This window comes from Strix aluco, chromosome Z (genome assembly GCF_031877795.1).
Source record: "Strix aluco isolate bStrAlu1 chromosome Z, bStrAlu1.hap1, whole genome shotgun sequence".
Classification (NCBI taxonomy): Eukaryota; Metazoa; Chordata; class Aves; order Strigiformes; family Strigidae; genus Strix; species Strix aluco.
In genome coordinates, this window is record NC_133971.1 from 21,624,127 (window position 1) to 21,768,305 (window position 144,179).

The 144,179-nt window shown below is 41.0% G+C and overlaps 1 protein-coding gene and 1 long non-coding RNA gene across 10 annotated transcripts in view; both read left to right on the forward strand.

Moving 5' to 3' along the window:
* Window positions 1-5,974, forward strand: part of LOC141918373 (uncharacterized) — a 16,943-nt gene extending 10,969 nt beyond the window's left edge. The window contains exon 3 of the long non-coding RNA XR_012621668.1: window positions 1-5,974. This exon is cut by the window's left edge and continues 1,359 nt beyond it. This is a non-coding gene — a long non-coding RNA (uncharacterized LOC141918373).
* A 6,069-nt stretch (window positions 5,975-12,043) lies between these two features.
* ELAVL2 (ELAV like RNA binding protein 2) lies at window positions 12,044-115,015 on the forward strand. 9 transcript variants are annotated; one of them, XM_074812767.1, is made up of 8 exons: window positions 12,044-12,672; window positions 57,216-57,306; window positions 59,768-60,008; window positions 84,427-84,530; window positions 104,552-104,705; window positions 107,122-107,347; window positions 111,813-111,851; window positions 112,308-115,015. In XM_074812767.1, the coding sequence occupies exons 2-8, from the start codon at window positions 57,235-57,237 to the stop codon at window positions 112,636-112,638; spliced, it is 1,167 nt and encodes a 388-aa protein (XP_074668868.1). In that variant the 5' UTR covers window positions 12,044-12,672; window positions 57,216-57,234; the 3' UTR covers window positions 112,639-115,015. The 9 variants fall into 9 exon arrangements, with proteins under 9 accessions (XP_074668868.1, XP_074668871.1, XP_074668873.1 ...); XM_074812770.1 differs by having other exon boundaries at window positions 59,771-60,008; XM_074812766.1 differs by lacking the exon at window positions 12,044-12,672 and adding an exon at window positions 13,302-13,367.
* Window positions 115,016-144,179: the final 29,164 nt, after the last annotated feature.

The window sequence follows — 144,179 nt, forward strand, 5'->3', positions numbered from 1 at the left end:
TCTTTTTTGCAGAGTAAAAAAAAGTACATTAAATTAAAAGCTCCTATAGATAATGGTAATAAAACCAGGCAAGAAAAAAGAAAAGGCTTAACTGAAAATTACCAGCATAATAGGAGTTAAACAATGTAAGACTAGAAAGGATTCTTCTTTCCTCTGAAATCTAAGCTAAGCATAGTAAGAATAAAAAGAGATGTTTCATAGTACATAATGTCAGAATAATTCATGAAAATGTCTGTTGCTACTCAAACAATTCAAAAACATCTTTATTACAATTTACATTAAGGCATTTGAATTATGATTACTAAAGCAGTTCCTAAAGCCACAATAATACTTTATTTCTCATATGAAACTGCAGAATGAAGGAGGTGGCGCTTTTGGTGTACATTGCTATTCCATTTGAGAACAGCTCCTACATACAGTACAAAAATTATCTCATGCAAAATGATACATGTATAGTACAAGTTCTTGGCAGTTAAATAGATGAGAATTATTCTGCACGTTTGGCTTCACACACTATAAATATTTCCATTTATCTCAGTAAGATTACCATAAGAAGGAGAGCAAAGTATGTGTTGTATCTTCCACAGTGTTATGGCTATACAACAGTACTCTTAAATCTTACCCAAACAGAAATTACAAAAGTAATTTTCCATAACAGCACCAAAACTTATAAGCAAGGAAGAAAACATTCTGTCCACTTATTGGGACTGTGCAAACATTTTCTGGGTCTGTACTTTTGTTTTTAGGGAAAACCAGAATAGCATAAAATCTGTTAGTTTCTCTTCTTTCTGTCCAAAGCATTTTGACTACTCAAGACAAGACTTGGGTATGGCTTAACCAGCACTTTACAATGCAGAGCTGGGGGAGGGCATAAATGGGAAGGGAAGTCAGAGAAGCAGCAATTATATAAAGACAAACCCCAGCTTTGTTATGTCAAATAACCTTGTTTCTCCTTGTCTCAATATTATCAACAACCAGGAAAGCCACAGCCCTGTGGACTGATGGGAGATGTCTTCAAACAGCAGAACATGATCAGTTATTCTATCTGCTCTAGAGATGCAAGAAGGGCTAAGCCTCCTCTTCCTCTTTTATTAGCTTGAGGATGAAGTTCCAGGGGAAAATTTCAGTTCTAAGGAGTGAAAAATACTTATTCTGAATTCAGTCTACACCTCTCCACCTTCCCAGTGTAAATCTCTCCTGCCCCAAGCTAAACCAGGGTAACATCTCTCTTTTCTTAATTGTTATGTGGCTCACATTTAAAAACCCAGTCTCTCTTTCTGTGATTTCTCTCTTGTGTGTAAACAAGGCAGACTCTCCCAACTCAAATACGTACAGCCTAAAATACTTTCTTCCCTTATTTATTTTCCTGTTCTTGAATCCTCAGTTTTCTCTCCAGAGAAGACGCTGCATGACCTCACATTCATAGCCCATGCAGTTCATGGTGTTGCTTGTTTTCTACCTTCACCTTCCAGACACTGGGAGATGCAGCATTGCCACAAGTTAGCATCAAGTTATGGCAAAATAGGTGTTGATGATGTATAACAGGTTGTAATGAGAAACTCTTTTGCTTGTGACTTTAATACTACTTTTATCCCATGTTGTGGAAGTGGGCAGCACGTTAATAAACCATCTTCATTAAAGCATGCATTTAAATATTGATTCTCTTAAAATGTACACCATATTGAAACTCTGGTGACTCTACGCAGGTACAAGCTATAAATAGTTCATCACTCTGTCTGAGTCTTCCATGGAAAATGTAATTATTCCAAACAGAAAATTCCACAGAATAAGTGGCTGCCTGAACGTCACATTACACTATGTATGTGTATGACACAAAATGCTCATTTGCATAGCTATTTCACAGTAGGCTTTTCAGACCGGAACCACCCAGTCAAAATAGAAAAATACAAGAAAATATTAGCCTGTTTGAACATGTTAATGAAACAGAGGGATCTGAATACATAAGAGAAAGACTGGGAGAACTAATAAAATCCCATTTGAAGGCAAACAGACACCACACATCTGAGTGGTATAAAGTGAGAATAACTTTCACAGTTCGGTTATTATACTCTTGTTCTGAATGCTCAATGACAGTTATAGGGATGTTTTACAAGGATTAAGGAGGAACTGTAACCAACAAGTATTAAATAATTATTTGGAGAGTAACCTGATATTTACCTTTTGTCTTACTGTATCAGCTAGGAGTACTGGTTAAGTGCTAGCTAGAATAAATACATCTGGTATAAATCTTGTCAATTCCAAGATTTGCCATGCAGGGAAAAAGAGGAAAAGGATTGTGGATAGGAAGATTAAGTGAGCCTTTTTACAGGATTTTTAATAATTGTGGCTTAATTGTTTTTGTTGCTTTCATCCTCTTTCATGAACATTGTTAATGTACATCTCATCTCATGCCTTTGGGAAGGAGCAATATGATTTCAGAATCTAAAAGGCGATATCCAGTCATCCTGTAATGCTAATTATTTCCCTTCTTTCCCTGTCAACACATTAAAAAAAGAAAAAAAGTTCTATATGGTTGGTGACTTGAAGGAGGAAGGCAGGTCTTAGATTTGGAATGCAAATATATTTCAGGATTTTGTTATTAGATGGTAAAAAGCAGATCTCTCATTGTAGTTTCACTTTCTACAGATTACAGGTGAATCCCTAGCATTAGTGATACATCTGATAATGATGTCTAAAATACAGAATTTTTGTCTTCTCACAGAGATGGAATTTGGTAGATATGTGCATTTATGCTATTGATTCAGTGGTTTTTAGCCCAAAGTTTTCATTAGTAAGTTAATATGTTACCATTTTTAAGTGCCCCAATGGGAATTACGAAGGGACACAGGATTTTTCAGAATGCAGATTGTCTGCAGCTAGCTTAATTCTGTATTCCCACATCTCAAGTGGACCAAAAAAAAGCCAAATTAAAAATCAACAGCCAAACACTGAAAGGCACTTTGAACATAGAGGTCTAAGAGATCAAAAAACAATCAGTCTTTGAATTCATCTGGAAAAAATGCTAGAATGCAAATAGCTTTGTTCATCAGACTCGTATTTGCTTGGTTTCAATGCTTATTGACAATAGAGGAAAAATATGTTGAGAACTTGTTCAGTCCTTTACAGACTGTTTTCCTCAGCCTATCAGATCTATTTCCTTCTTGGGTTTTGTGGTTTGGTTTTTGCTGGTTTTTTGTTTTGTTTTGTTTTGTTTTTTCTCAGATATTCCATTGATTATAAAAGACAAAAAGGAAAAAGCACTATTTAGAACTTTAGCCATTTTGGTAGGAGGGAATTATATCAATCAGAAGTGTAAATCCCTAAGGAGCTTGAAGAGATTTGTCCTAATTCTCTGAGGAAAAACAAAGTGTATATCTAACTTTCAACCTCAGCAACTTGCTTAAGTAATGTGGTCCAGTACTTAACTACTCTTAAGAGAATGTTTTCCAGTTGTTAATCTAGATTTCTTGTGAAGTAAGCTATTTTTTTTTAACTTACAATGCACAGGAGGACTATTTGATCATAATCTGCTGATAATGATTACTTCTAAAAGCAATTTCATACATATTTTGTCACTGTTCCTGTTTCTAAACAATTTCTCTCTTAAAATATATTCATAGGTCATATTTTCTAAAAACTTTACTTTTAAATGCCCTTTTATGACCTTTCATCAGTTTTCTTAAAACACGGAAAGACTGGATACAGTGTTCTGTTTTGACTCATCAGTGTCAAATAAGAAATGTATTAATGTATGTCTTTTCAAATTATGCTCTTGTTTATAGATCTCCGAAATGTCTCTTGCAACATCATATTCCTGTATCTTTTAGTATGATATAGTAGTATCCTACAACCTCTTCTTCAGTACTGCTGTTATTCTCTGGGTCTTATCTGCACATTTCGTTATGATTTTACTTTTCTAAAAATCACAGTCACTTGCCACTTTTCCTGTTGAGCTTTTTCGTTCTGGTAAGTCTCTCTCTTCTGAAAAGATCATTTTGTATTCAGCACTTAACCACCAAACGTTTATAAGCATTCTGCTTGCTGCAGTTCACAGTTTTCATAGCCATTCACTATGTTCCATCTTCCAAAACATGGACTGAAACACTATCTTGACCTTGAAAGATACACTCCCAGTAGGTCCGGTTTTGATACAGACATTCATTTGGCAATGAACTTTCACTAAATATTCTCTAGATGTATTTTTGTATACACTTTTTACAGTAATTCAATTAACACTATGCTTCCTTTTTATCCTATGAGAAAGCAGTGCAGGTTGGCAACAAACTTTTACAAATCAAGATATATTACTTCTCTGCCTTATGCAACATGCTATGACTGTAGAAGAAAACAGGATTTGGCCAACAATTTGTTCCTGGCAGATCTATGTTTCTTAGTGCTGTAATTCTGGGAGCTTCTTTTGAATTAAGAAGAAGAAATAAGACTGAGTGTTCTCCCTTTTCCTGAATCTTTATTTAAAAAAAGGAAAAAGTATAGTACCTTTAAACCCATTCTGCAGTATGTATATATATTACTGAATTACCAAATACAGGAGAACTTTCAGCAACGGATAAAAGTCCGTGACATCATCAGAATAATTTGCTGTAATTTTATCACATATTTTATTCCACTAAACCATATTACAGTGCACTACGTTACTATTAGTTTGAATAACCTTTTAGATATATGCAGCTACATGATCATTTACGGTCTGAATTTTGCTGATGACTCATCTCCAGCAGAATCAAAGTAGTACAGAGCTATGCATAATACTTCTGATGCAAAAAAAAAAAAAAGAGTTGTATAAGCAGAAGAAACAAAACCTCCAGCATTTAGAGACAAGAAAACTAGGCCAGCACCAGTGAAAGACCATTAAGTCATCCACAAGTGAGTAATTTTGACATTAAAAAGAAAAAAACCTAGTTTTTTAGATAATTTTTAGCCTGATCCTTCGAAGTAAAATCTTGATGATCAGTGTAAGTAAGTGAAGTGTTTTTCTGGAAGTGAGATTTGATCTTCATAACTAGTAATTGCAAGGAGTAATCAGCAAAGTCTAATTCTACTGCTTTCGAATATTTAGCCACTTCCTTATAAATGAATTGTAGCATATGTAACATATAAAAATAAAAGTGTGAAGAACTGGATGAAGTTATGTGACAAGCATGAAGAGGTACATATGAAAAAGGAGGTAACTGCCTTTAACGTAATGCTAAGAATGAAGCATTTTTAATATCCCTTCTCAAGAGTGTATAGATAGTCGTCCACTCCCCACCACTGACCAATTATAGTAGGTGCATGTTAAAAAACAGATGAACTTTATTTGGAAGAGGAGGAAAATACACGACTTTCATAGACCTTCTAAACTCCTACCCTTACATATTAGAGCAGAACACCATGTGTACCTCTACTGAATCATAATTGTCATCTGGATTTGTATTATCTTAACTGAACCAAACAAAAAGTTCAAGTTGATATTTAAAATTATGTGGAATGTATTTAAAGAATTGCTTTACAAGGTCAAAAAAATAAATCGGTCTACTACACATGTGATCTGATTATCTGAAAATGATCTGATTACATATTATACAAACACTCTGGAATTTATAAGGACTTTTTCAATAAAATAATAGTAGCAACAGCCACTATTTTACTTCACTATGCTGTCAGCAGGAAATATGCTGGCATACTGAAAAAGCTATCTGTGTAATACATGCTTTTCCCTCAACAAATAAAAACAAATACAGGCTTTTGAAAAAGTAAAAGTCAGATTTTCTGTCAATATTCCTATAAATTTAATACCATGAGAGGACATACTAATTACAGTAAGTTTATAACGATACATTTCTTTCCTGGAGAAACTTATTGTTATGGTGAAAGTCTAATCTGACTGAATTGACAGTATTTGGGATGATTCACTGGGGAACTTAGAAGTACTTGTTATTTTTGGATAACAAACAGCATTAAAAATATTGATTACATTTTTGCCTTTGATTGTCTCTTTTACACGAGGTTATATTTCTCCTCACATCTACACAGTGCTTCACTGGTAAGAGTATCAATCACTTCAGGCTTGGTTACATATTCTCCACAAATTAGAAGGGGCAAGGGCAAATTGTTATAGTCGAGTTCTCTGATTTGTGACCTTCATTAACTACCCACCTACTTGTGAACTGCTGAAATGCATCTTAAAAACCAAGTGTTTTTCTGCTTTTGGAACAGCCACTTGGTGCTAATTTGCATGTGTTAAAACTGCACAGTCCACCTAAGTAGCTGAACAAGTTTGGCCTTATTCACATCTGCCTTCTGCTCTCTCCCAGTCACCTTGTGGTTTTACTCTCATCCATAGCATTAGAAAGGCCCCCAAATTTCAGAGACAAGCAAAGAGGTGTTTCCAGCAAAGTGCATGTGCTAAAGACAACTCCTTTCCCACGCCACCCAATTCTGCCTTCCCTCTTGACTATGAAAAAGCTTACTGTCTTAAAACATGAAAGAAATGAGTCATCTTCTGGATCCTTATAACTCCTCTTCTTCCGTGCTAGCTCCTACTGTCAGATGTGTTTAAGTGACAGGCAGAGGCCAAATATATGTGGTTAGATTATCAGGAGGATAGAACTGGCCTCACCTCTCTGCCCTCTGTTAAACAAGTTTGAGTGGTAAGTCTTTATGTTTCTCTTCAGGTTTCAAGTTCTTCTTGGTGTAAGTACCTAGCAACTTGTCTTTTGTTAAGAAATAAAGTTAACCTTGTCTTAAATTATTGTCCAAAGAAGATGAAAAGTTAGCCGTAATGGCCAAAATTAGGTAACGTAATGGCTTACAAGCCTGTACATTTACTCCAGCTTTTCAGGAATCAGTCACAAGGAGTTAAATGAATGTAGCCAACTGTTCTTTACAAAACAGTGCTCCGTGACCTCAGGTTATATGCTCCATCTACATTTCTTTTAATTGCATTTTCCACAAAGCTTTCTTCAAAAAAAGCCCCGGTCAAAGGTAAGCTGAACTCAGTCTGAGCTAAGTATTTCTGCTGGAAAAAGGTGGAGCTACAGTACTCTAATCTGATGTCATTAGTCAATCAAAAAACAGTTTGAAACAGGATTTACTGTTCCCGTAAAATGTCTTCGTGTCTACTATAGCTTGTTTCGTCAAGTGAGTAATTCCAAAGGTCATTATAGATCCTTTTCATATCACCAATTAATTTTTGTTTATCTGTGCTCATAAACACAGGCTTCTTTTGTCTGTTACAGAATTGAGCTTATGTACTTTAATGTGAGCTTGACTGTTGTCCATTAAAAATCAGTGCAGTTCCTTCTGCGGAGGAAATGGGGAATTGAAAATAAGATACTGCAGTTTCAAAGTGGAAGTGTTTTGTCCTTTGTAAAGAACTTGACAGCCAAATGGACAGTTTGTTCTGGGACTCAAAGACATGTCAGAGCAGTGAAACAGACGAGCAACCCCCACCCCAGTTCAGGTACTGCTGGGACAGCAATTTGGGATGAGGATGTTGAGGTGTTTTTATTAAAGCAGCATCAAGTAAGAGAAACCTATTTCTCTTTGCTGAAAACATCCTAATGACAGTTTACTTCACTGGATTATCAGCAACATGCTAGCTGTGCCACCTGAATTTCAATTTCTTCATTTACAGCACAGATAAAATAGAGTAGAGCTGAATCTCTGCTGCTCTCCACACTGGGCTGGTCTTATCAAGCGTGAAGTTTGGCGCATTGCAAACCTATTCAAGTCATTATCTGTTGAGGACCTCTTGAGCCATCTCTATCTCTGCTATGTGCTGATAAGACAGCTGTTTCTGTAGCTGCAGTGTCTCTCTGGGCCTCGGTCTTCTTTTGGTGCAAACTACTGCTTTGTCACTGTGCCCTGATGCTGTCACTTTCTCTGTTGTGCAAGCGTTTGATCCGAGCACAAAAGAGGTTGATGGCAGCGATTGACTGGCAGGTGACATGGTCTTATTATTTTACAATTAAACGTGCATTACACACCACTGGAAATATGAATCCTCAATAAAAGAAGCTACCTAAGCTGTGGTGCAGCAGAAATCTGCTTTTGCCTGGTCACAGTAGGAAACAGGCAAAGATAGAATAATTTGAATCAATAGACAGCTTATTTCAGGTAGTATATTTATCTGGATTCAGGTTCCACAGTGGTCTATAGAAAATCTGAGCAGTTGTGGTTACCTTGTGTGGAAGTGAGTCTTAAAATACCTTTTTAGCCTCAGTTGCAAAAAGTGGAACACCACCCCCCTTTCCCCTCCCCATCCAAATGCTAACCTCTTTTTGAAAAATAGTTTTTATTAATATTCAGACATTGCTGTGCAATAGAATAGAGAAGAATATAGCAGCCTCAGTTGCAGTGTCTGTACTATTGTAGTTTTATACAATATCCGTATCTTATGACCACAGAGGGGCTCAGAGAAGGAGGTAAAACAATCAGGCACCTATGCTGGAGTGCAGAGCCCGTGCCAGTATGTTTTGTACCAGGAAGCATCTGTCCAAAGACTTGATCTGAAGCCTTCACGCCTATTACCGTTTATTTGTCGAAGGAATGGGAACAAACGCAACTTTGCTCTGCAAAAACGACCCGTGCAGTCCCCCGGGGTGCAGCTACACAGACACACACACTCGCACGCACACACACACCCGTGTGAACGCACAGTTTCGCACATGAACACCACGAGGCGGGAACGCTTTGCCTGAAGGCCCTTCGACACCACAAACCTCACCGGGGTTTTTCCCGGGGGCGGGGAGGACTGGGGGTGGGGGGGAATCCCCGTTTGGCGCGATGCCCGCGGTGGCCGCAAGTGCCAGCAGTCAGCCAGCCGCCCGGCGGCCCCGGGAGGGAGCCCTCGGCCTCCGCACCCGCGCCCGCCGCGCCGCCGGCATCCGCGGGCCGGGCCGCGCCGTCGGGGCGCGCCGCTGTCCGTGGTGCTGAGGCGGCGGCTGCCCGCGGCCGCGCCGGCCCGCGCCCCCCCCGGCCCACCCCGCCCGCCGGAGCGGCGGCTTGCACCGTGCGGCGGAGCGGCGCTCTGCCCGCCTCATTCCTTCGTTTGATTTCTTTCTCCCCCCCGCGCCCCCGCTGGTTGTTAAACCGCTTTCCGCCCGCGCGCTGCAATTGCCGCTGTCACGGCCGTTCCCTGACCCCCGGTGCCGGCCCGCGGGTTCAGCGCGGCCAAGCAAGCGGCGCCCTTCCCTCCTCCTACAGCTTAACCATGTCCGACGACTATTTAATAAGCGATACACGTTTTAGCTTAAGGCTATGTCCAGACAGCCAGCTACCGCTAATCATAAAGACTTCTTTCCAGACATATTACCTAAGCAAAGGCGAACTTTGCAGAATAAACATGTTTTTTCCTGGGAGAGAGGAGAATTCAGCTTGCTTTCTTCTGCCATTGCCAATGTTAAGGGCCTCTGACAACGCAAGAGGGCCGATGACAAGACAATTCACCTTAACAGCTATTTTCTGCCTAATTTCACTTTAGCACCGTATATCGACAAACGTGACAGACATGATTGCGTTATTGGTAGAGATACTAAGCCTCGAAAAAAAATGCATAAAGTTTGGCTTTTGTCGCTAAAAGCTGGTCACTAATTAGAGCTAGTTCCTTTCGGGAGGGGGGCGGGCGGGGGTGGGGTGTAGGAATTGAATTGGAATCCTGAGTATCAGACCTGACAGGGAAGCTGCTGAGAGCAGAGTCCTTTAATTTCCTGAAAGTTCAGAAAGACACACTTCTGGTTTCTAATATCACACATTTTGACTTCCCCTTTAAGCCAAGTTTCTTTACTTCTAAGAACAGCTATGTATTCATACGATTTTTTAAAAATTTTTCTTTTGTTCAATACATTGAACTGCTTATGAATTTCAGAGAATTTATTTATTTTCTTCCTTTCCTTTTCTTTTTCTCTTCTCATACATTGCTGATGTTCTGCTAAGGAACACTGTTGTTTGCTTAAACAAATTCAGCACAAACTGAACGAGGTGAGAAAGTAACCAGCAACTAAATCTAGTAATTCCAAAGACAGCAACACAGTGCCCAGGTTTTTACAGATTTTTTCTACTCGATCTCTGCTGTAATCCATGCTTCAAAACTCAGCCTAGAAAAAATAACCACTTTTTTTTTTCAAAAGATGTATACAAAACTTCCTGATGTATGCACCCACAGCATAAAGAACATGAGCAAGTCCGCTGTTAATTGTGGTATCATTAGGAAACTTTCAAAAGCAGTTTTGCTGTATCAAAAGGTAAAAGTTGCCATAATGAGACAAGAGTGAGCATCAGACATAAGCTGAATAACAGTGTAAAGTCAGAGGACCTTCTCGAATACTAACAGACACTACTGAGAGCACAATTTGTACGTGATTACACAAACTGTGTGTGAACAGACATCACTTCATGTAGGACTTTTGTATAAGCAGCTTAAAGATAGTGGCCACTGCCAGCCCGTTCTTTATTCAGTCAGAGCTGCTAGCTTGGCACTTGTTCCACCAGGGAGTTATTCTCTTTTTTGGAGTGCTGCTGATTCAAAACGTTGGTGATAGATTGTAAATAATCAGCTAACGGCTGTGTGTTCTAGAAAAACATCAGACGCATTCGGCATATAAATAATTACATAAAATGTAAAACCAGGCCCTGTGTAACACTCAGTTGTTGTCACAGTGGTAGCACAGGGAGACTATAAGAAACAGACGATACAGAAACAAGCATGTTTTCTCTTTCATTGCACATAACACTTAAGGACACTCTCAAGAAACACTATGTTATGTCTCTATTTGAAACTGCATACCCCTTATTTTTGCGCCTTGCTACATGCAAATACCACAGTATTCTAAATAAGCATCTCCCTTCCACAGGGTGTAAGTGCTTTGCTGTTGGAAATACATTATATACACCTGTGTGTTCCATGTCAGAAAAGACACAAGACCAAAGCCACCCCTAGGAAGCACTTTGGATTCTGGAAATTGTGATCAAGTGCAATGAAGGTCAAGCAGTATAAGGAATAAAAGGCATGTGTCTGAATGCCATGCAGAATTTTAGTCTTCCATACAACACCACCTTTTTCTCTGTGAACACTTCTTATCTGTGCAAGACATAGTAATCGACCGCACAACGAGTAAAAGCTCTTTTCTTCCTCCTTCCTTCCCCTCCTCTCATTCCCTTCCCCCTTCCTCCATCCCTCCCTCCCTCCCTTTTCCCTTCCTTCTTTCTACCCAGAATGTTTGTTATAAGAAATATCACTTATTGGTACGTCCGCTCTCAGAAGGGCAAAGCCCAAGAGCAATCCCTGGGCAGCGATATAAACTTTACACGCGCGGGGCCGACAGGCGTATGGCCACAACCGCGCGGAGCGGGGGGGGAAAACAAACCAACCAACCACACAAACAAAACCAAACAAGCAAACACCCCCCCCCACCCCTCCCCGCCCCCCCGAAGCCACCAAACCGGGCCGCTTCCCGGGCAGCTCTTCGTGCGGGGGAACGCGTCGCCGAGAGCCGCCCGCCCCGGCCGCGCCGGGATGCGCTGCCCCGCTCCCACGTGGCCGGCCGAGGCGGCACGAGCCGCCGGTTCCCCGCCGCTGCCCGCGCGGCCGGAGCAGGGCCCCGCCGCCCCGCGTGGGAGGGGCCCGCAGGGCCGCCGCGCCGGTGCCGAGGGGACGCGCGTGGCCGCGGGCCCCGCCCCGCTCGCGGGACGCCCGCGAGGGGCCCACCTGCGCTCGCGGGGGCGGCCCCGCGCGCCGCAACGCAGCCTGGAAACGAGGCACTCCGGGGCCCTGCCCGGAGTGGCGGCGCGCGTGGCCAATGGGCGACCGTCGCCTCGCCGGGGGCGGGGCGAGCGGGCGCCGGCCGGGCCAATGGGGGCGGGCGGCGCCGCCAGCAGCTTGCGTTGTGCGCCGGGGTGCGGAGACGCTGCCCGCGCGTGGCGCCGGGGTAGGCGCGGGGCGGCCCGCCGGGCGGGGGCGGGGGGAGGCTGCGGCCGCCCGCGGACACACGCCCCCCGCTCGCACCCCCACGGCCGCGCCGCCGGGCGGGCAAGGCACGCAGACGCACGCACCCCGGCGCGGCGCGGCGCGGCGGCAGGCAGGGAGCCGGGCGGCGGGGCTGCTATAAATCTGCGGAGCGGTCCGCCTCCCTGCGAGGCACGGCACGGCGCGGCACCGCACCGCACCGCACGGCGCGGAGTCCTCCCCCCGCGGCCCCGCGCGCACCCCGCGATGCAGCAGCTGACTCCGGCGGCGAGCCGCTAGGAAGGGACCGGCAGGGAGGGAGAGAGAGAGCGCGTCTTTAAAATCGCCCTTCCATCCCTCTTTTCTTTGTTCCTTTATTTCTCTCTCCCTCCCCTCTTTTTGTTCGGTAGGGTTGCGAAAGGAGGGTAGTCCTGTCACTCTCTCTCTGAGTTCTCCCCTTTTTATTTTTGAATTGTCTTTTTTTTTTTTTTCCCCCTCGATTTTTTTCCCCCAGTGTTGGACTGTTGGGGGAGGGGGGGGAGAGGATTTTTTTGTTTTGTTTTGGGTTCTGGGGGTTTTTTGCTTCCTTTTAGAACTGTCCCCAATTTAGGTCTTGTGTGTTGTCTTGAGAGAACTATCCATCTGCCTCTTACTCCTCTTTATTGAGAGAACTGCACCGTTACTTTTTTTTTTTTTTTTTTTTTTTTTTTTAAGCCGAGGAGAGGAAGGTAAGTTGTGGCTTGATTCTTTCCGTGCTTGTACGTGTGCGATAGGGTCCACGCGAATGCCCGAGGTGCATGCCCTGTAGCATTACCTTCATTACCTATGTTTGCTCCGTATTAACATCGTTGGTGCCGACGGCGCTGAATAAGGCGGTTCGTGCACATGGCAGCGCGCCTGCGGAGCCGAGTTGCTGGAAGCGTTTACAGCGTGGCGAGGGCAGCCGCGGAAGCTGGGGGACCACAGCGCGCCCGCGCAGGAAGGCGTGCGCATCCCTCCCTCCCTGCCCTGGCCGAGCTGCAAAGTTACCACCACCACGGCGCCCGTCCGGCCCCGGATACGTCCCTTTACGGGGAGCATCCGAAGGGAGGGACCCGCACCGGGCGGGGGACGGGAGGCGTATCGCTTTGAGGCGATAAACCTGCCCTTGCAGATTAGCCGGGATAAGACACACCCCCCCCTCCCCGCGCTAATTGCATTAGCCACACGGCGTTTCGTGTCTTGCTGTGGGGCTGGGAGTCGGCTGCGTGTCAAGGCGCACAAAGACGTAGCCGGCCGGAGCAAAAGCGCGCAGCGCGTATTGTCAGCGGGTGCGGAGGGTGGGCGGCGGGGAGAGGGGAGCCGGTGAGCCCTGGGAACAGTGGTTTAGCGTCGTGGAGGGCCGTGTCTTTTCGTGAAGATGATTAACTTGATGCGGGAGTGGGTGCGTCCCTTTGTTCGGGGCGGCGGCGTAGGCGGGGTGGCGTGTGCGGTGTTCGCGCCTGCGGTGTTTGCGCGGCGGCGGCCCCGATCTCTGTCCGTGGTCCTACCGGTCTGGCGGAGGAGGCGGGGGGTGCGGGGAGCGATCCCCGCAGTGCTCGGGGAAAGTTTGCGTCTGGCTGCCGCGGCGGGGCTCCGAGCGGGGCTGCGGCCAAAGGGACGGACGGGGCGTCCCGTCCTCGGGCGCGTCCTCTCGCCCTCAGTCCCCGCGGCGGTGGGAGGGTCCGGGCAAGGAAGAAGAGGAGGAGAAGGCGATGGTAAGCGCTGGCGCTGCAGCGTGTCCTCCCGGCAAGGACTGGCCCCGAGCACTGCTATTGTTGTTTAATTTATGCCCAGCACGTTGCTCCGAACCCACTTATTTCACATATGAAAATAATTCACCTTGGAGCTGGACGAGCGTGAGGCCCGTGGGTAGTTCGACGCGTTCCGTCAACTCGTTTCCGAGGACCGGTGGTGATGCCGGCGTTGAGGCGGTTTATTTTGACTAGTCCTTGCGCGTTGCCGCGCCGGGAAGGCGGAGGGCACCCCAAGCCGTGCGGCCCCGCCGGGGAGGGGCCCCCCCCTCTCCCAGTGACACCCGCTCGGGCACTCGCTGGGGCGCTCCCCGCGGGACGAGCAGCGGCAGGACCGAAGGAGCGGAGCCTCGGGAGGCTGCCGCGGCGCTCGGCAGCCGCGCTTTCCCGGGGCCGGGGAGGGCGGGGGGGGGCGGCGAGGTGGGTTCCTGCCCCGTCGGATGCTGCCGGTGAACGGGACGGTGCTGCCGCAGCGGCTGGTGCCCGCCGCGGGCGCTCCGAGCCAGCACGGCTGCTCGCGGGGGGCAACCGCGGAGTGCTCGCTGCCGCTGCGCCCCGTCGGACGGGCGGCTCGGGAGTTGGTCCGCCCCGCCGGCCCGCTTTGGGAGAGGAGGGAGCGCGGGACCGCCGGGGCTCGGCGTTTTGCAGGGAACGGCAACAAGGCGGGGCAGGCGAACAAGCACCGCGGGGCCCCTACCCCTACCACCCACCGGGGGCCCGACGCCTAAACACCCGCGGGAAGGGGAAAGGCAAGCTCCCCCGCCGCCCCAGCCCTGCTCCGTGCAGCCCGCTGCCGCGCTCTGCCTCTCCGCCGCCCGCCCGGCCTTACCGCTGCGGCGGGGAGCGGAGCGGCCGCCGCGGGGTGCCCGCTGGGCCCGGGGGCGCGGCCCCGCGGGCGCGGGGCTTCTTGATTGGCCGCCGGCGGCGTCACTCAGGCGGCGGCCGCGGGGATGGGCGGTGGGGGCCTTTATTAGCCCGCCGCCGCCCTGCTCCCGCGTCCTTGCGGCGGGGCAGCAGCGGCACCGCGAGAGGCGGCTTCGGGGCAGCGGACCAGCAGCACCAGAGTCGACGGGTGAGGCGGCATCGGAGCAGCAGCCCCCCCCGCCCCGTTCTCCCTGCCCCGGGCGGCAGCAGCAGCCGCCACGCTCCGCGGGACCTGCCGTCGGAGCCCCCCGGGACAGAGGGCAGCGCCGGTTCCCAGCCGCTGAAAGGAGAGCGGGTCGAAGGGTTGGGAAGGGCGCGGAGGCTTGCGCGGAGACGTCGGTGCGGTCCCGGCAAAGGGGCGGCGGGACGCCCAGTGTCGTGTCCCCCCCCCGCCTTCCCTCCGGGGCACGCGTGGAGGAGACGCGGGTCCGGAGCGGGGCAGCACCCTTGTCTGGCGGGAGGAGGGGCGGCCTGGGCGGGAGGGAGGCTTGAGTTAGGGGCTGCCGGTGCCTGGCCAGAGCTCCCCAGGAGAAAGGGTGAAGACCCGGCGTCTGTGGAGACCTTCGCCCTCATCTGTTGTTGTAGGGGATCGGAGGTTTTCCGCTGGTATCGGCTTGTTGCGCTCCCGATTGCAAACTCCAGGGTATTCGCGGCGTTACATCGAGAGGGGCTTCTTGCTGCTGACGGTGTTTCTGCGAACGCCTTATCTTTCTTGCCCTTCCCCCTTTCTCGTGCTGGAGGAGCTTCATCGCTTTTTGTTCCCCCTTTAGGACTGTGTGAATGTCCCGTCCCCCCCGTCCCGTTTCGCATGCGGTGCTAATTGGGGAGTTGAGCACCTGTTCTCTGGACAGAACATTGTTCAGTAAGCCCTCTATTTTGCCTGCTACCTCGCTCTGAATAACTTCCTCCCCCACCTTTCTGTTAGAGGTGACCCTGTCACTGCACCGTGACTCCCGCTCTTCCCGCAAGCTGCTACTTCTCTTCCCCTCTCTTTTTTTTACGTCTTGACCTTCCTCTAACCGGATTGCTCGTTTCTACAATAGTGCACCTGCCGTCTGCCGCCCGCGCCGCCTTCCCCGGCGCAGGAGCTGCCGCCGCCAGAGCCCCGGGGCAGCGCTTGGTGGCGGGTGGAGCCGCTCGGGGGCTGTCGGTAGCCGCGAAGAGGCTGCGGAGGGGGGCTGCCGCTGCAGGGTGTTGCGGCTGCTCCCGGCGCACCTGTGCGGCTGCGGAGCGCCGGGGGGGCGGGAGCCGCTCGGCGTGCGGGGACCGGGCGGCGGGACGCGGGGGCTGCGGGGCCGGTGGCCGCGCTCCCCGCCAAGGGGGAAGGCGGTAGCCCCGGGACGACAAGCCGACCCCGTCCAGTTCCGGAGGGGCGGGGGGGTCCCGCCGTGCGAGTGAGCCGCGCTGGCGAAGGGAGCCCGGGGCGGGGGGGGGGTGGGGGTGGGCGGCTTGTTTGTGTCTGTGTTTGATTTCGGGGGTTGCTTCGTGCTTCAGGTGCAGAGCTCCACGCCGACTTGGCGCGGCCGCCCTGGGTCAGGCGTGAGGGATCACCCCGCCATTTCTGCTTTTGGTAGGGGGCTTGACCTGTGTACTGCCCGCTTGTTCGGTTTGTCCTGCCCTGGAAAAATAGTCTCCGCGCTCTTGCGTTGTGTGCGTGGGGAGTGGGGTGGCTTTGTTTCATCTGCATAGAGCGCTGATGGTAAGAGCTAGTCTTGAGGAGCGAGGCAGCTCAGTATCCCTTTCATCCCCTCTATAATACCCTCTGTACCTCCGTTTATACACAGGTGTAACCTGTTAGAAGAGTAAAACCTAGCGTTATTAAAAAAAAAACCACGGAACAATAGCTACCCAAAACTAAATGAAGTGGTCTTACTGTAGTTGATTTAATTGAAGGCTTGAAGACTGAAATGTGTTGCTATATTTATGGAGTTTTGAAGAAAACTTTGGTAATACTGTTTAGTAGCTACATACTTCACAGTCTGTTTTTCTTACAAGTGGTATTTGGTAAAGTAGCAATGCCTCGTGAGTTATTTCACAACACACATGTGTGTATTTTCTTGAAAAGAGGTTCCTGGTTTTTTGTGCTAAAAAGCTCCATGCCGTTTGACTTTGGACATCAAGGCAGAGGTAATTAACAAATCAAACTGAGGGAGTCCAGAAAATATTCCAGTAAGTGAACCTGTTCTGTTGAGAAAACAGCAGGGTATTAGAATTTCAATTTTGCATTTTTCCTTTTAATCCTGTGGATTCTGAATCCTGAAATGACATTCAGTTTTCTTCCTCCCTCTCTTCCCTGGCCTCTTGGAAACGGGAGTAATCGTTTTAAGAGTGGACTTTGAATCTGTTTTATAGCTATTATTCGTAAATAATCTTGTTCACAAATACAGAACTGTTAATTTAGCTAATTTTTAAAATGGGGTATTACTTAATTGGAGAGAAGTGTAGATATGTGAAGTTTTTGCAGTGATATATTGAGAGCATTTGCAACTGTAGGCATGTACAAATGACCTTGAAACTGCTAAGGAATTTTGCAACACTTATTAAAATCTGACAAAGCACATATTTAATGCCCCCTTCAAATGTCTTATGACTGTACCTGAACTGATATTTCCACCCAACAATAGCTGGCTTAATTTTGTATGTGTTCATTCTGCTGGAGTGGTTGATCTTTTCTGGATGCAATAGAGATTTTTAATGGCTTTAGTCTTTGCAATGGATACTTCAGTATTTTCATACTTGCATAAATCTCTTCCTATTATTGGCTTAATCATATTAGTATACTATTTCTGCATGTAAATTTATTGTGACTTTCCCATGCTAATGTGATCATCAATTTTCATTCTTCTCCCTGGATTTGTTTTAAATGCTGTTTTTCAGTGAGAGGGGAAGATCTTTTATCAATGTGTTTTTTGCTGTCATTGATTTATTTATTGCCTCTTCAAAAATTGTGAACTACCACACTTCAGATTGAGCTGCATGACCCCTGTGTATTGAGTTGAAGTTGTTCTGAACAGCTGAGAGATCTGGAGTATCTGCTTTAAAACAACAACAAAAAAAAAAGACAAAAAGGCATTCAGATTATTTCCCAAGTTTCTGGATAGCAATATTCAAACTACGGTGAAGCCCCAGGCTGAATTCTGTTAAAGCCCCTGTAATGCTAAACTCGATTTTTGGGGGGATAAAGTTAAGCTTGCTTTATTTAGGGACTAAGTAGGAATTGGACAACCTGTGATCTAGTGTTCTAAAAGCCCAAGGAATACTTCAGCCTTCCTGTGCTTCTTTAAGTCAGTGCTATGGCAGAGGTGGACTTTGCAAGTAAAAATAGTACAAGGATGCAAGCTGAAGCTCCTTCCTAGTCAGAGGGATGTTGAAATGCTGCTTTTAGAGGTAGAACTCTTGCTGTCTTACAGTGTAATGGCGTTTGATTATATTTGTTGCCACTGATGTTCTTCATAGCAATAAAACTGATTGTTAGCTAATGGATAAACTCGATTTGTGATGAATATACATTTCAATCTTGCTTTAAAGCCATCTTTGCTTTTGCAGTAATGCTTTTCTAATAGATTCTAGTATCTACAGAGGGCAGTGAATGTTACCAGCTGTTGCTAAGACTTTAAAGGTGAGAGAATGTTGCCTTTGTGCACAGAGCTTTCTTTTCTTGACAGCCCCCAAATCAATTGAAAAATCACAGTGCTATCCAGCAGGATTAGTTGATGGTGCTTTGGGTTTCGACATCTGTAGTTCCAATTCTGAAGGAAGCCACTACATATTTTTTGATCTGTTGCCTGTGTAAATCTACCTAATTTGATTTACTCAGGAGGTTTAGTTCTGCAGAAGCTGGTATAACATAGTTAGAATTCACAGCTTTTAGCTACTACAACCAGTGGGCCAGATCAGGATGTCTTATTGCCTAATCCTTGTTCTTGAAACTTAAAAAGTCATCCTGAGTTTCTGGTGGCAAAATAAGAGGCAGGCTCCTTGGTTGATTCCCACTGAAGCTTGGAGAAACTGCCAATATAGAGCAAGCTGCTTCTGCCCAGTAGGCATTGCTGTTGATTTGTGGGGACTCCTAGCATCTAATATTTTGCTACTGAGCAACTAAATATCATGCTAAATTTGACAGAGGCTGTGCTTAGAGAACAGCTAATTGGTGGTGTTCCCTGTATTTGGAAGTGCTTGCTGTTTTGTGTAGACTTTTTGACATACAGTTCTGTATGCGAAAAGTATACCTTGGAAAGATGACCTCAGTGAAACACTTGGCTTTAGCAGTGAGTGTTTTGGTAGGGAGTGCAGTTTTTCAGCTTTAAAACTAAGTGAAATAGTTGCAAACAGCTTATGGCAGAAATCTTAGGAAAACGATACTGTCTCAAACTTATTTTAAAATTCTAAACCCACATCAAGTTTTTGAAATAGCTCACAGTCTAAATCTGACTTTACTGGCAAAATATCTGGAGTTTTAGGAGCAGTAATTATATGACAAAAATTGTAATGGGAAGGTCTTACTTGCATACATTTGAAAAATGCAAATTGGGAACAAACTGAAGCTTTCCAGATGGAGCTTAAACTAGTGTCACGCTGTTTTCTGTTCTGTTGTGAGCCACTGTTCCTCGTGGTACTCTAGTACTTAAGCAACAGGGGTTTCCATTTGTTTTGCTATCATAGTAAGCCCAGACATAATGCAGGTTTGGGAAAAGCTATAGTTTCCTAATAGAAAGTTGGGATGAGTGTTGGGTGTTTAAATGTCTTAGCCACACCTCGCTGTTGTGAATGCACCAGCCTAGGATCAGAATGAGAATCATTCTAGGCAGTCCTAGGCTTCACTTCATGAAACATTTGTGATACTGATTCTCCATTCCCTCATACAATCCTGACATTGCTTGTGACTCAGATGGTGCTGCTGCTGGTCAGAAACTGCACAAATAGATGCTTAGACTAGATGAGGCTGTAAGATGTTGCAAAGATGAGTATCTTGGTTTGCTGTGTTTAGTAAAAACCAGGTATGTCACGGTAAACCTGCAATGGTTGACCAAATGACTCGGAAGCTGGAAAATACTAAAGTGCTGGGACACTGTAGGATGGTCTTAAGGGCTCCAGACACTTCCTCTGGTCTTCAGTTGGCTGTGGTGTAGATTTAGAAAATGTTCTATGCTGGGCAGTTGCTGGATTGCTAGAATGTAGTGTAATGTGTATGTGCAGTTTCTTGACTACTTAATACCTGAGTACTGGTAAAATAGGGAAAACTTAAACATTCAAATGGCTTGTAAAACAGTCTGCACAGAGGTAGGAAAGGCTGTTCAAGATGTCCTACAACACTCACTGTGATGTATTGAGCAGCCTTTCTGTAGGTCTGTGCTAGCTGCATTTGCTTTCAGACTCCTCAGGATGAGGTTGTTTAACCAAGTACTTACTCAGATTTAACTGAATAAGCTTTATGTATTTTTGTGAAATGAAACTGCCATTGCATGATTACTAGAGTACTGATGTTCTTCTATAATTTAAATCTTAATGACAGAAGTGAAATTAGTAGGATTTGTTTTACAGAATGGATGAAGAGAGTTAATTTCTGGGAAATTCAGATAAATATCTGTAGACAAATGCCTTAGTCACTTTAATTTACAAGGTTTGAGAGGAAAAGATTCAGCTATGGAAAGGGAAAAGTAATTTAAATTCAGCTTCTCTGCCAGTAGGGTCCCTGCTTCTTAACGTGTTGATAATATTTTTCAATACTATTCTTATCTACTTTTTCAGAAGTAGAATTGTGGTCAGAAGGGTTACTTGGAGTCAACTTCCCTGTGGCTTTTCACACTGATGTGTGTATTTGAGAATTTTGAATGTAGAGCTGTGTCTCTGTATAGCAAGATCTGGACAGGCAACTTCTGTGTGCAGGGGCCTGCAGGGCTTGTTCTGTGTAATGGCATGGGAAAACTTACTGTTCATATACCTTAATGTAGATACAATCAGCTAAGGATTGCATGGTTTTATCTGTTAATAATGGAACTATAAATTGCCTTCAAGAAACAGAGTTCCCCATTTTAGGCTTGCTGCAGTGGATATCAAAAGTGAGAAAATAAATACCTAAACACTAGAAACAGGGCAAGGGTTTGTCAGCCTAGTGTTCTTGCTTGGCCTCATAAGCTTGGCACTCCCTGTTTTGTAGATGTTTGTGGTGTGTGGTTTTTAGCTTTAGTACTATAGTGGAGCACTCCACCACTTCTTACCTGTGATTAACTGCAGTATTTTCATGGTACCTGTGAATGCATTCTTGAAGCTACGGTCTCCTGTACTGCTGCAGAAACAGCTGTGCCTGAACTTAAGCAGCACCTTTGGAGAAGAGTATGCTGAATGGCCAAATAGCTTTTGATAGCTTACAGAGCCAGGGGGCACAAATGCACTTGCTTACCAACAGAAACAGTTAAGGTTCCTGCAGCATTGCTCCAGGTGACCCTGTGAGAAGTGCATGCAAGGTGGGGAAGAGGAGGAGGTCTCTTGGAACTCTGATCTAGTAAAGGGTGTTTCTGCCGATGAAGCTGGCTGCAGGAGGGAGCAGGTATTGTGGCCATCATGGCAGAGGAGAAGATTGTTAGGGGGTATTTGGACTTCTGAATTTGCTTTGAGCAAGTGGGTAGTACATCACAAAAATGGTAGCAGCATATGTGCCTTCACTGTGTTCTCATTTCATTTTTGTAATGGAGTCCTTGTTTTGGTGCCATGCGTTTTGTTCATCCATTAGCCTTAAATTTCATATGTATCAACCCAGTTTAAAGGCAGAGCAAGATCTTGGGATTTATTTACTTTTTTCTGTATCTACTGTTCATCTCTAGTCTTGAACCAGCAAATATAACTCGGAAAAGGTGTGAACACTATTGCTTTCGTAAAACAATTGATTTAAGAAGGGCTTCTAAATCTTTTACGTTTAAATCTTGAAATCCTAATACCTGCTATAACTGTAATGATATTATTTTTATCTCTAGTAACATGCCTAGAAATCTCGTCAGACTTCCTGCTGTGGTTCCTTTCTACCCAAATATGCATTAGAAACTGCTTTCTGTTTCCAAAAGAGGGACAACTAAAGTCATAATTCTAAAACACCATATGCTTCTTGTAACAAACTATGTGTACTGCATGCATGCAGTAGTGAAGAAATTGGTTTATTAATGAGTTTAACTTTTTAATTTTGATGTGCTTGCATCTTGAGCTATAACCCAAAATTGAGTTCCTGACCTAAAACTGCTATTGCTAATCTGGCCAGAGCACGCATTCTGAAGGGAACTGGAAAATTGCTGACAAAGTGAACTGCATAAAGTGAGGAAGACTTTAGAAGCTGCTTTTGCATTCAGATAGCTAAACTGTGAAACTTGGCATAGCAATAGCACTTGCCTTGGACTGCATCCATGGTTGAGATGTTGGTAGGCAAGATGAGAATTACAGCCTCATTAACCAACTGAGTAGCTGAATTTTTTTCTATAACAGTTGAACAAACTGAAAGGAAATTAAATGGAGTCATGCTTGTCTTTTGATAAAGGCTATTTTTATAAGGAGAGTAGTTCTTGTAGTGAAATTCCTCTGAACCATTGCAGCTGAAGGATATAAAACTAGCCATCCTGATGGAGACCAAATGCTTTTTTTGGATATAGCTCTGATGGTCAAGGATCTCTTCTCTGCTGAAATTATAACTGGGCTGTAGGGTTGCTTTTTTCTATGGAAGGTTTCTTGCAGAGCTCTGTGTATGAGATAGTGACTGCTTCCACATCAAGTGGTGTAACACAGATTATGCATACAAAGGTCTGAGCAACCTAACTAGTGGAAGATGTCAGGGGTGCTGGAACTAGATGATATTTAAAGGTCTCTTCCAACCCAAACCATTCTGTGGATATATGATAAAGTGTCTGTGAGGGGGACTTTCTGTTCCATTAGGAGGAATGTAGATTTCAATATTAATTTTTGGATTTGATAATCTAGTCTTACAGAAGTAGCTGTTACAAACGGAGTAGATACTGCAGACTCCTGCTGTGGTGAAAGTGCAACCTGTTTTTCTGCTTTTGTGGATAGGGCCTTTTTTCATCTTTACAAATACTTCATGTGTGTCACCAGCTGGAGTTAGGATTACATGTTCTGAAACACGTGTAGGTGTTTTGCAACAAGGAATGTCAGTGTTCCTGAAGAAGTGCTAAGTCAAATTGCCCGTCTTTGGTGTGAATTGCATAGAATGATCAAATGCACCAGGTTTTCTGTTTGAAACAATGAATGAGAACAGAAAAAGAGTTGATCGTTTCTGTAGGAACAGTTTCCTTTTCTGACTTAAACTAATTGTGTGGTATCAGATTTAATTTACACTTCTGCATATCAGTCTTGCATAATCTTGGTATGTACTCTGAGTGCCCAGGATCAAGGACCTAATTTTAGTGACTGTTGCTAATAATTGCTCAAATATTCTAGTACTGAAAATTAATGACTATCTAATTGTAACTGTCCTCCTGTTTGTTAAATTGGGTTGACTTGCCCTTTTAAAAACTGATTTATATATCTTTTCATGACTTGCTTACCTAAGAAGGCTGTGCTACTTTTATCTGTATACATCTGAAAAATCTGACTGTTAGGCTATTAGGAAGAGCTGTAAGCATGTGATTTTAATAATGAGTTTAGTCCAAATTAAGATAACTGAGTAAATTCCTGTCAAATTCAGTACATCTATGCAGGACTCTTTACTAACCTACATAAATGGATATGAAATAGTACATTCAGGTGCAGCATGATGTAGACAACATCTAATACTACCTTGGGCAGCTTTGAACACTTAAATGTGGATGTAGGTGTTTTTATGTGTAATATGTATGCACTGAAGGGTTATTTAATCCTCAGTGGAAAATATGGAAGTTGTACAGCAGGATTAAATGGGAATAGGAGCATCAATTTCTTGAAACCTAAAAGTATTTGCAGTATTGTGGATGTAACAAAGAGGTGAAGATGCCTTTCATATTCAAATGCAAGATTAATAATTTGAGCAGTGTCTGTGACCCAAATTTGAGAACCTGTAAAGCTGATCAGTCTCTTGAGACATCTGTTAAGGAATGCCTTGACTCCATTTAACTTGTAATGCTCTTTGAAAAGTCAGCAGACAGTGGGTATAGCTCATGAGTCCTTAGCTTCCAGATGTGCCCTTTCTTCTGGTATGTGTCAGTTCTGTTTGTTCTTGACTTGAAGATTAGCTTACTTGCATGCTTATGACACTACAGTGTTAAGTCAGTGACAATCTCCAAATTGAAACTTTGGTGGCATCATCATGCTCTCATGTTAAACATTTTAAAAAGTTTGCTGGAAGGCTCATGCTGTTTCATGGTCTACTCACTACAGATGTTCTGCTCTGTTTTGTCTTGAACATGGATGGGCAAGCATTGAAGATTTTTTTTCTTAATCATAGATGGTAGTTTTTTGTAGGTTTTAAATTTGGCCAGGGAAGTTATGCACTATATCTCCTAAGCTGAAGCATCATTTTCCACACCCTTGTGAACCAAAAAGTGTCAGACTAGTCTTTTAGCTATTGGATCAAGAAAAGCATTCCCTGAGGAGCAATTTCCCACAGGTGGCTTTCTGTATGAGGCAACCTGAGTTGAGAGCCTAAGCCTTTCTTGCTGCTGATAGCTGTTGTTCAGAATTGATGATTTGTGTGTAGCACAAAACTAGATGGGACTAAATGGTGAGAAGCTATTCCCATAGCAGAGGGACCTCTATGCCCAGCTCCCTCTGTAGGTAGTTTATGAAGCAGGCTGCTTCCTTGCTTATCCTTCTATGGGGATTTCTAAAAGCAGTTTTTCTCCTCCCCTTACTCTTTCTCTACTCCAGCAAAACAAATCTCCCATATGTCTTAATCTGAAGCTGGAAGGGTGAAGTTGCTTTAGGTGACCTTGGAAATGTCTTGGTTTTAACCAGCTGGTGTTGGTTCCCGTAGAGACTGTTTGGTGAAGCCAGTGGCTTGCAGAAGCAGAGGCAGATGTAGACCCCCTGGGGCCTGCCATGGTGGTTTGGAAGATGCTGAAGAAGTGACCAAGCCACTGGGAGGATGCCACTGGGCTTGTCTGGGCTTGAGGAGTCAGGGCAGAGGAAACACCATATACCAGGGGTGATGGATCTCACTTCTGCATGGGGATGAGGGCAAAATGACCTATTTCAGTCTCTCTATCAGGAATTTGAAACTTTGACCCAAAATAGTATGGGAAGAATGAGCTTTGTCCAGTAGTTTATCTTGCTGCAAGTCAGTGCAGGACTTCATATAGTCATAGGCACCCAGATGGGGTGCTTCACCCCAGGAAAATATTTCTGTTATTACTTGTGTAGTTCTGTGCTGGCTGAGAAATAGAAGCTTTGTCTGAAGTGTCAGCACTTTTCATAAATTGCTGTGGTTCTCCTGAACTTCCTGCATTTTGCCAGGAAAGCTGCAACTGAGGAAACCTAAGACTTTGAGGAGGGCTTACTCTTCCTTCTCCAACTAGGAACTTCCTAGTTGGATAATGTTGATCTGTGTCTGGACTTGAGCGAGAGCTGGCTGCCTGACTTTCCCTCAGTGGAGCGGTAGCTTGCTGTCTTGGGTTTCCAAGGCGGGGTTTCTCAGCAGGGTGAACTCTCTGGGAGGTGGTCAGGGGCTGCGTATACCAGACATGGACAGTTCCAGCCAAATCCACAACCTCATCACTGCAGGAGCAGTCAGGCCTGTTGGGGGAGTCTGTGGTACATTTTGAAAATCTAATTAAGAAAGAACAAAATGCACAGGTGGAGAAGAAGGGGGGGGGGGGGGGGGGGGGGGGCGGGAAGTGTGAGGAAACGGCCCTGCAAATGTGGAGGTCGGAGGAGGAGGTGATGCCACTAGACCAGGGCAGGCATGGCCCTGCATCCTGGGGAGACCATGGTGGAGCAGGCCTTTCCCTGGAGGCCATGGAGAAGACTGCTGGAGCACGTACATGCACGGCAGCCCGTGGAGGACTCTGTGCCATAGGAGGTGAATATTTCCTGAAGGGGCTGCTGGCTGTGGAGGGCCCTTGCTGGAGCAGGGGGGAAGGTGTCTATAAACCTCCATCCCCCTTGCTGCACTGGAGGGTGGTAGGGAGGAGGCAGAGGAGTCAGGAATGAGGGACTGAAATTGAGCCAGGGAAGATGGGAGTGGGGGTGAGGGGAAGGTGTTTTCATTTTGGCTCTGTTTGTCACTAGCTAAATCCATTTTAATTGGCAATACATTAAATTTTTCTTGAGTCCATTTTGCCTGTGATACTAATAGGTAAGTGATTTCTGTGTCTCTTTCTTGATCCATGAGCTTTTTCATCCTGTTTTTTCCCCCTGTCCTGTTGGAGGCTGTGCAGGCATCTGACAAGCCCACCATGGGTCACAGGTCAGTTAGTCTGTGTCATAGGGCAGTGAATTTCAAAAATGGGCTGTGTACTGGTGCCCAGACATAGTTGGCTAAGCAGAACAATATGTACGGGTGAAGATGGCTGTGCTCTGTTAAAAGGCTTCTGAATTTAGGTATGTCTCCTCTAATGTTTGTGTGCCTGTGAGATGTGGCTTCTCCAAACTGTCACCTGGTTAACAAGGAATAACCAGGCTTTCAAAGTGGCCCAGGAATGTGCGTCCAGGGTGTTATTAGTAAAAGGCTTTGTATTTTCATCTGTACTCCCAAATTGTGCTTACAGGAAGAGATGGTTGCTGTCTGTAAGTATTGTAGGTCTCCAGGCAAGATAGCTTCTAGATGCATTTATGTATGAGTACCTGACTGGCAGCAGATTTTTGTCTTCATTTATACTGGCATTTGATAAAGTTTTTAAATGTTTGTGGAAACAGGTATTTCTGTCAGAGCAGATATTCCTGACAGCCACAGATCCTGTCCTTCTGTCACGTCCCGCTCAGATGAGGGAGACAAGTGACTCAGATTCACAAGTCCCCAATGGAGTGGACAACAAGTCTCCAAGTCCAAACATTTATTAACTACCCACAATGTACTAATTGAACACATGATAATTGGCTAAGTATATAGCAAGTTGTGGCAAGCAATACAATATGCCTTGCATTTCTTAATGGGAAAGGGAAAAGAGAGATAGAGGGAATGGGGAAATACAGATCACTGGTCTGGGTTTCTGCGCTGATCCTGTCAGCGAGGGTTCCAGGAGGCAGCCGTCTTTCACTTGCATCCGTCTTCTTCACTTCACTGCACTCTCCAGGGCCTCCCCCTTTCTTCACCCCCCCCTTGATTTATACCCACTTTCCTTGGATCTGTCCCCTAGGTTGACCCACATACCTACATATCCCATGTACGGGGAGGGGTAGGGTGTTTCATGGGATGATGTAATTAGCATGATCATGTTAGCCTTCGTTAGCATATTGAGGGTGTTAACTTTAATATGCATTTCGTGGATAATGAAGCAAAGGTCATTCACCGGACAGATGGCCCTTGAAATTTGTCCAGGTGCACCAGAGCAGAACTGTCCTGTCTCCACAGGGCTCCCTTCTCCAGCTGCATCTTGTGTTATTGGGGCAGCCTTATCAGCTTCAACCTCCACAGAATGCACCCTGTGACTTAGTTTTGTCTTGCAAGTGTTTGAGGCATTTCTTCAATCAGCCTCAACTTTTGCTTTCTCAGGCTGGTTTTCTTAGTTTCTCACAGACCTGGTTTCTCATCTCTCACACCTTCCCAAGAGGGAGACAGAAGTTGGAGGTTTTCTTCATTTTTAGGTAGGAGATAGTTCATGGCATATGACTTGCTCTGTTCTTCTTTTCTTTTCTTTTCTTTTCTAAACAAAGAAATCAGCTGTTGAAGTTGGTCCTACCACCTGTCTGTGGTCTAGGCAGCTGTTGTTAATGTCTTGTGTTCACTGCTGTGATTAAAGATACGCAGTCATTCATCCCCAGTGGTGACAGACCTTAAAATTGTCTCTCTGCTACGTCTTTGTCCCTTCTTTTGAGCAGTGAAATAATTAGGCTATTGGTGTTGGTATTAGGTGGTATACTCAGATGCACAGTAATTGCAACTTCAGTTTGCAGGTCAGTCCCCCTTAAGTAGTTGAGTATTAAAACTTGCCCACTCAATTGTCTTTGCTTTTCATTCAGTGATAAGCTGATGGGCAGTCCCCATTGCTGTCTTGTGCCCTCTTTTCAGTATCCATAGTAAATGAATGAACAATGATCTGAATTTACAGTGTCAGTGCAGAGCTACAATAATTGTGAGTGTATAGAAGTAATGGCTGATGGTAGTGGTCAGAGGTTGACTGAGTTCCAGTGCAAAAAAGAGGTGTGCAGGAGATGGAAGTGAGGACAAGACATGATGGAGAAGCATTGCCAGTGAATAAAGGGATGGGGTGAGAGAAGATAGAGCTCAGCTGCAGTTGCTGAAGGATGTCAAGGGCAACAAGATGGGTTTGTACCCATAATGTAGCAACAGAAGAATAAAAAAGAGGAGACTGTGGGCTTGCTGCTGAATAGGATGGATGGTTTGCTGATAGCAGATAGGCAAGGTTGTGAGATGCCTGATGCTTTTATTACCTCAGTCTTCAGTGACAGGGTCTTCTGAGCTCTTTTTGCACAGGAAGAGGGTACAAGGAGGAGATGAGCTGCTGGGTGTAGAATAGGATCAGATCTGGGAATTCTTGGGAACTCTCAACTGTTTCAGGTCCGTGGGTCTGAGGGTATTGAGAGAATAGTCTGCTCTCATGGTAAGGCCACTGTCTTAATATTTTTGGCAGATCAGGAAGGTTCCTGATGATTGTGGAAAAGCAAGTTTTGCTGTTTATTTAAAACTGAGCGCAGTAAGGATTATATGGGGAGCCTCACTGTAGTCCCTGAGTAAATCATTGTGTGAGTTGTCCTTGAAATAATTTCTGTGCAAATTAAAACAGGTGGTTGGAAGCAGTCAGCATTGATTTACCAAGGGTAAATTGTAGTGGAGCAGACTATTTTTGAAGTTAATAGCATGAAGATGGATGTGGATGAGAAGAGTGATGTAATCTACATTGAGCTGAGCATAACTCTTCATGTGTTTTTCCCACAGAATCTTTGTAACAGCTTTGGGATGTGAAGGTTTATGTGGGTGGACAACTAGACAGGTAGAAAACTGGTAGGATTTTGGAGCTTGAAGTTTAGTGGTTAAAACTTAATGATCTTCCTGGAGGCTTGTTACACATGGAGGTCTTGGGGACTCTGTGCCACCTATTGTATTTACTGTATTTACCCCAGTGACCTGGGGAAGGGGAAAAGTTCACTCTCATCAAGCTTGCAGACATCAGCTGAAGGGTGTAGCTGATGTTCTCAAGGGCAGGGCTGCTGTCCAAAGGGACTAGGACTGTGAGAGGATGGGGCTACCAGGGACCCTGTGTAATTAAGGCAGGAACAATGTTGCAGCCCTGTTCTGGGCAGGCAGAGACCTGGCAGCGATGCCAGTAGGACTAGGGGGAGAGGGCCCTGGACTCTGGTGGGCAGTGAGCTGAGTAGGGCCAGAGAGACTGGAGATAGAGGAAAGTTTTTGCCCCTCCAAGATCAGCTGGGCAGTGGGTGTGGGGTCCAGGGAGATGCCGCTGTCTCCATCCTTGTAGGGTTTCCAGCCCACACAGGATAAAGCCCTGAGCAACCTGTTGTGACCACATGGTTGAGCCTGCTCTGGGTGGGGGGTTAGACTGGAGATCCCCTGAAGTTTCTGTTGGCCTGAATGATTGATGTATCTACCTCTTTTGCCAATGAAATGCATTTATTGGTCAGAGAACTGAGGCATGATGTGCAGGGTCCTTTGGTTTGAGTCTTAGAAGAAACACACTCAACTCTGATAAGAAAAGCCTATGTTTTCATAGCATGCTTGAAAGATTTTGGAGGGGATGGCTTTGACTTGCTGTATCTGACCTAAAAAAATGAGAATTGTGTTGGAGAGACAGGCTGGGGTAGGTAGAAGGTGTCAAGATCAGATTCTGCTTTGTTGTTTGTGCTCTTCGAGGTCACTGGGTTTGGAAGATGTGCTGTAGCTTCCTGTTTCATGTGATGTAAGCTTTATGAAGAGAAGAAGCTGACAAATCCGAGCTGGAACACTTTAATATCCAGAAATGCCATCACAGTATGAAACTGCTGACTGGTCTTAAGAGTGCCTTTCAAGGTTAAATTCAGTTTTTAGCACTGTTTATCAGTTGTAATACTACTTTGACACTCTCCCTGTCCTCTCCTTCGGGCCGTAGGTATTTGGGGTAGAAATTAGACACTGAGTACTGTTACCCACTATGTGGGCAGCTACCCTTACGAGTTTACTTTACACTTAATGTATATCTCATCAGTTAACAGTTTTCCTCAAGCTTTTTCATGAATAATAGTAGAGCCAAATGTTTATTGATTCTGAGGGGCTGTAGGGTGTCATTTGAGAGGAAAGAATTTAGTGGTCTCTTCGTCCATGTAAGCTGACATATTCAAAGAATAAATAGTGATATGTCTGAGCTTTTTTTCCTGGTAGAGATCAGCCTAGAGACAAACAGAGTCCATATTTAGACTTTAAGTAGTCTTCAGAGCCCTCTTGGAGCTAAAAGGATGCACCTCCGCATGAAGGACTCTTACCAGTAGTGGCTGACAGAAGGTTTTTCTGGAAATCCCCAAGGGCAGTTCTGGGCCAAATAAGGATCCTTTGACAGCTGGGATGTTCAGTGTGGAGGTGTTAGTGATGCTTTCTGTGGATAATAGGTGAGCTGTAATGAGAGAGCTGCTGGCCAACACTGACCTAATCTATCTGTGCCAAGTAGAAGCTATTCAGAGTTGTTGCTTGTATAATCAGTTTAAGTGTGGAGTTTGGGGTGGTTTTTTTGAGAATGCTGGTTCAGATGACAAAGGGGGTTTTGAGCACACTTGCAGGTGAACATGTCTGAGCTTTGGCCAGGTTTAGGCTTTTTCAGAGGTGGGTCATCCAGTGTCCTATGGATTAGGGTAAACTTGGTGTGGGCAATATCTGTCTTTCTTAAAATGGTCTTTGGTGCAGTAAGAGTGGAGCTTTGGCTTGATAGGAAATTAAAAATGGAAAGATGTGGCTAATGTGTGTTCTGTTTTCAGCTGGGATGGAGCTAATTTTTCTTCTAGTAGCTAGAATAGTGCTGTGGTTTGGACTCAGTATGGAATTTGGTATGAGAAGAATGTTGATAATATACTGATGTTTTAAGTTCTTGTGAAGAAACCAAGGACTTTCCAACTTCCTGTGTCCTGCTAGTGCACAGATGCATAAGAAGCTGGGAGGGAGCATAGCCAGAGCAATGGACCCAAACTAACTAAAAAATATTCCATATCATATAATGTCATGCTCAGTATATAGATAAGGGTTGGAAGGGAGCCTCTCCTCCTCTTCTGGGATTGCAGTGTTGGGATTTTTGTCTTCTCTGAGATTGCCCAGCCTATTCCCAGCTAGCATTGGTCACCAGGTGGTGAGCAATCATGTTGTGCATCACTTGTTTGTATATTCTATTATTACTGTCATTATTATTTCAATTATTGTTTTTATCTCCACCTATGGATCTCCTTACCTTTACCCCTTCAATTCTCTCCCCCATCTTCTGAGGCAGGGAACAGTGTTTCAGAAGACTGAAGATAGCTGCAGTGATCAGACTAAACCTGTTCATGCAGCAGCATAATGTTAAGTCTGGCTTATTTTATGGTGTATTAGACTTGGAGATCCCTGTTCTTCCAGAGTTAACTTTTGCTTCTTTTCCAGCTTCTTGTGGAAGCAACTGTGTCGTCATATAGTTGAATGCTAATATAAATAGGGGAGGCAAGGGACTAGCTGCTTTTCTGTGCTTTTATGTGATAGAGGGACTTCTGTATAGCCAGTCAAAAATGTAAAAGTTTTGCCTATAACTACTTACTTTTTGACAATGATGCTTCTGACAGGTGCTTCTGGTTACAAGCTGGTAATGTGTAGAAGACATGCCTCTTCTGCAGTTAACAGTATGTGACCAATTGGTGACAACCTGTTTGTATCAACGACCTTATTGCTGTCTGTTTTTCTATGCTGTATGATAGGGGGGGATCTCAGGAGGATTAGGATGCAGACATACAGTAGAGAACCCACCTCAAACATGAAAGGGGGCGGGGGGGGGGGATCATAAATAGTCGAGGTACTGCCTCTGACTCAGGTATTTTAACAGCAGCCAGCTGTCCTTGTTCTGCATTTACTTCACTTTGCTGCAAAAAATATTTAATTTACTATATGATGTGGACAATTTTCTTAGGACTTGGAGGTAGAAAGGAACAGAACATATGTTTAAGCAGCCTTTCCCAGCGTCTTCTGTGGGACAAACAGTAGTGGTCATGAAAACCAGGTAGCTACCTGAAGGATTATGGAGAATTGAAAACATGGCTATTTTAGAGTGAATGGCTTATGGTTGTGCTTCAGCTTCTTTGCCTTGATACTGATGTGTTCTTCACAGCCTGCAGTCCTTTGACTGCAATGCGTTCTCACATGAGTGGCCTGTAAAGGCACTCAAAAATAAGTATCTTAAACTGCACTTCTTGTGCATTCCACATGGCCATTCATTCCAATTAGTAGTTGGGATTGTCTATACAGAACAAAACCAAAATGGTTGCTGACTTCTATGGTCACATTACCTCTTCAAACCCAGAAGATAACTCTTAAGATGCAAGAAATTGTTCTCCTTAAATGGGAAGAGATAAGTGGATCTGAAACTGCTCATGTGGGAATGCTAGTAACTAGCCATTGTGGTGTTGAAATGTGGCACTTCTTGTCTTGGGCTTTATAGAACTAGAACATTACCCGAATTCTAATAAAATAGAATTAGCGATAAAGTCTTGTTCTTGCTGCCTTTGTTTCCCGCTTTTCTCAGGAGAAGCCTGTTTCTCAGGATTTAATCCTGAGAATAGTTTTGATGCATCAGTTGAGTGAGGTAGAACAAATAGATCGTGGGTGGGGCTAGCAAGGGTCCAGCCATGCAACCAAAATGTGGAAGTGATGATGTGGGGAAATCTGCTCTATCCAAGCTGCTGAATCCAGTCATGTGAACAGGTAGGTACAAAGGAAACTTGAAGCCTGGAAATAGACTGATACCATAGGGAGGGGGAGAACCTCCAGAGCTATAGTAGTCAGATGAAATGCTTGGATGCCCTTATTTAATCCTTATTTTTTGACTAGATGTTCATTCATAGGTTGTTCTACCACCATAGCTGCTCTCTAATATCTAGGTGAGACCTTCAGACTCATCCTTTCCAAGTGATGTCAAGAAGGAATCATATAAAAGGAATGCTTGATCACCCTCTTCTAAAGAAGCCTCCCTGAGTTTTTAGTCCAATGAATTTGTAACAACCTTTGAACTTAATGAAAAATAGCCTCTCCTCAAGATCAGGTTCTGTGGTGAACCAAGGTGATGTCATCAGTTTATTAAGGTGAGTGGCATTTGGAATACTCTTAATAGTGAGCAGCTGGCAATCTCTGTGCCTCTTCCTATAAAAACACACTTCACAAGTTATCTGTAGTATATTTTTCTTGAACTGCTTTGCTGTTCTTTGATTAGGAAGTACTTACGACTTTGCTATGTGGTTATAGCCAGAGCACAACTTCTTGCTCTCTAATCAATACTTACCTGCTTTTTTTTTTTTGCATTATGAAACTAATCTTGCTCAAGCTAAGTGTAGCCACCCTTGAAACCTGCAGTACTACCACTGTATATCAGTAAAACATCCCTGGAAATGGTACAGGAACACAGACCTATACTTGTTTTCTTCCCTCCTTCCTCCACCCAACAAATATTTGAGTAGGGAAAGGATTGTGTTAACATATGGATTATGAGTGACCTGTGATTTACATATTTTCCACTCTTCTTTTGTGAGAAGCAGGGTGTAATATTCTGTGAAGTTGTCTACCTTGCATGTGATACAGTCTGATTTGGAGGAGGTAAGTGGAACCTGTGAAGACTTCAGGTAGCCACATTCATTGTAGACATGTTCATTTCTGTAAGATGAGTTAGAGTGAAATGTGCAGCTGTGCTGGAGTTCTCACCTGCCTGGTCTGTGCAGAGTTCCTGGAAGCAGAAGTGGACACTTGTGAATAGCTGTGGCTGGTTCTGGTACATGCTGTTTTTGATCATAGTTTTCTCCCTCAGCGTGAGCCGAGACACTGGTAAGACTAAAAGATAGGGCCTCTGGTTATGCAACACCAGGATTGCTCATCAGTTTAGTGTTTCTGCTCTGTTCTTCATGCCTCCTTGAGCGTAATGCCTGTGGTATTTCAAAACCCTATTCCACATTAAAATGAGTGTATTGAATAACCAGCAGTTAAGAATAGTGTTTGTTTTGTTCAACATCAGTTAATTGTTTCTAGTTATGGTTCTGCTAAATAGGCAGACTTATGTTTTGGGGTAGGTATTTGGTGAAAGTCAGGTTGACTAGATATTAAGCTAGAAGTAAATAGAAGATAGCTAACCTGAGTGGTATCACTGAACTATTGTCCTGTCATTTTGTCCTTCAGCATTTTGAAACAGTGCCTTGAAGTTTCTCATTGTGGCTATTTCTCAGGATGGAGGGTGATGGGTGGGAAGCAAAAACACTGTCAACAGTTAAGTTGAAGGTGCTTGGTAGCTACAGCACTGCAAAGGTTATAGTAACAGAAGATCACAGTTGTACTCAATAATCTAACAAGTGCTCTGGGCAAGAAAAAGATTAAACAGATTGGAGGGGGGGAGTTATTTCAATATAACACAGCTGTAAAACTTAGTGCTTTCAGAAGATGTCAGTGGAGACTGCTTGGCAAAGAATTCCATAGGCAAGATTTGTTATGTGGAGGGAAGAAATCCCAGTAATAATGAACTTGCACAATGGATCAAGCAACAGTTGCTGTTCAAGGCAATTTCCTTCTGCTTCAATTCGTTGCCAAGTGTGTTTTTCTTTTTATAGCTTGTATACAACTGTTCCTTTTCCCATTGGAAAATTCAGTTCTGAAGCCTCTGTAAAAGCATGACACATCTCGTCTGGCTCCAGTTGATAAGGAAGCTGTCACAAACAGCCTTGAGGAGGTAGACTGTGCAGTAGAAATATCAGAACAGAACTTGGGAGATACAACTCCTGATATATCAAATTGGTATATCTTTATCAAAAAATTTTGAAGCATAAACATTCCTTGTTAGGTCTTAATTCATTGCGTGCATTGACTTAGGAGGTAAGGGTAGTGTTGGCAGGACTCTTTTGAAAGAAACATTGTCATGACACAGATCTTGCTTTTACTTGCCTATTTATGCTGGTAACAGTGGCAGGACTATAAACATGTGGGGAAAAATGGGGCTTCTTAGGCAAAATGGGCTATTCTGAGCATAGTTGGAATGCTTTAATGTACTCTTGAGAACACTGGCCTGGGCCATGTTCTAGACTGTATTTTATCTGATAAACTGAAGAATGGAATTGCATGGCAAATGGAAGACTGCTTAAAAGAGTTGTAATCTAATGAGTGCATAATAAACAGCATTGAACTAATTTTAATGAATGCTGCTTTGCCAGGTAATTTTTCTGGTGCATGTGTGAATTCTTTGTCCATTTATGCTGGTTGAGTAACACAAGTATATCCTTTGCTGTACTGTTCATACTTTCAGTAAGGGACACCTTAAAGGTATCAGTCCATCCACAGGACGTATGGGTGATATGCCATCTTTTGTTTTTTCTGACATTCATGTGGATTATAACACAGTACTAGTTTGAAACTTTACTAACAGCCTGACCTTGGGCTGGAAATTTAGATCTCATACTTAATTATCTCTTCTTCTCTTTCTCATTGCCTTATCTTGTCTGTTGAGCATTGTTGCTGTTGTCACAATTGTGGAATGTAAAAATTGATGTGTAGATTTAACATGATATATTACTGTACGTACAAGTGCATTTGAATGTTAATGAAATACAGTATAAATTAACTCTATTTGCCACTGCAGATAGAATAATAGGATGACTACGTGATGGATCCGTAAGTTTCCACCAATTATGGATGGTGGAAATTTCAGTAACTTTTTCCAGGTGTCGGAAAACAGGAGGACACAGACTTAATGTATTCTGTTTGTGTTAAATGCTGCTTTAATGACTAGAGCTGGTGCTAGTGGTTAACAGCCGCCTTCTGCATACTTGAGCTTTTTTAGTCTATTAAAAACTATGAAAGGTACTTCAGTTATATTAATGACTGAAACTATTTAGAATTGCAGACGTTGGCAGGCACCTCGGGAGATTTTTTTCTGGTTCAACCTCCAGTTTAAAGGAGGGTCAACCTAGAGCAAACTGTCCAGGGCAATGTCCAGTTGGGTTTTTGATGTCTCCTGCTTTGCCCAGAGAGAGTCTGCATCCTCTGTGGTCAAGCTGTTCAGTGCTTCTCAGTGTGCACTGTGGGAGAAATTTTTGTATGTTTAAACATAATATGTTGTCCTGACACTGGATACTTCCGAAAATCATAGATTCATAGACTGGTTTGGGTTGGAAGAGACCTTAAAGATCATCTAGTTCCAACCCTTCTGCCACAGGCAGGGACACTTTCCACTAGATGAGGTTGCTCAAAGCCCCGTCCAGCCTGGCCTTGAACACCTCCAGGGAGGGGACAGCCACAGCCTCTCTGGGCAACCTGTTCCAGTGTCTCACCACCCTCACAATAAAGAATTTCTTCCTTATATCTAATCTGAATCTACCCTCTTTCAGTTTAAAACTGTTCCCCCTCATCCTATCCCTACCCTCCCTGATCAAGAGTCCCTCCCCATCTTTCCTGTAGCCCCTTCTAAGTACTGGAAGGCTGCTATAAGGTCTCCCTGGAGCCTTCTCTTCTCCAGGCTGAACAACACCAACTCTCTCAGCCTGTCCTCATACAGGAGGTTCTCCAGGCCCCTGATCATCTTCATGGCCTCCTCTGGACTGGCTCCAACAGGTCCATGTCCTTCCTATGTTGAGGACCCCAGAGCTGGACGCAGCACTGGAGGGGGGGGGGGGGGGTGTCTCATGAAAGTATGGGGGTAAAATCACCTCCCTGTACCTGCTGGCCATGCTTCTCTTGATGCAGCCCAGGATGTTGTTGGTTTTCTGGGCTGTGAGTGCACATTGCTGGCTCATAGTCAGTCTTCCATCCACCACGACCCACAAGTCCTTCTCTGCAGGGCTGCTCTCAATCCACTCCTCGCCCAGCCTGTGTTTGTGCTTGGGATTGCCTTGACCCATGTGCAGGACCTTGCACTTGGCCTTGTTGAACTCCATGAGGTTTGCACAGGCCCACCTCTCCAGCCTGTCCAGGTCCCTCTGGATGGCACATCCCTTCCCTCCAGCATGTTCACCACACTACACAGCTTGGTGTCATTGGCAAACTTGCTGAGGGTGCACTCAGTCCCACTGTCCATGTCACCAACAGCGCTGGTCCCAACACTGACCCCTGAGGAATGACATTCGTCACTGCTCTCCACTTGGACATTTGAGCTGTTGACTGCAACTCTTTGAGTGTGACCATCCAGCCAATTCCTTATCCACCAAGTGGTCCATCCACCAAATCCATATCTTTCCAGTTTAGAGACAAGGATGTCATGTGGGGCAGTGTCAGAAGAGTCTGACTTAGTCTTTACCTCCTCTCCATCTGATATTTTACTGGTAAGACCAGTAAAAGATGAAGCTGAAGAAGGCATGTACTATCTCAGCCCCTTCCATGTCAATTGTCACCAGGTTCCCTGCCCCATTCAGCAGCAGGTCCTCATTTTTTGTGGTTTTCCTTCTGCCTTTTTTAACAAATGGCTTAAGTTGACTTAAGTCTCTAGCAATAGTGTTAAGTTGAATTAAGTTCCACAGTTTTAAAGTATGCATTGTGCAATTAGCCAAGTTGCTAGCTCTTTAAAAAAAAGCTCAGAGTGATTTTTCCTCCCTCTATATTAAGATGCCAGTGCTTGATTTTTAAGGGCTTGTTTTCACTGACTGTTTTTAGTTCTGGTTTTTACGCTTCTTTACCATGATCAACAAGAACATCTGTGAAGTAAAGATCTGTAAACTACATTTTGCTGACTTAGAAAAGTTACATGCTTTCCATCTTGTCTAAGAGCAGTTTGTAGCCTTGAATTTAAAGATGCAACTTTGGCAGTTCAGAATCTTGTGTTATACTATCGGTATTTACTCTATTTCCTCTGCAAACTGTTCGGCTATAGTTGGAGACTTACAGTGGTATAGAGTACGTGATTGAGTGTTCTTTTTGGAATTACTAGTTTATTTGTAACGTTCTTTCCATATTGTGAGTTGCATGAAAATGACATGATAGTTACTGGAGATGTGGTTTTGGGAAAGCTCTGGATGTGCAATACCAGCTAAGTTCTTGTTTTGAGTACATGCCTGAAAATATGTCTGGTAGGAGGTCTAGATGAAGGTCTCTTTGACCTTGTCAGAATGCTGATAGCAAACGAGTAGGTCTAGATTTTGTGCTTCATCTCTGACCTTTAGGGAAGGAACCTTGCAGTATCTAAACAATAGTTTACATTGATGTAACATGGGGAAAAAAAAATCAACTTTGTAGAAGAGGAGTAAAGTGCATTATTTATCAGTAGCATCTAATAAACCAGTGAAGACTGAAGACAATTGATGACTGAGTAAATGTGTACTAAGCTTTTGTCTTTAAATCTGTAGAAGCTATTGCCAAATCTCAAGATAAACCTTTGCCACAGCTGTCTCCACATAATTTCTGCAACCTTTGACTGAAAGGGTTTTGGGGGAAGGAGGCTTTTCATCTGCACAGTACTTCACATATTTGTTAGAGGAACTCTTGATTCCTCTGTGTTTTGGGCTTTACTGCTAACAAGTGATGCTCAGTTCTAGTCTTCATGCAGGACTGCTTGGATTCTAGTGGAACCTGAAATTATAGTAGGCACTTCTTATTTAGAAAGATGGCTGTTACTTCTGGTAAGTTTGTGTTTTAGTTGAGAGCTAATGGAAGAAATCCTCATTTATAGTGTTCTGTGAAAATTTCATTTGCATGCTGGCATTTACCTTTTCTGTTTGTGATGTTTGCTGCTCTTTTTGCTTGTGTTTTGCATCAAGGACGCTACATGATGGTTTTACATCTGTGAACTGACATACCAACAGAAATCACAGATAATGTTAAAGGTAAAAATAATTTTCTTGTTACAGAAATAGCTAAATATCTTACTTTTCTCAGCCAGTTCTCTAGCATCACTCTCCTATTTTTGACAAACTCAAGCATTTCCTCATCTTAATTTGAATGATTTCTAAATAAAGGACAAAAATACTATCGATGGAACTGGAAATAAACTTTCATAAGTCTTTGAGCTCAGCAAGAAGGTTTCGTAGTACTTCTGAATGTCATGTCAAAATAGAGCCCTTTTAGAGAAAAGTTTAACTGTTGACAAGATCTGTGGGAGAAAATGTTACAGCATACCAAAGGCATGATGGTTAGAAGTATCTCTCTGTATCTCTGGGAAGACTTTATGGATAATGCCATCAATTCTGGACCATTTTTGTGTGAGAAAAATCCCAAGAGTTAGAATACCTTATCTTTGTTCAACTAAGGACAAAGTTTGAACTGGAACTACTGTTTGTATGGTTTGAACAAGACTGAACTGTCTTGGACAGAAACTCCTGTGTTGGCTGACTCAACAGATAGTGGCCAGCTTAACTTTTGTGGCACAAACAGGAACTCCTGTGCTTTAGCAGTTTTTGGGTCAAATAATTTCTTTTGAGTAGAAGAAACAGCAGATGTCTGGCATCTATTTATGTAGTAGAAGGTGGTGATGAAAAGGTAAAGGACAGGCTGAACCTGTGTAGTGTAGTCTTTCTGAGTAAGTCTACGAGACCTATAGCTTCAGAGCAATAACTGTGGTTGGCAGGTTCACTGAGTTCCTTGGCTTATCAGAAAAATAGGCCTAGTGAGCTTGCATGGCTCTTTCTCTTAAGTCTCAAACTCGCAGGAGAACTGGCCATCTGTTTTAGATTGTGTGTAACTGTCAAGTGTTTAAATAACTTCATTCTGTGCCAAAACTTTGTGTCCTGTGTACCAGTTGAGTGGAGCTGGTGCAAAGAATAGAAAATAGAATTAAAAGCACTTTGGCAATCTGTACAAAAATGAAGTGTGTTATGCACTAAGGGAGAGTTACTATTTTGCACCTCATGCCCATTAACACTTCCAATAAGCTTGAATCATTCATTATGTGAGATTTCCTGGTTGTGAGACTGTTACCCCTGTATGACAGATTGCACTGAGGAGGAAGGTAAGGGTTTAACTCACTAAGTTAATGGATTGGAAGAATTTCAGTATAAACAAATTTGGCAGTGGAACACTTGATGCATGAAAATTACTCTAAAAGCTGATTTAATAAAAGGCATTGGGAGGGTTGTAATTTAGGAAAAGTGAAGTTGATGTAGCATGTTGACACAGCCTGGCAGAGTTTCCTTTTTTTGAGGTCAAGTTTCTCTTCAGACGCCAGGTGGTATGGGTATGTGCTGGGTAAGTATCTGGTGTGTCAAAACTAGATACTGAATGCACACAATTTCAGAAGAGAAGCAGGTAGTTTTTAAGACAAATGTTTTCAAAGATAGAATAAAGATAAGGCTGGACTTGCTCACTTTTGAACCCTAGTTTTGTTTCCTGAGAAGGCAACTGCTTTTAAAGCAAGATTATTTTTTTTCCACAGGGAGTATGAAGGGAAACTTTTAGAAGTATCTTAACTGACAATTTATCTGCTAGAACTGGGTGAGATTGTTCATACAGGTATATGAAAAATTAAAAGGAAACCTGCTTGAAGAAACGACTTGTCTGTTGCAGCATTTCTTGTGCCACGGGTTTAACTGGAGCAGTGCTAGGAAGCAAATGGTTTGCTTTAGATTTGAGACATAAGCTGACAATGCTGGTGATTATCAGTAACTTCTGATGCCTATATATGGCTGCTACTTATCCCTGTCAAATTTGGGACTTCCCGTGTTTGTGAAAACACTATAGTTTGGGCTTCAGAATTTCAGGTGTGGAAAAAAAAAATGCCTCTTGAGTGTGTTTAGAGTTGCAGGGGGAACTTCTCTGCTTTTTCATACCAATAATCTATGAAGAGAACTGCAAGTTTGTTGGGTGTTTCACTTAATAGTGCTTTGAGTAGTTAACCACAGGGTTATGCTTTGTTTCCTGTCTTCATGATTTCTATCTTTTTGTGTATGTGTGCTGCTTGTAAAGATGCAAGGGGTTATTGCCAAGCTCTGAGACTTAGTAGAGTGCCATAGGTACAGGTGGATCCCTTGTGTGGCATCAGTGAAAGAAGTGCTTTCACAGCATACCAGAAGTGGGAGAAATGAGACTTTGGATGAATGTCTTGCCAAATTTTAACATAATTTCCTGGGTAATAGTATCTAGGGATTGCATCATTAGTGACGGAAATCAGATATCTCTCTATTCTGCCCATCTTTCAAGGAAACCCTTGGCAAGTACATCATGGGGGCTGTCTTCTTGGTTCAGGTGTTCTGGATTTCTTTTTTGTCCCTTGTCAAGCCATTGAAATGGGAAATGCTGTCATCACAGAGGAAGGCTTCAAATTACTTTTGCCCACAGTGTAAACATAGAAAATTACTTGTCACTTAGATACAGGAACAGTCTCCTTAAGTTAATAATTCCTCAAAGTTTGGCCAAAATGCTCTGATGCTGAAATTGATGGGGAGTGATAGCAGAGGTTTGGTTGAGTCTGTTGCATTGCATTCTTACAATGGTCTAGATTTTACTAAAGTACCAAGTTAGCAGCCAGTGGTATCTTACATAGATAAGGTTCCATATTGACTGATACACTTCCAGTTACTTTCACTCTCGTTCAAATTCTTGATGTAGGTTTCTGTGTTTAGTTATTAGGAATTTAGTTGTTTGTTTAATGAAACCTCTGCCTGGTTTATGCCTAGAGGTGGACACTCTTCATCTGGTCTCCTGGTTTCAGGACACATGGACATCCTGAAGAGAGTCTGGTGAAGGGTGATGAAGACTGTAAAGGGGTTGGAGCATCTCTCCTATGGGGAAAGGATGAGAGAGCTGTGACTGTTTAACCTAGAGAAGACAAGGATCAGGGGTATCCCATTAACGTATGTAAATATCTCCAGGGAAGGTGCATGGAGGACAGAGCCAGGCTCTTTCCAGTGGTGCCCAGTGACAGGACCAGAGACAGTGGGCACAGACTGAAACACTGGAGGCTCCATCTGAACATCAGGAAGGCCTCTTTACTGTGAAGGTGACTGAGCACTGATGTAAGTTGCCCAGAGAGGTGGTGGAGTGTCCTGCTTTGGAGACACTCAAAAACTGTCGGAACATGGTCCTGGGCAGCTGGCTCTAAGTAGCCAGTTCAAGCATGGAAGTTGGATCAGATGATCTCCAGAGGTCACTTCCAACCTTAAACACTGATTTTGTGATTTAGTTGGTCAGTTATTCTAAGAATAGTGTATATGGTGCTTTACTGAGCTGAATTTCAACTTTGAAAAACCTTTGGGAAACAGAAGATGCTAGTGCTGGAGCAGCTGTGGGAGTTGAAACATGGCAAGGTGTACAAAATCAGGCTTGCAGGTGAAAGGTCTCTTCCCTCTGTGGTCTGTACACAGATTCTGAAATCTTCTCTAATAATTCAAACTCAATTAATAAGTTTGTGTTTGGGTTTTTGTTGTTTAATTCCGCTTTTTGCGGGTGACTCTACGTTTGATAAGTGCTGGGATTAAGCACTAGTGTACCTTACTAGGACATCAGTCTTTTTTCACTTGGTAAGAAGACAAAGTTGATGTGCTAAGTTTAGAGAGCCCCACAAAAGCCCTCTAGAGAAAAAGTATAGTGTGGACAGTCTGGGTTTCCAGAGAGGATGGAGGCATGCTCTTTCTAGGAGCAGTGATTTGTTTGACCACTCAGTACCACTGACAGTCTTGGGATGGCAAGTCCATGTCTAAAAGCAATTTCCTAAAAGCTGTTGTGGCACATGACTATAGCAGTCCATAAGGATTGATAACTGGTAGCCTTTTTTAAAGGGGTAAACAAAACATTCAAATGTGCAAGGCTTGGAAATAAAGATTCTGTGTAGTGGAGAGCTCCTGGAATCCTAGAACTCACCTGATGATGTGGTTCATTTGTCATTATCATCATTCAACCTTGTAATGATAAGGTTTAACATTTTATGTCAGTTTTGACTTGGGATATCTTTCTCTTCTTGAAGCTTCTTGTAAATATTAATAATAAAATGCTAAGGTGATGAGTCTTCATTTTTTCTAGAGCTTTCAGGAGCACCTGTTTTTAGCTAGAAAAAGCTGACTAGTACTCTTTTTCTGTTTTGCAGTTTTGTGCAGTACCAGTGTTTGGGGGACACAGCTCCATGGGGTGAAGGAGTTTGTTTCATGGATGTGGTAGTGTTTCCCTCCATAGTGGACTCCCCAGATCCCACGATTATGTGCCGTTAAATGGCTGAATCACAAACACTTTGAAAACCAGAAGGAACAAACAGTCCCAGGAGTAGATTGCTCCCCGAGGTGAACGGAATCTGCTAGGTCAGTTTACACGGGTGCAGTTTATTCTGGGTCAAGTAATCCAGTTGTGATTAGGCTTGCAAAACAATTGATGCCACTGTTCTCTGCTTGCTTGTCAAGTGGACTCTCTCAGCCAGCTGAATCACTTTTACCACTTACTCCTTTCTGAGGTCTGTTGAAAGATTCCTGCTGCTTCTTCTCTGCCACCTGTCTCAATAAATGCAAAAATCCACCCCCAGAGTCATACCTTTTCTTAGTGCTTCAGAGAAGAGTCTTGCTGATAATGCTAGTCTGTGTAGCTAATCCACTTACTGTAGTGGATTCTGTAGAGAAATATAACAATCTGTACTTTGCATAAGCAAATTAGAATGTAACAGACTGGTATGACAGTTGGGAGACTGTACTGCTTACTGTTTTTTAAAATATTGGAATTAAGGGTAGGTTTTGTGTTTTGTTTTTTCTTCTACCATTTTGTATTAGTTTCTGATTTACTGTTCAAAGACTGTTTCCCATCCAGTGCTGTTTCTGCTGGTCTGGGGAGCCTGTGGGGCATGGTGGGGGGAGAAATACTTGCTACCTGTGTAAATCACCTATGAGGAAGCACTTCACTGAGCAGATAGCGCTCACAGAGTATCTTCTGAAATTCTGCATGAATAATACACAAAATGTTGTTGGTGCTGTGTGAAAAATCAAAAGGGAAGAGAAATACAAGAGCAATTCTGGGGGAAACAGTCCTTCTGATCTTAGGCTGTAGTGCTTGAGCATACTAACCTACTTCTGAAATACCTGTTAATGTCTCTTCAGCTGGAAGACTGTTTAAAGGCAGTGCTGCTGTTACAGCTTGGTGTGGGGTTGATCTTCTGCTTTTCCTTGAGGTTTACCTGACTTCCTTCTGAAGGGTTTATTTAAGGATGCTGACTTAATTGTGTATTTTCTTTGACTAATGAAGTAGAAAGCTCAAAGCTCTTTGCAGCACAAACAAAAAGTAGTTTATTGTTAAACTTCCTGGAACAAAATGCTTTTTGTCCCTCCCTTATTCTGTGTCTCCTCAGTGGATTTGTAAATCTTCCCATGTGTTAAATGCTACTTGTGACACAAGGAGTGCGGCTGTCAAGAGCAAATTGGTGAAGGTTCTTGTATTCAGCATGTCTCTTTCCTGTTACCAGAGATGGGAGACCTTTTAATCGTACTGATTTTTTCCATATACAGACTGGTTTTTGAATGACCTGCTATGGAGCAGTCTTTGTCAAAGGGTGAAACATTGGGTAGGTCCTGAAGCTTCTCCTGTACCACATCTCTTAGCTACAGTACAGAGATCATTCAGTAGCTGGTGCTGAATACAGCCAACTGAAGGATGCTGGAAACTTGGAGAGTGTTCAGCCACTGAGCTTTGAGCTGTGTCACTTTTATTGTAGTAATAAGCTTTTTGTGATTCATTAGATGCAGCTGCAGTGAATTAGAACCAGCTTAAATATAACTCAGCTGATCTGCTTTGAATGTTCTAGGTATTTTTGTCAAAAGTTACAGGCTTGCATTCCTTTCAAGTCCTTACTAGAAAGAATGTTTAGTTACGGAACCTAAATGTACTTTGAAGGGACACACTTCTTGAGTTTGATATATATTAGTTCTAAAAATTATCCCAACTTGCCTTTTCTTTATGCAAAGGATAAAAATCAGCTGAGGAACTGGTAGTTTGGAGACACCCATGTGATTTCTCTAACCTCTGATACTTAACAGTCTAAAAATAGTTACCATATGGGATGTCTTTACTGTGAGGACAGCCTCTGCTACTTCAGAACCTTTCCGTGTTTAAGCACTTTCTGTGCTTAAACATTTTTAGCTATTTCTTCAACTAGATGAAGTTGTCATATGGCTTTGAATGAGAGCTGCTGTTATTGTCCACAGATCTAAGAGGAAAGGAAGTTATTTTCTCTGAATTTAGTAGGGGTGGATATGTAGCATTCTGCTTGATCTTTCTTCTACTGGGTCTGGTTTAGATCTCGGTTAAAAACAAAATGTAAAGAACTTTGATCTTACACCAGTGAAAAATACAACAAATTTTAATCTTAACACTTGATCTGTTTCAAGCCTGTTACAGTTGTTTAACCTTCTAGCAACCTACTGAGAATTTGTAGCTTCAGTGGAGGTTAGAGATGTGCCTGGCAGATTCTACTTCAATAGTTGTTCTTGCTGCTGTAGGGAGTTCACAAACTGCTGAGGAGTAACAAATATTTAATACTTGCCTATGTTGTGTCCATTTTCTGTTGTATACAAACAGAATAATCCTTACAGAACAGTTGCATGTCCTTTCAGGATACGCAGTAAAGCAAGCAAAATCTAAACTTGCACACATTTGTGTGGCACAGGTTATAATTAATATATGTGATCTATCTGGTATTTTTCTGTCGGCAGTTTGGGAGATAAGGTACCAGTAGTCTACTTTTTGAAACTGGAAATAATTTTACTACAAGATCTCTTCATGATCAGTCAAATGATGCTTGATGACAGGTCCTCAGTCAGGATGCTGCTCTTCATGTTTTACTTGTGTGGTATCCTGATCCCTACCCTCCTTTTGTCCCTGTCCTTCCTGATGGCATGGACTTTAAAGTGACTTGTAGGTTTGTGACTTTAATTTTGACTCTAACTTTTACAGCCTTCCTCTGCACTGACTTTTTAAAAGTCTTTGCAGCATCAGGCTCCAGAGCTTTAATATGGTTAAATGAACTTCTGAAGGTAGGAGTCTCAAACCAATGTTCTTTAAATAATGTTTTTCTATAAATTAACAAGTTTACTGCAGATGTAGCTACTGCTAGCCTTGGGCAACTAGTCCTGATGTGCTCTCTCTGCCTAGAGTAAAAGACCTGTAAAGTTCATTATGCATAGACTGAGCACTTACTGATCTTTGAGCTGAGGCATTGTCTTGCAGAACCAACTTGCAGGTAACTTGTAGTGACCATGCATTTTGTACAGTATTTATGCAGGATTTACAGTAAGAAAGATTTAAACTCCTCTTTCCTTACTGCTGTTGCTAGGAAGCATACTTGAACACATTTTGCTACTCTTTTCCAAAAAAAACTTTACAAAGCAATGAATAAACTTCTGAAGGTTAGAAGTTGAGGTTTGACTGAAAGGTCCATTTAATGTAGAACAGTGTAACATGCCTGCAGAGTGAAGTAAGTAGATCAACATCCTTTTTGACTTCAGAGCTGGTCTAAAAATAACCTAACAACCCTATGTTCTTGTTCTTTAATGCTGTACCTATATAATGGGACAATGAAATACAGTTTTGATCTTTCAGGGAGAGATGTGTGGGTCATTGATATCAGGGCTTCAGGATTTAGAGGTGCTGGTCTGTGTATTGGGAAGTAGGTGGAAGATTGATCCAATATATTTTGTTGTCTTTTTGGTAGCAGGAGAGGAGGTGGAATGATGGTACTACTTCTAGGAAGATGTAATGTCTTTAAGTGCAAAGAAGGAAAAGTCCTTGCTTTCTAGCTGTGAGACAATACAGCACTTTATATAAACTGTTAAATTTTGGCCATCCTGACTATGAGTTCATTTCCAGAAATGGATGATTGTTTTATGGTTTTGTTCCTAGTTTAGGTGTTCTTTTAAATGCCCACATTCAAAATGTGGGCAGCAGAGCTTAAATGAACAGCATGTCCAAATGAATAGTGTGGAGTAAATAGCTTTCTTCCTGATAGGCTTTCTTTTAGAGCTAGACCATGCTGACACCTAATGAAACAGACTTTTTTCAAACTCAGAGCTGCTTCTATTATAGTCTGAAGAATCTGTTCCAATATAATCTGGACAGCACTTTTTTGAAAATTGCATCCATGGAAGTTCAACTCCTACAGGGAAAAACAAACAAGTAGTGCAAGTTCTACCTTTTTAACTGTTTGGGACTCTTGTGTATATTTAGTGAGAATGCATGATCATATAGGACAGTAAGAATCCGTATCTGATACCAGTGAGCTTTTTAATATTGACAATCGCAGTTGTTCAGACTTCTCCATAGTGCTGATGCCTTTTGACCTGTTGTCAGCATGTCTCCAGTGCTTACTTTTGATTATTTTTTTTCTGCTCTAGTAAAACGCATTCTTGACTTGACTCTGGTAAAGTGTATATGTAAGTACCCTGTAGTTTAGGAGATTCAGTATAAACCACTGCCATCTTTTCTGCAAGATAAAAGTGCCAGGAGGGAAGGTAAATACTGCTTCTGATCAGCCTTTTAACTTACTGATGCCTTTGTTTCGCAAGACATCCCCTCTGCAGGCATAATGTTCACTCCTGAAAGCGGACTTGTTGCTGTTTTGGAAGTAAATCGTTATAAAACAAAGACAAAAGCTTCCAAACTCAGATTCTTCTCTCCATGTCAGTGGGATGTCACAGCATAAAATCCACTATCTGATTTATTTTGAGGTATTCTTCAGCACTTGAGAGGTCAGCCTTTGGTTTCCATGGCATATAATGTGATTTGACAGGTCTACTGTAAAGGGTGCTAGAGATAAGCAAGGTCTTAATTTCCTAATCTCAAACTTGGGTGCTGGATGAAGGCATCTGGCTTTCTCCCATGCCTCAGAATCAGTGCATTGCTGTAGTGAAATGGTGATAAAAATATGCAGGTTAGTCTATATAGAAAGCAAAGGTATCTTAAGTCAGACAGCAGTAGCACCATTTTTGGTTGCTGCTGAGTGTCTGACTTCTGCCCAGGCTCTTTTTTGCCCTGTAGCATGTGTTACAGGAAGGTTTTTGGGGCATAGGGTATTTTCTAGTGCTTGATGTGCATTGATACTGGGTAGGGAAGTATAAGTCTAAGAGCTATGTGCTGTTTGACTGACTTTGTTCTTGCTACCATGCTACCTTGAGACTTCTCACCAACTCTTTTTTGTAAGCAATTCTCTTGATTTTCCTTTTATATTAAATTTTGAAGATGTGCACAGGAGAATAAAATAAATTGGGGAAAATATGATTCTGAGTATTTGAGAGCTCTGCAGTGGTGTATTTCTATGACTGCTGTTTCTTTCGCTGTCGAATTAGGCATATAATTAGTTTTACTATGAAATGAGGTATTACCTCAGTTTTTTGACGCAATGATAAATCTCCTAAGACAGTGAAGTCAGATTTTTCAAAACTAATTTTGAAAGAAAATTACCTAATCTAGAATTTGCATGAGAAGGTCTAGATTTCAGTAATATGTATATACAATGTTTAGTGGGTTAGGCATAGGTGATAGAAATGTCTACTCCATAAATATATGAAGTTGAAGTTTTAATAGGTTTGGCTATAACACTTAGCAGCATAGTATACATGAAATAGTATAGCAGAAGAATCAAATAAAAACATGTAGGTTAACCCATGTAAGGGACAAGGGTATCTTAAGTGATGTGTAGTTTAATGAAAACTGGAGTACTGGAAAACAGTAGAGATGGAAGACAAATTAGATATAGCTTTCCATGAACAAGGGGTTAGGAAAAAAAGCTAGAAAGTATGGAGGGCAAATGGCCCCAGAAACTTGATATTTTCTGGACAAAATGATAGGAAAATGAGTAGCAGTATTAATGACAGTTCTTAAGAGATTTACCAAAGGGTTCTGGCATGTTGTCTGCTGTGTTTCTCTGTTCTTGAATTTGTTTGTGCAGGGATTCCTATCCACAGAGGTCAGAAAGGTTAAGACATGGGTAAGTGCTGACTGAAATCAAAAGCAAGATTATTTTAAAATAGGAAAACTGAAGTATCCATCTCTGTATTTTTAGTTGGATTATACAAATAAAGATTTCTGCATATAAGTCATCTCAGTACAGCATATGGATCTGTCATGTTATATGTGTGTTGCATTATTCATTACTCATGGTATAGCAGGATTAAAAAACTAAGTTAATTTCATCTGCTACTGGAAGCCTTTGTGCTGCATTCATGGAAACTGCAGTGACTTCCTACTCCTGGTGGGGCAGGCAGGGAGAAGTCATAGCTGTCTTTAAGCTTGCTGTTTTTTCTAAAAGATTTGATTACCAACTTCAGACTATTAATGCTACTTTAAGACTGAATAGTCAGTCTTCATCTGTAATAGGTGTTCAGAGTAAACTCGCTTTGGCCATACTCTTTCTTATTAGTTCGTTATGAATTGTTGGACAAGAATGCCTGATGTTGTCACTCTTTCTGGATCTTAAATCTTAAGAGGTGAAGTAATGGAAGCGTCATAAGGCTGTAGGTGAATTGTGAGCTGATGTTGACTGAAGAGGGCAGAAAATGCTGACTGAAGTGTTTTAGCTTGAACAGTGTTCCTTTTCCTCTTCTAACCCCTCATGCCCAGCTATGAAAAAAATTGTGCAGCTCAAGTCAGTTGGTGCCACAAATCCCTATTTTTTGCCTTGCATGCTATTTTGAGGCCTTTCACCAGTGAGGGAAGGCAGGTATTTTGTATTTGAATAGTGTTTAACAATCTGTAAGATGTGATCCTAGGTCATTGAAGCAATTTTGGACAACATCATCTTGAGTTGTTCAGATAGTTTGTTTGCTGTCATACCTACTGTAAAGCTGAGTTCATGCCAGACTCTTGCACTATCTTACTAGTTGAGCTCTTGTTTTACTGAAGATCTCTTCTTCCCCGGAAGGCTTAATGGAAGGATTAATTTTTCTTGGACAAAAATGACTTGGTTCTATGTGTATGTAATGGTGCATGTTTCAGTTTAGTTTGAATACTTTTTCATGTTGCACATAAGCTTTGCTTATCGTCAGCTTTAGATCTAAAAGGAGGGTGCTGTCTCTGACTTGACATGTCTGGCTGTCAGACCACTGGTGGTCTTGTACCTGAAAAGTGGATTCGTGCCTGGTGCTTGATCTGTGGGAAAGTCCACCAAGCACCCAGGTATGAATAAATACAATATCTCTCCTGAGCATGTTAAGATTGGTTTATTGCACGGTGGGCATGAATCTGCTCTTTGCATAAGAATCTGGGCTAGTGGAGGCATATGAGTGTGTAGGCTTTTTGTTGGTGTCCCAGCCTGACACTGCTTTGAAAGGACTTGAAGGGTATGGAGAAAGGGAGAGGCATGGAGGCTGCTGGGTTTTGGCTTTCAACTGCTTGCTTTTCCCCCTTTTTTTGTATAGAATTGAGGATGTCAGTTGCTTAGCTACCTAGCTGTGTACATGAGGGTTTAAGGGGTCGAAAGATTCAGTAATGCAATTTCTTTCTTGCCTAGTTACATTTGAGATCAAATGTGAGAGAACAAAAAAATCCCCTGAAGTGAGGAAACTAAGGGGATTCATCCTGTGGTTTGAAGGGTGGGACTGTGATGGAGATTCTCAGCCTGGCCCTGTGGGTCTGCTGGGGTGTACTTCTGGTGAGTGTCTGCAATACTGCTGGGTTTTGGGCCCAGCCATGTCTCCAATTTACCAGGGAGTTGAGAGCAAGAGGAGTGCTGCCATGAAAAATCAGTGGAGCAGAAGTGTTCCTGTAACCTTGTTGACTTTGACCTGGAAGATGAGTCCTGTCATCCATTGCTGGGCCCTCTGCACTGAGAAAAGTTGGGTGAATGAGAGACAGAACCTTTTAGCTATGTTCTTCATGGAGAGGAGTTGGAGAGTAAATGGAGTAATGGCCTTGAAGTTGACATGCTTTCTTGATTAGGAAGAAGCTGATTTTCTAACATTTGTTTTTAAATATAGACATCTCTGAAGAGTCAGACTAACCTGGTTTTCTTCCTTTTCCTGGCTATTGGTAAAAATTCAGCTTTTGAAATTGCCTGTGGGGCAGAAGGGTGTAACTGCAGTATGAAAGGGGGAACAGTTTTACACAGCTCAACTGGAATAGTGAGGTAAAGGCTGAAAAATTGAAGTAGGTATCCTAGCCAGTTCCAGGTTGAGCAGGCACTGTATGTCTAAAAGTGAATGTTGACTTTGAAAACGCTTCAAGATAGCAAGATGCTGTATTTGAAGAGTCCTCAAGTTGTCTCCTTTCACCACATTGAATCTGTTTTCTTCTGTTATTCTCAGTAGGTTCAAGAGGACTGCAGATGTATAAGGCTGAAGGGAAATGTCTGAAGTAAGATACTGTTACTTCTTGCAGGATACATATGCATTTTGACAGAATTGTATTGCCTTGGAGAGCACTTTGCTAGAAGGCTGGGAGCTAGCTAGCACATGAGACTGGAACAGCATGCACAAGTGTTTGAATAAGAGCAAAAACTGTAGTTGTCAAGATTTTGTGAATGGGCAGGGTGCAGTTGAAAAGTCTGAGCATACCTTTTCCTTTAAACAATGATTTTGTTTAAAGTATCGATCAAGTCTTGAGTTGTTCACAGCTTGTTTGAGGCTTGTTACTTGAGACCTGGACAGCTGTCTGATGCAGTGATAGTTTTGGGGGAACTCTTGCTGGACATCAGCAATATTGGCTGTGTTCAGACAGAAGCCCAACTTGACATTTAGTTAGGATTTCAAGTATAACAAAAGTAATAGTTTCCCCTCAGCTGTCTTTAAACTCTATAAATGAAAGAGTGCAATGAAAACGAATAGTATAATTTTGTGCTGAGTTCTTTCATCCTGTGTGTGAGCTAATTAATGCTACATGCTGACGCTCTCTTGCTTAGGGAATAAGTTAAGTTGGTAGAAGTGGTTATGTGTCTAAACTGATCTGAATAATTAGGAACATAAAAATGGTTTTACTTGGAGTCTCATTTGAACTGATCACTTAACCAGAATGCAGGTGTTTGTTTTCTTTACAGAAGACGATTTAAGCTGGTATTTCTAGTATGGTTTCTAAGGTAACTTAAAATACCCTGTGTATTTCCCTTCCTTTACCCCAGCTGACAAGGTAGTCAGTAATTTCAGTCAGAAGAGCTCCTGCATGGTTTCTAGATTACTCCATTGTCAAGCAATGTCCTCACCTTGTTGTACATACATTATTTTTTTCAGAACTACTTGCAAATCTTTATGCTGACTTTTTTCCTAATAAATTTGTAGCATTAGTGCGGGATTGTTTTTAGCATCCCATAGGTTCTTAGATGATTTGCAGGAATATTAAGAGCTTCCAAAAGCATTGCATATTATGTGGAGACATTTTTTTAATCTGTGTATACACTTTTAGTGTTGCCTATAAATTTTTACGTTCAATAGTTAACTTGACCTTTCTTCCTTCTGTCCTTTTAGTGCAGTCACCAGGACTATAAAGCTCTTTTCCCAGTAGCAGAATTTATGCCTGTACTGATGGCTGTTTCTTGTTCAGCTGTTTGCAATTGTCCACTTGTCTTCTCATTGTCTACCTGGAGTGGGCAGGTCTGTCTTGCTGCCCCTTCCTCCTTGCTGAAAGCTTCTGCAGATTAACTTTTGCAGCACCAATCATAAAGATGAATTAAAATCCATTTGCTTACATCCCATATGACTTTTTTCATACCCATCTTCCATTTTACCACTTGCGTTCTCACCATGCCTTTGAGGCCTAGGTATAGAATTGTTAAATGGTATTACTTATTTAGTGACTCATGCAAGAGCCAGTGTGAAAAGGTTTCCCTTCTAACCTTGACAGCTTAGAGAGGCTATGTAGTTGGGTTTTATTGTTGCGTAGGACTCCCGTGTTTTTTTATCTTTGTTACCTGTGTTTACATTAGTAACTTTATAAGTTTTTGGAAAATGAGACCACCTTATCAAAAGCTAATTTTAAGTTTTTTTTCTGAGGTTTTTTGGTCTTCAATTTGTATTGTATCACAAAGTTCTTCCTCAAACTTTGCATAAATCTAAAGATACTCTGCTGCTTGGTTCGGTTGGGATGACTGAGAATTCTCCTGAACAGTACCCTGATCTAGTTTGTGCTACAGATTTTTTCCAATGGTGTAATGGAGGGAATGACACGAATGAATAGATGTGTGAGTGGGGAGGGCTGCTAATGGAGCAGTTCTGGTTTATACTGTTTTAAAGTAACAGTGAAAACACAGACTAAGAAATTAGCATTGTTTAGCTTGTTTGTGCAGACTGCCAAGCACAGTGTGTGCTGTTAACGTGTGGACATCAGAATAACCATCAAGTTCTCCTTGACAACTATTCTTCCTACAGGGCAAACCGAAAGAGTGAGTAGTGTTTTGTTCTGACAAGCAAGGCTGTTGACTGAAGAGATGCCCTCTGGCCTGTGTGTACCTTTATCCATAAAGAAGTTTGGGATGTTCTAGCCGCCTCTGTACTAGTTTTAGCATATGCCAGATCCAACAGCCTCCATTATCTCTTATGTGCAGCTTTTTTGAGTATGCATGAATTAATGCTGTGCTTTCTTGCAGGCTCATAAGATATTTGACTACTTGAAGAAAATAAGAGCCCTTCAAATTAACACTACAGTAAAGATAAAAATCAGAAAAGAGGAAGCCTTAAGAGTTGCAGCGATTCAAAGTACAAATAACTGTGCACTTAAATATTTTTTGGGATGTATTAAAATTTTGAGTTCTGTTTTTTTAAAGCAAAATTCAGTATCTAGGTTATGTCAGAGCTATTGCCTTTTACTGAGCCCTCAAATAATGTTTTTTTGTTTAAGGTGTGTAGCAACACTCCTCACAGACAACAGTTTATCCTTGCTAAACTACCTTCATTACTGTTGTGAGTCAAAGTAGGTTGTATAAATCCTCTGTAAAACATACTGGATATTTTAATTTAAAAAAAGAGGGAATAACTTTATTACAAGCTGAAACTAAGGTTTAGACTTTCATATCTGGAAGATATAAAGGACATTGTACTTAGCCATGGGGTTCTGTTTGTTCTACTGTCTGGTATTATGAAAATAATCTGTAACATCTGCTTATCCAAATAGCAATATGTGGTAATTCTTGTGTGCTTCCGTTGCACTGTCTGTACCCAGGAGGGAAAAGGGCAAATACTGAGTTCTAAAGCATGTTCTGAAAGTCTCCTGGTGTGTAACTTTCGGAGGCTCTTCAGGGGCATGTTTAGGCTCTCTTAGGACTTTACAAGAGCATTGTATCAGCTGTGAGCCTTGAGGCTGGAGGCATCTCATGGTGCAGCTTCAGTTGCCTCTGTACAGTGGTAACCTGTTTGAGGCGGCAGATGTGTTTAATATCTGGTGTCTGGACACTTAGATTCAGGGTGCTGATTTTTCTGTAATCATCTCTATGTAATAATACCATTTAGAAGTATATTGCTTAATCAGGGCAGGCATCTGTGCAGTGATTTTTGAAGTGGTGTCTATAGATAGAAGTAAATTCTTTATAAAACCTATGTGAAATTTTTTTTTCCCCTCAATGATAGGGATGCACAGTTATGAATCAAAACAGACAGTAGAAAAGCTTTGGCCAGAAATGTAATGCACGGAAGGTTTCTCCATAGCATATGTATATGAGTTGGTAACAGTGGTTGAAGGCTCTTCTGTTTTGTCACCTCACCTTGGTTCTGTCACAACACTGCTAGGATCCAGCCTCAGCTTCCATTTTAAGCTGAGCGGGAGCAGTTGAGTATATTACATACTAAAATACTTGTTTTGCAGGAAAATTAGTGGACCACTGTGACTATTGTTTTGCTGGTCTTCAACTTGATAGCTCCAATTTATTTTCTAAAGCTCTTATATAAAAATCTACTGTTGTTATAATTGGAACTGTTCTATGGCAACCAGAACTAATCATGTAAACCATATGGCTTTTTAACTCCTGATGTCTTTGGTCTTTAAAAAAAAAGCCTACTTGCTTCTCTGTTAGGCAAACCTTTATTTATGACTTGAACTGCAGCTAATTAGAAACTGGGTTTCAGTTAATGCCACAAACAGTGTTCAAGAGTTTTTGGTTTAAAGTCTTAACTGCTTAGTGAATTAAAAGTAAGTTTATTGAAAGGTAGATGGCTCCCATGCTCTGTTAACAAAGGGAGCTACTCAGTTTGTTGAACTGAACAACTTTGTCTTCAGTTCTGCTTCCTTTCAGGATTGTAAAGAAAGAGCAGATTTCTTTTCCCAACTTCATTTAATTGTTCTCCTCAGTCTGAATTTGTTTTAAAACAAACTTAAGTTTCTTTAATAGGCATAGAGCCTTGTTTCCTGAACTTACTAGGTTTTGAATGCAGTAACTGCTGAGCTGTTTCAATAATCTGAAGTGTAATACTGTCTCTGAGGCAAATAGTCAAAAACTGTATTAGCTTTTTTAATGGTACCAGTTATTCTTCAGTAGTTCTGTACTTTACAACACTTTTGGAGACTCTTCACAGCTCGAATGCTATGTTAATGTGCCATTTTAATTTCAGAGTACAGTGACTAGGCTGGAAACTTCTTCGAAAATTATGTTTTTTTCTTTGGTGTAATTAGTATGTGTCTTTTTTCAGGTCAGGTAGAAGTGTAAATAAAAGGGTAAGAACTCTAGTTTCCGAATAGATGTGAAAGAGCATTCTGTACAGTTTTGAAAGTAATAAAAATGGTAAAAGAATTGGTAGAACAAAATTTGGGTTTGAGACATAATGATGTGGTATTTAGAGAACTGACTTGTTCCACAGGGTACTTACATCAGTGAATACTTCAGTGAAGATAGGTGTGTTACGCAAACTGGAAGTACTTCAAATGAGAGGTGCTTGTTGCTTTTTTCAGAAGTGCTGTGATGCTCAAGGGTACAGTGAAGTCTGTGTAGCGAGTACGCTGAAGTTCTGTGCACACAAGTAAGCTGCCCTATTGGAGTTTCCCATGTGCATCCCATGGCTCAGAGGAGGCAAATAATCTTATCAGGTCAGGCTGCTTTGCTGAGAGCTGTAGAGGTTCACATATATCATCTTATGCAGTCTCTGTAGGACAGAGTTTTGTAAACTGCTACTTAAAAGCAGTCTCCTTAATAAAGCTTCTCTGGATTTAAAAGAAGTCAGCTGAGACTTCAGTTTTTCTTCATGTAATAAGCAGTTCATCACATACTTGCCTGTATATATATTGCAGAGCTGCAGGAGTGTGGTTGTTAGCACTGGTTTTGGGTTGAGACCAGAGAGAATGGTTTGCAAGCTTGAAGCTGATACCAAAGCTTCAGTGTTTCGTATTTAAAAAAAAAAAAAAATTATTAAAGGGTCTTTATCAACTTAAGTTAGAAATAAAGACCAGATGCGAAGTCAGCAAACCATATGGACTTCGGTAGCAAACTGAAATGAAGACTAATTTATGCTGTTTTAAAACAGGAAAAATGGTTTTGAAGTATGTGTTTATAAACCCTGGATGCAACAGCCTTCCAAAATCTGGGTCCTTGGCTTTTTTTTTATCAAAGTTTAGATTTACCACATCTGCTAACCAGGGGCAAGAAGGATCTCTTGTATTTACACCAGTCTCAAGCTGTGGCAACAGTCAGGAGTCTTTCTGTTTGTGCCAGTGTTGTGGCTATATTTAACATCTGGACTACTTGTAATCATCTACAAATGGCCCATTAGCTTTTGTGGTATCCTCCTAGCACTGTTCAAATCCAACTGGGTTTGCAATGATGTTTTATTTAAAAACAAACAACAATGTGCTTTGGGACAAAAACACCCTTATGAAGAACTATGTCTTGCACATTTTGCTCCAGTTACTCCACTTGAGAAACTGCCACTTATATGGCCGGTGGTACTCTTAAACATCTGTTGCAGGGAAACTTACTGAATACTGCCTGAGCAAGATTTTGATTTTTAAAACCTAGGTTTCTAAGAACAGTCTGGATTCTGGCAAAGTAGTTTGTCATGTGTATTTTTTTTGTGGGCTGGGAAAGGCATGTAAGGGGAGCTGTTTTTCAATGGTGCATGGTCATCTTGTGTGCTAATGGAAATGTTAATGGAAAATCAACTCCCTGCGTTGTCTGTCTTTCCTCTTCCTTTAGTCTTCAAGATCTAAAAATTTGTTTTGTGGTATAGTTCCTTCTAGGCATGGTGTGGTTCTAGAGGTAGTTTCCAGGGTAGATGCAGGGGTAACTAGACTCTGTTATCTTTTAAATCTTCTTAAAAATAAGCATCATGTAAGAAAAATAACTTTAGAACTGAACTTGGAAAGATTAGATTGGAATTGCCTCAAATCCAATTAAGCCACACTGCATGGACGTGCTGGGAATATAAATGCAATTACTGTAAATTTGTACAAACTGATTTGTTGCATTATCTTGCTAATCTAACATACGGTACTTTTTGTGTCCACATTGCAGACGGCAACTCCAAACTAACATGGCAGTCAGACTGTGTGATGTGGCTTCTCTGCTTAGAAGTGGTTCGTGGGCAGCAGAGCCTTGGACTGGGGTCTGTGGGTCTTTTCTTAAATTCTGTAGGCTGCTTTTTTACATGTTAATAGTGCTGAGGCCATACCAAACTCTTGAATTTCCTATTTGGAACATTAACTCTCTTCTTTCGTTATAGGGTGTAGGTTGTGTCCTTATTCTGTGAGAGCCCAGAGCACACTGGCGTACCATGACAACTTTTTCTATAATATGGTGATCTCCTGTAGAAATTATACTGCAGTGGCTTGCCTTTCTTCTAATGTCAATTAGATTTTAGTATTAATTCAAAATACCTGGTGGATAATTGAAGAGTAGTATTGCACTAAAATGGTTTTGGTATGGTCTGAATACTAAATTTCAGTAACTTTAAAAACCTGTATACTGTGTATTTTTTGATTACTATTTTAAAAGTATATTTACAAGTCTTAATAAGTTGTTTCAAAACTGTAAATTTATCAAACTATTTTTCAGGGTGGAAAATATTTAGTAACTGCTGAAGATGTGCTTTGTGTTTTATGAACAGTTGTATTCAACCTATCAATGGAATATGCATTATTTGTAAAACGTATTAGAATCACTTTATTCAGAGCAGATGGTTCTATAGCTGAGAAATGCTGTAATTTCAGCATACACAGGCTACTGCAGCTGTTCACTTGAATGTTGGCTTAGGATCTCATTCTTGCCACCTGAACATGAAAATAAATGTGCAGTTAAGTGAGGATTGTTTGTTGTCCTTGTTAAATCCTGCTAATTTTGATCAATGAAGACCTTAAATTTAAGGAAAAAGGGGGAGGGGGGAGGGAAGGCAATGGTAGAGACCGTCAGTCAGAGTGCAGTATATGTGGCTACTAGCTGGGCCAGATATATTAGTGTTTCGAAAAGTAATTTACCTTAATTAGGATCATCTACTTTCTCATCTTGTCAGCAGACTTGTTTTATCACAGTGCTAGGAGCAGGTTACCCCTCTGAGTTTCTCACAAGGGAAGAAAATGTTGCTCCAGTTGTAGATCATCAGGAAAACCAGATCACATTTTTATATTAAATGTTTTTAACGTAATAAATGTTCTTAATAGATGCATTTTTTTTTGCGTTGTGCTGAAGTAGTTTCTTGGAAAATAACTCTGTTGCAGAACACAGAAATGTGTTCCCAGGAATGTCTGAATTGTAGTTTAAGACACTGAACTTACTCCCTCTCATGTTTTTAGGAAATTCAGATTTGCACTCCCTGAGTACATTTGACCTGATCAGCTGTTTGAGTATGCATTGAATGCATATGGTGCTTTGAACAGGACAGTTAGGACAGATAACCTCCAGAGGTCCTGGCATTACACTGTGATTTTACAATAGGCTTTTTTGTGTGAGAATTCCTCCTAGAAATTTAAGTATGAGGTTGGATTTCAGTGATTGCTGGATTTTTTTTTTAGTGAAACTTCTTGATGAGTCTTGCTTCTGTGTTGAAATGTTTATTAATGGAGAATTAATGTATAGAATTTTCTGTTGGACGTTGTCTTATATAGTTGGTCTCAAACAGGGTAGGCTGCCTAAGCCTTGGCTATTAGGCTGACACTAAAAATCTGCTGTATTTACCAACTGTTACCATTCAGTGACTGACTGAGGTGGCAGAGAGCCTTTAGTACATGTGGTAGCTTGTGGGAAAGTACTGACGCTTCTCCAAATGATTGCTGCTGTACCTGCCAATCATAAAGTCAGTTACTTTGGGGTGAAACACAGTAGTTTCTAGAGTGGTGATCACTCCCTAACTTTGATATCTAAAAGTAAATCAAGTTAAAGTATCAAATTTAAGTGTTTCCAGAGTGCAGGGGAGGGAAGAAGTGAGAACCAGGAATTGTCAGTTTAATCAAATAAAAGCATTTGGAAACCTGCTTGTACCTGTGATGACAGAGGGTTGACCTAGAGGTTATCAAGGAAGAGTTTGTCTTCCATCCCAGCACGTTCCTATATCTTTCTAAGTATCTCTTTAAATTACTAATCTTGCTTTCTGCTACTGCTTATGAGAAATAAGCTCAGGATACAGCTAACACTCATCTGGTTTTGAGCATAACCAAATACTATCACTTTAAAAGCTATATTCCATATCATTTCAGTTATCAGTTATAAGTTAATAGAACCGATTACCCTTGCAACAGGCCAATTCTACTTGGTAACTTGTATACTAGAAAGGCTGTGATGCCCCTAATGAAGGGAATGGGGGAGGATGGAAACTAAGCTTTGAGTGTTAACTTCATTGAGATTGCTTCTAGAAGATATTAGTGACAACTTCATTTCCCTGTAAGTTTTTGAAGTATTGCCTTGACTAATAGTTAAAATCCTTCTGTACTGGTGGGGTTTTTTGCATATAGAGACAATATATGGTCCTGGCAATACAGTTTCTGCATAGTAACATCTTCTAGATTCTTGTCTGGACTGTCCTAATAGATGGTGAAATATGAATTTTGATGGTTCTTGTTTTCTGTGTTTTTCAGCAGGTAATTGCTGCCATGGAAACACAACTGTCTAATGGACCAACTTGCAATAACACAGCCCATAGTTCAACCACAGTAAACAATTGCTCATCACCAGTTAATTCTGGGAACACAGAAGACAGCAAGACCAATTTAATAGTCAACTACCTTCCACAGAACATGACACAAGAGGAGCTGAAGAGTCTGTTTGGCAGCATTGGGGAGATAGAATCCTGCAAGCTTGTCAGGGACAAAATAACAGGTATGTTGGTTTTGGGTTTTTCTTCATATTTTCATTTTCCAAGCAGTGAGCTGTCAGGTGGTGTTTTGCAATTCTCTTAAATCACAGAATAAAGGTGGAAGAAACCAATGCTAATGTTGCTAGCAAGAAGGAAGTTAGGTTCATCATTATCTAGATTCTACACCCAAAAACTGTATTTGCATTTCATCCAGGTTTATATGAGTGCTGTAAATGCTAACTGGGCATTTAAATCTTCTGAGCTTTAGAGATAGAAAGAAGATTCAGGTGTTGAAAAGCAGATATTCAAGGTTTACTTGAGTTTTTATTCAGCTCCACTGAAGTCATGACTTCATTAGTCCTAGCTGATGGAAAACTTCCTTTTTCCGGGATTCAGGTAATTAAACTTGTACCTTGGTGAAAAGGGCAGACTACCTTACTTTGTAGGTGAAGCTGCTTTTGCATTCTGGTACTTGAGCAATTTCTTAAGGATGCACATTTGAATCAATATGTGCTGTCTGAGAGTGCAAGTATGAAATGCAGTGTGATGTATTCAATTAATACTTTATTTTAGCGACAGCTGGCGCACAGGTCGCATGTATTTAGAACAGTTGTTTGACTTTCAAAGAACTACCAGATGGATGCCTGCACTTTAAAACAAGAATGAAAGGATGGTTGGCAAAGTTCAGTTTGTCTCATCTCCGTTTTTCAACTCTAAGCTCTCTCAAATTAAAAAACATTGATGTACCACTTATGTCAACATTTAATTAGTTTTGTTCAGGAGTGTTGACTTTGGTACTTATATTTCCTGGCTTTTTTTGCAGAGTCCTCAAATATCCAGCTTTCAAGAGCACATCTTTAACTTATGTTTTTAGTTGCAACTCCTGAATGTGCTGGTTGGCTTCTGTGTGTTTAAAACTACACCTCTTTGAGGCTGCATATTCTCTATGCTTTGGTTTAAGAGATGGACACAATACTTTCCTATTATCAAAAGGTGGTGGCAGAACATGGACATTTTTTTTCCACACTAAAACTTCTTTGTGGTTCAAGTGTTCCATAAGGAGCAACAGTGGGAAGTGGGGAAGACTAAAGCTTTAGTTGATGCAGATTGTGTGTGGCTTCAGCCCCTACTACACATTTGTGTTGATAGCTTGGGTATGCTGGAGAGATGTGTTCCCCAACTGTGTATGTGAATAGTGGAGGACAAGGCCTAAAAACCTTCAGGCAACTCTGGTACCAACCCCAGGATTTGTCTTTGGCATGCAGCACATGCTTGCTTCTATTGTCCTGATGGCATACTTGCTCCTATAGCATGGCAGAAGAAGTTATGCCACCTTTTTCCCACACTGATGCAGGCACTAGGGTGTCATCAGTATAAGGATGATGCTTAAAAAAGAACCTGGCAGCAAAAAGATACCAAGGGGAAGATTTCCCAAGTGTTCAGTTCATCCATGTCTGCACCTGCTGAGGGTGAGCAGAGTGAGCTGTTGGGGATCTCTTCTAAATTTGACCATCTGTCAGCTGCACAGTGAGACTGACTTTAGCCAGATCGTGTACCTTTTTTGAATAATACAAAGTACATTAATTGCCAGTGCTCATACCTTCATTCTGCTAATACACAATTAGGGAAAATATTGATATGACACTGAATAATTGTTGTGGTTTAAACTCCACTGGCAGCTGAACACCACTCATCTGCTCGTTCACCCTCCCCAGCTTGGGGGATGAGAGGAAAATTGGAGAGGTAAAGGGAGACTCATAGGTTGAGATAAAAACAGTTTAATAATTGTAATAAAATAAAACAGTAACAATAATAGAAAGTACAAGTGGGTAATGCACAGTGCGATTGCTCACTGCCTGCCGACTGAAACACAGCCCATTCCTGGCTAGTGATCCCCAAAAACTCAAGATCCCAAAACTGCAATCCTGAAAGTGAGAAAGACCCCCCTCCTTCCTGGCTGACAGTCCTTTATATACTGAGCATAATGTTACATGATATGGAATATTTCATTGGCTAATTTGGGTCCAGTGCTCTGGCTGTGCCCCCTCCCAGCTTCTTGTACAGCTGTGCACAAGCAGGACGTGGGGAGTTGGAGAGTCCCTGATCTCTTAGCAACAGCTGAAAACATCAGTGTGTTATCAGTATTTTTGTCATACAAAATCCCATACTTGAATCTAAAACACAGCACTATTCTAGCTACTAAGAACAAAAATTAATTCTATCCCAGCTGAAATTAGGACAATAATCATGTCTTTGAGGATGCTTTTTTCCTGTCTTCATTCTCTGCATGCTGGAGACAGCATTTGTGACTGTATGGTAAGTTTTTTACTTGTGCATGGTGTGACAACCTGCTACATATAAAGGGATGTTTTTGACATTGGTCAGTCTTGATTATTGGTCTTGGCTACTGTCCCCTAAACAGTTTTTGTTCTCAAACTACACTTCCGTGTCCCCAGTCACAAGGTGGATTCTCAAGCCCTACTACTTGGACTTCCTAGAGTTCAGATCTATAGAGCATCAGTCAATTTTATACTTGGCTTCAGGTACCTTGCAAAGTAGAAACTAAAGAGGAGGAGAAATAGCCATACTCAGGCCTAATGAGGTGATGCTGTGCTGAGACTGCAAGAGTGGTTTTTAAGTCTTGATCTCTTCTACTGACTATTCTACACACAGTTTGTTAATTCGAAAGCAAATTCCTCCAAAACAAGGGAATCCTGCCTGAAGAGTATGACTTTTAAAAGATGACTGCCAGAACGTATACCCTTGTCTTGATGAATTCACTAGGCCATGCTTCATGGCTGTTCTTCATTTCAGTTAGCGATTGCTGACAATTTACCCTCTCTGAGGTAGGGACCACTTAGTGACACAAAATGAGTCAAGATAAGAGGCTTCTTAAAGCCCAAAACTGATCCTTTGGCTTCTTTCTTACTGAATAGTCCCTGTCTGTGGTGTTGAATGAAGGTTGCTTTGCCTCACATTTTGATCTGAATGACTAGCACTTGTTCCCATAGCAGGTGGCTTGCTCTTAAGACATTAGGCAGTGGAATGGTTGGGTCTGTAAAGTACCCTGCTTCAGCATTGGCTATACTGAAACCACTGCTTTTAGTCCTTCTGGGCTGACCAGACCTCAGAGCAATTTCTGCTCTCGCTGTGAATGATACTGAAGAATGCCAAAGAAACTAGACTGGACTGATGCCACTACACCTTGCTGTCTTCAGCTGAAGACTGTTGATGCAGAAGAGCCTGTCTTCTTTATAGGCAATGACTTCAGTGTCTTGAAACAAAAGGTCCTTTACCTACCTGTTTCCTGACCTTTTGTTCCGGGAGTGGAAAGATAAAACTGGTACTTGATCAGTTAGTGGGATGGCTATTCAAAGTATTTATCTCTGTCTTGCAGATCTGAGTTCACATATTTAGCATTCCTTATTAACATTCCTTAAGGATTACATTCTTCTCAATTAAGAGGCAGCTGCAGGCAGACAGAAGTGAGCCTCAAGGTCTTAATGATGGATGTGCAAATTGCCCACATCCTTACATGATGATTTTGATGTTTTATATGCTAGAAGCTCACATTGCTGCTAGTGTCAAAAGACTACTTGCCCCTGAATAGAAAGGAGCAAGACTTAGTTGCAGACCTCTTCTTTGAAGGTGTCTTCTGTATAGTGTAAACAGATGACTAAGAAGGATCCTGAATTTAAGTTACTTTCTTGGTAAACAAGAACTCCAGTGTGGGAACTATTGGAGTTAGAGTTGGTGTTTCTACTTCATCAAGGAGCAGCTCCTCAGCTTTCAGGCATACATTCACCTGCCAGCAAAAACATTGCATCAGTCTTGTTTCAAAAGGTTTTAGTATAAATGAGATTGTGGCGTCTGACCTTATAACTGCATTGGGAGAAATACTTGTGATTTAAGTAGCCTGGAGCAAGATTACCTTGGGTTCATAGATGCTAGGGAGAGAATGCTCTAGTTCCGGTCCTGTTCTTACTTATTTTCAGGTTTTTTACAGAGGTCTTCAAAAGAAAATTTTCCTTTTCTTTCTACAATTCAGAACAGGGATTGTATAAAGGAAGAGATTTGGCATAAATTTCAGAATTGTATTGGTTTAATTCCTGTGTTAAAACAGTAGTTTTTTCTCACCTTAAATGGTCTGTCATGAGTGCTAGATACTTAGTGAATACCTTTAATAAGCAGTTTAGGGGAGCATAGAAATTGAACTATACTTTCATACATGCTAAACTACAAATGAGAATTGGTAAGGGACACAACTTTGATCTGCCTTTGGCTGTCTAATTCAGGTTGGTCCATATCAGTATTGGATGCATCCTCTGACTACTTCATGAGTGAAACTTCGGTTGTGATATGCTGGAGCTGAGAGCTGTTTGCCAAGTAGATGAGACTGTTCCAGTATAGGAACAGTAAGAAATCCAGTAGTATTAGTGAATGAAATGAAGCATGCAGGTGAATCACTTCTTGGCAGTGAAACATTTTTTGATGAAGAAAATAAGAAATTCTAACCTACCTGTTATTAGCAGGCAGTGTCAAGAGTCCCAGACCATACTCCACTGATGTGATCCACTAGCAAATTAAGACATACTACAACATATGTCTGCTACATACTGGGGTCACCAGTGACCTGTGTTGAAATTCAAGGGGATCAAGGATGGCTACTGCCATCTTGACCCAAATGCTTGTCAGAGCATCCTGTGAATTTGAACCAAATTATTTCCCACCCTGTTATTTAATACTTAATTTGCAGTCATATCTGCAACACTGGAGTGCATTTAAGACTGCATTATAACAGTGCCCCAGTTCCATGAAGCTGTCTGCACACTTTAGGATTGACATGAGTTGAGCTTGAGGGCCTCCCTGCCTCTAGAAAACCTATTGTAGGGAAGGGAGGCACCCTGGAGTTCACTTCTTAATTTCATGTGAGCAGTCTAAAGCCTTGTTTCTGAAGGGCTGTTCTAGTAGTTTCAGTAATGCTTTTTCTATTGAGTCAAATTTGTTAAAACATCTTAATTGTTTCAATCAATGGTTATAGTTCCATGCCGTGTACTGTCAACATAGTTTGTGTCCCTAATATATTTTTATCTAAGAGTTTACTTGTGAAGGAGGTAGGGAAGAAACCTGAGCTGTAGAACGTTCCTGCCGGTCTTCTCCAAGCATGCAGTTCATGGGCACGACTTGCTGTTGGGGCAACATTGGTACCTGAAGTGAAGTTTACTTGCTCAGCTAATGGAAAAACACTGAAAGTGTTTTCATCAAGAATTGAAATAGCAGAGAAATTAAACCTTGATACTAATGAAGATTTTAAAGGGTGCTGAATAAGAGTGTCCGTGTGAGAATCACATGGACGAGAGCAGCATCTGAGAAGTGGGGCATGGATGTCACCTGTCTTTACTTGCTAACCAGCGAATCTGTCTGGAATGAGTTGTTGTGCCCAGATATTTTGGAGTCTGTTAGCTCTTACGTGGTTTTGACTAGTGCAGATGTATGTAAGTACAAGGTACAAAACTGCCATGTGAACTGATTATAGTTGTGCAATAAGTGGGAGACCCTGTTCTCTCAATAGAGCATCATAACTGAATTCTTATCAGCCGCTCTAGATAGCAGTTTAATTTATTTTAAGTGCTTTTACATATTTAAAAGCAGCAGATAACATTTTACTTAATCTAATGTTAAGAACGTATAATTACAAAAATTAAGCTAAAAATACTTTAAATGTAAGGGAAGAGGGTAAAATGGAATGAAGTCATAATTATCAAACTGCCCTGTTCAAGTACTTAAAAGCACAAGCTTTTAAGATGAATTTAACAGCTGTTGACAAAACGGAAGGCACAGTAGTAGCTACCACTTCAAAATGAAGAATTACCTTAGTATGGTAAACTGCATTTTCTGACCTACTTTTCTAAAACTTTAATATAGGTAAAAATGGCAATGAATATGGTGTCCTTACAAAAAAGAAAATTGCACTTTTTAGCACTCACTCTCTTTAGTGCAAATTCAATTGTACATGTGGAAGATAAATGCTTAGTTGTCACATTGTGGCATAATCTCCATGATTTCAGACCTTTTGCTTCTTTGTCATTTACCCAGGAGTGCTTGCAGAGTTGTAAGCTAAACTGAAACTTTGTGGAATTCAGACTCTCATTTCTGACAGTGGCTGAAACCAGATATTATAAATTTGGGAAAATTTCTTAGTTTTCCTGGCTTCAGAGGTTCTGTACTGTTCTCCTGTTATATGCTCATAAAATTTACAACTTATTCTCCCTAAAAGAGAACCTGTTTGATAGATAAGTTTTTCTTGTCTTTAACAGTGTGTTTGAATTAGTAATAAAGTATATATGTAGGTTTTTTGTGGTTTAGATCACCTAGAAAATGAGGCAGGATGTGTTCAGAGATCTAGCCTGGAACAGTGTTTCACATATGTAGACTTGTGTAGCTGTGAAGCCCTGGTAATAGACTGTTGCATTTAGTACAAGTACCCAGGTGCTCCCCACCTGAAGGTTTCTTCTTGAATCACTTCTGCTGTCAAACTTCCTGCCTTCTAAACCTGAAGGCAGAGAAAAAGTGTATTTCAGGACATTCTTGTTGATCACTTTTTATGGGCCTATTTTCCAAAGCTGATCAAACTGCCTTACTGTGGTGCTTACATGTTGTTTGAAAGCATGATCTTTTTGCATACCTTTTTTCAAAAGTCTGTGTTTCCATTTGCCCTGTGGCTGGCAACTATCTGTCACATTGCAGTGGGGTTTCTGTATAGCCGACATTATAAGGTCTCAGAGTAAAATTCTTCAGGTTTTGTTATATCACCCTTAAATGTCATAGACTTCTACAATCTAGAAAAAGTACAGTGTGGCATGTAGAGGAAGGGTCCCATTTCTTTCTCCTTCTGTCGTGTCAACTTCAGTCTTATGGAAAAGTGCATAACTATCTAGTTTAATTGTGCATATTTCATCTTGCTCTGTGCAGATACTAATTTCTTAAATACTTGGAAGTGTTGTCCCATTACTGTTTTTCACACAGTGCAAATGCAAAATATAGCACACAACTCAGCAGGTGTCTAGAACTACAGGTTTAAAAAATTGCCTAGAAGTTGAACACTTCCAGAAAATAATTGATGCAGCTGTAGTCAGTGTGTTTACAATTACAGTTTGTACAAAAATAGTTTTTAGTTGATAATCCTGAAATTTCTCATGCATGTTCCCTGTTTTGGCTTAAGAACTGTGGAAATAAATGCAATGGTTTCTGGATTAGTCACAGAAGAAAGTAGAAAACACGTATGGAGTTGAACATGTCACCAGAGTTGAGCTTATGTTAACAACGGTAGTAGTTGTAACATTGGTCATAATTCAGTGTGTGCAACGTATATGCCTACAGTCAGTGCGATTGTTAGGAGGGACTCTACACTGTCAGATCCGTGGTTATAGAGTACTGTCCTCTAGTGCAGACTGAGGAAACACCTGGTGACAATGCTGAGTTGTAGTCTGCCCAAACAACGGAGGCTGTGGGATGGAGAAAGGTTTTTCTTTCTGTGGGTCGGTGCTCTGTCTCAGCAGTGCGTAGGTGAAACTCTGATCTTGGTGGTAACTCTTAGCCGTGCTGTGACTTTTTCCTTTGATTACCCAGGAATTCCTGTAAGATACCATGTGTCCTCAGTGGAAACATTAGAAAGTGCGTTGTCTGGCTGCTTAAATCGAGAACGTGTGAAACTCAACCTCTGTGGTTTTCCCTACTTCTGTCATACCAATGCAAAAACTCGTAGCCCAAGTTAGTGTCTGACAAAAGCAGAGTTGTTGGAAACCATGTGCCTTGTCAGTGCTATTGCAAGGCTCCTGACTTTTTCTGTATGTGAACGTTAGTGTTTCGGAGTTATCCCACTGTTGAGCCTAGGCTGACAGTTTCTTTCAAGTTGCTTGTCACTGTTGCTTTGAACAGTGTTAGCTTACTCTTCAACCCTAAATCTTTCACTTGCCTTGATGTAAGACTAATTCTAGGGCATCTTAACTGACCTTACAGGAATATGGGAAGAAAGTATGGTCGTATACTTATGCCTTAATTTAAAACTCTAGACTTGTTGCCGCCTTTAAGTTCTGTGTGTGGAGAATGAGGTAGGAGACAAGCTAAGCAAGTTGTTTTCCTTTTTCTTCATGTCCCAGAGGAAACAAGAAGGGACAAATAGTATGGCGTATCAGTGGAGTGGCTTAGTCTGCAAAGTGACAGTGTTTATCTACTGTGTAGAATGTTTTAAGCATTCCCATGACAAAAAATGGAAATTTTGACAATAGTAGGGCAGTGAGTAGCTATAATTCCAGGTATTTGCTCATATAGCACAAGTGCCTGATACAGGGAGAACCACATAAATGAACAGATCGCTACAACTTTGCCACTTTTGAAAAGAGGTTGGCTGTTTTTGTGAACTTCCCCGCTCTTTTTCCTTCTTAGCCTTTACTCTCAATGTGTTTGCAGTCCTATACTAGTCTAATCGATCAGATGTTTCTGCAAGGTTTTGAGTGCATGCAGGGTGGGACAGCGAGAGTAGTTTGACAGCTAAAGGACGAGCTAGCTAAAGCTGACTGCGCTTTTGTGGTGTGAGTCTGAGAGGCAGGGGTTCTTCCTAGCTGCTGTTTAGTGGTATGCTGAGATAAGGAGCAAGTTCTGGCAGCCTGATGGTTTCTGATTTGGGCAGGGATGTGGACAAAAGGTGTTGCCTGGCAAATGGTACCTTGCCAGAGGGCATGCCTTCTGCAGAACTTGGCTGAAAAGTGAAATCAAGAATAAAAACTCAATGGAGTTGGAGGCAAACTTCTATTTTATACGTGGTGACTTTTTTCTGGAGCAACTTGCTTAAGACCTTGAAACATAGGCTTTTCTGGGGGTGGGTGTGAAGGGAAGCTTTTTTTAATTTTCAGGATAGTCCGTATTTTGAACTCTGTAGCTGTTAAAATGCAGTCTCTGTAGCCTAGGGACACTGTGGTGTAGCACAAAGATAATAAAGTAATTTTGAACTTTGTGTGCTTGTTGGAAGAAAGTGCAACAGCACAGTATTGGCCTAGTTAGCTAGCTGGTGGGTGGAGTACTGTTCTATTGTCTGGACTGCAGGAATAAACCTGAAGGAGTTATCTTTTTAAAGAAGCCTTATGTATGGATCCAGAGCACTATTAATAGTCTTAAGCCAGGTAATATTGTAACCTATAGTTACTCTTCTGCATATTGCTATTTAATGTTATTGAAAATGACTTAAGACCATTTGCTGTTCTTTTTCATAGTAAGCTGCATAATTTATTGCACTTTCATGTCTCCTGGGAAGTGAGTCATGCAAGCAGGTGAAGATGAAGGAACTTGGTTCATCTTATGTTATCAAGATAGCACTTGACTGTCTTTGCCATTCCACTTGTGTTTCACTCTTTTGCAGGCATGACACTATTTCTGACCTTTCAGAAACTTATAGGCTTTATTTTTACAAATAAAAAGGTAAAAAAAACCCTTGTTGATTAAACCTGCGTAGTCAGTCCCAGGGATTAAGTCAAGTTGCCTTGTTAGTCAGTTCTTACTACTGGCATTGTGGAAGTAAGCCATTTTTAAGGTGGTTAAACAGTTTATTCATCCATATATTAACTTGAATTAATGAGCTGAGCTCAATATACAGCGTAAGCAAGGACTTGGTGTTTTAAAACTTGGAACTCTTTATGAGGCTAAATATTAGGGACCTCTCTGAATGTAGTGAATCAGAATGTCATCTTCATTAAATGTCTTTTCAGCAAGCACTGTGCTTTTTTTATGGGGATTAATGCAATATACACTCTCTTGCACTTCTCTGCAGACAAATTAAAATTTACTCGTCCGTGATTGAGGTATCTTACAATAAGCCTATCAAAGTGTTGAGTCTTGCAAATTGGCGCTGGTCCTCTAGTGATGTGAGATCTTGTGTGCTTTTAGCAGAGGTAGTGCTCTTTGCTTCCACCTTGTGAGTCCCCAGACTGCCTGTTTGGCATGTCATCACTGCTTACTCTTTCATAGGTGCTTGTAGGTATATATTGCTGTTATGTCCTAGTGATTCTACACCAGCTGTTTAAATGTTAATTTTATTGGAAATTAGTGTATTTTAAGAGACCTCGAGTAATCTGAAGTTTTTATAGGCATCACTGCTTTTCAGAGTAACTGTGCTGTGGGATTATTGCAAAGTGTTTATCATAAATAGTGGTGTGTTTCGGTGACGTCTACCTCAGTTTGGATGGTAGTGTTACTGACCTGCACACCTGGAAGCCCTTTCACTCCAAGGAAGTTGTGTGGATTATAAGGACCTGGGTATCCCTACAGAAAGTGGGTACTTTCAGCCACCAGAAGTAATAAGACTTCATGCTGCAGCCAGTCCTAACTGGTTCATGGTTGGTCCATTATATGTTGAAGCAGCCAGTATATTGCATTATGGAAGCAAGACCTTAAACATGTACCAGGAACTTTTTTTAACCTCATGTGTTTATACTTATCTTGCTTATATGAAAGCACTTTATTTCTGCATTTTTGTTTCATTCATCATGGTATGCTTCAACTGACAGTTCTTGCCATAGAAATTTGCCAGGCTGACAGGTTTTCTTGTGCACAACTACAAAAAAGGATTTATTATACTATTCTCTGGATTTTTTTTGTCTTCCTGGAGTATGCTAAGTGTGAGTAGAAGTAGGTAGAAAGTTGTAGAAGGCAGAGAAGAAAAATGTGCAAGCCTCTGGTGTTAGTGATGTAATTCTTTAATCCACATGGAAAGGGAAAATAACTGTCACAAATATAGCTCAGATCCTGCACTTCATTCTATGACTCCTTTAACAATTTGTAAATCTATCAAATTCCAGTTATCAAAGGCACAGCCATGTTATCTTCAAGCTTTACACAGTATTGACCAGTTGTTTCAGTCACTTTGTTTTTAGCTTTTCTTATTTGAGACATTTGGTAGAACTGACTAAAACAGAAGGAGGCTTGTAGTCTGAATTATTTCCTGTTTTCTGAGTTTCTGGAGCTATTGAAGATAGAAGTTGATTTTTTTTTTTTTTCTCTTGGTCTTTCTGATACCTATGTCAGGTTAAGCCATGGCCCTTTTTGAAATGCTTTTGAACCCTAATGTTACTGCACAATGGTTATGAAGTCTTGCATCTTTAACAAGATGCATCAATTATCTCCCCCTCTTTTTTAAAACAAAAATTCCTCCTTCTGAAAGAATTTTGCTGTGTTTCTATAAGAATTATAGGAATTTGTGGAGACATATTTCACTTACAAGTAATGAAAATGTCAGCTTTTCTCAGAATATCCTTTTCCTGTGTGTAGTTACCAACTACAATGAGAATGGCTTGTTCTCTACTACTTGGTATTGCAGATTAGTAGTTCAGCTACCAAAAACTGACAGAAGGATATTCCCCTTTGACATAATTGCAAGGATGTAATTTTTGAGTTGACAGTTAACACTAGGGAAAGAATTTATCTTTTGACAGCAGTTTATCATTTTGTTTTTCAATCATCGGTAAAAACCAGAAAAAAACCCACGTGGTTGGTAGCAATACTACAAGTTAACTTTTGCAGAATGTGCCCTAGGGGGGAAGATAGTTCTCAGAAAATTTGATCATGGCACATCTCAGGATGTTCTTCAAAACTGAGATTAAGTACCAGATAGTCTGAAAGAAAAACAAAACTCCAACAACAGTATGTGTTAATGTGAAGTTTGAGAAAAGAATTTACATTCAAGTGTCATGCTAGTTTTTTACTTGGATGCACAAATTACTGCATGCTTCTAAACACCCCAGCAGAAGAACAGGATGCTTTATCCACCTGCTTATTATTTAAGGTGACTAGGTGGTACAATAGGGCAGAATATTTAATGCACTGCTGGCTGTATTTCTGACAAGGAACAAATTGTCTTCAAAAGACAAAACTTCCATCTGTGTAGAATATGTTACTGCTACTAGTGGTAAAAAATAAAGGGTAAAGTCAGCTTTCAAAAAGTAACTGATTTAGCATATTCTGTGGTATACTTTTACCTTAGCACAGTGAGGAGCTTCTACTTGTAGTATGATAAGCTAGTTTGTAAGAAAGCATGCTCTCTAGTTCAGTCATTGTTACTTCCAGCAGCTCATGGTTGTTAACAGTTATGTTTAAGTGTTAGTTAGTATGTTAGTAACCCTCTCTTCAGGCTTACTGATCATCTTTGATCAGGTTCATGTAAATCTCTAGCATCCCCAGTACCCCCTATCGTTGACTTTCTCTGCCTGCTGTGGGGAAGAACTGGAGCTGCAACTCTCATCTTTGTATCTGACATCAAGTTTGTGTTGATGAAGCAGGAGATGGTGCTCCTCACACTGCATCACCATGCAAGATATAAGGCAAGAGGATGGCATAAGGGTAGAATTGAATCTGGCCAAGATGAAAGTTCAGTTTCTCTTCCTGAAAAATTCTGATTTTTTTAGGATAACTTACAGCTCTGTTAATAGCTGTTTAATTACAGACATAATCTTATTGTATGGCAGGATGAACTGTCAAGTGCTTTGATCAGTGTTTGATCCTTGTCATTCAGTCCTCAACTTCTGTTTTTCCAGATTCAGAGCAATAGCTGAGAAACTGGGTTTGGGAGAAAGAGACATCAGGCTATCAAATATTGAAATCTAGTAGTGATCATGCTTTACAGGTGTTGTCTTGCAATCTGCCTAGCTTGCTAGCTCAGCAGTGTATGAGTGTTCAGTAAATAGAATCCATCTACTGGAGCTATGGGCGAACTGCAATTAAATTGGGAATTGCTTGTGGCTCATGCAGTTTCCCTCATGTTGCTGAAGCCGCTTTTAAATGCGGTTCAAGCTTTAATGCCAACTTCAAAGTACTGAAATTTGAACAACAATTTACGTTAAAAGTAAATGGGAAGAAGGAAACACTGATGATACTCTGTGCCTATTCTTTAGATCTTCTTAGAGACCATAGCTATATAGTTAGTTTTAGGTCCAGTTCTACAGTTAAGTGAACTGCATGTCTAGGGGTATGCTTCTACTTTTATTCAGTGTCAAAATAATACCATGGTAATCTTGGTGGTTTAAATCAGGCACAGTTGACAGCGGTGATTTATGAAGATGCAGTAACTTTTTTGAAAAAGAGCTGGTACTGGCTGAATGATCCACCTATCTTGGCACACAAGTGTTCTGTGGCTTTGTCTCAGGAGGATTACCGTAGCATATTCTGGAGCATTCTGATGTCCTGAATTGCAAAGTCAGACAAACAAAACATTTGAGTGTTTCTTACCCCTATATCTGAAACTCTTTATCAAACTCTTTATGCTCGTGAACTTGGACTACAGGCCAGAGGTGCTGTTGATCTTTTGGGCAGCCACACTGGCTTGCCTTGAGGACATCATAGGCTGTGACTACTTGCAGTTTTTAGGTTGCTCTTAACATAATGCTGTGTCTTTTATGCAATGTCACTTCTGCTTTTGTGTGCTAGTCAGAGAACAAATCTCCACTCTGAAATTTTAGACTTGTGAAAAATTATATGGGTTCGTGAGAGGAAATCAAATGAGAACCTTTATATATAGGCTCGTAATGTTGTCCTGTATGTTTCATTTAACAGCATTCTTCCACCAGTGTGTGCAGCTTTAGGAGCGATGAAAGGCAGAATGAAGCCTAATGTCAAGTTGCTCTGACCTTGACTTGGTCCTGTTTACAAAGATATGAAGCTGACTCGTTCTTACAGTACTTTAGTGGGTCTTCAACAAAGAACTTTGTACACAGAAACGGAAATTTACTGCTCTAAATAAAGTTACTTAGTTTATTGGAAATTGTGTTTGATGTAAAATGAATACTTGCATGGCTGGTGGCAGAATATGTATTAATATTCACTAGAAAATGGACTATTCTCTCTCAATCAAGGACAGGCCAGGAAATCTTCAAGGGGTAAAGCACTGAAGGCAGCATATGTAGCTGAAGTTAAATAATAACAAAACATTCTCAGTCTACTAGAATTCTTACCTTTTTTCTGTAGACTTGCAGACATTGAGTTTCAGCTCCTAGCCTTTATTACTTAACCTCAGAAGTATGTTCTTCACTGTCATATATTGATGCAAATAGTATGTAATTTTTTTGGAAGATAAGCTTTTTTAGCATTCCTTTGTGTGATATTATAGTTCTTGCTGGTTCCATTCATCTAATTCATTATTTTGCAATAAGATCTTTTTTGCAGAAGTTGAAGTAGCCTGAAACACCACTATACTGAAATCAATGACTTATTGTAGAAAAATCGTATTTTTTTTAAACGCCTGCTTATCTTCAGATTTTCTGGTTGCCTTCTGTGGAAGGTAAATTTGTGAATATGTGTTATTTACTATAGAGATTTTTAATCTTCCAGAGTATGATTAGTGTGTGCTTGTGGTAAATTTTTGTACTAGACCATGAAGCTAGTTTTATAGATTAGTGATGTGTATTAGTTTTCAGATGCATTATTAACTGTAAGTAGTGTTCTGGGGTTTTTGGATTTTTATTTAATATGCATATCAGGATAATCATTTGAAATTGATGTTACTGGGTTCTTCTAAGAGTTAGTATTGATAGCACTCAATTAATGAGGCTACTTTTCTTATGTTACTTCTAAGTGTTAAGGAGATTAGTCAGGAGGAGGAGAGGTGGAATTTACAAACCTAGCTCTGCTTGCTCCTTAGAATGAACCTGTTTTGTTTCATAGAACTCAGTCTTACTTTGTAACAAGTTGAGTACATACTGAAAAGGTTTAGCGAGCTCGGATGGTTGTAGTATTTGTTGTGGCTCTTTTTTTTGTGGAAAAAGTGATTACCTGAAGTTGTTGATTGTCTATTCTGTGTGGTCTGCAGACCTTACAGGAATGTTTAAGAATTCCAGACAAGGTGCAGGATTAGCGGGGTACTCTGGTAATTTAATCAACAATTACTTCCAAAAGGAAGCTTGCTCAGCCCTTGCATTGGGTATTCGATAGCTCTGGGAAACAGCAGCCAAGGACTCCCTCGTGTGGTGGGTGTGCCAGTCTTTCAAGGCATCTTGCCGCTGTTAAAAGTTTTGGTTCATGCAAGTAGGGAGGGCATGCTGAAATAATGCAAGTCGCTGACCCCGAGAAGAAATGCAGCAATAGGAACTCTTCTGGTACGGAACCTGCTGGCTTTTCAGCACCTGTTAGTCACTTGGTAACAATACCATTGTATACTGATGGAGCAGTGCGGAAAAAACATACCAGCAGTGTGCTCAAGCAAAGAGTTCTACAGTATTGGCTCTGGATTTTGACTGGGAAGGCAAGGTTCTAAGTCATGCAGGTAGGAAAATTGTTTTCAGCGGTAGCTATTTAGAGAGGAGAATCATGAGGACACAACTGGACAGCAGGAGACTTCAAGAGCAGAAGATAAGTAGGCTGGATATTTGCTAGAAAGTTCTGGGGTCAGACTTCACTTTTTTTGCCTGGAAAACGTTTAGAGAAGATATAGTAAATTACCAAGATGCTTTAATCAGTTATAAAATATAATAATCAGCTGCTCTCTAATCGTGATGTTATGCAGAAAACAACATGCATTCTTTCAGGAGTGGTAAAATGTTGCAAGACTACTGAAAATGCAGCACTTGAGTTCACTGTGCATTTGTAACCTTGCAGGGACTTCTCCTGTGTGATACAGCTCTCACAGTATTTCAGAAGTAGCTTTTTGAAAGGACTTACCTAACAACTCTTAAGTTAAAGCTTATACTTGTCTACCTTTCAAGCCTTTCTTTTAAAGTGTAACTGATTGTAAATGACACTTGAGCGCTTTCAGACAAACTCTTGTTAATAGGACTGCATAGTTCAAATGACTGAATTCTGTCTTACTACACATCCAGCCCAGTAGCATTGAGTAAAGAGCTGTTGAAGATGCTGCCCTTGGCGCTTTTGTCTGAAATAGTATTTCTTCTTGGTTCTGAGCTGTCAACAGGCTTTAGGGAATGTTCCTCCTGAAACTGAGTGGTAGGTTCATAGGTCATAGGTTGAAAACACAACAGAAGCATTTTACAGCAATTCTGCACTCCAGTGTCTAATATAAAATCAACTATAATCCTTTGGGCACTGCAGAAGGGAGCAGCTACACAGAGACATTCCTGCATATGGGTCTACTTAGTGAAGTCTTCTCTTGTTACACACTTTAGTCTCACTTTTTACTTTAACCTGTTTTCCAGGTTTATGGGTATAGTAGTCAAAGGGAGAGGATCGCTCTTGGCCTCCAAGGAAGTTGTCTGATCTGAAGGCTCTTGTCCTTTCTGTCCTTTTTGGAAGTGCAGCATGGCGGAATATAGCTGTTAACATGACAGGTATATTGAAGCTTTAGAAGACAAGCCACTGCCTGTGACTGTTGTAGCTGCTTCAAAGAAAAAGGAAGGATATTAATGTTGATGAGTATACTTCTTCCTGCAATAAAAGTTGTCAGGCAGGCCATTTTCCAGGGAGATTGAGAGGAGAGGCTGTAAAACATCTTAACTGCAGGCCTGGTGTGGTTGAGCAAAGTGGCCTGGTTCAGCTGTTAGTGCAACTCCTTAACATAACGGTAGAATCTTAATGCATCTTTGTTGGAAAGAAGAAAACAGGCTTGGTGGGAGTAGATAATTTAGTTTGGATTGTCTTAGTTTTTCTTACATTCCAGTATAGTTGAATTACTGTTTTGGAAATAAGTTCTGGATTTCCCAGAGAAACAGGAATCTTGGAAGATGCAGTAAAAATTATTTGAGAAGAACAAACTATGAAAAGATGGTAATTATGTATAGATTATCTAGAGAGAGTAAAACCTTTGTCATGTTATCCTGCACTTGTCTTTAACTGTTCATCACTATTTACAGGTGCTGCCCTCAGACCCATTGAGGCATAAATTGCTGCCTTGGACAGACAATCACCAGTAGCAGCTCAGCCTTTAAAGCTGTCTGCCAGTAGACAGACAATAGTGAGGAGGCACCAGCTTTTAGAGTGCAAACACTTTATTTGAATCTAGAGAAAAATTGTGCTTTCTATTATACTCAGAGTATACAATCTCTAAATTGACAACAAAGTAGAGGAGTGTGTATGCAACTGAGAATGGCAGCAGACACTGCAAAAAACAAGTGATGTCAGGTTCTACATTCAAATGGGGGATATGAGCTGTATTTACTGTGGAAGTGGACTTCAAGTGAAACCTTTAGATAACAGCAACCAGCAGGAAAATAGATGTCCTGTTGGTCCATACTCTTACTTGATGTTCTATTAATTGTCCTATCTAGAGTAATCTCTCTAGTTTGTGGTGAGTCTCACTAGCTAGTCTTCCAACACCGAGCTGGGGGATGCCTCAGGACACCTAGGCTCTTTCATGCAACCAAATGTTTTCTGCGTGAACACTTCTCCAGTATAGGACTTTTCTAGGTAGTAAAATTAATCAGAGTTCAGACAGGTTCGGTACTCTTTTTTTTTCATGTCACCAATTCACTTGCTTATCTCTGCATTATGAATGATTTGGGTAGTAACAGGGCAATAGGAAAAACTGCTTTGTCTGTATATCTCTTATTCCTCCCCAAGTTTGAGAGCTTTGCATAAGTAATTAATGGTGATCAAGTGAAGTGAGCTGGCTTGTAATTGCTTTTGAGCATTCAGTAATTTAGCAGCAAGTAGCTGTGCCTCATGGAAATGTACAGTGCAGTGTAGTGTTATCCTACAGTCCTGAGTTACCTTAAGGAAGAACTAGACTTGGCTTGGATTTTGTCAAACAACCAGTGAAGTTTCTAATCTTTTTGTAACTTCTTTACATGTGTCATGTCTCCAGTAGTCCGACCTAAGTCTTCATCATGATTTTTACTTCTAAAATTCAGTTCTTGGCACAGGAATCTGCTATAATCTGTATACTTTAAAATGTTGAAGCAGTTGCTGGAAATAACAAAGGAGCCCTTTCACCTAAGTAGAGTTCTAGAGTGAGATTATTCAGAAAGTTGAATGTTTTTGTTTTCAGGAGGAGGAAAATGTTGTTGATTTATCAGTTCTATTAAAAGGTCTCTATTCTGCTTTAAGGAGTATTGTTGCTACTCTTCAAAGCATTAAGAATGGACAACAGGTGTCAATTCTACTTTGTATGACTGCTTCTGTGGATAGCATCCATTTGGAACTTTCTCTGAATGTTGTATAGCAGAGTATTTTCTTTGGGGTCTTACAGCTGCGTGCAGTATTTAAATAGGCTTCACTTACAGTAAAAAAGTAAACATATGAAACAAGTTGGGCAGGATAGAACTAGCTTACTTGTGATTTTTCCTCTAAGTATTGTGAATTAGAGCCTTTTTGTTTTTAAAGCAAAAGAAAGTGACATTTTTCAAAGCACAGTAGTAAATTTAGGAGCACTGTGACCATGGCTATACCCTCCTTGTTCATTTTCCTCTTCCAAATTGAAACATTTTTGGTCTTCTGCTGATGGGTACCTATGAAGTCTGTCTACTTTTCTTCTCTAAATGCTGAATCAATGTGTTCTTTACTACTTATTTATTGTTAAATTACTTCATCTACACTTTTCTAGTGTGCATGTAGATCTCCACTCAGTCTCTGCTGAGCAGTCCTTTCAGACTGACTAGAACTGTACTGTTTGAAATTACTTTTTGTCCCTCTCCTCTCAAAATCCATTCCATATATTGACTATAATACCAAAAAGTAACTTGGCATTATCTAATAAATTACTCTTTAATTTGTGTAATCATCATACATGGTGGTCGAGTGATATTTATAAAGCTCATAAACTTGAAACATAAATGGAACAATTTCCTCCATTAAAGCAAGCAGCATAGTGCTTTCCAGTTCACATTTTCTCATAGACCGCATATGGTCAGTGATGCACATAGTGGTGGTTATAGCATGTCTGCGTTCAAAGAGATGCCTGACTGAAAGGATTTTTTGCCACTTAGACTTGAATTTGACTTTGTTGCAAGTGTCAGTTATATAAAACAAAAAATGTAATTAATGAATATGTACTTTCAAATCATAACATTTACTTTAAGTCCTTTGCTGTCTTAGAGGGTTGGGAGATGTCCTTCTACTGCTATGTAGGTTCTGGTTTTTTATCAGATTTTGTTGAAGCAAAACAAGTGAAACGTCTTTTTCTCATTCATTTCCTCATTCCTTCTAGGTCATTTTGTCATTTAGACTTTTCTTACTTCAGGTCACTTTTTCTACCAATCATTCACCTAACTTATTTTATTCTACACCATATTGTCTAATATTCATAGTGTCCAAATCATACAGTCTAGTAGAAAATACACAGAAACAGCTTTAAACAGTGCTGTGAAATAGCCACAAGAACTGTTGAGGAGAAGAAGCTCAACTGATTGAGTGTGTAACTTCCGAAGTATTGCTCACTTCTGCAAATGAGCAGAGTATTCCCCCTGAGGGTGATGAATTCTTTCTTCTTACTAGCAACAGTAATCACTCACAAAACTAAGAAACTCAGTCACTCTGTAGTCTCTTATCTGTGAGGTTGAGTAGGCCATAATTCTGTAGATCTATGAAAGGCCAAACTGGATGTTCAGAATACTTAAACACATTATAGTAGAGAAAGCACGAGGACAGCTAACTTGGAGAGGTGTCAGGTTTTTCAGGCTATAGTATCAGTAAGCACAAGTTGGAAAAACAGAGCTGAGCAAGAGACAGATGGAGCTGACCCTGTCTTAAAACAGTAGGAGACTAAGCTGCTTTTTGATATACATTTAAATCTGAGGACTATTTAATTTGTGGACAGCTACAGATTTACTTTCTTCTATCACCCCACTGTGGACTCAGACACATAATCTACTTTAAGTGTGTTACTAGACTTTGAAACAAGTGTGTGTTCTGCAGGAGATACCTGTCTTGGTGAGTGGAGTTTGGTGTAGAAGAGGCACAGATGGAAGAGTCCAGAGCTGTTTTCTGTCAGTGTTCAGTTTAATCCTTGCCTTCAGGCAATACAAGTTAGTCATTACAATCGTTAAATAATGATGTTTCTCTTCTTAGATATTCTAAGCACCTAGCCTCTGCTTGGTTTGCCTTGAAAGCAGAAAATTTAGACATTGAGAAGAGGGGAAAGCCTGCACAGAAGGAGAACTTGTTTGAATTTTATTGGCCAGGTATCTCTAATAAAATTTGTGTGCAGTGAGTATGCTGCTCTCTCTCCATGTGAAATCCACAATCAGATGGGACTTCTCTGGCTTGTACAGCCACAGTGGTATTAGTGTAAGTTTGGACTGAAGTTTGTACATCAGTGTGTGTTGGGTTTGTGTGTAGCGGGGAAGTGGTTACAGAGGTGACTCCTGTGAGAAGCTGTTGGAAGCTGTTGGACCTGCTGCTGGTGAAAGCTGAGCCAATTAGTGATGGTGACTGCACCTCTGTGATAATGTATTTAAGAAAGGAAAACCTGCAATGAGAAGAGTGAGATGTGAGAGGAACACCTATGAAGACACCAAGGTCAGCGTAGAAGGAGGGGGAGGAGGTGCTCCAGGAGCAGAGATTCCCCCGCAGCCCGTGGTGCAGCCCATGGTGAGGCAGCTGTGCCCTGCACCCATGGAGGTCCATGGTGGAGCAGATCTCCACCTGCAGCCCGGGGAGGAGCCCAGCCCGGAGCAGGGGGATGTGCCCGAAGGAGGCTGTGACCCCGCGGGAAGCCCGTGCTGGAGCAGGCTCCTGGCAGGACCTGTGGCCCCATGGAGAGAGGAGCCCACGCTGGAGCAGGTTTGCTGGCAGCACTTGTGACCCCGTGGGGGACCCACGCTGGAGCAGTCTGTTCCTGAGGGACTGCACCCCGGGGAAGGGACCCACGCTGGGGCAGTTCATGAAGAACTGCAGCCTGTGGGAAGGACCCATGTTGGAGAATTTTGTGGAGGACTGTCTCCCATGTCAGGGACCTCACGCTGGAGCAGGGGAAGAGAGTGAGGAGTCCTCTCCCTGAGGAGGAAGGAGCAGCAGAGACAATTGGTGATGAACTGACCACAACCCCCATTCCCTGCCCCCCTGCGCTGCTGAGGGGGGAGGAGGTAGAGAAATTGGGAGCAAAACTGAGCCTGGGAAGCACAGAGGTGTGAGAGGAAGGTGTTGTGAAAATTTCTTGCTATCCTACTCTAATTTGATTGGTAAATTAATTGTGGTGATGTTCAAATTAAATTGATCAGGTTTTTCTTCCCCAAGTCAGTTCTGTCTTCTGCCTGTGACCATAACTGGCGAGTTATCCCTCCCTGTCCCCTGAACCTTTTGTTATATTTTCTCTCCCCATTCCCCCAGGAGGAGGAGTGAATGGACAGCTGTGTGGTGCTCAGTTGCTGGCTGGGCCTAAACTGTGACACAGCGAAAGACTTAAGAGCTGAGCTTCTGAGTTCTTGTAACCCATTTGGCATGGCACTTTCCCACCAAGTGAGAAACACCACCAGCTGTCAGATGTACTTTACAATAATTGGGATATCTGGTGGGTTGTTTGAAATAGCTGCTTCTACTGCATTTTGTTAAATGCTTGTATTTTCTAAAACTCAGCTATCTGTATATGAACTGGCAAAGCTCTTAAACATCTTCCCTTAACACAAGCAGGAAAACTTGAGTGGTCCCTCAAGCATCTGATTCCAGAAATCAGTTTCAATTTCAAGTTATTTGTATTGCTTGTTGAGAGCCAAGATTCATCTTTCTTATGTGCTTCTTTGAAGGAAGTGATTTTTGCCTCTGCATTTTTGATAATGTGTAACTGAATCACTAATCTTCAGGCAAACCTTCAATCTCTTTAAGAAGTTTTACCTTTTCTTAACCTTTTCAAATATATAAGCCCTTTGAAATGTCAGACCTGAACACCTTTGAATTTTAGATGATAGCCCAAATTAAACAAAACTGAATTAAATAAATCATTCACAGAATCATGAGTGTGGAAGAGACTTCTGCTTGGGCCCCTCACTACAAAAAGGACATTGAATTACTCGAGCGTGTCCAGAGAAGGGCAACGAAGCTGGTGCAGGGTCTGGAGCACATGTCATACGAGGAGCGGCTGAGGGAACTGGGGGTGTTTAGTCTGGAGAAGAGGAGGCTGAGGGGAGACCTCATCGCCCTCTACAGCTACCTGAAAGGAGGTTGCAGAAAACTGGGGATGAGTCTCTTTAACCAAGTAACAAGCGATAGGACAAGAGGGAATGGCCTCAAGTTGCACCAGGGAAGGTTTAGACTAGATATTAGGAAGTATTTCTTTACAGAATGGGTTGTTAGGTGTTGGAATGGGCTGCCCAGGGAGGTGGTGGAGTCCCCATCCCTGGAGGTGTTTAAGAGTTGGGCTGACATAGCGCTGAGGGATATGGTGTAGTTGGGAACTGTCAGTGCTAGGTTAACGGTTGGACTAGATGATCTTCAAGGTCCTTTCCAACCTAGATGATTCTGTGATACAGATAATCTAATCAACTCTCCTTCCTCAAGCAAGTTCTCCCTGAGCAGGTTGCCCAGGACCATGTCCAGTCAGACTTTGAGTATCTCCAGGAATGGAGACTTCACAACCCCTCTGGGTGGCCTACTTCAGTGTTCCACCCCCCTCACAGTGAAAGCCTTTTTAACTGCAGAATTGCAGAATAAACCTGCGGAAATGAGTTCAAGCTTGGCCTGAATAAATCACTGGGTTTTGTTTGTGCAGTTTCCTAGGCTAGTCTACTAATATTCATCAAGCTTAACTAATAAAATGTCTCCAGCAGAACTAGTCATGACTGAGATCCTTTGTAACAGCTGGGTATGCTGTGGTCAGGGTGTTTTTAATGTGAGAAAGAGATAACATAAACAGAGGCATAGTAGAAATTTCTGCCCATCTTTTTTTGTTCGCTCTGGAATTAGAGTAGTGTATTGGGAACGCCTTACATGAAATAGCTTTCTCTTTGAGATTTGTAACGTCTTTTAAGGTTGTGGTTTAAATGGGTTCCTTCCTAGAGGATTAATAATAACACCAAAAATCAGCATTTCTATATTGGGAAGTAAGACTAAAATAAAAGCTTGCGCAAAAAGAGCCATTCCTTTAAGTTGCTCTTTTTTGGATACACTGCTGGGAAGTTTCTGCAGACAGTGGGAGTGATGGAGGTGACAGGTATAGAAATTGCTCTACTGTAATCAAACTAATAAGGAAAAAGGCACTTTGAGGATAAGGAACTTAGCTGTATCTAGGTAGAGCTGTAAATGATTACAGAAATGCTTCTGCGTGTTTCCATACTGTTTGTCACAAACATGGACTTGCTGAGGTTAGATGCACTTTTGGAGATCGTATAGTCCAACCACCTGCTCAGAGCAGGGTTGTCTAGAGCAGGTTGCTCAGGACTTCATCCAGTTGGGGTCTGGATGGTTTTTTGTTAACTTTGCATATGTTAACCTGTTCATGGTTTCATCTAACCAATTTATTTGTGTTTGTGTGGTGTTTTGGGGAGGAGATTGGAAGAATGGGGATAGTTTTGGGTTGGTGGTGTCCTTTAGCTTTCGGTGCTATGGTAGACTAATTTGCATGAAATTATGAATGCCAGCAGTGGTGGACTCGTTTCTGAGCCCTCTCTTGTTGTATTTAATCAATTACAAACTTCCCATCCAGAAGGATAGTATTCTTCCTAAGTGGTATCCTTTTATTATGTTAAATTTTTCTACCTATTTGCATCCTTGCATACTAAAAATATTTTTAAAGGCGCATGCTAGTAAGGATGGTATACTGTAGGAGGTTGTCAAGAGATGACTACTGCTAAACTCTCAAGTGTTTAAAGCTTAGAATACACTGTTAGAAATGGTCTGTGGTTCAATGAGCTAATTAAAAATGCTTTATGTCCATCTATCACCTGAATTACTGATGTTAAAAGAATTTGAAAATGTTGCATCTTTAGATTATGTTTAGCTCAGTTACTTGTACCAGTTGTTTTGAATATAAGAACAAAATGAGCCTTTAAATTCCTTGTTACTGGGAGACTGTATTTAGTGTGTGAATAACATCTGTAGAAATGTTTGGCTTCAAATTTGGCTCAAATTCTGGTATTGAAGTATATTTGAAACACTCATTTTCAAGCACTAGTCCAGAGTTTTACCACTGTAGTTTTTGTGTTCAATTTAAAAGTTCAAAAGTGAGCAGTGGCTTTTTGATGCTGTCTTAATCTTGAAGCTCCTGAACTACTCCTAGTCTCTAGCAGATCATAACAAACTCCTGAACCTATTTTGCATAGCAATTTTTAAGTCTTTGATTAAACTGACTGTAGTCATTTCTGCGTTGAACTTAAGGCAGTCCATGGGAACAAAGGAAGCTAGTTAAAAAACACTAACCTTACTAGAAAAATTAGGTGTTGTGAGCCTTTGAAACTATCTGGGGCACATACTGTTCTTTAATAGAAGCAATTTTTGCTCAGTGTGTCTATATAGGTTTTAAACACTGTTAGTTAACCATTCTGTAGCACTGCAGTACTGATGATCACTCTTCCTCTTTTTGATCAGGACAGAGCTTGGGTTATGGCTTTGTGAACTACGTTGACCCCAAGGATGCTGAAAAAGCCATCAACACTCTGAATGGATTGAGACTTCAAACTAAAACCATAAAAGTATGTAGTGTTAACTATGATTTAAAGAAACTGTAGTGTTTTGACTTGTTGATCAGATGCATGATTTCTTTTCCAAGTTTAACTTAAGCATTCTGATGTCAATAGAATAGACTAGGGCTTCACTATGTAGCAGATGGTTAGTCCTTTGTAGTCTGTTTAGAGTTAGATAATGATTAAGTATAGAAAATTTTGATTTTTAATGCACCTGATAACATTTTAGATGTGAGCTTGAATTGTTTTGAGAAATTGTGATGTATGCTTTATTGCATATAGCCTGAACACTACACTATGTGCCTCCTCCTTACTTTCTCAAAGAAGATTGTGTAAATTTCTTATTAATACTACCTTTTTCATGTTGCTAGTGTCTTGTTTATCTTACAAATTCTTAAAATGAAATGCTGAAATAACTATTGTGGTTATCTATGAATTACTGTACTCCTAGGGCTCTAGTCTCTAGGTCTCTAATGTTTTGGATTCCTGTTTGTGTTGTAACTCCTGCACGTCTTGTTTACTAAATTCAGTTTCTTGAATTTCTAGAAGCAGAAATATCAAGAGCTACTTATTCTCATCTACTGTCTTAATCCATTATCAGAAGAGTGAGGATACTCATTTGAGCAGTTGTTTGAGCTCTGAAATCTTGAGAGGGGAGATATAATAAAATTTGTCAGGGAATGCAGACCTCTGAATATGTTTCACAGGTGGTGTTGCCTGAAGGCAATCCATGTTCCAACCAGCCCATTCTTCCTCATTAAACAGCAGGGTTTGCTAGCTGATCACTTGGATAGTGACTGCCCTCTAACTAGGCTCGTGTTTGAGCCATAAGATAAAGCTCACCTCTGAAAAGCTTTGTACTTAAGCAGGGCAGAACCACTTAAAGATGATTGAGACAAAAATAAGATGGCAGTAATTATGGTTAGAATGCCTGATCTGTTCTGGATTTATAAATTTTATAAAGTGGATTACACTGTTTAAAAGCAGTATTTCAAGTTTCAACAGTGAATCATGGCTCACAATAACATTGTATGAGAGACATAGATAGATGCTTTGCTGCAGAAAGCTCCTTGCATGCTTCTGGCAGACTTCTTGCCCATGGGCAGTCTCTTCCATTTTCTGCTTTGGGGGAAAATTGAGGAAAGTCATTTCACTCTCTGGGTTATTTGAAGCTGTCTTTTGGGTGGTGGTGAGAAAGGGAATGGGTTTGCATTCCAGTAGTATTGCAGGTACACTGTATCTTTGCATTTAATGTCTTGGATTAGACAAATTAAAAATGCATCTGTCCGGGGTGGTAAATTGGAAGTTCTGGTGACTGTATAGCCAAGCAAAAAAAGATGTTTTAGAGAATCAAGCCAGGTCTCCCAAATCAAAATGATGCCTTAAGGGGGTTGCCAGTGACTGACTTTATAGTGCCAATTTATGAATTCTTAATCCTCTTTCACCATCATCACCATCATCATCATTGTGATTAATGCAAACAGTTACTGTACTTTTGCAACAAAATTGTAAAAAAAAAAAGTGTGGGGGGGGAAAAGTGAAAATGGAGTAGACTGATGTGGGTGGTAACAGTGGTGCTTTTCCTTTTCTTCCTTACTTCCCAGGACACAAAAGTAAACCATAGGTTATAAACAATACCAGACTGACCCTTGCAGTGAATCTAAAGCTTATGTATAAATTTTCAGGGATTTGTGCCTTAGATGTCCTTAGCTAGAGAAAATCTGAAAAGTTTGAGTTGTCACAAGCCGAAATTGTGATTTCTTCACCAAAATAAAGAACATTTCTAGTTAGAGGAAAGAAAAAGTATCTGTAAATGTTTCTTGTTCATGTAACATAATTCTGCCTCTACCCACATTTAGGCCTGCTTAACTTCAGCAGCATCTTTCAGTATTAGTGTACATGACTTGAGGGGGGAAAAACTGCTTTACTCTTCCTTCTTGGACACAATCTGAGTTTCAGGCCAAGTTTTCATGACTCGAATCTCCCAAGATGCTGTTTAAAGAGGTTGGCTTTTACAGTCTTCCACACTGCAGAAGGAACAGAGGCTTAGGGGGATCCCTAATGTGTTTTAAGACTAAGACTAACTGTATATTGTACAGTTGCTCCACCCGTTAAAAGATGTCTCTGTGGCAGTGACTTGAAAGGAGATTTACCAAGAGTGTCTGCCTTTATCTGTGAAACGACAGAAATGCCCAGCCTACAGTGAAATACTTGGTAATTTACGTATTTCTCAGATCAGCCTGGAGGCAATACTGAGCAGAAGTGAAGTTGATGTCTGAGGCATTTGCTGCCTCTGGGGCAACATCTGGGGTGGAGAGATTCACTTACGAGATGTCAGTACCAGGACCTTTGCAGAGACTACTTAGTTTAGACCACAGTGTTCCTATTTGTCCAGAGTTGATACTTCAATTAAAAAAAAAATAAAAATCTGTTTGGCAAACTCAGAATCCAACCCTCAGATTTACTTTCAGCTTTAAAAAATGGGTATCATTGAGTTTTATGTATATATGCCTTCATATGAAAAATGATGGACTAGGATAGTGTTAGTGGATATTTTGACTTCAGAAGAAAAAAATTAGATGCTTGTTCACTCTGTAGGACTCTGGGACTTCTGTAGAAATGTTTAAGTTGTTCCCTAGCTTGATGGTAATAGAGTTTGTTTTCTGTTAGTCTACAAAACTGAAAGGAACCTTGTTGGTTAGGTGATGGACCTTTACATTGTGGCAAAACAGAGTGTTCCCACTCAGAGGGAATTGTCCTGATCTTGATGTGTGGTGCTCTAGACGGGCCATGATGCATACCTCTGATCCACTACTTCTTTACTAGCCTGTTAGTCATTGGGTGTATTTCTCTGATCCTTAAAAGGGGATGCCACCTACTGTTACCTTGAAATAAAATACATTGAAAAGGTGGATTTGCAAAATGCTGGCTTAAGTTTTTCAGTCTAGGTAGCGATACAAAAACTTGCTACCTGACACCTTTGTGAAAAGAACATCATATGGAATGTTTTATGGAATACTTTATTGAACTATTTGCAATGTATCTTCACCAACTTTCAGATCTGTATCTCCAAAGCCAGTCATAGCAGTCTTAGTCTTGTCTAACCTGCTATCAGTTGTGTTGCCTTCTGATTTGACCTGAATATTAGAACTGTGGGGTGGATATGCACTGATGTTGAAGGCACATCGAGGTGTGTTAGATACCTGAACTCTGCTCTGCTAGGCAAGGTACCTACACATATTAGTGGTGCCCTCTGTGGCATAATTTGATTTATTTGCAATGTAAACAGGCTTACTTGTATTGCAGGTAGCCTGTCAAGTTTGGGCTTCATTTAATTATGCATCTTTAGTGTGAAAACAAGCTGTATCTTGGAAAAGGTGAAACATTTTCTGTGGCTTCTCTTTTGGAAGAAGCAGCTGCTGGGAAGCACTTTGGCTCTGCTCTTCATAAGTGCCAGTGAAAATGAGGATTTCTGTGCCTGGAGTGTTTTGGGTTTTTTTTCTGCTTACCCACTTTCTTGTCCATGACTTTTCATTTGGGTTGTCCTGGAAAGATCAGTTCTTCCCAAACATGGAAAACTCAGGGGAGCAAACAACATACGAAAGTCACTAACTTGCACATAATGATAAGAAAATTCAGTGCATGTGTTGTTGGCTTGGTGTCTGCTTGGAAGAGGGGAAATCCTCAGTGGCTTCCTCTCCCCTTGCTCCTGGGAAGCTTCCTTCAAATAAAAAAGTCACAGGTGAATTTATTATGAGATTATCTGAATAGGAATATCTTTCAGTGTGGTGTAAAAGACTTCTATACTAACAAGAAAGTGTAGTAAGATTCTCTGTCTAGGGTGGGCAAACAAATGGCATATCCTTGAACTTGCATAGGGCTGTGTGAGATGCTCAGTAGGAGGCAGCTTTTTCCCTAGATTTTTAGGGGTAGCAGGAGGACACAGGAAAATCTGTTGTTTTTCTCCATGGATGCTAGACTGCTTGAATAATGGACATGGTCTTCTGGGGATCATAGCTTTCAAGGGAACACTGCAGATGACAGTAATGCAGTGCAGGTTCCTCCCTTGCAAGGTGAACTGGGGCTGAGGAGCTTCCTGCTGTCCTGTCCCCAGCTCTCCAGTGTGAGAGGGCCTGAAGTGGTAGAGCCTTTGCATGCGAAAGCTGGCAGATGACTTTTACTCATGAATGCTTGTGATGGTGGATGCAAATATGCATTGGAAAGGGGAAAAAAAAATAGTTTGTCCAGGCTAGAGTCCTAGGAGTTGTCATTTTTTTTATAAGATAGCATTGATTATCTAGCTGTATTTTACCTAGCTAGGGCTTCTTAAAAATCAGATTTAGTAAGACTTCCTCCTCTTTTAAATTCTTTGGACTATTAGGGTGTTTACATGGGTAATTATCACCTGTCAGGGGAATAGAAATTTAAGAAATATTTTATCTAAAGTATTAAATCTGTGGGTTTTCTTCCCACTCCTTTATAGCTTTGCATATATTAAAAAAAAAATCAGACTTAACATGTAACATTCTGCCAACTTCCTGTTGGAACAGAGTTTGACAAGTTCTTTGGCTACAAGCACAGATGTCCTACTTTGCCATCATCACCTAGTTAACTGCCCTACTGTAGAAAGCAGTGTAATGAGAAGAGCTAGTTATGACTTCAGTAGAAAAATGAATGCTATCAGCTTTACCAGTGCCCAAAGAAGTGCAGTACAGCAAGGGAAGACTTAAAATGAGGGATGTGCCACAAGTTTATTGGTGTCCTCTGAGGCAGCGTCCTTAAAACTTGGCATTATGTAATGCAATTCCACTTGCTGCCTCGAACCATTACTTAGATTGACAATTAGATTAATTTTAAAGGAATTATCCTCTAACTGTGCTCAGGATCTTGACCCTTCCAAACTTCCATCTGTGGTAGTACTCTTGAAAAAGCCATGTATGCTTAATGGCAAATAACAAAATGCTGAAAAAAAATTATTCTAGTTTGGTTTCTGAGTTAGTGCAGCAGGTAGAACTGAGATTGTTCATGTCTTCACCATTTATACTTGTAGAAGAAAATTTTAGGAGTCTCATTCTTTGTAGTAATTTTTTCATTAACTAATGTCCCTGGGGAGCAATGAAATATGAGTTGTGTAAAAAGTCTATTAAAATACCAGAGGTAAGTGAGCTGTGAAGGTGAGAGAAACCCTCCTTACCTTCTTGATTTTTTTTTTTTCTTCCAGCACTAAAGAACATTGCTCTAGTGAGTAGCAATAGGGGATCCTATTTGGAGGTTTAATTAAAGCTAGTGAGCTTTACTGATGCTATCAATCAGCAAAGATTGAGAGAGGGGGCATGGTGCCAGACCATTTAGTGGTCTTGACAGGGTAATTAAATACCTCAGGACTGTATTGTCAAGGTAAAATTGAAGTGCTCTAGCAGATCTGAAGCAGAAGAACAATTTGTCTTGGAACAAAGGTAAAGGTGTTTTTTCCCTTAAATTTCTACAGGAGTTATATAAATGGTAATTATACAATCTTTTAGCTATGTTACAGTTAAAGCTTTGACAGCACTTCCATTTTAAACCCCCTCCCCACCCCACACATTCATTTTCACCCCCAGCTAAAATTTGTTCTTCACTTGAAATTTAAATCCCTTCAGAATTTGAATGTTACTTAACCAGCTTAAGCTGGCTGCTTGTTTTTCGTGTTGCTGAATAACATTGAGAGGAGGATTCACTTGTGAATGCATATTGCTGTCACTTGCTGTAAACTACATTACGGCCACACGGTTACTCATTAATGCCTAACCACTCTGAGGAAGATAACACAGTGTGTCAGACTGAACTACAAAATGTGCTAATCGCACCTTTGGCAACTACACAGATTGTTTTCTGTTTGGACCCCAAGTGCTGTGTTGCAGCTGATTAGAGTTTATTGCAAGCGTCTGTCCCTGTCTTTCCTAGGGCAGAGAATCCGTAGACCAATGCAGCTCACCCTAAGGCTGCTGAGCAAGTTTGCAGCCAGAAACCTCAGTGGTTCAGTAAGGTTCTTTCTGAGCCTGCATAGGGGGTTTCTGACACAGAAATGGAGATGTTAAAAGGGACCAACAGTACTATATGGAGCTGAAGGAAGACTGCAAGCATTGCTCAAAAGCCAAGCTCTAAGTAAGTGAAAATAGCCAACAAAACCAACAAAGAACTGCTTGTTACTACTCAGATCAATGATGCATCTTTCTGCCCTCCTCATGCTATGCAAAATCCTTTAAGGTAGGATATGGCTTTCTGCACAGGTTCAGAATGCTGCATGGAGACCTGTTCGGGGTTTTTTAAAATGCAAATACTTGTTTTCTCCATATGAATGCCTTTACTATTGTAAAATATGGCTACACTTATTTTTGAAATTATGAATGTCTTGAGATATGTTGACCTCTAAGCTAGTGGCTTTCAAGTTCTTTGACATATTCACACTCTTGAGTGTCTTTCATCCATACAGTAACAGTTTTTCCTGAAAGGTTGTAAGATATTCTAGTGAAGTGGTAACTGTAAGTGGCATTGGATATGTTTTGTGCATTCCTATAAGGCGTGTCTGTGGAATGAATAAGGGAAGAGACACCCAAGAGATGTGCTTGCCAGTGTCTATTGTCATCAGCAGCTTCTTAGATTCAACATGGAGAAGTTAAAGTATACTTGTTACCTTAAGAAGGGAAAACTTGTGAACAGATTCACCTCAAATCCAAAACCAGAAGGAGAATTGGGGTGTGCTTTTTTGAAATTTTGTTCTTGTTCATATTATTCCTGTGAGGACTGGATATTATTCTGGGCACTCTTGTCCTCTACGGTACGGGTTTTTTTATTGGAAGGGTCTGAAATTTGTGATGCTCTTACTGGTTGGGCATGAGTGGGAAAAGAGCGTTCATCAGATCAGAGTCAGGAATGCAAAGTACAGACAGAGGACTTGATAAATTGAGGAGTAAGAAACTGAAAATGTTTGGTGACTGGATTTATTTTTGTTTTGCGTCTTTTCTTTGTACTTAAATTCTAAGTTTATTGATTATTTTTAAGGAGATAATGATAGTTATGACTGCAGATTTTAAAATGTTCTATTCTAAAGGCAAAACAGCAGAATCACTATTCTGTGACTGTAGTGCATAATTCGCTTTTGTTTTAGTGTAGAAAGAGGTCAGTGAACTTAATTATGGTCTTTCTCTTAAAAGTAGTATGATAAACTGGTAGTATAGATAAACTGTTGTACTATCTTGAGCACTTCTGAGAAAACATCTGTTTCTGGTTTTGTCTGTAGAAGGATTTCCAGTTAGTTAACATGTGTGTTCTACTACATTTGTTTTTGTTTACCAGATGGCATTTTGGATCTCGTGTATCCGCTTCAGACCAAGTCTTGTGAAAGCCTATTTTTGGTGTTCCTTTGTACAGCAGCATTTTTACAAGGTTGTCGTCTTTGAACAGTGTGCTGTCCTTAATCAGTTATATCCTAAGGAAGACTCCTAGCCTTCTTCCTCTCAGCTCTATAAAGGCTGGTCTTGAGTCTAAATTTGTCCTGGAAGAAGGCTGTCATAAGAGAATGCTGGCATAATGGAAATGTGTAGACCTTGAATCTAGCAGAGAAAGAGAAGAGAAAAGAAAAAATTACTGCAAACCAGAAACAAAACACAAAAACCTTTGCAGCAAACAGACCCTTATGTCTTCATCAGTACCTGTAGCAGAAAACAGAGGAGGAAAACCAGTTTACCCTTTTCAACGTCAATCTCTGTGGACACTTAATCTAAAATTTTGAGCCATCCTCACAGAACGTGGTAACCACTGCTCAGAGGTGTCCTCTGGCTTGATTGCTCTTTCTGTCTCTCTCACTGCCTCTCTGAGAGCACAAATGCAGCTTTTGCATAAGCTGACTGTAATCAAAATATATTGTGCTACCATTTTACACTTGGCTCTTAGTCTAAGCAAGGCCGAAGACTGCTTTTTTTTCTGTAATGTTGCAAAGTCTGTATCTGGTACTGTGATATGCTCTGTAAAGATCCTTTCACTGCCATTGGTCATGGCTTTGACTTTTCTCAAAGTGTAGCCATGAAAAATTGTAAGGACTTTAGGGTTTTTGTGGTTTAAGACTCTTAAGGTATATTCTTAATCCATGTCACTGATGTTTCCAAGGAATTGTTTTCAGATATCTGGTAGAACCATACAAACATACAAGATATCAGAAATAGTGCATTTCTTAAGTGCAAGAACAACTTGATCTGTCCTTGCTTGCCGAGTCACACGTCACTCTTAGATGGAGTAAATTCATGCACCTTTGAAATAGTTGCCTGCAGAAAATTCTCTTACAAATTGGAAAAAAACTTTTTTAGAAGCCATGTTCCTCCTGAGAATTGTGAAACAAGGGATTGTTTTCTGGTACCTTCTAAAAGTCAGGATAGGCCTGCTGATCTAATTGAAACAGCTCTGCTACCCAAAGAAACCTGTTGCTTGCAGAGAGTGTTATCAGACGTGCAGTGAACTCAAGTTGCTAGTTTTCTCTCTTGCAAGAGAGAACCAAGCGTATAAATCCTTCTGGAGCAGGTTTAGCTGTCGGTCTCGGTCCAGCTGGGGCTGGGGTGACACACAGAAGAAAAACACCAGTTTGTTGAAGGGGGGGGCATTGCCAAGAACAAATGCCGCTGCACTAAGTGCAAGCTCCCAATTTATTACCACCTGTTTACATAGGTTCGTTTCTACTTCTACACCCTACTAACCTTCAGATTTTATGTCTTTGCTGCTCACATGCTCACCATGCATTCTGCAGGTGGTGTTCTGACCTGCTGTTTCTGATGCTTGCAACATGGTGTTCCGGATGTTGCCTCAGTTTCCCACAATCATTCTTCTAACCTGAAGGCCAGTTTACATTTTGCTAACCACCAGTTCTTAATTCCCACATTTACCTGCTGGGAACTGCTACACAGAGTGATGCCTGAAATCCCATAAGGATGTCACTACATCATGACTGCTGCTTTTCCAAATCAAGGTTGATTGGAATGTGTTATCCAGGAGTGTGAGGCTTGAGCTAGAAACAAGGCTCCTTGAATCCAAAGCAGAGGGCATCCATCTAGCTAGATACTTTCAGCATAGGGTGCAGGAGGGAAAGGGCCCCTTAAAAGTTTCTTCTGAAAACTGTAGCTCTGATCAGGCCTATTATTGCTATGTGTGTTGAATTTGATACCATTATTGATCAATATTGCTCCTTCCTAGTGATGAGAACTGTCCATATTTTATTAGAGAACTCATGGCAACACAGGGAAGATGAGTTGATGACTTACTGATGAAAGACCAAGGGTTCATCTTACCTATGTCAACATGAGTGCTCAGTTGTCTTACATAGTGAGTCTCCAGCATATGGGAAAAGATCTTGTCTTCACAAGGAGGTATTTCAGTACTTCATTTCAAGATAACCTTGGGAATAGTACTGGAAAAAAATGCTTCCCAGACTGGAGAATGCCAGTACAATGTACAAAACATTTCATCTCAAGAAGAATTAATTATGGGCTTTATCAGCTTCTCTGTCTGGCTGTCTTTAATGTCTCACTGCTGTCCTACGCCTTCATCGGTCTTCTCATCCAGACAAGACCTGCTCATAGTCTGAATTCCTCTTAAAACTTACTTTGCTGTGCTGAACCTGCTGCTCTCTATGATTTAATAATGACTAAATCATGTTTCATTCTGAGGAAATAACAGAGGTGAGAGGGAGGACTGGATTAAAATGCTAAACTGGGACTTAAAGCCAGAATTGAAACCAGATTTTTCCTTAGATTTAATGCTGATCAAAATAATCTGAGCAACTAGCTCGGTTTCCTAGCTTGGTTGTGGAGCTAGCGCTTTTGACCCACTGCCTGCTGGAAAGTGGGGTGAGTATGGGCTGTGCTGCAGCCTAGTAGTGCAAGTGGCTGTGGTGGTTGTTTCCTGACTGACAAGTCAAATACAGAAACATTGTCAAAGAGGAATGAAAGTAAAAAATCATTGAGCTCCAGTGCTCATTGTATCAGCAGTGCTCTTCTGTGTCCAGTAACTAATCTGAAAATTGGTGGAAGCCTCAAATACTGGAGACCTTATATCCAGCATCCTGTGGACTAACATGCTTAAGAGTGAAGATGGTAAATATGTAAAGGTGGAAGGCTTTCATGTGAACAATTATCAAAAGCTGCAAGAGACTACATCTGTAAGGAGGTTTCACTTTTATTTCAGTGGACGTTACCTGCAGAGAACTCATTCCTTAGTTTTGAAAAACATATCCCTGTGTTTTTTTCCCCAACTCAGAAATGCTGTTGAGTTCGTATTTGTTAATCTTAATAGATGTGGTGTGGTATATTTAGCCTACAGTGCTTTGGCAAATTCATATTATCTAGATAAAATTATTCTAGTTCATAGGAAGAGCTTTATAAAATACAGGTACTCCTGTGTTGGCTAGTCATGCTCATGTGAACTACTATGCCCATCAGTATTCATTTTGAACATCATATTTTAGGCCTGTTTATATAAGATTGTAAAGGGACTGGAGCTTCAACACTGTTCTGGCTGGGATGTTGATTTTGGACATGGAAATGACTACCCTGGTCAGTGTAGCTGTCCTTGTGTGCCAGGGTCGTGGGGGATCCTTTGTCAAGGGTGCATGTAGCAACTGACATTACTCTGGCTGCAGTATCCTGAGACACCTACTGACTTTACGGGTCCCTTATATATAAATCCTCTTCTGTGCAGTCCTTGAAGAGAAAGCTCTGGTTATCAGGGCAGTGTATTGATGAGCTAGTCTCTCAAGTGTAGCAGCTCATCATGATTCCACACCTGTTACTACTTCATGGCCAGACCTGTTTCTAGTTGTCTGTTTTGTGGAGGAACAAACTGTCAGGTTGGTCTGTTCATGCCCTCAGCTGTGTGGGTACAGAACAGATGTGGATCCCATGGCTGACCTCAGGCCTGTGACTCTGGCACTTATTGTAGCTGTTAGAGCTGTCACTCTTCATGAGACATGGACTAAAATAGCAAAACCTCTTTTGATGGTAGTGCTGAAATGCTGTTGCTTCCATGTCTGTTTTTTGTTACCTGTTGCAAGGCAGGCTGTAAAAGCAAAGCCTGTATGGGATATGGTTATATTTTTTTAGCTTTATCTACAGACATAAGTGAAGCTGTGTTCAGTAGTATGTTTTCGTAGTTCACAGAGTTGAGTCTAAACTGCCTTTACAGAGGGAAGTCTATTGTGTTTCCAATTTGCTTTGCCCACAGAAAAAAATGCTGCTGCGAGCTTGCACCATGAACTTAAACTCAGCACAGCATGTACATGTTTAACAAGGCAGTTTTGTGTATAGCGAAAAAAGTGGCCTTCAAGCTTTGTTTGGAATGGAACTATCTTTCATTTGAGGAGAGACAGAAAGTAAACTCAATGAATATACAGTAATGTACTCTCCTGTTTCGGACAACAACCTATCACTGGCTAGTGACAGCTGAGACCTGGTCTCTGCTGTGTGCTGCAGCATCTTGTTACTAGAAATCAAATTAAGAAGAAGAGTCCTTGAGTCATGGTGTCTCATATACTAATTTAAGTGCAAGTTAAGAACACTTGCCTGGCATGATGGTCTCTGAGAACATTGCTGTAACAAAAAGAAATATTGTTTTTATTGTGTTTGCTAACAGGGTTTGTATATTCCTAATGTATTCCCTTGCAGGAAGATTTAACCCATTTTAGTCTGCACAGACTGGGTGGTAATTTATTTGACTTTTTTTCCACTGAAACATTCATAGCTACTATCCGTAAGGCAAACAGTGTTCTAAGCTGAAAGTTTACACTGGAAGTTATTGAAAGTAAGGTTTACATTTATTGAAATCCTGATTTTGACATTTAAAGATTTCATATTTAAAGACTTACAAGAATACCTTAAGTAGAAGTGTTTAGAAATTAAAACCACTTTTTCTGAAATCTCTTGCAAGTAATACAAATACTCTGCCTCCTATAATACTAAGCTGCAAGATAAAAAGTATGACGCTGAGGTCTCTAAAGATAATAGCAGATAGTAAGAAACGGAAACGTTCATTTGTAGGCACTGGGTCTCTTTATTCTTTTTGGCAACTTCTTTGTTTAACCTGCTAACTTTCACAGTTTTGACTTGAAGATTGTAAATCAGTTCATCTTGATATTATGAAATATTAAAGCAGTGAAAATACTTGGCTTTGGTGTGATGTTTGTATTGCTAGAAACAAGTCTCTATCCTACTAACTGCAGTGGAAAATTCCAGTAAAACTGCTTTTAAATTGGTGTCTCCAGAGTAGCTGTGTTCAGTGTTGTACAGTGTGTGTCATCATTAAATATTTAAAACTGTAGGCTTTCTGGCTGCTTCTTGACTTGCATTGTGTTCAATGGTTTTGACATTGCATAACCTTAATGTTTATCTATTAAATATTCACCTGCTGAAGTAGCTGTGGAAGTAATACTTTAGCACAGCTATTAATTCAGTGCACATGTATGTTCTTTGAAGAGACTGAATCTAGAACTGTCAGCAAGTAATTACTGAATGAGCAAACTGACAGGATACAGGTGGGGAGATGAATCTGGAGAGTCTGTGCTTTAAATCTGTATCACAAGTGGAATAGCTGGACTTTGACATCAATAATGGATAGAAACTGTATATCCCATAGTCCGCAAGCTGCTTTTGCATGGGAATTAGTTCCCTTATACCAGTAACATTTTGTGGTATCCTTGTTTTTCTCTAGTGATGCTGACTTGCAGTAATTACAGATTACTAATAATGTTTTGCCAAAGAAAACCAAACTTCAGTTACGTTAGGTTTCTGAAGTTTTGTGTTTCTTTCAGACTTCTTGGCTGGCCAGAACTTCTGGTGCTTAGCAAGATGGCTAGAGATAGTGTTTGGATATTGGTAATGAGGTACTGGTTTTAATTTAATGTATGCTGTTCCTGTGACTAATCTGCCCAGATTCCAGTATGCATCAGTTAGGATACAGGAGTACTCACTGGGATACTTTCCATGCAGGGTAGTCTGTGATAGGTGCATGTTCTTAGATGTGAAGAATACCTTGTAAACACCCTTGAGGAATTTAAAGGGAATGACACTGAAACTGAACCTGTAATGTTAATGTTTACTGGTTAGAGCTTATTGCTTTTCTTTACTTGCTTTCTTTAAATTACATTCAGTATAGGCCTTGACTGTTATGTCATACTCTTCCAAACAGCATTACCAGCTAGGGTATGGGCAATAGACATCACTGGATCAACTGTCACCATGAAAGAAGTTATACTCATTTGATAGAGGAAAGGTTGAGAGGATTTTTACAGATACTGTTTTATATCTTGACAGATACTCTGTTCTGTAGCATAAGGTAAACTTCCTGCAAGTTAACAAACATTTTTGTGCATTTCCCCTCTTCTGAGGGGCTCAGAGTGAGTTTATATCCCTGATATGTGACAGTATGTGTCCAACAGTGTGAATTCCCCTTTGGAAGACCATGTTGCTACTTTGATTTCGTCTTGGAAGGAATAGGGGGGAAATGAATGGGGGAAAAATGACTGTATCACTGGTTTTATACAAAAAGGTGAGTGGGAATCCTTTGTCCTGGCTCTGAGTAGAAGTCCCACTTCAAAGAATTTCCGTAAGATTTATTATGTGTTGTTGCAGAATCACCAAATGGCTGAGGTTTGAGGCACCTGTGGAGGCCTCTAGTCCAATCCCCTGCTCGGAGCAGGTTCACCATAAGCAGGTTGCTCAGCCCTGTGTCCAGTTGGGTTTTGAACATCTCCAGAGTTAGACTCTGTGATCTGAGTAATATGATGCTTAACCACCCTTTACCATGAAGAGCTGTTTTCTTATGTAATGAAATCTATATGGGATCTCTAAATTAACTTTTCTGTGTTTCAGTTTATGCCCATTGCCTCTTGTCACTTGATACCACAGAAAAGAGTCTGACTCCATCTTCTTTACTCCCTTCGTTAGATTTTTATGGCTAAGATCCTGCTGAGCTGCCTTTTTTCTAGACTGAGCAATCCCTGCTCTCAGCATTTCCTTGCTCAAAGACGTTTTCAGTCCCTTAATCACTTTTTTGGCCCTTTACTGGACTCACTCTGGCTACAAATACCAGTATTGAGGGACCCAGAGCTGGAAGCAGCCCCATGCCCCCCCAAAGTGTCTCACCAGCAGTACTGAGTAGAGAGGAAGGATCACCTTCCTTGACCTGCTGATAATGCTTCTACTAATATAGCCCAGGTGACTGTTGGCCATCTTTGTCACAAGAGTACATTCTGCTGGCTAATGATCAGCTTGGTGTCTACCAGGACTCCAAGGTTCTCTGCCAAGCTGCTTTTCAGCTGTTTGCCTCCCATCATGTACTGTTACATTCCTTCCCAGAGGGAGGACTCTGCTTTTTCCTGTTGTTGAACTTCTTTGAGGTTCTGGTTTGCTGAATTCTACAGTCTGCAGCACAACCCTCTGGCATATCAGCCATTCTTCTGAGTTTTGTGTCATCTGTGAAGTTTCTAAGGGTACACTCTGCCCCATCATCCAGGTCACTAGTGAAGATGTTAACCAATATTGGATCCAGTATTGGAGGCCAGTGACTAGTCTCCAACTGGATTTCATGCCACTGATTGCAACCCATTGAGCCTGGCAGTTCTGCCAGTTTTCAGTCTATGTCACTGTCCCACTTAACTAGTATGTACTTAATACTGATGTAGTAGGTGGACTTAACGTGCACTTCATGAGGGATATTACGGGAAGAGTCTGCAGCCTTACTAATGTTGAGACAAACAACATCCACTGTTCTCTCTTTGTCCACCAAGGCAGTCATGTCATTATAGAAGCCTATTAGGTTGGTCAGACATGATTTCCCCTTTATAAATTCATGCTAACAACTTCCAGTCACCTTGTCATTCATGTGACTGGAAGAGATTTTCATGATTAATTCCTCAATTGCTTTCCTAGGGATTGAGTTGAGATTGACTGTCCTGTAGTTGCCCAGAGAGCAGCAGTTTCTTGATGCTCTTGAAAATGGGTGATACTTACTACTTCCCACTCCTCAGAAACCTCCCCTGTTCCCCATGACCTTTTAGAGCCAGCCAGGAGTTGCTTTGCAATGACATCCATCGGTTCCATCAGTTCCCTCAGCACTTGCGGGTGCAGCTTTTCAAGGGACATGGTCTGTGCAGTTTAAATATTCCTCAGTGTGATCCTCCTCCACTGATGGTAAATATTGCTAGTCCAAGACTTTTCTACTGTCTTGTTCTGTACAGATTTTTGTTTTGCCCTTCAGACCTCTTGCCAAATTCAAATTCAGGTGGGCTTTAGCTTTCTTAGCCTCATCTGTGCATGATTGGACACCATTTATGTATTCCTACTTTCACATCCTGTACACAGCATTTTTACGTTGGAGTTTAATCCCTTGTTCATCCAGGCAGACTCCCAGACACCTCTGCTTCATTTCCTGCTTGCTAGGATGGACATTTGGTTGGAAGTGATCCTTCACTCACTGGAAATTGGTGAGCAGGGACATTAACATGGTTTCCAGACCTATAAAGCTGTTCTAGCAGCTTGCTTTGTAAGAACTGTGGTATCCATGCCTGTGCTGCTGGGCTGTGGTAATCACCAGGGAGGTCCATCAGAACAATGTATGGGTAAGTTCATTCTCAGTACTACTGAACTTGAACTGCAGATCATGCAGAGCTTGTGAATTAATTACTTGCTTCTAGCCTATCTTAGCGTCACTGACCAGGAGGGAAAGAAGTTTTAGGTATTAAGTGTTGCCTCACAGGATGCTTAATTGACTTGAGGTGTTTCTTTGCTTTTTTATGTGTGTGTCTTGCTCTCTTCATAAAGAATACCTCCCTTATTTCTGCTTACATTGTACTTCGTCAGTCTTATCCTATCTAATGTGTTGAATCAGAACAACTTTGACAGCAGGGAGCGGCTGGATGGAAAGTCCAATTACTGCATTAGATTGCTTAGAAAATGGAGCTATTTAATCTATCAACATTGATAGAACTACTTTTAGAGCAAAGCCTAGGTAGTTTGTAGAGTAGGAAAACGGTAGCACCATAAAATACAGCTTAGGGGTTTTGCAAGCCTCTGGTATCATCTATTCAGACACCCTTCTTTTGTCCTGTTTGAAAGGAGTTTGAGGTTTACATTCTGCAACCACTGTTATGAGTACTTGCAAGCCTGCATGCTTAGAAAACAGCTTAGTGACAGGTGTTTATCTGAGTTCAAAGCTAATATAAAGTCCACAATATCTCCTTAATCTTCAGCAAACTATGGGGTTTTTTTTGAGTTTCTTAGTAGTGAAATGTTGTTTGACCGCCAATTGCATAGTATTCTTATTAAAGATAAGTCACGGTCCTGGTTTAACCAGGATAAGGTTAAGTTTCCCCAGCAGTGGGGAGGGAGCTCTAGCCTCTAGCCGTGTCATTCAGATACCATGCGGACCTCACATCCTGGCGCATTACATTTCCTGGCGCAGGAGCGCGGTGCGCGTGGTTTTGTACATCTACTCCTCTCACTGCTGTATAGGTAGATATTTTGCTCTGTTCATTGCTATCACTATTACTGTTGTTGTTATTGTTTGTTGTGTTGCTATTGCACTGTTGTATTAAACCTTTCCTTATTTCAGTCTTGGGGCTTTGTATTTCACTCCCTTTGTGAGGGAGGGGCAGCGGCTGCGTGGTCTCAGACCCTGGCAGGGGCTAAACCATTACAGTCACTATTTTTCTTCCTTAGCTGACGGTCCCTTCCAGGAGTTCTGACTTCTCTCCAGAGGACCTGACCAAATGCATACAGAAAGAAAAACTTGTGTCTAACAGCTTAAATCTCAAGGTCATTCTGCCCCATGTGGCATGGAGCTTTATTTCTTGAAGCTCATAGCCAAGTGGGCAAGTAGGGCAAGTTCCTTCATTCCTTAGCTGTTGTATTTTTCTACCTCTTGGGTAGCCATCACTGTCCTTGCTGCTTCTTTGGCTGAATGCAGGCAAGCTTTACTCTGTTTTCCTGTCTCTGGTGCAGCTTACCTCTCAGACTATCTGCACCTGGGAATATCATAGGTGTATACTTTTGTGTGTAGAAAAGCAGGAAAATGACTCAAGATCTAGAAACTGTTCTTTCAAAAATTGGGTGTATGTAGCGTGAGGGTTGAATGAACAGAATAAAAAAAGAATTGGTTTCAAACACAACTCGCAAGTATTGGTCTTTGGCTGCACAGCCATATACTGGTAGCAGATTTACCATTTCAAGAAAAAAAACCTGTTTTTACAAAACTCTGGTGTTAAACTGTTCAGCACAGAACTGGCAAAAATCAGTCGCTTGACCCAGCTGTGTCAGAATCTACCATACAGCAGGTAGCTGAAGTCAGATTCCTCTTATTTTTGTATGACTTGGAAGACACTGCTTTCCCTGTATCTTGATTTCTGTAGTTTGACTTGTACTCATTGTCATCAACTTTGCAAATACTATTTAAACAAAGGGCATGGTTAGTTAAACAGCAAAATAGTAACAGTAGTGTCTCTCCTTTCCTTTCTTCCTCTGAAAGAACTAATGTTGCTCATGAGATTTAGACTCAAGTATTGAATCTACTCTAGCAAGTTTTAAGAAATCAGTATTTACATATTTGCCTTTCCTGAAGGACCTGTTAAATTTTGCATCTAACTTGTGAAAGGCTCTTGGGAATCAAGTATTCTGTCATGTGCAGGAACGTGACTGTTCTTGTAATATTATCTGGTGTCTTGTTTCCAGTAGTCTACAAGACTTCGTCATTGCTGTAATTTAAAGTGGTGCTGCATAGTGTATGGGTAAATTACTTATGATGCTGCAAAATGACCATAATCACTTTTTACTACTCCAGTTCTGATAGAGAGGCTTCCTACAGAAGGGTTATAAGGACTTAAGTCCTGAACGCTCCTGCTGTGTGGATCTGACCAGCTAGTAGTTGATAATGTCTTCTATGAATAATCCTATGTTGACTTTCTTAAATGGCAAGAATTGAGTCAAAATAGAAAATAATCTATAGATTCCCAGGTAGTCTACAAAACTAACTACTACTTTGTGTTCACACTGTATCTTGACAAAATTGCAAGAGATATCAGACATTTTTAAAGGAAAAAAAGACACTTTTAACTTAATTGGAAAATACCCATTGTCAGTGTGTGTCACTGGATTATAGAAGAGGTCCCTGTGACATCAGAAGCTGAGGTGGAGAGGTTTGTACAGAGTCACATAGCAGATTCCTGCCATGACCAGATGTCAGGAATATCTTTAGTATTTGGTGGGTCTTTTTTTGGTTGACTGTTTTTTTTACACTTAGACACTGAATCCATAGGCACTGAATCCATTTTTGCTAAAGGGTCTGTAGCTTTCTACCTGATACTTTGGTGGTAATTTTCATGAGCTCGTCTGGAGACATTTCCCTACTGCATATTTCTAATAAAATAAAAAAAACGAGGGGGCATGTAGAAGAAAGAGGACTAAGTAAGCTTTTGTCCAGTGGGCTCAGCTCCAGTGGAAAATAAACTGAAACTGCATGGAAATTGGGAAATTCTGTCATTCCTGCCCTAAAACTGGACACTGGCAGCTTTTCTATTATGATTAAATTTGCACATCTTCACAAAAAGGTGAATTAGGAGAAAAGACTGAGGGTTATTCCCAGCTGCCTTTGTGAGAGATGAGAAGACAAGGACTTTTGAACACAGGTCTCCAGCTCTTGGGTGGCTCTTGCATTATGGCTTACCGGGCTGTATGTTGAATAGTGTGCTATCGACAGCTCTGAGTTTTGTAGGTCAGCCCTGTTCAGCCACCTTTGGAAGATACCTTGCACAAAGCCTCTGAGTAGAAGATTGAATGACCACAGCAGTGTTCAGGGGTACTGTTTGTTCAGGCACTGGGGTGTTCTGTCTCAATTGCCTTTTTTGTTTTGCTTCCACAGGAGTCTTAAGAGTCTGCTGTCTGTGTGGAAGTGAGATGGGAGGATTTGAAAAGAAATATCAAGGGATTAGGCAAAAGATACATTTAAAGAGTTAAGTTCCAGCTGCCCAGAGCTGGCTGATCCTGCGTTTCAGGGAGGGAAGGAAAGGAGATATATCTGACCACTTCTTGAGGCTCCTTTTTACCTTCACATTTTGTACAGTTAAAACCCCAGATAAAGCATTCTGTCCTGTTCCACAGGCATGGATGTCCTGTTCTAATGTTTCCTGTAATAAGGATAAACCACTTGTAACAGACTTCCATGGGAAGTACTGAACTCTTGAACATGCTGATTTTGCAGCATGCATCTAAAGGGTTGAAGAATCTAATTGATAATCTTAATAAAATGTATCTGACTGATACTTTTGGACATAAGTTTTTACCTGCTGCCTCAAAGGGCCTGAGGAGCTCGCTGTTACTTGGCATTTGGTTGTAAGACCTCTGTGTTGCAGGAATTGGTGAGCTGCTCAACAGCCAAAATGCAAGTTACATTCCTACTTCTGCCATTCATTCTTAGGCCTATAAAAGTGACATAGCAGAGTTTATCTTGAGCTCATGAATAATTGTGTGTCATTTGGTACCAAGCTCAACACATGTACAAAGGGCACAGCACTTGAAAAGCACTTGCAAACCTCTTAAGTGCTCCGGACTGTCTCTCTGTGTTTTTGACCTAGATCTGAAACTGGATTCTTCATTCCTTGTATTTTTCAGTGCTTTTCAGTGATAATAAAACATTCTTGGATCTTCTTTTTAATCTTACAGTAAGCTAACTGAAAACACTTTCTCCACCATGGCTTGCTGGAGTGTGTACCTAGCTTTTCGCCTTTATTTGAAAGTATTCCTTAAATTATATATGAGTTCATGTAGTCACCTTCTGCATCGTCTATGTTTCATTCCTTCAGTGTTTTCACAGAAGCCAGCACCAAAAAAATAACTACCATTGCAAGGTAACTTTTCCGGCTGCCCGTAAAAACATTTCAATGTCTCAGAACAAATGACGCTGTCCTATTTCAACTGTTTTTAAAGTGTCTGATTTCTAGTAATTTTTATTTTATTTTTCCTAAGGTTTCCTATGCGCGACCAAGTTCAGCTTCTATCAGAGATGCAAATTTATATGTTAGTGGACTTTCAAAAACAATGACCCAGAAAGAACTGGAACAGCTCTTTTCCCAATATGGACGCATTATTACTTCTCGTATTCTGGTTGACCAAGTCACTGGTAAGAAGGCAGTTTTGCACTTCCTCTCACTTTTAGACTGGCAGTTAAAGAAATATTTCGCCTTTCAGTACAATAGTCTTGTCTCTAGAATGTGTGAAAGGTTAGAATGTATGAAAGGTGTATGTAGGCCAGAAAATGCAATTTTCTGCTGGAATTATTCATAAATATGCATGGACAAAAAATAGATTGTGGAGTGTACTGAGCCAGCTTGAGTCATTTGCACCCTGAAGGTGCAGGTTTGAAGCCTGTTTCATGGCTTGTAATAAATTTACAGCTGCTATAATCTTCCTTTCCAAGCTGCTACGTAAAAATAGTCCCCATGCAGTTTATGAAATGCTTTTCAACATTTTTTATAAAAAAATAAAATTTTATGCAAAAATGCCCAACTGGTTCTCTGAGGCTAGGATTACAAAAGACTCAGACTGATAATTGCTGTTAAGACTGTTTTCAAGGTTGCCTCATTAACTTTGGGCCCACTGAAGAACATGAACTTTGAGTTCCTTGGGAGCAGATAAGGTCTGTGCTTAGCAGCTCCTTAAAGAACTAAGCTCTAGCAGGCTAGTTGCCTTGTCACAGTATGTGTCTTAACCAGTGAGTGGGTGTCAGTGACACTCTGGTTACTCTTCAGACTTGGACAGTAATGCAAGGGGTTTTGCTGGCTCAGATGGCTGTTCTTGAAGAACTTTATAATTTGCTGCCTTAACCTGCTTCCACCAGGCCTCTTCCAAAAATAAGCAATCAAATGAAATGCCAAGTACATGACAGAAGTATTGAGTGTGCAAAGCAAAATACAAAGGAGCAGGGCTCTCCAAATTCTCATCTTTCCAAAAAACTAGGAGTGTGAGGCAGAAGAATTCATTTATTCACATAATTATTCCCTGAATAATAAGCTAGCTTGGATATTTTTTTGTAGTTGTACCTTCTCAGTTACATGTCATTGTGGGTGACAAATAGCTTTTGGCTGTAGGAGGTCAAAGTTTTCAAACGGTCTTTCTTTGAAAGCATTGTGCATGCCAGCGTTTGATACTTAGCTGACTTGTAGAGGACCTCATATGTACTCCTTTGCAATTCCACTATGTTAACAGAAATCTCAGTATTGACACATAATACTTAGGGAGTGTTTTAATAGTGTGAGTTGGTGAGACTGCAGAGAGGCAGAGAAAGGAAAGCTAAAGGCCCAATAGTGACTTGCAGAAGCAGCAGATTTGCAGGTCAGATTTCTGGTCTTTGTGTAATAAATAGCTGTTTACAGTATGTTCCTGTATATTCATGCATAGAAATGGGATTTGACAAATGGGCCAAATAAGTAAATGTGATTAAACTTAAGAATGTGTACTGTAATTCTAAGTACTCATAAATTCTGGTATGTCCACAGTAGCTTTCTGGCACAGTCTGTTGTTCAGGTTTAAGTTTTTCCCTCCTTCCTAGTAATTTGGAAGAGGTAGGCTCAAAGTGATATGAGTAATAAGGTTGTGACACAAATTGACATGAAAAAAACAAAGTGGAAGCTGTGACATTTGCCTCTTTAAAGCTTTCTTATGCCTGCTCATTGTCACTTTGGTTCAAATCATCATTGTTTATGAACAGAATACATTTCTTGTTGTTAATGATTATTGTTAATTGGCTCAAGTATTGACACCTCAATGTGTTTATATTTAAGCCACAGTATAAATTTTTGAGGTGCGAAGTTCCTAAAACCTTTCGTAAACACTTGGTGATCCCCTTGCATGTTGTCTTTGACTTTTCTATACCAAGGAAGAATCTATGGCCCAAGAAAAGTTTTCTTCAAAAATAACACCTACAAAAGTATAGTGATATGCTGAAACTGAATCTTTACTTAAAGGTAACAGTTAAAAAAGACTGTTAAAAAAGGGCTGTAATTTCCATTACTGCAATTTAGAACTCCATTCTTCGTCCTCTCAGCATATTTGCTCCAAAGGGAACTTCAAAGCGTGCTGCAGGAAAGCATAAGCCATTTCTTGCTGCTAGGGAGCAGGTGACTAAGCTATTCACAGAATTTCTGTGCCTTTAGATACTGCAGAGTAGCATGAACTAAACAGAGGTTACAGCACAGCTGGCTCTGGGTTCACCTCCATCCCCCTCCCCAAATTGCTTTGTTTCAGAATTACTCTTTGGTGCACTAGGTTTAAGTTGTCTCCACTGTGTTTTTCATCAACCTTCCAAGCTTTCTATACAGTGTATCTTATGTCAGTTAAATTTAAAAATAAAAATAAAAAATTCCAGTGGAAAAGTCACACTTCTTTGAGCAACAGCTCAGTGCTAATAAGCTCAAAACTATCATGAGTTTACAGCAATTGGCCATTAACATAGCAATTGGCTGTGAAAATCAAATGTTAAGATCTAATATTCCAAAGTCTCTGAATTAATTATTATATGCTTCCTTCACCGTCTGCAGGGGTATCAAGGGGTGTGGGGTTTATCCGATTTGACAAGCGAATTGAAGCAGAAGAAGCTATCAAGGGCTTGAACGGCCAGAAACCTACAGGTGCCACAGAGCCCATCACTGTAAAGTTTGCTAACAATCCAAGCCAAAAAACCAGTCAGGCCATTCTTTCCCAGCTGTACCATTCTCCAAACAGAAGGTATCCAGCACCTTTAGCTCAGCAGGCTCAACGTTTTAGGTAAGTCTGTACAGTACATACTTGTATGCAACTGTGCTGGAATGGGTCTGTTTGTTTCCCTTCCCTGCTTGTGTGATTTCTGTGTTTGAAGGAGACACATGCAAATGTTGAACTTCAGCTATGCTCATGCGATACAGTTAGAAGCAAAAAATGCATTTCATCCTATTGATAGCATTTCAGTATCTAATAAACCTACTTAGAGTTAAACTGAGATGACGTCTTTTTCTTCTACAGTCACTAAAAAAAAAAATCCATTTTTAAAGGTTACTTTTAATTTCTTAGATTCTTGTTGATTAGTGTGCAAGTTGATTCATTTAACATTGACCTAGGCAGTTCAATTTTCTTAGCCATATGGCATGCCATAGCCAGCCTCCTTTTCCCCACCCCCTATCTTTCCTCCCTGTTCTGGCTTTCAGTTTTTTCCTAGTTAGTTCTCTGAATCCTGCATGCCATGCTTTGTCTTCTCTTATTACAAACTTTTGTAATGAATATTATCAGATATTTTCTGCATGTGTTTTTGCGGCTGTATGTTCCCATCATGTTGAAAGTACAGCCATACTACAGCCCTGTGATATTTAGTGTATTGAAAACGACAGATGGTGAGAAAAAAGTGAAACAAATATTGCATTATCTACATTCATGAGTACCTCGGATTTTTTGCAGTGATTTTGATCGTTTCTTCCCACCCTCTGCCCCTGGGCTATGTGACTGGAATGTGTTAAACAGTAATACACTTAAACAGTTTCTATTTTACTTTTCACGAAATAAACTCATCTAACAGTTTGCTTCAAAGAGCGTATACCAAACTTAAAAAAACTGCATTGGCTACCCTCCCCTTCAGGCCGAATATTCAGAGTTCATGGACTGCAATTCTGAACAAAAGTTCATGACTGAACTTCTGAATTCTTCTTTTCTTCAACTTTTCAGCCATACATGCTGGAAGTGTTTCACAGGTGTAAGTGTCAGCACTAGAGTAGGCTTTCTGCCCTAAGGGAATAGGTAACCAATTCTTTTCATTATTTGGTGGAGTTTCTTACCATTTCTTAAGGAATAAAAGCGTTAACTTAAACAGTGTGTAGGCTCACCACTGTTCCATAGCCAGAGCATAGGGGCAGAAGTTACACTTGGGGGATGGACCCAAGTATATTATGAAACAAGATCATGAGGGAGCTGTTGTACAGCCTGTGTGTTACAGCATTCAACATACTCTGGCAAGTCTGGACTGCTGACTCCTTGAGTTTTTCAGAGTGCACTTTTCCCAGATACTCAGCTATGTTTGATATTGGTTATACTGGCTGGGGTAGCATCTGTATTTAACTGATAGTCCAGATAGATCTATTAGGATTTGTAAAAATTCTCCCAACTTTGAGTTTTTTCTTTGGATAGGACCTAGAAAGTTCTTTGCAGTTAAGTAATTTCAATAGCATACCCCTGTCCTGCAACATTAGGCTTTGAACCTTAAAAATGTTATTTGATTGTGTATTTTTACGAATGCCTGTTTAAATTTTACTGGAAATGTTTTTCTGAGATACTGAGTGTAAAGTAATGTCTGAGAGCACCATAAGAGATATTATGATTTGCTCCACTTAAAAGTATAATGGTAACAAAGTACTAAGTAGGTACCAAGTCTGCAGTGAACAGGAGGAAGAGTAAAATCCTGCTCACTTCTCTTGATGTGGATGGAAGAACAAAGTTGAACTGACTGGTCAAAAGGTAAACTGGGGCAGCAGACAAAATTAGATTTTTTTTTTAATTAATTTTTTTGAGAAGGCCTTCAGTCTTCTCTTTCCTCACTAAGAGACAGCCTTGCCGAGTTTTAAATTTTTATAACTGTTACCATCTTTTTTGGTTTTTTAGGTCTTTGCTGTTGTTGAAGCATTCCAGCTCTGCTGACTGTAGTTCTGATTGCACTGATGCTTCAGAACTTTCATGTCTTACATGCAAGAAATCTTAACTGTTGACATTTCTGTCCTAGTTTGAGCTCAGAGGGCAACTGAACACCATGCAGCTGCTTGCTCATTCCTTCCCCCTCAGGAATGGGGAGGGAAAATAAAACAAAAGGCTTGGGAGTTGAGATAAGGACCGGGAGGGATGACTTACCAGTTATGGTTGTCAGCGAAAGACAGACTCATTAGGGGGAAGAAAAAGAACATCAATTTAAACACCACCACCACTTAATCTTCCAATCAGAGTAGGAGAGTGAGAAATACAACCCCATCTTAAAAACACCTTCCCCCCCAACCCCTCGCTTCTTCCTGGGCTCAGCTTTGCTCTCAATTTCTGTCCCTCCTACCCCTCACTGGGGGAGGGAATGGGAGTTGTGGTCAGTTCATCACCCATTGTCTCTGCTGGTCCTTCCTCCTCAGGGGGAGGACTCCTCACACACTTCCCTTGCTCCAGCGTGGGGTCCCTCTCATGGGAGACAGCCCTCTGTGAACTTGTCTGACATGAGTCCTTCCCACAGGCCTCAGCTCTTCACAGACTGCTCCAGCGTGGGTCCCTCCCATGTGTCATGCTCCTCCCAGCAACAGACTACCCCAGTGCAGCCTTCCCTCAGGGTCCTGGCCTTCTCCAGGCACAGCCCCCTGCTCCGGCGTGGGGTCCTCCGTGGACTGCAGGTCGGTGTCTGCTCCACCGGTGACCTCCATGGGTGCAGGGGCACAGCCTGACCTCTCACCATGGGATACAGGGGAATCTCTGCTCTGGTGCACCTCTCTCCTCCTCCTCCTCCTTTCCTCCACTGACCATGGTGTTTGCATAGGTATCTCCCTCATAACTCTTCTTCCTCCCAGGTTCCCCTTAAATACATTATCACAGATGCACAGCCACCATCACTAATTGGCTTGACCTTGGCCCGAGGCGGGTTGAACTTGGAGCTGGGGAGCTTGGAGAAGGTTCTCACAGGGCCCACTGATGTAGCCCCTTCCCTGCTACGAAAACTGTGCCACACACAAACCCAACACCATTTCAGGCAGGATTACCTGATGCAGGTGCCCTGTTTCTATTAACAGTTGACAGAGGCCTGAAAACAGTCAGTGTAGACTTTAGTAGTAAAGAAGCGATAGAATCAATACAATGCTTTTTTTTCTTATTAAGAAAAATCTTGGGCTGGACTTTCAAAAGCAGCTATATGTAATTATTACTCAGTTTCTGTAAGATGTCTAACTTAAAGCATCTTTAAAAATTGTCTAGTGAATGCCCCTGAGAATTTTTCCAGAATTTTTAAGTTGTTCAGGTAACGAAAACTGCTACGGTGTATGAAAACCTAAGTGAGCTGCTCTACAGCAAGGATGTGTAAGTGGTGGTGTCTCTAGAACTGTTCACCTTCCTCTCCATCCCCAAATGTTAATGACAAATGTTAATCCACACTAAGTCTACTGATAGTAGTCAGGCATTTTTTAATTTCCTATTTTCTGCTTTTTTAGGGATTCGGTGTCTTGCTTTCTTGTCAGTGCATCCTGCAAACCCGGCTTACTGCAGAGTCATAATGCTCTGTCCTTTAAGACCTTTACTTAGCTGCAGACAAGACCAAATAATTTTTCAAGTTTTTTGTGCACAAGTGTCGTTACACTACTGCAGCACTTAAGTCTCGATTCTGCATACCAGTAATGGTTCTTAAATCCTGTAGCTCATTACTGGAGAGAGGTACAGATCTGTAAGTTAGCTGTAAGCTAAAAAACTAAATCAAGTGTACCTTTTTTACTTAAGTTCATATCTTGTGGAGTCCTGAAGAGAGCCTTTAACAAGACTTTCTTTTCATATGTCTGGGCTTTGCAAGGAAGAAACCAGAGCTTATTTAGGGTAGAAATTTTCTTAGAGAAGCACTTTAAGGGACTTCAGGAATAAGATTAATGGGATTGGTAGGCACTGCTGTTCTGGGTATTGACTAGATAATTCCAAAGAGCTTAGAATTTTGGTGGCATACAACAGTTTAGCAGGTTGCGGGAAGGTGATGGAAGAAATACATGGAGCAAGCTTACAGTCTAACATATGTATGTATTCTAAAAACATTTGATTCTGGAAAAGAGTAGGAAAATGAAAAATGTTTGCAGTTCATGTTTGAACATTTGCAGCTGCCTCCAAACCCTGCATCTGTGCATATTTTGGTCAGCAGATTGTCAGAAGACTCTGTAGTGTCTTAGTTCAAAACAAGTTAGTAATTTGGAAAATTTCACCGAGATAACTGACTGTAACTTCATGCTAACAGTCTTTGACTTAGGCTAAAGTTGTAGTGGTGCACTTCCTGAACTGAACTATTTATGGTTGTGAATACTACACAAGAACATCTATTTTATGTTCACTAACTGTATCAGGTGTAATGTGTCACAGGTCTGTCAGTGGTGGTAATTTAACTTTGCATGAGGTTCTGTACAGTGCAAGGGATGTGGCCATAATATACCAAATTTTCTTAAGATTAAAGTGTGGAAAAGTCTGAAGACTGAACATTTTGCTAAATGTTTTTCAGGTTGGACAATCTGCTCAACATGGCTTATGGAGTAAAGAGGTAATAAAGCACTTAGGTTCATAGTAACCAAATTACTAGGTATTTTTTGTTCTCTTTCAATAGGACTTACGTTGGATTTTTGCATGTTGGGACTTTGGCTGAAATTGTTCGTTTTGGTGAATTGTGCATGAAAGACAAACATTTTCTGGCAGTTCCATGGAATTCCTGTTTCAAATGACTTCTAATCCTCACTGGTTTTACAGCATGCTTTTCTTTTGGTTTTCTGTGTTACTTCCTTTCAGACCTAGCACTGTTGTTTCTACTTGTGTATAGTATTGTACATAGTATTTGTGCGGTTGGGGAAAAAAAACATTTGCAATGTTACCTTATTAGTCTGGCCAATGTGTTCATGCTGTGAAAAGCCTTGTATCATTTTGTCTTTTATTCTGAAATGTCTTTGATGGGTTTTTCTGTGAACAGCTTTATGATTCTGTTTTGTTTTCCCCTATTCTTCAGTAGGTTTCCTCCAATGACCATTGATGGAATGACCAGTTTGGCCGGAATTAATATCCCTGGACATCCAGGAACTGGATGGTGCATTTTTGTGTACAACTTAGCCCCTGATGCTGATGAGAGTATCCTCTGGCAAATGTTTGGACCCTTCGGAGCAGTAACCAATGTGAAGGTCATCCGTGACTTTAACACCAACAAGTGCAAAGGTTTTGGATTTGTGACTATGACAAACTACGATGAGGCAGCTATGGCAATAGCCAGCCTGAATGGATACCGCCTTGGGGACAGAGTATTGCAGGTCTCCTTCAAAACAAACAAAACGCACAAAGCCTAACAAGTTATTCTCAGTGCATTAATACATGAAAACTATACAACAAAGGCAATTTACAAGAGGCTTTATGCATTAGTAAATGCCTTTGTTGTATGCCAGTGTGGAAATGGGGATAAAATGACTACTTAGCATCCTAAGAATATGTGAGATTTTTTTATTGCTAATATTTGAATTAAAACTTCTTACATATCTTTTGTGTTTGAATATTGACAAGAGGTACAGGGTTTTTACCTGTCACAATGCATATTCTATTGCCTTCTTTGAAGAAGGTAGACCTTTTAAAATGTTTCAGCTAAGGGAAGAAGTTTTTTCTTTACATGACTGCCTTTAACACATGAGTAAATATTGAGGCTTTGTGTTACACTGTTTAAGTTGGTTTTTGGTTATTTCTTGATTTGCCTTGTGTTTAATTTACATGTTAATGCATTGTTGTTTTGTGTTCAAGAAAAGTATTTGAAGTTTACATTTTATTTATGAAGTTGTAAGCAGTATTTATTTTATAATTATCATTTGGGTTGGGGAATGGGAACACATTATAAAAGCTTATTGTAAGAATACTGGAGAACTTTTCGTAAAGCAGTACCTTGCCAAAGAGATAAGAGCCTCTTTGATGTGGGTTTAAAAAAGCATCTATTTTTATAAAAAAAAAAAATTTGGAGAAACTTTTTACTGGTCCTGGAACAAATATTTTGACTTGAATACTTTGAGAAATCTCTTCATATGACACCTAGTGAGCTTTTAAAACTTACCAGGAAATTTGCAATTGCTGGGGAAAATTTAGAAAGATTTATGATGTAGAAATACTTTTGAGACCTTTGTATTAAGAAGTAGAGTCAATGGGATGCACTGTTGGTTTCATTTTTGTAATCATCAGTGGAGTCTTTGATCATCCTGGTTATTAAGTGATAGGTGGCTCACATTAATTTGTGATTTTGAAACAAATGAAAATTTAAAAAAAGAATATAAGAGCAAGCAGGAAACTTAAAATACTGAGATGGGGGAAAAAAAATCTGTTCTTCCTAAAGAATTCCCTTCAGATAGAGCTCATGGTGTTTAGTGATGTACTTGCTATTGTTTGAAGAATTGTTTTGTCTTTAAGAAAAGACATTGAGCATGGTTTGCGCAGTAGCAAATCAGCAGAAGTGGCCCGAGTTGGGTGTTCTTGGAGGTATTTTGAAAGCTATGTTCAAGGCTAACACCTGAGCTTCGTGTAATGTAAATAAGACCTTGAGTTACGAACCTTTCAGCTAATTCTGGTTTGAGTTTATTTTATGTTACATGCCAAGTGATGTTCAATTTTGAATGTTTTTGTATGAGTTTTTTCTTTGTAAATGGCATTAACATTGTTACTCGAGGTCTGCTTATTCATTTTTGTTGTCCTGAGGACTTGAATTTACAGTGCATCAGATCTGTTGCTATTTTTGTCTGTAGATAGTCTAGCTTCAGCTGTTTATGGTGATGCTACATTTTTGTTTATAAATATGTTTGTGGTAAAAAAACGAGTATAATCATAGGTTTTGAACAAATTTCCTTACATTTTTCATACAAAAACCATAAATACCTGTATGCTATTGAAATTTAACTTTGTATGATGCTTAAATCACTATTTGGGGAAATAGAAAAAGTCTTTACCATGTATTGAAAAAAATTTAAGAAAAAAAAATACAGAATATTTTCTGATTAGCATCTAGCTTATAATTAAATTTTTAAAAAAAGCTGAGGGTTTGATGCCTTCACCAGGATGCACTGACAACTATGTAGTTACGTCCTGCTTTTTGTATAAACTGAGATGCTCATATGCTTCCCCTTAGAAAAAGCAATGTTCTATGCATAACATAGTTGTACACTATCTTTGCAATTGCTTTTGGTTCATATTCTTTTAAATTGTAGTTATAAATTTTTCAGTATAGTACAGTACATATACTGTGAAGCGCGTGCTAAAGTGAATAAGCGAGTTTTCATGCTGACCCACTCAATGCTAATCAAAAATCAATTGGCTTCCTGAGCACTTCCTCATTCTTAGGTGCATTTAGATTGTTAAAGCTAATCCTCTGCATTAAAAATTGTATATACTATAGAAATCACAAACTTTCCAATGTGGGAAAAACAGTAGCTACATGCTTCTTTCCTATACTACTGTAGCAATTAACGGCATTGATGAGAAGGCATGTAAATTGGGCTTCACTTTACAGTGTTTATCAGAGCACTTAGTAAAATATAAGGCTGGTATTTATTTGAAGTTGTATAGTATGAATTAATTCGCATCTGTTGGAATAGAAAATATATTCTGTTGAGTATTTAAGAGGTTGTACATGTTTTCTTTTGTGTTTGGATCCTTTGTACTTTTTCATGTTCAGTACATCAATAAACAAAGTTGAAGGGAAAACAGTGTCACGAGCAGGTCTCTTACCATACTGTCCTCTGCTTTAATAGGTAAGCAGTCTGAGCTGAGAGGTTTCTGCAAAGTCTCTGCAAACCTAACTTAGGTTCCTAGTTACCAACAATGAGGTATGACAGTGGAGCTGAGTACCAGTTCTGTTACGTTAGAATTATGTCAAATGTTTCATTTTGGTTTTATACAAACCACTCAATACTTAGGCTGATAGAATAAATGAGGGTGATTAAACACATTCAGAAAAAATAAATTTGCTATCTGTCTGGCAGACTGCTATTCAGTGTAGCTAAGTTAATGCCCTAGTGTGTTAGGATAAATAGAGAGGAGAGGGAAGGATTTACTCTTTATTGCAATGTCCATTTGCTGTTTAATTACTGCATTAATTTCTGGGCTCCATTAATTGAGTGGTTATTCAGTTAACCTTAGGTTTGCCATTTTCCCTTCCCAGCTCTTGAAGAAATTCTTTAAAAAGCAGTTAACTGCCTCTTGCCCTTTTAAAGTACCTATATGCCTAAATTTATTTGCTTTGTTCAACTGAATGAAGTGAATTTCTACCTGTGAGAATACAATTCTAAAAGTTCATTATGCAGTGTAGCTTTTTAAAACTGTTTTCTTTCATCTTCTCTTACATCTTTACTGTAAGATTTTTTTGATACAAAACTGTGTAGCCTGTGTGGTGGTGTGGAGCATTTCCCATCACTACAGTGTGATGGAGTCAGGTTTACTTGGATGATGGATGGTGTCATAAGTCTGTGAACAACACATATAGATAATAGTCCCTCAAGATATGTCAGTCATAGCAAGTGATAACAAACTGACTCTTTATATTTACTTACAGTGTGTACTGATGACTTTTATGTGGTTATGTTCTTTGGTGGCTGAAGTAATGAAAAGATGCAAGACACAATGCTTGGCAGCAAATGAGGAGCTATATTTAGAGTTCATATTCCAGCAAGGGCATCTGTGTGTTCAGTTTGCAGCCTTCATGGAAGGATAGTTCTAATTCTCAACTGACATCAGTTTGAGTATAGTGTAACTAGCCACAGTTGAATTATTTTATTATAAGGAAATGAGGACAAAAACTTTTAAAATCAAAACTTATATTTTGAGGGTTAGCTGTAGATAAGCAGGTAGTCAAGGAGCAACACTAAAAGTTACCAGTAATAAGTGCAGTTGCCCAAAGGAAAGGTCAGTGTGGAAAAACACAAATTTGATAATACATAGCTGAGCACTGGGGCTCATGAGTAAGGGAATGTGATACAAATTTATACAGAGTTAGTACTTTTCTTACTATATTAAAGTTTTATGATAAACCTATGGAAGAAAATGTGGAACTGCTTCATGTGATATGGTGGAGGAGGACTAGTTCCTTTTGTACCTAGTTCCAGGAATGTCTATAAACACCTGTATGGGACTAAGTGTTAGATGAGAGGGAAGCATGACCCTGGCAGAGGGTGAGCTGTAATGTTAGCTGGGGCACCTGTGGAAGGGCTTTGTTACTGCAGAAGCATGCTTGAGGCTTGTGTGGCCTCTCCTGCAAAAGATGTATGCAATGAAATCAGCTGTAACAGGTGAACTTCCCACCTGTGTCTAGAAAAGCCTTCCTCTAGCAAAAGAGTGTTTGAGCGTAGATGAAAAAGGTGTGGTTTTCAAGCAGATGGCTGTCTGTTGGGGTTGTAGATGGTGTGTATTTGTTGCATAACACCCAGGGGTCATCAAGTACTAGTAAGTCAGGGATACTTTTAGCTGTACTGCTGAGCAGTCCTGACTGATGTTTAAAAATCTATTTCCCTTTGTGTTGTCACTTCAAACACACTGCATGAAGGTGACTAGATGTATAGGAATGGTGACTTAAGTTAGGTCTTGAAAAGCAGCAAGTAGTTAGGACTTACTATCAAAAAATTTACAGCTTGATTCAGAGAGTATCTCAGGTTTTTTTACTATAACACTTTGAGAAATGAACACAACTTGAGATATGCTCCATAGGTAAAATAATAGCCTGGGATTGTACTATTTCAACCCTGTCCACACTGTTGATCCAACTGTGCTTGTGCCTCCTTTAACATTAGGCTTTGTCTGCCCAGCTGTGACATTCAGACTTCAACATTTCAATGTGTGCCTCTCAAAACCAAGAACATAACACCTATATTTACACTTAAATTTTCCTCATTATACTTCACTGTGGAGGCATCCATCTACAAAACTACTGCTGTGATGACTAATGCTTTGGTCCAGCAGATGTGGTAGCACATTGGAGGTCATCTGGGCCTTTTAAAGCAAAGCTGGGGGAGAGGTTGGGTCTTCTGATGAGAGGAGGTGGAACAGGTACATTGTGATAATGCAGGAAGTCTGCTGTTGGGGTGAAGAGCAATTTTAATCTGAAAAGCTTGACTTGTTGCCCGGAGTTTTACTAACTATGACAAAAGTCAAGGAACCAATGTAAACTTTCAGGTACTGTCAAAACAACATGAGTGACTTCAGTGGGTTAAAAGGTTGCTTAACTTTATGCTATTAAGTCTGATGCATTACTGTCTTATATTGTAATTACTCTTATTTTCTGTTTTTCCCCAACATTCTGCTTGGAGACATAAATGTGGGAACAAGGCAAACACTAATTTTTTTATACTTGTAAAGCCACTCTGAAAAAACAAGCATAACTGCAGGAAGTTAATAAAACATCTGATTTCTTATTTTATGTACTATATCCTGTGACTCCTATACATAAGTGAGTTTAAGTTAACATGACCCTGTAATACTGTAAGGAAAGTTGCTGCAAGTGCTGGCAGAGTATTGATTATAAACACTGCATACTTTACAAAAACATTAGAAGAGCTGAATTTTAATTTGAAGCAACAGTTATTACAACTGTTATTAAATTCACATGCATTAGGACCCTTCCTTAGTACAGCACATGTATTTCTGTTGCTTTGAGTGCAAGGATGTTCTTAGTTTCGAGTTTTTACTTGAATGTTCTGCTGATAAAAGCTTCTGCAGGTCAGTCAGATGCTGATACAACAGGGCTGTTTGCCAACACTTATGAAAGACAATATTCTCTAATAAAAAATTAAATAGCCCCAAAAGTTAGACCACCACTTCGTGATATCTACCTGTCTCAAAAGTTTGGTATTAACTTTGAGAAATACAAGGTATTCTGTAGCAGCCTGTTCTGTCAGAAGGAAAGTGGAGATAGGTCAAAGTGAAACGCTTCTTTCCTACTCCTATCTGTGCTTTGTACCATCACAGAAGATAAACAAGCAAAAGTGTGGTGGCAGACTTTATTTTTTCTGTCCCTCGTTAACATTGGCACTATTCTGATAGATCTGAAACAGTTCAGTTGTACCCTTCACTTCAAGCTGCCTGTCTTCCCTGTTCAACAGTTCATGTTTTCTGAGAAGTTATGACTCCAGAGACTTTCTGGTTGAATTACTTCTTTCCTGAAGTGGTGTGTTGCATATTCATTGCAAACAGTAGCAGTATGCATTTTTATTACCACAAACTCAGATATGTTATAAATCTGAAGTTTGAAAGTAACTGTAAATGTAAACTGTAACTGTAAAGCCATAAATTATGCGCACTGATGGTGGGCTTTTTGTGTACAGGGAAAATATTTAGTAAAGTGAGTTTAGGCTTCCTTAGATTCCAGTTCATTGTGCTAACAGTCAGCAGCCACACATGGTGTGTTGTACCCCATCTCACCTTTCTGATCTATTATTAACCAACCCATTCATGCATCCGAGACGCATCATCATGCACCCAAGCCAAGCAAATAGATTTGTGGAAGTAACAGAGGAAGAGCTGAAGAACAAGAATGTAGGTTATATGTTTTACAGACTTCAGGGAAGACCAGAAAGGGCAAAGTTAATCTTCAAATTATCCATTAGGTTGCCTCTCCAGGACTTGAGAAACTGTTCTACAGCTGATTAACAACTTACTTTCAAATGAGAACTCATTCCTGGATGCTGCTGGTTGGTTTCCTGATTGAAAACAGGGTCTTCCAGATTCTAGATAGCTTAACAGTATTTATCATAACCCTGAAGCTGATGCCTTAGGAATTTGTATGTCCAGCCCTCAGAAAAACTGGGGAAAGAAGCAAATCCGAAAAAAGAATGTTAAAGTTGTAGAAAATTCAGGTTGTCTGAAGCTCATCAAACTTCTCTTGTTTCAATGACTACTGTCTTTGGTCCTCCAAGATAACTAGTTCTTGGTTCCTCTGGGAAAATGGGTATTTCATTTCCTGCTACCAAGCTAGCTTCTCCAGAAAAGCAGAACCAAAGCAAAAAAGGATGTGAAAAAAATAAAGGCAAAGGCAGCAGAAGCCTGAAAAAGGAGCTTTCAAATTGTGATGCCAAATTCCAACAGTTCTGTCAGTTGATAGTGGGCTGCTTTGAAATTTGTGAAAAGCATGGTGAGCAGAAAAAATAAAAGTAAACTAAAAAATTAGAAGTGAACTTCTTTGGCTGACTGTACTGTCACCTGTGAAGTGTTGTATATTTCTTGAGAACATCACCTGGTGTGGTAAATCTTTGAAGAGACTTTGAGAGCCCCTAGTTTAAGAATCTGTTCACAATAAAATTCTGTAGCTATTACTTAAAGGAAGTGAAGAGTTGCAAGGAAGTGATGACCCAATTTCCTTCCTTATGATGGAATTTGAAGTAATTACTAGATGTATCAAAATAACTTACTTTGTTCTCTGTTCCACATAGACGTTTTTCCTTAGCAGCAGCTCTAGATGAGGATTTCTATAAGACAGTGAAGGAATCAGTTCATACCAGGTACTTAGAGGCAAACTTAGTTTTCTTGGATAAAGTTGATACTTCTCCAGCTATGTAAAGTTCCTGAAGATGCTGCTGCTGCAAAGCCTTTTTTTTGCCTATTGTCTATGAGAATTAGCAGGTGCTTTCTTCCGTTGATGAAGATCAAATTTGTAAAATATTCCAGGTGGGAGTGTTTTTGTTTTACTTCAGGGTACTAAGGCTGAGATCGTCTTACAGCATTGTCTAGTTCTTAACCTTCTACTTTTATAAACTTTGAACTGTAAACAAGCCTTACAAGGTCTAACCCAGGGAATACATGGTAAATTATTTCAGGGACTCTTGTCAGGCATTATGTGATGATGTTTGCCGCTATTGGACAGCTTTTTCTCCTTAGATGATTCCTAAACAGAAAAGGTCCTTCAGTAGTATGGCAATATTGTGACAGATCTCACAAAATACACCTCCTCAAATTGTGATCTTTAGATTTTTCTGAATACCCTGTTCAGAAAACAACTCTGTAATCTGGCACTCTAGTCCATGTCAAGTATCCCTTCAGCAGAAGGGGCTTTGAAGAGTTGGGTAAACTTGCAAATTCAAAGCTATTTGGCAGAATCCAGCAGTAGTCATGGTAACAGGTACCAGCAGGTTTTTGGACTGGAAGCTCATTTTGGATTTTGTGTGGTTTTGGGCAAAACAGTCTTCTCCAAGTGTCCACATATTGGGAGAAATCAGTGTCAGGCTCTGGGAGAGACCCCGTTCCTATGATAATCTGGTTTCACTTAGCCACCAAGACACGTGGAAAATTAAGAGTTGAGAATTTGGGTTCAGAAAGTGGCTTTGAAGTTCTTCAGCGTTTCACCAGGAATGCATACGCTATGCAGTGGAAGTCAGCAAAGTGACAGTAACAAATGGGATGAAGTGAGCAGCTCTGCACGTGGTTATGGGAGCCTATTCAGCCAGAAGGGATGCTCTTCAGCTTCTTGAACAGCTCAGCCTGGCCAGTGGAGGAGAGGAGGTGGAGTCTGTTGGAGGCATCCGATGTGAATCTTCCATCAGACTTACTGACATGCTACTCTGTATCTAAATGAACCTAATTGCATACCAGACCTTTGGGAAGATAACTACATTTTTCTTCATGTTGGTACTGTCATCTTTCCACCCTGAGTAACTCCAGGCCACCTATGGAAGTATCATCTGGCATCTACCTAGTTTAGTTCTTGCTGTGTGTTGAGGCTTCTTTGCCTATAGATAAGTAGGCTTGTCATGTTCACAGTGAATGGCACTTCCCTTTGAAGGTCATGAAGTTCTTGTTTCTTGTTAGGTCCCCTTAAATGTCTTCAGATATTGGCAAACCTTACAGATTCTGAGCTGTTCTTTCTAAATCCAGACAGCTGCTCACCAGCTGAGCTCTAACATCCCTCTTAAGAATCTGATTTTCTTAGTAAATGAAGCAAAACTGGTTTGCGGGAGGGTTTTTCTTTCCATATCTCATGTATTGTCACTTCCAGCTTCAGCCCGATACGTTGTTCCTAATGCTTTGTGGAAAAAGAGTTGCTTCACATTCAGATTTCTTAATATTAGTATTGCCAGTATGATGTTTTCAGATTGGAGAAAAGGGGGAAGCGAAAGGATATGACAGTGTCCTTTCACTTTTAACACTGGTATGTTTTTCTCTCGTTTTGACTACTACCATGAGCTTGCAAGCTAAGCATTTTTCACTGAGGCTGTGCTTTTTCCTACTGTGTGGGCTGAAATGCAGCATTCAGGTCAAGTCTGTATTTTTAATTCCTTTCAGTCCTAAAATTACAGTAGCACCCTACTGCATGTATTACTGATGCATAAGAAGATCATAAATTCCCACTCATACAAATTAAATTATGAAAGAAATGGGGTGCTCTGGAACTACCCCCGCTTCAGTAGGTATGCAAAATAAAAATATATCTCCCCAAACACGAGGAAGCAATTCATAGGGGGAAAGTTTAAGAGGGAATGAGAATTGCCTTGATGTGTAGATACTAAGTTTTTTTTCTTTCTTTACTTTAGACTGTACATGCTTTTTCTATTGCTGCAAGATGTATGGATGCAGTTGTCAAGATGCGTCTGTTCAAGGTGCTGGTAGGGCAAAGATCCAAAGAAAGAAGTTCCAACCACCTTGTTGACTGAGGAGGGTAGAAAGACACTTTCTTAAGCAATTGGAAGCTCATCTGGATTCCACTGCCAGCAGAGGCCTTTACAGGTGGGAAGAGATTGCGTTGTTCACAACTTCAGTGTAATCTTTTTCTTTCTATGCATTTAAGCACGATCTTTTCACTACTCCGGAGTTGAAAGGAAGATCTGGGAAAGAGTGTAGGACCAACAACCTAAATGTTTTTAAATATCAAACAACACTGATGCTTCTGCATGTTTAGCTTACAGAGGCAGAGATCCCTCATCAGGTAGACAAATACACTACCGTGTACTTTTGCATGTGTGAACAGCACAGATATTCCCACGTAAGCATGGCATTTTTCCTGCTGCTGTTCTCCCATAATGTATTTCTGGCATGTGTGCTCTTGTAAATAACATAGTGAATTTTTAACAGGAGTAGGTTCCAAACATGCTAAATTGTTCACAGCTATAACAGCTCCCTAAAAGCACATGTCAGGAAATCATAAACTGCTATAAAGTGCTAAAGAGATACAAGAATAGCTACACAGAAAGAGTGAAACAGGGCTCTTGTTCTTTGCGTATGAGAGTTAAGATGTTGTCAGCTACCTCTGTGCCAGGTCTGGCAGGCTTCTTTAAGGAACTTGTCACCCGCACTTCCTCAGAGCTGAAGTGGAGGCAAGATAAAACCTGACTTCAGGTGTGTGGGAGCACAGGCATCTCTGGTTGATGGTCCAGAGTTTGCTTTGTCTTTTCAGAGCAAGGACTGCATGTACAGGGTCAAGCTGGTGCTGGAGGCACAGCATGTGCTGGTATGGCTTCCCTCTGACCACTGGGCTATTGCACCTGTGTTAGTTCACTATCCAGTGCACATCTTGGCAATAAGGTAGGGCCTAGCCTTAAATGACTCTGTCAGAAATCTGTTGAAGGTTTTCTGGGAAACTGACATTTAAATAGATGATAAATGTTAATACAATTTACAGAGATAGTATTTTTTTTTTTTTAAGTAGCCTTTGTCCTAGGAAATTTCAGAAATTCACTGTGAAAAGTAGAAAATTATGTGATAATGATGAGTTCAAAAGAGAAGAATGGCACTGAGACAGAATTGCTTTATTTCTTCCAGAACAGAAATAATTCTAGTAATGGTCATTTTTCACAGTGATCTTGTTAACCCTTTTTTCTGTAGCTATTCATACTCCTCTCTACATTTCAAATTGAGTTTGTAAATATATTGAGATTTTTGGAAGCTGCTAGGTGATTATTTTTCCTGAAAGTAGAGCACTTACTGTGTTTCAGTGAAGATGTTAGAAATTGTATCTGAAGGGTTAAGGTCAAATCTCTGGTTAATGAAACTATTAGCTTGTGTGGTGGTGTGTTCACTTGGTGTTTAAGATTTTTCTAAGAGGTTAATGAAGCATAAAGCCCATTGTGAAATCAAGAGGCTGATTATCATGAAAAAATGTATATAGAAAAATGCTTAAGGGTAAACTAGTCTTTAAAGGCCTGTACCTATGAGAATGCTTTCTCTTTCCCCAAAACCCTGGATCAAGTGGAATGGCATTTGTTTAGTACTAGGTAATTGAAATACTAATAATTCATTGCCCTTCTGTAAGAATGGTTATCAACTGTTCTGTTCAGTAGAGGTAAGAGGATTCCCCTTTCCCAGTCAAGGGAAAAAGTATTTTGACCCTGTTTTCTGCAGGAAAATAAACTGTAAAAACAAACGACCATTTAGTTTGAGGTCTGTTATGTAAATTCCACTGCTAATGATTTCTTCATTGCACATCATCACTGTGGAGAGGAAAACCAGACTTCACACTGTTTTCTGCTGTACCACTGGCAGGTGAATCTATATGCAGTTTTGTTGGAATTGCAAGATCAAAGGCAAAATGAGCCTTCCAGTTCTATGCTGTCAAAACAGTAGTTTTGTGCATAGCAAGAGATGTTATATGATGAGCTGGGTAATCAGCTGAGACAATCAATTGAGTTTGATGCTAAATTCTGTGGTCTGAGAACACTGCAGGAAATATTCTGTGTAAAACCAACAGGAGGGAGAAGAAAAGAAACAAAGAGGTTATGAAAATGAAATCTTTATCCAGGTATATGCTATTCCAAACAGATTTGTTCTTTCCAAGATTCAATGGAAAATGGACCTATTGCATGAAACAAGCAGATTGGTAAAAGCAACTAGAGTCCTACCCATTAGTGGAAACAATGCTTGAAAACAAATGGATTTTCTAGGGTTTTTGGAAAACTTTGTTCTTAGAAAGTGTGGTGGTTTAGCCCCTGCCGGGGTCTGAGACCACGCGGCCGCTGCCCCTCCCCCACAAAGGAAGTGAAATACAAAGCCCCAAGACTGAAATAAGGAAAGGTTTAATACAACAGTGCAACAGCAACACAACAAACAACAACAATAACAATAACAGTAATAGTGATAGCAATGAACAGAGCAAAATAGCTACCAAATCCAGCAGTGAGAAGCACGATGTACAAAACCACGAGTGCACCGCGCTCCCGCACCAGGAAAAATGTGACCTGCCAGGATGTGACGTCCCCATGGTATCTGAATAACCCGGCTAGAGCTCCCCCCCACTGCTGGGGAAACTTAACCCTATCCTGGTTAAACCAGGACAGAAAGCTATCTGTCTCCATTTCCTGATCAAGACCTCCAAGCTACAAAACATATCAGCCATGATAGTTCAGATAATGCCACAGCACAGCACTGACCCCACTGGCATCCCATGGATGTCGTCACAAACACAAAGGCTATGTGAGACTGGATTCCTACTGCCTTTTTTTTTGGGGGGGGGTGGTGGGGTGTCAGTCATGAAGCCCTTGCATATGTGCAGAACAGGAATGAGCCCCTGAAATGTTGAACCTTGTGTTAATTCCACTCCAGCAGAAGAGCTGATTTCCCCTGACCTTCCTGTGTATTAATTATTGGAGAATCATATTACAATTATTATTTTTAGTACTCTTGGCATACCATGACTGTGGCTAGGCCCATTGCATTTTATCACTGATTCAGCTGTAAGTGCTGCTGCTTTGAAAGGCTGCTTAGAAACAGTTCTTAAGTGAAGAGTATTTAGTTCAGTTTGAACTCAAGCAGTACTATAGAAAATGTTGGTCAAAAGGAAAATGCTTTTGAAAAATTTTCTTAGGTTGGTGGGAATAATCCCTACTTTAAAAGCTCTTAACATTAGAACTGATTCATTGAAGTGGCATAAAAAAAAAATCTAAAAATAATACCTTAAACTTGCTTCAGATACTTTGTCCAGTCTGTGAACAAGGGCCTGGCTACAGTGATTTCATATTTGCTTCACTGCTGGGCTACACCCCTGTATTCACTTAGCTGAAGACATACAATAATGTATGATTTTGTGCATAATTGTATCCTATTCTTCATGGCTTATGCTGCTAAAACTGCGGGGAGCATCTTTGCTGGTGCCTTCAGATTGCTGTATGTGATGCTAGATGCCTCTGTTTTGAAATGCCTAATCAGTGACTGCTAAAGAGCAGATCTGTGCTGAAGAATCAGTAAAGCAGCTGCATTCATCTGGGATGAGGCACACCATGATGTCATGGAAAATGTGCTCACAAGATCAATGAAGAGCAATTCCTAAGAAGTTAGTTATGAACAGACTTCTATAGGAAACAAGAGGATGCAAAGTTTAACCATGTTTAAGGGATGCTGTAAAATATTTCTCTGAACAGGTGGTGTTATACAAGAGTAAATAGTCTTAGATAAGCAATAGTCCCTGAAACAGGAAAAACATAAAGCTGTTTTCTATAATGAACTTTGACTGAAAATTAAGTGCTGAAGATTTCTCAAAATGTTTTCTAGACCATGCTACCCTTTTTGCTAATCTGTAAAAACAGGTAGAGGAACAGCAATTTACAAAAGGAGTTTCACCTTTGAGAAAACTTGAACTAAGATTCAGTGCAAACAGCAGCTGCCTAAAAATACATTAATATTTCACTGGCAGAGAGCCTTCTTCCTGTGGTGATTGTATATTCTTTTTGTTTCTGGGAGTAATTGGCTAGAGCAGTCACTTGCAGCTGTTAGATACTCTGAGCTCCAGCAGAGTTCATCAAGGCGTTGTGTGTGTTTAGGTTCTGTTTGGAAACCACTGAGTCTCCAGAGCAGTTTACATCAGGGAGTGCTTTTGGCAATTGGTGGGTCCACTGAAAGAAATGAGATAAACTTATGCTTTTAATTTTCAGTTGCGCAGCTGGGGTCTTACTGTGTAATCCCATTGGTAAAAAAAGAAAAAAAAAAAAAAAAAAAGATTGACCTGTATGAATTTCCTAGAAAAAACCCTAAATGCCTCCCAGGGCAGGTCAATGGTTGTATTGTCACATCTCCTTTTTCCCTTGTGTATATAGAAAATTTGTATATAAAAGTGTTTTCTGCAGTGATAGATGTGGCTATTTCTCACCTGGAATGAGGCAAATATGAGCATCTGTTGGTGGTTTTTTTTCCTTCCTTCAGGATTGAAAACAGAGCTAATAGAAACCCATAGTTTAGTTTTAGTCTCCTGACCTCTGGTATCAGTGTGCATACAGTTGATTCAGAAACAGGTGAATTTACTGTTCATGACCCTTGGCTTTGTGGCAGCTAACTGCAACAAGTCGCCATGTAGGAAACTGAGTTTCCCTTGCAGGTTATTCACACGAGCAACACACAAGTTCTATAGTTCTTGAAGTTCTATAGTTCCCTTCATATGGAAATAGTGTATTGTGTGAATCCTTAATAACTTCTTTAGCTATTTGGATTTGATGAAACTGCCAACTCCTTTCAAAAAGGTGAAAAACCCCAGAGTTGAGAAGTCTTCATGCTCTCAAGTATTTGAAAAGAACTGGTGGTGTTGCACCTTTGATTCTTTTAGTACTTTCATTTTTACCCCTGTCTGGGAAAGGAACATCATTAACTCACTAGCAAACCAGCAAAATTTAAACATTTGGTTAAAATGTGTCTGGTTTCATTTGGTTTTTTAAATAGGGCAGTTACAGTAGCTGTCCTATCCTGACATGTGGTCAAATACCTTAAAATTCTAAAATATTTGTCTTGATGGAGGCAATGTTTTAAATCTTACCAGTATGAAAGTTCTTTAAAGCATAGTACTTTAAATTTTGTGAGAGATGGGTATTCCCGGAAAAGCTCTCATTTGCATTTCTGTTGACGTAATACTTAAAATAATTTCAAAAGGAAAGACAGACAATGTTTGTGGAATGATACTAGAGAAAGTATTAACCTTTTGGGGTTTGAGACTGAAGAATACTGAGGAGAATGTACAGAGGAGTTCACAAAATTATCAACTTCCAGTGTCCTGGATTAAAATGTGTAATAATTTATATAGAAATGGGAAGCTAGTGAGTGATTCTCTTCTGGCTTTTTAAAAGTCTGTTGGTTACAAAACCATGGCTATGCTCAGTCATTGCATGCACAGTAATGTGTTGTAATTCATCTCTCCTTTCTGCCTTGAAATTGTGACAGTTGTAATAGCTAAATGTTTAAAAATTTAGAAGGTGTAGTTTTAATAAGCTCTGGAAATATTAATGTATACTTTAAAAAGGTCTGCAATCTCAGCAAGAAGTAGTTTGTCTTCATTAAAGAAACATTTGGAAGATGATGCATAAAGAGCAGAAGCTATCTGCTCACTCTGTAATTGTTTATACATATCTGCTTGCTGTACATAACAAAAATATCTACAGAGAGTACAGTGTAAATGGAAGTATGGATTATCCTTGAAAGCTGTATTACCATATGTGAGTATATTGTGTTATTCTGTAAAATACAAAGCAAACTTTATTGTGCTGTAAAATAGAGCATTTTATACATGTTCCAGTTTTTGGAAGGTGTGGCTTTCTCATCAAGATGAGGAAAGCAATGTCACTTGTTTGAGGTCTGTACAAGCATTTCACAACACGCAAGAAAAAGGTACTGCAGCTATTACTTCAAAATTTATTACATTTTAATTTTGGCGGCTATGACCTTTTCTTTCAATGTACATACTGACCAGACAAACTGATGATCAATACACTGAAAGGGATCATGATTCTAGAGCTTGCATTTCTCTTCTGATCACAGCAGTTTGCACTCCCATTCACTTAACCAGAGTGCGTGTAGGAACTAATGAGCACAGGAGAACAAACGCCAGAAAGTTCTTCCCTGATGAGCCACAGGTATGGCTTCTACTTCCCATTTCATATACAGTTAGTTACTCAGGACATCTCCTATACGGCTGCTTTCACTAGTAACTAGCAAGTAAGCATCTGAGTTGTTTAAGATTGCAGAAGAATCTGCTTTTGAGAACCAAAGTCCATGAAATTTTTTTGTCTTTTTGTTCAGTGAGCATACTTTGAACAAGACACTGGTCCAAACTAAAGGTTTGTTTTAGTAGTAGTTTTGGTGCTGGCAAGTGAATCACCACTGAAAGGTGTGTATCTCATATTCCACTAGGGCTTACCAGGAACTCTCCCTGAACTTCCAGCATGCCTGTTTCCCTATTTCATTTGTGCAAAATGCTGTATGGAATTTTGTTGTGGGATTAATATTTTTTCCTTATTTTACATCTCTGTTCTACACATCTCCTTCTTAAATATAACTCTTCAGTGCTTCTGCTTTTTATTTTTAATGTTAAATCTAATAAAGATCCATGAGGAGACATTGTTAATTTTATGGAGAATGAAAAAAGGGAGTTTCATTTATCTCAAATTTATTTTTTGAGGCTTCTGAGGCCAAAGTAATTTTATGTCCACCAGTACTGTGTGGTTAATTAAAGTTCCCTGCATCTGATATTTTTCCGAAGAATAAGCCGTATTCACACGGCACTAGTGCTAGTCTGGCTTCATATATTCTGTATTAGACATTTCTAGAATAGACAGTTGGTGGCTATGAAATATTTTTCTCTCTGCGTGAGAAATAAATAAAAAATATAACTCCTGTCAGTATCAGGATTGTACATGGTATGTTTGAAAATCTATCCAACAAAGCATGACTGAAGATTTTGAATTGCTAAGCAATCTTTATAATCTAGATGTAAATTAAATATAATCAGTAGTAGAGTGTTGTCCCCTTTAAAGCTAAATATTTTCTTTAACACTGGGATAAACATGCTCATTACAAACCCAAACTTGAATGTGACATGCTCACATCAATTTTACATTTTCAAGCTTTTCTAACTGTGATACAATCAAAGGTAAGCGTTGAGGCCTCCAAGATTCCTTGCATTTATGTAGTGCTGCATCATTAACTTTCCTGGTTTATAAAAATGTGTCTTATGACAGCCAAAATTGTCATCGCAGGAACCTTAGGGGGTAGGGGAAAAGTAGGGAGGGAGACTGTGGGTGTTTCATGAACCCTTCAGTGAGCACTTCAAAGTCAACTTGACCTCTTATGTCCAAGTGCTCTTGTTCCTGTGGTTTTCTTTTTTTCTCCTCTCAGGAGGTTTAATTTAGCAAAAGCTGCATCTACCCCTTCTGTAAACAGTAATTTCTTTTCTTGGATTATAGGAAAACCTACAGTAAACTGTCAGATACTTGACCACCACTAGTAGCAATGCAGTGTTTCCTTCCTACCCACACACAGGCCACTGTTCGTTATGGTAGGGGTGAGGGAGGGGACCTTTTCAGAAGAATAGTAACAAATGCAGAACCATAACAAAGTTGAGGTCCTTCCTTTTTTCCCCCTATGCAGAGGCTTGTCTCTTACAGTATAGTATGAAACATAATGGTAATGTGTTGTGACTGATCCCTATTGCAAGTGTGAACTGTGACTACTTGCCATGAGTAGGCAAGTGAGTCTGTGTTACTTATGAAGACACGAAGTGATAATGCAAGGAGACAAGGAGGTGTGACTGCAATTTACACCTCTACTTCATTTGCCCAAAGGATCTGTGTTTTCTTTGTTGGTATTTCAGAAAAGTGACAAGGGAACACTAGCCAAATGCATGTTAACAGATGTAGCAGTCAGAGTCAGACACAGAGTCTATCATTCATGCTTAAAGCTTTCTTCTTAAACATATGCATTGCAGGGGGCCCACTACCAGCAGAAGGTATTTGCTAATTGTCAGCCAAAAGCTGAGTTGTTTCGCTTGCTGTAAGCACTTTTAAATCAGAGCTGCTGTGTTATGGAGGGAAGAGATAGCATTTATCCTCAACAGTCTTCTGCCAGAAATCCTGGGTGCCAACATGCACACTTCTAACGCAAATAGGGCGATACCATCAGACCTTGCTGAACAGATCTAATTTTGCTAATGAGTCTCATTAATACATCAGTCAGCTTTTGTTAAACTGACATCATAGCCTCTGCCTCTATGAGGTTCTATGTTTAATAGAGAGATTTAAGCAGGAGCCTATTAATGGCATTGTCATTATTCATCACTGTAACTGTCAATTTTGCTTACATAAAGACAATCACAATTTAAACAAGGAAAATGAGCTGTGGCTGTATTGAGGGACAGATCTGTGACCCCAGTTAGCTCTATTCTGCTACCATGGAAGAGATGCAGAGGGTTATTCTGGATGCCAGCGCTCTTTAGTGATAGGCATTATCAGGGTGTCTAACAATCTTGGGTGCTTCAGCACTTAAATACTTCACAAACATCCATGCCTATACAGACATCCTCTGGCTTGTCAGCTATACTCAATTTGGGACAGTTCCCCTGTTTTTTGTGGCTGCCACACAGGTGAGTGACTTGGAGTAGGAGGCAGCTCCTGTATGATACCTGGGTGTCCCTGGTTGGGCTGTGAGCTGGAGCAGAGCAGACCTGCTTCATCAGTGGCTCAGTTTGAGGAAGGTTTCTGTTTTGTTTCTTAAAAGGAATCTCTGATCTTTTACATAATTCAAAGTTACTCTGGTGTGGATTGTTAAGACTTTTCCAGCTGGTACAGAATAGTGGGAGAAGTCCTGATGGAAGGGGGTAATCTGGTAAAGTGTTGTTCTCTGTTTAACAAGTACCTCAGAGGCTGTAGTCACTTGCTTCCCTAGCAGCCTGTGTGCCAGTAGGCATGCACATAAGCTGTACAAAGTGCTGTTTTTCACATGATTGTCCAGCTGTGCAAAGTACATAAATTATTCAGACTTGCCCTGGAGTGGGAAAAAAAGCCTGTTTCTTAATACAACCAATATATCACAGAAATCATGCTAACCAAATCATTTTTTACAGCTGGTGTATGCACATGTGTGCATATGAAGTTTCATGTCACCACATGTTTTGACCTTGTTGTATTAAAGCTAAGTAACCAACTGGTATCTTGAAAACTGAGAACACCTCTCGCATTTCTCAGAAGCATACACTACTCTAAAGGCCAAACAAACTCAGCCCTGTCTGTTCTCCTTCAATGTGTCTATGCTCATTGTGTATCCTGTGGAAGTTTACCTTTGCATGATCATTTGAAGACAATTTTTGTAGTTGTACTGAATACATCTTTAAATCCATAACACCAAAGATTTCCTTTATGAACAACTGAATAATTTATTGTGCAAAACTTTAGCAGTAAATGAAATTTGATTGCTATGGGATCATATCTGACCACTGTAATGCAAGAGTATGGTACCGTCTATGAATACAGCTTGCTTCTGCTGTCCTAAAATGCCAGTGCTTCCTTCTGCATGCTGGTATCTAAGAAGATACTTAAATCAGGGTATCTACTTCTCATAATTAGCTAATGTGTATGTCTTGTTGAGGGTGGAGAAGTGGGAGAGGGAATACTTACTCCCATAGTTATATGTAAATGAGACCAATAAATCATGTCTGAAACACTCTCTTAAATTGAAGTCCATAAATTCACAAAGAAGAGGTTTTGCTGTACAGACATAAGGCATATATATGTACCCATGTATATACTTATGTATCCTGTTGTAGGTTCTCAAAATTTTTTTTATTACTTTCTATAGGAATAATCTGCAGGTTTTGTGTATATGGTGGGTAAAGTGTCATTTGAATCTATTGAAACTCTTCAGTGTTAATAATCTCAGTGAAGCTACTCCAAGAATAAGAATGACCAAAAGAAGCCACCAATTCTCAGGATAGTAAAATTTTATTAGCAATATTAGGTGTAGCCAGTGTTGGCATTTGCGGAGACAGAAGGCTTGACTTAATAAGTGTTATCCTGTGCCTGCCATTGCGTTGATAAAAGAGTGTAATATTACTCTTGGCTTGTCAGTCCTTTTGTCAAGGGAATCCAACTGTCCAAAAGCAGGTCATGATGGGTTTCAGTGTTTAGCACAGAAAACTTCTGATTTGGCTTTTCTCTTAATTGTTTAATCTTACTAATAAAAACACAAGGGACTAAGCAGGATTCCCACAGATAACAGCTTTTAAGCAAAGTTAGTTTTCAGGGAAAATTACTCAAGTGGTCTGGTACAAATTACCCAGCCCTGGCATTTCATACCGTGACCAGTTTGAGAAAACATAGCCATCTTTTCATAAATCAGAGCACTGTAATATTGTGCATCCTCTGGTTTACATATATTTAGTCAGAAAACAGTCATTGCTTGAGCTCTTCCTGCATTTTTCATGGTTGTCTCTGCAAATTAGAGTGTCTAGGCCCACTTCCAAAAACTTAGATCTGTTGAAATGTTGCTTTATTTCACTATTTGAAGAAGATATACTTGATGCAGAGGTAAAAGATTGTTTTGGTTCAAGAAACAATTTTGGGTGTTTTAGGAAAAGAGTAAATCTGGCACGTTTGTCTTAAAATAAAAAAAATCTTTCTGTAAAAGAGCAACTTAGACACCTTTAAAATAGTTCAGCTAAAAATGTAACATTTGTCTAGAAGCAAATCAGTTGTTGCACTTGCTGCTTAAAGAAAAGAGACATTTTGGTGAATATCCTACTGAGTACATGCTGCCTTTTTTAAATTTTGTTTGTTTCAGTCAAGTAGCTTGAAATGGAATATACATTAATGTTTTTATGTAAGAAATATATGAATCTATTTAAGTGAACTACTTCTTGAAGATCAGTGCCCTCCAGATACAAGGTTTTTAGAAAGTCATGATATACGGGCTATGTTTCAATTTTCTTACCACAGCGTTTAAGAAGCGATTGCAGTTCTGTTGCCAGGGGCTTTGTTTTCCCTTGTGCAGTCAAAACAAGAAATCTTGCTAGCATTTGTTAAAGGCTCACCTACAAAAAGTGAGTGACAGAAGGAAGAAAATGTATAAATTAACATCTTAGCCAAGGTCATACTCCTACTGTCTTTCTCTGTGGAAAGCCATTTTAATGTAGGAATATCTCTGAAAAACAGTGACTTTAAAAGATGATGAGAAAATAAAACAAAGCCAAATGCTGAATCTGACTTTTTAAGGTATTGTCCTTTCTACCTTGGGTGCTGGAACCCCAGAGACACAGCCCATGACCCATTTAGAGGCTGGTAATCCTGCTTATGATCTTATGACTCTTAAATATCTATCAGCAGGGCCTTCCTACTATTTCTCTGGTTGTGCTGTGCAAATAAAACTTGTAAGGTTAAGGTGAGGATCATTGGCTTCTATTTCAGGAATTGCTCTGCTCCAGAAACGGTAATGTTGCCTCGTTTCTTTTCCTTCCCTGGACAAACTGTTTGGGAACCAAGAAAATATGCCAGTGTTAATGGCACAGTCATTTTCTCAGCTGTCAACTAGAAAAGTTGAAATTTTGTGGTGCTCAATAATTGGCATCTGAGGACATGTTTTGAGGGTCTGGGATGGGTGTGGTAGGACCCATAAGGGCCTTGTGGGAACGAGCTCCATCCATGAAGAAATGCCAGCAGCAAGGTGGCTTCACACACCTATTCTTAGTATCTACTCCAGTTGCCAAAATATCCCCATAGGGGAGAAAAGAAGAATAGAAGTGCTTTTGACTGGAAACAGTTGCTGACTTTTCTAAATTAAACCCTTACTGCAACTTATTTCAGACGTTAGTGAAATAAGTCTTTTGAAACAACAATGGGACATTCTTCGATGACTGTAGCCTACTAGGGAAGGATGGGATTCAACCGTCTAGAAGAGGCAAGGGAATCTCTGCTAGCAGGCTGGCCAGCTTGGTGAGGTGGGCTTTAAACTGAAGGACTCGGGGTGGGGTCCAAAGTGGCCACATTCACACCATTGCAACCAACTGGGGAATAAGCCAGGCCAAGCAGACCAGTGACTAGTGTTCCTTGGCTGCCTCCCAAGATGTGACCCAGAAGACCAGAAGTGTATGTATACCAATGCACACAGCCTGAGGAACAAACAGGAGAAACTGGAGCTCTGCAACCAGTCAGAAAGTTAGGATATCATAGGAATAACTGAAACATGGTGGGACAACTCCCATGACTGGAGGATTGCAATGGATGGCTATAGGCTGTTTCATAAGGACAGACAGGGAAGAAGAGGAGGAGCAGTCGTGCCCTTTGTTAAGGAGAACCTTTTAATATACCAGAGTCAGCTACGGTGATTGTGGAAGCCCTATCGAATGCCTCTGGGTCAAGATCAGAGGGGTCCTCTCCAAGGGGGATCTTACAGTTGGCATCTGCTACTGACCTCCAAACCAAGATGATAAGGCCAACAAAGCAATATTGGCTCACTTGAGCAAGCTCCAGGCCAACAGAACCTGGTTCTTACAGGTGATTTCAACTACCCAGACATTTGTTGGAAGAACAGTACAGCAGCTCACATGTCATCCATCAGGTTCCTGGAATGCATAGAGAACTGCTTCCTCATAAAACTGTTAGATGGGCCAGACAGAAATGAGGCACTGCTGGATTTGCTGCTCACAAACCAAGAAAACCTTCTTTGTAATATCTTGGTTAGTGATAGCCTTAGCTGCAGTGATCACAGTATTGTGATGTTTGGGATACTGTTGAGCATGCTTGTTGTGGTTTGAACTCGGCCAGTAGTCAATCACCACATGGCCAGTTGTTTACTACCCCCCCTCCCTGTTGAAATAGGGGAGGTACAAAAAAAAATAAATCCATAGGTTGAATTTTAAAAAAAATTAGTAATACTAACAAAAAAACACTAAAAACCAGTAAGTCCAAATGCATAAAATACAGCAGTGGCTCACCAACTGGTGACTGGTATGGAGCCCGCCCCCAGCAGCGATCCCAACCACACCAGAAATCCCACCACCGACCGGGAAACCGAAACGGGCCATGAGAGATCATGCGTCTGCCTATATACTGAGCATAACGTCACATGATATGGAATACTCCAATGACCAATCCAGGCCCAGCCCTCTACCTGTGCTCCCTCTTAACCCAAGGAAATGAGGTGAAGTTGGTTCAGTCAGTGGAGCAGGAGGCTTTGGATGTGGCAGGAGGATGTTGCGAGGCACCAATTGCAGTACAGCATTATTTGACAGTTCGATTCTGACCTGGTTTAGCCAGGATAGAGTTAAGTTTCCCCAGTAGTGGGGGGGAAGCTCTAGCCGGGTTATTCAATACCATGCTGATGTCACCTCCTGGCGCCCAAGCGTGGGAGCACAGGAGAATCGGTGAACGCGTGTGTTATGCGATCTCTCTGCTCTCACTGCTGTATCGGTACATATCTTGCTCTGTTTGTTGTTATTACTGTTATTGTTATTGTTGTTGTTTGTTTTGTTACTGTTGCACTGTTGTATTAAACCTTTCCTTATCTCAGCCCCGGGGCTTTGTATTTCACTTCCTTTGTGGGGGAGGGGCAGCGGCCGCTTGGTCTTGGACCCCAGCAGGGACTTAACCACCACAGATTCATTGGCTATTTTAATCTAAAATCAAATCTCCTTGAGGCACACATCAGATTTCTCCATCCTTCTGTATTACTCACCAAGTGCACCCAGGTCCTTGGGCAAAAGTAATCCCATGCATGGGTTTACCTTTATCCAATGCAGGAGTAACCCAGACTGTATTCCCCAGCATGTTTTTAATGCACACTATGGGAGCTTTATCCCCATCTACAGTATGTAGGAGGTTTGACTGAGCAGAGCCAGATTGCTTGGCAGATCCTCTGGTATTGACTAACCAGGTGGCTTTTGCTAAATGCATGTCCCAGTGTTTGAAAGTTCCACCACTCATTGCTCTCGTGTAGTTTTCAGCAATCCATCGTATCGCTCAATTTTCCCAGAGCCTGGTGCATGGTGGGGAACGTGATATATCCACTCAATGCCATGTTCTTTGTTGCAGGTGTCTATGACATTGTTTCAGAAATGTGTTCCATTATCTGACTCAATCCTTTCTGGTGTGCCATGCTGCTATAAGACCTTCTTCTCAAGGCCTAAAATGGTGTTCTAGGCAGTGGCATGGGACACGGCATGAGTTTCCAACCATCTGGTGGCTGCTTCCACCATTGTAAGCACATAGTGTTTGCCATGCCGAGTTTGTGGGAGCGTGATATAATCAATCTGCCAGGCGTCCCCATATTTATATTTCAACCATTGTCCTCCATACCAAATGGGCTTTAACCATTTGGCTTGCTTGAATCACAGAATTCTCTAGGTTGGAAAAGACCTTGAAGATCATCCAGTCCAACCATCAACCCAACATTAACAGTTCCCAACTACACCGTATCCCTAAGCGCTATGTCAACCCTACTCTTAAACACCTCCAGGGATGGGGATTCCACCACCTCCCTGGGCAGCCCATTCCAACACCTAACAACCCCTACTGTAGAGAAATTCTTCCTAATGTCTAGTCTAACCCGTCCTTGGAGCAACTTGAGGCCATTCCCTCTTGTTCTATCTCTCATTACTTGGTTAAAGAGACTCATCCCCAGCTCTCTGCAACCTCCTTTCAGGTAGTTGTAGAGGGCGATGAGGTCTCCCCTCAGCCTCCTCTTCTCCAGACTAAACACCCCCAGTTCCCTCAGCTGCTCCTCGTACGACATGTGCTCCAGACCCTGCACCAGCTTCGTTGCCCTTCTCTGGACACGCTCAAGTAATTCAATGTCCTTTTTGTAGTGAGGGGCCCAAAACTGAACACAGTAATCGAGGTGCGGTCTCACCAGTGCCAAGTACAGGGGTAAGATCCCTTCCCTGTCCCTGCTGGCCACATTATTTCTGACACAAGCCAGGATGCCATTGGCCTTCTTGGCCACCTGGGCACACTGCTGGCTCCTGTTCAGCTGGCTGTCAATCAACACCCCCAGGTCCCTCCAGCCACTCCTCCCCAAGCCTGTAGCGCTGCTGGGGGTTGTTGTGGCCCAAGTGCAGCACCCGGCATTTGGCCTTATTGAAACTCCTCCAGTTGGCCTCAGCCCATCGCTCCAGCCTGTCCAGGTCTCTCTGCAGAGCCTCCCTACCCTCGAGCTGATCAACACTCCCACCCAACTTGGTGTCATCTGCAAACTTACTGAGGGTGCACTCGATCCCCTCATCTAGGTCATCAATAAAGATGTTAAACAGGAGTGGCCCCAAAACCGAGCCCTGGGGGACACCACTCGTGACAGGCCACCAACTGGATTTAACTCCATTCACCACAACTCTTTGGGCCTGGCCATCCAGACAGTTTTTTACCCAGCAAAGCGTGCACTCATCCAAGCCTCGAGCAACCAGTTTCGCCAGTAGAATGCTGTGGGAAATGCTGTCAAAGGCCTTACTGAAGTCAAGGTAAACTACATCCACAGCCTTTCCCTCATCCAATAAGCAGGTCGCCCTGTCATAGAAGGAGATCAGGTTTGTCAAGCAGGACCTGCCTTTCATAAACCCCTGCTGGCTGGGCCTGATCTTCTGGTTGTCCTTCACGTGTTGTGTGTTGGTACTCAGGATGAGCTGCTCCATCAGCTTCCCGGGCACCGAAGTCAAGCTGACAGTCCTGTAATTTCCCGGATCATCCTTCTGACCATTCTTATAGATGGGTGTCACATTTGACAATTTTCAATCTGTCGGGACCTCCCCGGTCAGCCAGGACTGCTGGTAAATGATGGAAAGTGGCTTGGCGAGCACCCCAGCCAGGTCCTTCAGCACCCTCGGGTGTATCCCGTCTGGTCCCATAGACTTGTGTGTGTCTATGTGATGCAGCAGGTCACTGACAGAGGGGTCGTTCTCCCAGTCTCTGTCTTCTGGCTGAGCAGGCTGGATTCCCTCAGTACAACTAGTATTGTTATTAAAGACTGAGTCAAAGAAGGCATTAAGCACCTCAGTCATTTCCTCATCACTCATTACCATATTTCCTCCTGCATCTAGCAGGGGATGGAGGCTCTCCCTGATCTTTCTTTTGCTGTTGAAGTACTTATAGAAAAATTTCTTGTTGTCCTTGGCTGCTGAAGCCAGATTAATTTCCAACTGGGCTTTAGACCTCCTGATTTCTGCCCTGCATAGCCTCACAGCCTCTTTGTAATCACTGTGAGTGGCTAGCCCCTTCTTCCAAAGGCTGTAAACTCTCCTTTTCTCCCTGAATTGCAGCTAAAGCTGCCTGTTTAGCCAGGGTGGTCTTCTCTGTCACCAGCTTCTCTCACAGCACCTGGGGACCGCCTGCTCCTGAGCCATTAAAACTTCCTTCTTGAAGAGTGCCCAGCCTTCCTGGACCCCTGTACCCTTCAGGACCGTCTCCCAAGGGAACCTGTCAAGCAGGTGCCCAAACAAGACAAAGTCAGCCCTTTGGAAATCCAGCATGTCAGTTCTGCTGCCTCCTCTCCTGGCCTCTTTAAGAATAGAGAAGTCTATTATTTCATGATCACTGTGCTCTAGTCGGCCTCCAACCACCACATCATCCACCAAGTCCTTCTCTGTTCACAAAGAGGAGATCCAGCAGGGCACCTTCTCTGGTCAGTTCTCTCACCAGCTGTGTCAGGAAGTTATCTGCCACACATTCCAGGAATCTCCATGACTGGTCCCGCTCTGCTGTGTTGTATTTCCAGCAGATGTCTGGGAAGTTAAATTCTCCCACAAGAACAAGGGAGAGTGGATTGTGAGATTTCTCCTAAATGCCTATAGAATATTTCATCCACCTCTCTGTCCTGGGTGGGTGGCCTATAGTAGACTCCTACTACAACATCTGTCCTGTTGGCCTTCCCCCTGATTCTAACGCAAAGACACTCTATCCTGTCTTCACTACACTTGTGCTCAAAGCAATCATAACAGTCCCTAACATACAGCGCCACCCCACCCCCTCTCCTTCCTTGTCTGTCCCTCCTAAAGAGCTTGTAGCCATCAACTGGCGCACTCCAGTCATGGGAGACATCCCACCATGTTTCTGTAATAGCCACTACATCATAATTTTCCTGTTGCATCATGGCTTCAAGCTCCTCCTGTTTGTTACCCATGCTGTGTGCATTGGTATACATGCACTTCAGATGGGCTGATGTTTTTCCCCCTTCCCCCTTCAAATCTAGTTTAAAGCTCTGTCAATGAGCCCAGCTAACTCCTGCCCCAAGATCCTCTTCCCCCTCTGGGACAGGTGCATCCCATCTAACGCCAAAAGGTCTGGTGCCCTGTATGCCAACCCATGATTGAAAACGCCAAAGCCCTGCCGGTAACACCAGTCTTGGAGCCACAAGTTCATCTGTTGAGTTCCCCGGTGTTCTTCTTCATCCATCCCCACAACTGAAGGGATTGAGGAGAACAGAATTTGTGCCCCCGACCCCTTAATCTGTTTCTGGAATTGCCTGGGCGACAACATACTTTTTCCAAAAATTTTACTAGTTCTTCAGGGTTCTGCACCTGATCAGGAGTGAAGTTCCAATACACTGGAGGTGCCCACTGTTCTAGGTACTTGTCCATGCTATCCACACTTGCAGCCACTCATAATTCTCCAACCTTGGAGTAGATTTCCCAATGATCTCTTAAATAATTGCTTAACCCTGAACAAAACCTGAACCACATGCAAGAACACACTAGCTCCTAGCAGTAAGATGACCATGTTAATGTCAACATTGCAAGAATATTTGAAATTCCTGAATTTCTCAAACACAATTGTAAATAGCCCCAGGACTGATGACTGGATTCTGTCATAGATCAGCATTACATAGTACAGCAAAAACAAAACCTTAACCATTCAATCTCAACTCTCACGGATGGTGAGCAACAGCACGGGAAATACATATTGCAAATGGGGTGATAAAATCTTAAGGAGTCAAGCATTAAACATTATTACCAGTTCTGTCATTATCTCAAACCTCAGGCCCCACGTTGGGCACCAAAAGACAGTTGTGGTTTGAACTCAGCTGGTAGCCAATTGCCATGTGGCCAGTCATTTACTTCCCCCCACCCCTCCCTGGTGAAATAGGGGAGGGACAAAAAAAAAGAAATTCGTAGGTTGAATAAAAAAAAAAAAAAATAGTAATACTAACAAAAAACCACTAACAACAGTAAGTCCAAACAGGTAAAATACAGCAGTTGCTAACTGACCAGAGACCGGTACGCAGCCTACCCCCAGCAGCGATCCCAACTGCACCAGAAATCCCACCACTGATCAAGAAACTGAAACCAGCTGTGAGAGATCACCCGTCTGCCTATAAATTGAGCATAACCTCACATGATATGGAATACTCCAATGACCCATCCAGGCCTGGCCCTCTAGCTGTGCTCCCTCTCAGCCCAAGGAAAATTAACTCTATTCTGTCCAAAACCAGGACAATGTTGAAGGTTAGTCCTAGGGCAAAGGTTTTAGATTTTAGAGGTACAAATTTCAGCCTGCTCAGAGCTCAGTTAGAAAGGGTTCCATGGGAAGCCTCCATGGAGGATAAAGGAGCTAGTGAGTGCTGGGAGTTTTTCAAGAATGCTCTCCTGGAAGCACAAAAGCAGGTCACCTCCTTTAAAGGTTAGGGAACTAGGGGGAGCAAGAGACCCCCCGGGCTTCACTGCAGACTTCTGAGTCTGCTCAAAACCAAAAGACAAGCATAGCAGAGATGGAAAAGTGGGCAAATACCCTTGAGAACTGCAAGGGCATTGCTAGTGTGTGCAGAGTGCAGTTAGAAAAACAAAAACTCATCTCAAATTGAAATTGGCCAGAGATGTCAAAACCTACAAGAAAGGGTTCTTTGGGTACATAAACATCAAGCAGAAACAGAAAGAAAATATTGGCCTGCTGTTAAACAGGAGAGGTGAATTAGTCACCAATAATGCTGAAAGGGCAGATGATATCAACACTCTCTTCATCTCTATCTTTACCAGCACTGCTGGGCCCCAGGCCTTGAGAACAAAAATCCAGGTTGATGTAAACACAGACCCACCATCAGTGAAGGAAGAGTTGGTATGTGAACTATTACAGGAGCTTGACCCCTACAAATTGATGGGCCCTGACATTATCCAAACAAGGGTGTTAGGAGAGCTGGCTGATGTCATTGTGAGGCCGCTCTCCATAATCTTTGAGAAAGTCTGGAGATCGGGGGATGTCCCAGAAGACTGGAAGAAGGCTAATGTCAGCCCCTTCTCCAAGAAGGGCTTAAAGGAGGATCCAGGAAATTATAGGCCCATCAGTCCTACTTCAGTCCCTGGGAGAGTTATGGAGCAAATCTTCCTAGGGGCTATCACAAGTCAAATGAATCATGTGGGGGTCCTGGTGGACAAGAAGCTCAACATGAGTGAACAGTGTGCTGCAGTGGCAAAGAAAGCCAACAGGATGCTGGGTTGCATCAACAAGGGCATCACAAGCAGTGATAAATAAGTCATTATTCCACTCTACTCAGCACTTGTCAGACCACACCTGGAATACTGTGTTCAGTTTTGGTCCCTGCTATACAAAAAAGATGTGGACAGTCTGGAGAGGGTCCAGAGGAGGGCCACAAAGATGACCAAAGGACTGGGAAGTCTGTGTATGAGGAAAGACTGAGAGAACTGGGTTTGTTCAGCCTTGAGAAGAGAAGGCTTAGGGGAGACCTCATCACCATGTTCCAGTATTTAAAGGGTGGCTACAAAGAAGAGGGAGACTCTCTTTTTTCAAGGAGTCACATGGAAAAGACGAGGGGTGATGGGTACAAGTTAATCCTGGGGAGATTCTGATTGGACAGAAAAGGAAAATTTTTCACCATGAGAACAATCAGTCACTGGAATAATCTCTGCAGGGAAGTGGTGGATTCTCCAACATTGGACACTGTTAATATTCAGCTGGACAGGGTGCTGGGCCATCTTGTCTAGACCATGCTTTTGCCAAGAAAGGTTGGATCAGATGATCCTTGAGGTCCCTTTGAACCTGGTATTCTCTGATTCTATCAAATGTTATAAATAGTTTGCAACTTAATCAAGAAACTTGAGCCAGTTTGTCTTCCTACATCCCATGTTGGTCTCTGTACGGTTGAGATGTAATTTACTGATGTCTCTGAACTCTTGCATTTCTGATGACTATCAAATATGAATTCCAAGGGAGGCTAATTTCCTGTGTATGGCTATAAGCATGTGTAACACAAAGATAAATTTTATTTATGTTTACATAGGAAAGGGAAGAGAACAGGAGGTGGCATCAGCTTTTTCCAAGATTTTTGTGAAATGACTTTTGGCCCTCTTGATCAGCTTATGTTAAAGCAGAATTAGCACAGGACTACAGAAATAATTTTTTTTTTAATCTGAAGTGGAATCTACTGATTTGTTTGCATGTGTGTTCCTGTGTTGCAAGCAATGCAGCCTTTACAGAAAATGAAACAATGAGATTGTCATAGTTTTTGTGGTTTTTTCCTGTTGTCAACATGTCAACAGGGGCTAACTGTACAGAGGGAAATTGAAAGGTTGCTTAAAGAATTTATACGCAAGCTGTATTGTTAGAAACTCTTTGTGTCTTTGTATATTAGTAGAAAGTAATTAAAGATGAGCTAAAATTGTTTATAGAATTTCAAGCTCTTGAAACTAAAATTTGTATTAAAATCCACTGAAATTATATACATGCGTTGTATATATAAAACAAAGCTTGAGCAGTGTTGGGGACTCTTTGTGGTATTTAGAATTTAAAAGTATCAGTTCAGCCTAAGTACAAAATCAAAACAACCTATGTGATCAATTTTTGCTGATTTTAGTTTTATTTTTCCCCCTTACACTATTTGTATAAGCCACCTAACCCTTGAGGGCCAAGGGAACAAGTGTCTAACTTACTAGCTCAAGTCAATGTTTTAAAGCAGTATGCAGTAGTCAGTCACATATGCCGAAATTATTCATGTGAGTGCTTATTTTGCATTGACTTAAAGCCTCTCTTTAAAAACAAATAGACAATAAAGTAAATATTCAGGTGACTAGAGAAGCTGTTTCAGAAAAGATTGTATATGCAGTTGGTAATTGGCAGTAAATCACCAGCAGTACGTGGTATAGAAGGTGTAGGAAGGAACTAACTCCTATACTCTCTTCTATACCTATATCTGATTTTAAGTTTGGGGGTTCTGAGGAGGAAATTAGCATTACTGCTGGAACAGGCTTTGGTTGCAAATACAAAATATCTTTGCCAAGCAGTGTTTGCAAGATGCCTGATTTTATCAACAAAATCAGCCAAGTAGGCCATTTATTTTGTTAAGCATTAAAGGTGGCAAGGACTACGCTAAGAAAAGGCACAGACTGGAATATATGACTGCTGTCACTTCCGTTCAAAGAATACTTTCCATTCAGTGTCTGAGCTCAGCTTGTATAACTTTTGTTCAATCTTCTCTGAGTGGTGGGAAACTGAGGCACAGATGAGATGAAAACAGTTGTTCAAGGTCATGCAGGGAAGCAAATAATCTGAAAATCTTCTTCCAGTGCTTTAGCTAGTGGAATGGCTGAGAACCCTCCAAGAAGACAAATTGTGCTTAAAGTGGCAATTTAAAGCCGTTTCTGTCTACTCCATTGCTCTGCTTTACAGACCAATTTGTTATTTATTCATTCTAAGAATGTAAATTGGGAAGAAGTTTGCAGATGAAAATTTCTTCACAGTGACATTTCAATTGCCTTATTGGTGTAAGGATGTTGATCCTTATAATTTAATCAGTAAATGTTCCCTGCAGATATGTGAGGTAAACTGGTAAATTAGCAGTGCATGGAATTTTTGTTTTTAATCTCCAGGAAAGTGGTCATGTTTGTGGTTTTGCTGCAATATCTTTCCTTAAATGTTTACCAAGTCTCAGCTGCCGCTTTGATTTTTTTTTTTTTTTTTTTTTTTTTGGTAAAAGAAGATGTTGTAGAACATTTCCATATGGATGATAGACAGCTTTATATCTGCATTCATAGACTGATGAAGAGGCCAGAGCAGAAATACAGATCAGGGAGTGAGTAATGCTTTTTGTTAATGATGGTGTAGGATTAGATGCAAGAAATCTTGTAAGTCCATTCCTGGTCTGTTTCCAAATGGACTTGAAACTCTTATGCGGTTTTATTCATAAATCATGAAGCCCACAGGTTCCATTGCTTGTCTTACTG

Bases quoted from the DNA above. Each gene is read 5' to 3' on its own strand.
- ELAVL2 (XM_074812767.1), top strand. From the start codon at position 57,235: ATGGCAGTCAGACTGTGTGATGTGGCTTCTCTGCTTAGAAGTGGTTCG. The intron at 57,307-59,767 runs GTCTGTGGGTCT...TGTGTTTTTCAG, and splicing joins CAGCAGAGCCTTGGACTGGG to CAGGTAATTGCTGCCATGGA. The intron at 60,009-84,426 runs GTATGTTGGTTT...CTTTTTGATCAG, and splicing joins TGTCAGGGACAAAATAACAG to GACAGAGCTTGGGTTATGGC.